The 141,308-nt window shown below is 46.6% G+C and overlaps 5 protein-coding genes, 2 long non-coding RNA genes and 1 other non-coding gene across 12 annotated transcripts; 3 read left to right on the top strand and 5 right to left on the bottom strand.

The window, feature by feature from the left end:
- The first annotated feature begins 38,657 nt into the window (after positions 1-38,657).
- On the top strand, positions 38,658-68,269 carry PAIP2B (poly(A) binding protein interacting protein 2B). 4 transcript variants are annotated; one of them, XM_037127252.2, is made up of 6 exons: positions 38,658-38,809; positions 39,458-39,514; positions 57,263-57,304; positions 59,108-59,256; positions 61,284-61,460; positions 62,631-68,269. In XM_037127252.2, exons 4-6 carry the CDS (start codon positions 59,119-59,121, stop codon positions 62,685-62,687), a joined length of 372 nt encoding a protein of 123 aa, XP_036983147.1. In that variant the 5' UTR covers positions 38,658-38,809; positions 39,458-39,514; positions 57,263-57,304; positions 59,108-59,118; the 3' UTR covers positions 62,688-68,269. The 4 variants fall into 4 exon arrangements, with proteins under 4 accessions (XP_036983147.1, XP_036983149.1, XP_036983146.1 ...); XM_037127254.2 differs by lacking the exon at positions 57,263-57,304 and adding an exon at positions 43,002-43,183; XM_037127251.2 differs by lacking the exon at positions 57,263-57,304.
- A 2,805-nt stretch (positions 68,270-71,074) lies between these two features.
- NAGK (N-acetylglucosamine kinase) lies at positions 71,075-79,935 on the bottom strand. Its single transcript, XM_037127250.2, has 10 exons — positions 79,829-79,935; positions 78,059-78,143; positions 77,807-77,905; positions 76,854-76,995; positions 75,956-76,066; positions 75,132-75,244; positions 73,669-73,756; positions 72,628-72,725; positions 72,037-72,115; positions 71,075-71,400 (listed from the first exon to the last, which is right to left on the bottom strand). The coding sequence occupies exons 1-10, from the start codon at positions 79,855-79,857 to the stop codon at positions 71,210-71,212; spliced, it is 1,035 nt and encodes a 344-aa protein (XP_036983145.1). The 5' UTR covers positions 79,858-79,935; the 3' UTR covers positions 71,075-71,209.
- Positions 79,936-79,996: 61 nt separating this feature from the next.
- Positions 79,997-81,057, top strand: LOC119035783 (uncharacterized). Its single transcript, XR_005079879.2, has 2 exons — positions 79,997-80,278; positions 80,738-81,057. It is a non-coding gene; the product is annotated as an uncharacterized LOC119035783 (long non-coding RNA).
- On the bottom strand, positions 80,832-87,095 carry LOC119035784 (uncharacterized). Its single transcript, XR_005079880.2, has 3 exons — positions 86,700-87,095; positions 84,853-84,877; positions 80,832-80,902 (listed from the first exon to the last, which is right to left on the bottom strand). It is a non-coding gene; the product is annotated as an uncharacterized LOC119035784 (long non-coding RNA).
- On the bottom strand, positions 84,987-85,093 carry LOC119035810 (U6 spliceosomal RNA). Its single transcript, XR_005079889.2, has one exon. It is a non-coding gene; the product is annotated as a U6 spliceosomal RNA (small nuclear RNA).
- Positions 87,096-99,890: 12,795 nt separating the features above from the next.
- Positions 99,891-108,635, top strand: TEX261 (testis expressed 261). 2 transcript variants are annotated; one of them, XM_037127235.2, is made up of 7 exons: positions 99,891-99,994; positions 100,138-100,247; positions 101,599-101,678; positions 102,838-102,991; positions 104,828-104,895; positions 105,595-105,697; positions 105,870-108,635. In XM_037127235.2, the coding sequence occupies exons 2-7, from the start codon at positions 100,184-100,186 to the stop codon at positions 105,983-105,985; spliced, it is 585 nt and encodes a 194-aa protein (XP_036983130.1). In that variant the 5' UTR covers positions 99,891-99,994; positions 100,138-100,183; the 3' UTR covers positions 105,986-108,635. The 2 variants fall into 2 exon arrangements, with proteins under 2 accessions (XP_036983130.1, XP_036983129.1); XM_037127234.2 differs by lacking the exons at positions 99,891-99,994; positions 100,138-100,247 and adding an exon at positions 100,478-100,671.
- On the bottom strand, positions 108,603-115,990 carry ANKRD53 (ankyrin repeat domain 53). Its single transcript, XM_037127236.2, has 6 exons — positions 114,939-115,990; positions 114,480-114,609; positions 113,960-114,159; positions 112,559-112,723; positions 112,024-112,144; positions 108,603-109,986 (listed from the first exon to the last, which is right to left on the bottom strand). The coding sequence occupies exons 1-6, from the start codon at positions 115,238-115,240 to the stop codon at positions 109,285-109,287; spliced, it is 1,620 nt and encodes a 539-aa protein (XP_036983131.2). The 5' UTR covers positions 115,241-115,990; the 3' UTR covers positions 108,603-109,284.
- A 1,413-nt stretch (positions 115,991-117,403) lies between these two features.
- ATP6V1B1 (ATPase H+ transporting V1 subunit B1) lies at positions 117,404-140,813 on the bottom strand. Its single transcript, XM_037127233.2, has 14 exons — positions 140,609-140,813; positions 133,370-133,425; positions 124,834-124,932; positions 124,539-124,632; positions 123,888-123,965; positions 122,884-123,023; positions 121,910-122,011; positions 121,193-121,290; positions 120,074-120,197; positions 119,765-119,915; positions 119,456-119,538; positions 118,592-118,696; positions 118,260-118,389; positions 117,404-118,179 (listed from the first exon to the last, which is right to left on the bottom strand). Exons 1-14 carry the CDS (start codon positions 140,724-140,726, stop codon positions 118,016-118,018), a joined length of 1,542 nt encoding a protein of 513 aa, XP_036983128.2. The 5' UTR covers positions 140,727-140,813; the 3' UTR covers positions 117,404-118,015.
- Between the last annotated feature and the right edge of the window lie 495 nt (positions 140,814-141,308).

Below are 141,308 nucleotides of genomic sequence, written 5' to 3'. Positions count from 1 at the left end.
AATACAAATATTTCTCTGTGGCTGATGAAAAAACAAGTAACTAGGGGAGCCCACATAAGGCACATTCCAATATCAAAAGTTCTACGTTCTTGCAACGGGGATGGACGGTTGGGGAGGCGGGGGTGGGGGGTGGGGGGGAGTAGATTTCAGCCAGGGGAGAACTAAAAGGCTTGTTACCCTGGAAATCTGGTTACCATGATTCACAGTAGAGAACAGTACAGACGTCATTTTATATATATATAAATGCTATTGCATTTGATCCAATGCAGTACTGATTATGCTATTGCAGTTGATCCAATTTTCTTCCCCCTTTGTCCCCCTCTGCCTAGTACCCCCATTCCCTCCAGCAATCCTCCCCCCCCTTATTTCATGTCCATGGGCCATGCATATAAGTTCTTTGGTTTCTCCATTTCCTATACTATTCTTAACATCCCCCTGTCTGTTTTGTACCTACCAATTATGCTTCTTAACCCCTGCACCTTTTCCTCCATTCTCCTCCTTCCCCCTCACAGCTGATAACCCTCCAAATAATCTCTATATCTACCATTCTGTTCCTGTTCTGCTTGTTTGCTTAGTTTTGGGTTTTTTAGATTCAATTTTTGATAGTTGTGAATTTGTTGCCATTTTATTGTTCCTAGTTTTGATCTTTTTTTAAAATAAGTAAGTCCCTTTAACATTTTATGTAATAATGGCTGGGTGATGATGAATTCCTTTAGCTTTATCTTGTCTGGGAAGTACTTTATCTGCCCTTTGATTCTAAATGATAGCTTTGCTGGATACAGTATGGCAATGTAGGTTGTGGGTCCTTGCTTTTCATCACTTTGAATACTTCTTGTCAATCTCTTCTTGCCTGCAAAGTTTCTTTTGAGAAATCAGCTGACAGTTTTATGGGGACTTTTTTACAGGTAACTCTGCTTTTCTCTTGTTGCTTTTATGATTCTCTCTATCTTTAACCTTTCACATTTTAATTATGATCTGTCTTGGTGTGGGCCTCTTTGCATCTATCTTGTTTGGGACTCTCTGTGCTTCTTGGACTTGTATGTTTCCTTCACCAAATTAGGGACATTTTCTTTCATTATATTTTCAAATAAGTTTTCAGTTTCTAGCTCTTCCTCTTCTCTTCTGGCAGCCCTGTGAATTGGAAGTCGGTGCATTTGGAGAGGTCCCAGAAGCACCTTATACTACCCTTGGGTTTTCTTTAATTATTTTTTCTTTTTGCTGTTCTGGTTGAATGCGTAGTTCTTCCTTATGTCCCAAATCATTCATTTGAATCCTGGCTTCATCCCCTCCACTATTGGTTCTCTGTAGATTTTTCTTTATTTCACTTAGTGTAACATTCATTTCTTCCTGGATCTTTTTTATGCAGTTGAGGTCCACACTAAGTTTTTTGAGCATCCTTATAACCCGTGTTTTAACTCTGCATCTGATAGATTGCTTATCTCCATTTCATTTAGCTCTTTTTCTGGAGTTTTGATCTGTTCTTTCATTTGGGCCCTGTTTCTCTGTCTCCTCGTTTTGACAGGCTCCCTGTGTTTGTTTCTGTGTATTAGGTAGAGCTGCTTTCACTCTGTGTCTAATGTAGTAGGTGTACTGCAGGGTCCAGTGGCACAACCTCCCTTATCACCCATGCTGGGTACCTGAGCTGTGCCCTTGGTGTGGTCTAAATACACAGAGGTTCTTGTATTTGAACCTTGATTGTTATTGTCAAGTCAGTGAGAAGGATTTACCTAGCACAGTGAGCTAAAAAAACTGGCTGTGACCATTGACCACCACCATCTGCCCTCCAGGTGGGTCAGCTGTGCAGGAGCAGGGTGGTGGTGCTCCCGTGTAGTCTGTAACTGTCCCCTGGGTATGGGTTTTCCTGGGTGGTTCAGGCCAAGCTCAGTCTCCACCTATGTTTTGCCAGTGGCCACCCTGCCTGAACTATAAAACCACCTTAGATGGCTGCTACTTGTGTTAGGCTTGGAAATCCCCAAGCGAAACCATGCCTTCAATCTAGGCCAGCTGCTGCTAGTGCCAGACCTGGGGCTCACTGAGGCTGTTGCTTCTCTGAGAGGATTAAGGAAGTTGTGAAGCATGAGCCAAGATCAGCCATTCATATGGAAAAATAGCTTTGGTGGGCCTGTATGTAATTTGGGTGGGGTAGAGTCTCTGGGGATCTCTGAGGCAGGTCAAATAATGTTAGCTGGGTTGATGGAGTCTCAAGAGATGGCACCAGCTTGCTGGCTCTGTGGGGGTAGAGTTTAGAAAAGGGGCTATGGCCTCTGCTTGCCTTGATGCCAGACATTTCAGTTCCTCCCTATGTACCACTGGTGTCTTTCAAGCTGCTACCCCAGTGCTGGAGTTCAGAAGGAATGAGTCTGAGTAGATGAGTCCATGTGTGTTCTTTAGGAGGAACTGCTTGGGGCTCTAGCAGTTTCTTCCACCAACTGAATATGAACTGGTTTTTGCAGCCAGAAGTTGTGGGGACTTATCTTCCTGGCACTGGAACCTTTGGCTGGGGGGCCTGGTATGAGACGGGGACTCCTTGGTCCTAAGATATCCCCCCTGAATTTTGATCCACCACATGTGGGTAAGAGACCAGCTGTTCTGATTTTGCACTCCTCTTACCAGTCTGAATGGATGTGGTTTCTTTGATTCCTTAGTTGTCAGACTTCCATTCAACTTGATTTCTGATGGTTCTGAGAGATTTTTTTCATGTTTTAGTTGTAATTTCGATATCATTGTGCAAAGAGGCAAGCCACATCTGCCTACACCACCATCGTGACCAGAAGTCTGGAGTCTCTTTTAAAGGGCACAAATCTCATTCATGAGGGCTCTGCCTTTATGATCTAATCACCTCCTAGAGGTCCCACCTCCAAATATAATCACATTTTGGATTAGGTCTCGACATATGAATTTTAGTCTGTAGCAGTCGGCAAGTGTTATGAACTGAATTGTGTCTCCCTGAATTCATGTATGGAAGCCCTACCCTCAATGTGACTGTATTTGGAGACAGGGCTTTTAGAGAAGTAATGAGGTGAAATGAGGTCATAAGGGTGGCACCCTAGTCTAACTGGTATCCTTATTAAAAAAGACACCATGAATATGCACACACATAGAAAAGGTTATGTAAGGGCACAGTGAGACTGTGACCATCTGCAAGCTAAGGAGAGTAACCTCAGAAGAAACCAAACCTGCTGACATATTGAGCTGGGACTTCCACCCTTTACAACTGTGAGGAAATAAACTTCTGTTGTTTAAACCGCCCTGTCTGTTTTGGCAGTCCTAGCAAACCAATGCAGCAAGAATATGGAGAAAACATCCTGGCTCCTGGCTGATGTGTCTCTGTAGTTGGAGCATTGTCCAGTAATGGAAAGGTCACTGGTTCAACTCCTAGTCAGAACACCTGCCCAGGTTGCAGGCTTGACCCCAGTAGGGGCTTGTGCTGAGGAGGCAGTCAGTCAATTGGTGTTTCTCTCTCTCTCTCTCTCTCTCTCTCTCTCTCATCAATGTCTGCTATCTTCTCTCTCTCTCTCTCTTTTCCCCTCTCTCCCTCAAATGAGAATGAAAGCCCTGGCTGGCATGGCTCAGTGGATTGAGCACTGGCTGGTGAACCAAAGGGTTGCTGGTTCAATTCCCAGTCAGGGCACATGCCTGGGTTGTGAGCCAGGTCAGGTCCCCAGTGGGGGGGGGGGGGGGGCATGAGAAGCAAAAGCAACCACACATTGATGTCTCTCTCCCTCTCTTTCTCCTTCCCTTCCCCTCTGTTTAAAATAAATAAATTCTTTTTTTAAATGAGAATGAAATAACCCTTTAAAAAAGAAGAAGAATATGGAGAATTTGAAACCCTCAGACACTGCTGATGAGAATGTATGGTGTGGCCACTTTAGAAAACAATCTGGTAGTCCCTCAATTAAACATAGAGTAACCCTATGATCTCAGCAATTCTACTCCTACATATATACCCCCCAAGCATATGTCCACAGGAAAACTTGTACATGCATTTTATAGCAATATTATTGATGATAGACAACAAATTGAAACAACCCACATGCCTATCAACTGATGGGTGGATAACAAAATGTGATGTATCCATATAATGGAAAATTATTTGGCAATAAAAAAAGTATGAAGGACTAACACATACTATACTGAATGGAAGATTAAAGGCATTATGCTAAGGAAAGAAACCAGTCACTAGGGACCACATTGTATGGTTCTATTTATATGAAATGTCCAAAATAGGCAAATCCATAGAAATGATAAAACAGTAGTGGTTGCCTAGGGGTGAGGGTGGGATGGAAGGATTGGGGGGATTAAAGGCTAGAGGTGCAGGGCTTCTTTTTAGGGTAACGAAATGTTCTTTTTTTTAATGTACTTAAGTGTATTATAATGATGGTTGCACAGCTCTGTGAATATACTAAAATTTATTGAATGGTACACTTTCAATAGATGCATTGTATAGTATGTGAATTATATCTCGGTAAAGGTGTCAAAAAAATTAATACCCAGACTTAACTGGACAAGAGGTCAAAGTATATGACCAAATATTTTACATGTGAAGAAATTCAGAAAAGTAAATCTTGGGGAAATGTTTAGACTTACTGCAAGGCTAAGTAAAAATTACAAAACAGAATATTGGCAGAGCTACGAAAAATGGCTAACTGCATAAGTTGATAAAATTATTTATTGGGATAACTGTTTTTTAAATATTAAGGCAAAATACAAGATCCATGAAATTGTTTGTATCTCTTCCATAATCTGTATTTGGGAATATATTCCCTCAAAATAATCCAACTACGAAAAATCAATTTTCATTAAATGTTTATAGCAGCACTATTCAGAATGCTAAACAAAACAAATCCAGAAATAACTCAAATACCTGACAATTTGGAGGGTGTTTGTTAAAGCAGCAAGCATGGACTAAGTACATACAAAATCATAAGAAAAGTAGAATTCAGATTAGTTTGTAAATCCCGATGGGCACACATCAATAAATGTACATTGTTGAGTATAGTGAAAAAAATTAGTATTAAATGGTACCAGGATTTGTCTTAGAGAAAAAAGAAAAAAGTGTCATTGTTTGGGAAAATACCGGGACAAGCTGTTTCAGGTATGGGGTGAGACTCTGAAAATGTGCATATAAGCAGAAGCTCTAGCAACACGAAAGCTGCTCTGCGTGAAAACGTGGGAGGAATTTCTGTCTGCCCCTGAGAGAGAGGTGAGAAGAGGTGGCCCGATAAAGGAACACGTGGGAGAGAGGACTCAAGAGGAGGAGTTGTCTAGAGCCAAGAGCTGGTGGGAAGTCTTGGGTGATAGATTAGGAAAATGGACTTTTTAAAGAACAGGAGTGTCTAATAGATAAGTTTTAAGGTTTTTTTCCTCAAATCTTAAAATATCACTAAAACTTTGTGTGAATGAGTTTTTGAAAAACTGAGAGGAGGCTGAATTTGAGGCCATTGGAACAGCAAAAAGACCACCCATGGATGCGGGGGCTCAGGGGCAGAGAGGACAAAAGAAAATGAGCCCCTTGAAATTACTGGTAATCTCGGGAAGGGCTCCAAACATCCAAATTGGGTGTGCAGGACAATCTTACCTAGATTATAAAGGCAAGACATTTGCTTTACATAAAGAAGATAATATGAAGTAAATGTAGGTGTTTTAAGTTTGTGAGAGGCTTAAATGTATGAACTTTTCAAAATTCTCATTTGTTCTAACAATATTGATTCCCCATCCACTGACTGAATGGATCCCAGCTAAGCCCCTGCCATGGCAAAATTCAATGGAAGCGGCGTTCAGATACTTACATCCTCAATAATGGCTGGGGGAAATGGGATTGAATATGTAAGATGAAAAAATTATATCCATTCTCTTGTAGCAGTAGGGCTGGAAGGAATATAGATAGGCTGTCCAAATAAGAAAAATTGTTCTAACCCTGGCTGGCTGCTTCAATTGACTGGAGCACTATTCTGTACAACAAAGGGTTGTAGGTTCGGGGGTTCGGTTCCTTGCCAGGGCAATACTGGTCAGGTAGTATATAGGAGGCAACCAATAGATGTCTCTCTCTCTCTCTCTCTCTCTCTCTCTCTCTCTCTCTCTCATCAATAAACATATCCTTGGGTGAGGGGAGAAAGAGTGGGAGGGAATGAGGGAGAGAGAACAAGAAAGAGAGAAAGAAAAAAAGAAAAAGAAGGGAGAGAGAGAAAGAAAGAGCAAGAGAAAGAAACAGAGAGAGAGATTGTTCTATGTTGAAGTGTTGTTAGAGCAAAAATATGAAATGAAATGTTCAAGAAAGCTGGTCTATGAGAAAAGCTCAAAAGAATCACTATGTAAATGATGCTCAGTGACCATTTCGAAGTTCTTATTTCCCCAGCTGCAGAATTCATGACTTCCACCGACTTAGCCAGAGGAAGGTCACTAACCAGCTCTACTTTACAGGTAGCAAGTCTGAGGCACAAGGTCTAGAAGTGATCTTCCCAAGGTTATGGAACAAGCCAGAGGGCAAGCTGAAAATAGAACTGTACCTCACACTCCCATGCAGGCCATATGATAACTTGTGTACGGTCAGCGAAGAGTTGAGGAATGAATGTCCCGGAGAGATTAGCATAGTTTTATGGCTAAAAGAGTCTTGCTCAACCATTGCTAAGGCTACTTGACAACAACAAATGACCTATCTAATCCTATAAACAGTAATATCCTGAGCACTTAAGCAAAAGTTTCAGAAAAAGATTCCTCTTTGACAATTGTCATGCAGCCACCATTTCTGAAATGCTTAAACCACAGAAATTGTCATCTTTGGCTCTCCATTCCAAAGACTATACTTCCAATATCAGTAAGTTTACAGGATCTTGCAGAAGTACCTAAACATTTCAAAAGTGTAGGATTTTCTGGAGACTTGGGCCCTCAGTGATAGATAACTCTCTAAGTTTCCTTACTGAATTAAAGAACTAGAAAATAGAATGGGACAGTCACATAGTTAGAGCTCCAGGGCTTAGCCACTAAATTTATATATGTCTCAAAGTGCCCAGGCCATGGGGGGATTGCTGAGCTAGCTGCTATGTTATATTTGAGCTGCTGTGTTCATATTTTTAGGGAAACAACAAGAGCTAGTACAACCATTAAGTGACCGTTCTCTAGGGTAGATTCTTATCTTGCACTGATCCAGTCACCAGAAAATTAAAAATTTATGTTTTCAGGGGTGTTGCTAATCCCATTCCCACTTTCGAGAAAGGGTTCTTTGTGACGATTGCTGTGTAACGTGGGCCAGCCTTCCTCCAGCCCTCACAGGGAACACCGCAAACAGCCACAGACTGTGGACTTCTTGGCTGCGGCATTCTTCCCCTTCATGAAAAAGGCTGCACAAGTACAGCTTCCGCTCACTCCTCAGACATGCCTTCTACAAGACTCTGACCAAAACAGTAAATTAAAATGTGCGAAAAGTGATAGATCCAGTAATTATTCTCACCTAACTGATAAGAGTGGTGGAAGCCAGACCCCTTTCATCATATAACACCATATCTAACAGTATCTTACAGGGGCCACGTAAAAAGCAGGAGCAAAGCTATTGCCTGGACAAAATGTACATCAAAAGTATCCACCAATGAAATCAGGGTTATTAGAAATATTACCTTTTACATGTAGTATTTTCTTTCTATATTAATACTCCAATTATTGTGAGGTGAAGAAATAACCCAAACATCCAAATTTGCATAAAATGTTTGCTCCTTGAGATTCTGTTAGCATATATATTTTGGCTGCTGCCACTTTTTCCCTTTAAGCAGCACAGTGATATAGATTAGACTTCCTAGGTTAAAGACACATAAATGTATAGGCTAAATACAGTGGGGGTGGGAAGTGGGTTTAGCTTTATTCAGAATGCTTTTTGAGTATTCTTGGCCTTTATGCTATCTAAATTCTGGCAATACACAGGTTTTGTTTCTGCTTACAAAACAGACTGGCTATGTTTCACACAGAGAGAAAAAGAAATTTGAAAAATTCCATAGGGTCCGCAGTGTATCTGGGTTGCCCCTTGGCTCACTTCCACCCTTTCTTCTCAGTTTGACTCATGCTCGGTTTTGTAGTTCTGCTTCATTTTGAACCTTGGCTTAGCAATTTCTGTATTCACAGTTCCCACATATGGACTATTTTCATTGATTCAGGTATTTGTCCATCCATCTACTCACCAACACTTTTGCCTTGATGAGGGGTGTCAGTACCCCCTACCCTTAATGAGGCTGCAGTAGAATAAAGGAGATAGTAACAGTGACAAATACAATGTAAGAATATATGAAATAAGTGCTAGAGGTAAGCTTTGTGGTCAGGAAGACTAGAGTTCAAATCCAACTCTGCCATTTCCTGAGTGACTTTGGTCAAATTATTGAACCCGACGGAGTTTCATTCTCACCATCTAGGAGAATGAGTGCTGCACTTATCTTTCAAGATGGCCCTCAAGGGTCCTATATTCGTGCCCTTGTATAATTCTCTTGCCTTAAATGTGGGCTAGACCTGGTGACTTGCTTTTAGCAAACAGAATATGCAAAAACTGATGGGATGTCACTTTCATGATTAGGATTCAAAAGGCTGACTTACTGGATTTTCTCTGTTGCCTTCTCAGTTTACAAGCTGTAATGACACCAGCTGCCATGTCAAGAAGCCCCACATGGCAGAGAACTGAAGGAGGCCTCCAGCCAGCAGCCAGTGAGGAACTGAATCCTGCCAGCACCATGTGAGTCAGCCTGGAAGCAGATCCCTTCCCGGGTGAGTTTGCAGTGACCATAGCCCCATCTGATATCTTGACTGCAGTCTGTGAAGCAGGGAACCCAGCTAGGCCAGCCCAGACTCCTGATCCACAGAAACTACGAGATAATAAATGTGGTTTAAAGTTTTGGGAAGAATTGATCACATAGCAACAGATAAATAATACAGTAGGATAACATGATAACACGTTCCTTGCAGAATTATTGTGAAGATGAGAAAACACATTATGCTAAGTGAAATAAGCCAGGCAGTGAAAGACAAATACCATATATGAGCTCATAAGTGGAACCTAATGAACCAATCAAACAAGCAAGCAAAACAGAACCAGAGACACTGAAATTAAGAACAAACTGACAGTAACCAGAGGGAAGGTGGGAGAGGAGAGGATAATTGGGGGGGGGGGGGGGGGGAGAAGGGTTTTCAGGTTCATGTACAAAGGACACATAGACAAAGCCAAAGAGGGATAGGATCAAGGGTGAGGAGTGGGAATGGCTGGGGTGCGGGGAACAAAGTGGGGGGGGGGGGGGGGAATGGAGACAACTATATTTGAACAAAAATAAAAAATAATTTAAAAAAGTAAAAATTTACGGGAATTAGAGTAATGATGATGAGAGGGGGAGGGTGACAACAGGGGATCCCAGCTAAGCTTAAATTAAGATTCAGAATCTGACAGAAATGCTACAATTGTGAAGAAGACATTTTTAGTGTTTGAGCCCCTGAGGGGTACAAGAGAGAGGAAGGTATGGAGAGCAGGGTGCTGCGTTTCTCATTCAGGCCCAGATTCTGTCTCCGATAAAAAGGGGTTTATGAACAAAACTGAAGTAGCAGGGTTGTGAGTCAGCGAAGGCAAATAATGTCTGGGGGCCTTGGTGATAAAGTTTAACAGAGAACTGGGAAGGGGATTGTTCTCCCACTTCTGCTCAAACTGGAGCATGGAGACAGCTATAAAATGAGAACTGGGGGAGGGGGGGACAGTGCAGTTGTTCACCTCAACGATTTCCCTCCTTGGGAATACAGAGAGCAACACCCTTCACAGAGAGGAAGGGTTCTCACAGATGACACTGGCTACAGTGTAGGTCCTGCGGCCTGCTGAGATGTGGCAGATTACCACAATGCCCTGATGCTTCTGCTGAGATTGGCACTACTTATTTCTGGGTTTGTGGTTGACGAATAATAAGGAAAGATTATGGGGAAGCTCCTGAGAAGGGTAACTGAGGACCTACCTTACCATCAGCCAATGACATTTTGCTTGTAGGTGTCATAAAGGATGTGCAGAGTTCTGACAGGCAAAGAAAGGCAAGTGGACATTCTAAACTGAGGAAACAGCACAAGCAAAGGTTGAGAGCTATGAACATAAAAGGGAAACTTTCAGAGAAAAGCAAGTAGTCTTGTGTGACTAGAGAAAGGAGTGCAAGCTGGGTAACATTTTTCAACTCTGATTCTGATTTAGTCCCTACAGCAGGGGTTCTCAGGCATCTTAGTGTCAGTTCCCCTTTACACTTTTTTTTAGTCTTTCTTTTCAAAGAAATCACTTTATTGTTCAATTATTCCCTTTACACTCTTAAAATTTTGGTGACTTCAAAGAGCTTTTGTGGATAATGTGTCTTGAATATTTGTACTATTAGAAATTAAAATGGATAAAATTTTAAAAAATGCTTAGCTTGAAATCATCCAAAATAATAAACATGTTAACACAAACAGCACATTTTTATGAAAATTATATTTTACAAAACAATAAAAAATAAGTAGCATTCTCTTACTTTTTTGAAAATCTTTTCTCTAACATCTGGCTTAATAGAAAACAGCAGGGTTTTACGTGTTTCTGCATCAGTTTGTTGCAGTACCATGCATCCTATCGCCTCTGAAAACTGCATTGCACGCTTGTGAGAGAATGAGGGTGCAAAAGGGAAACCATGTGTTCATGTTATGAAAATAGTTTTGATTCCAGATCCCCTGAGAGAGTTTCGGAGACCCACAGTGTTCCCTGAATCACACTTCAAAAATCTCTGCCCTGGTGCAAGGGCAGTAGATATCACCAAGAGAAAAAGCCAGAATTTACAAATGTAGTAATGATGATAATAGTAATAATAACTTTGATAGGTGACATATATTGCATGCTTATTATGTGCTATTCTAAGCACTCGTGAAAACCTAAGAATTATACTTTCCACTAAGGACAAAGAAGTCAAGTAATTTGCCCAAGTTTACATAGTAAGTGGTTGGGGAAGCTGGGCTACAACCTCAGGCAGCCTGGCTCCGGGAGCCTGTGCTGACCACGTACATCCTGCCTTTCTCAGGGACAAAGGCCTGCAGTATAAATGACAAAGGGTTGAGTCATCCCACTCACCCACACCCCTTCTGTCCTCTCCCTGCCATTTTAGATTTCAATGCTCTTTTCTCTTTCCCTGCCTGTTTAGAGAACTCATGTTTCTTTTCATTCCGCAGTAAGTCCTTGTCCATTACCCGTTGTTCATTATTCCTACCACTCCACAGAAATTGCTCTCTCCAAAGGCACCACTGACATAATTTTCAGATGTAGTGGCCATGTTTCAGCCCTCATCCTTCTTGCCCTTTGAGATATGGCAGATTATTGACTTTTTTTTAAAATTAAGATTCTTTCCTCTATTGATTATTCTGACACTGGACACTTACTTCTATTTCTTTTATCACTTACTCATTTCTTTTCAGAAAATCCTTTTTGAGGTCCTTGTCTTGGCCTGTCCCTTAAACATCTTCATTCATCAGTGTTCAGTCCTAGTCCTTCTTTCTTTTCATTCTGTAACTTCTCCAACTGCTACATCATTCACCTTCATAGCTTTAAATACTAACTATATACTCTTGACACCAAAGACATTATGTACAGCCCAGCCCCCTGTCATACCACCATCCCCCATAAGCCAGACACTGAGAAGTCATTCCAGACTGCCACCTCATTGTACGACTGGTGTCATGCTTCTGCTAGATCTACCTCTGAAACATTTCTGAAACGTTCCTGACCCTGGCTCAGACCCTGATCTTCTCCCACCTGGATTATTACGCTGGTCTCATTAGTAGTTTGCTTGCTTTCTTTCTGGCTGCTGAGAGTTCATCCACAGTAGCCAGAGCTACTACTGTGCACTTTGCCTAATTTTAGGTGCCATTATTACAATGCATCTTGTACAGGGTAGGGCAGTAGTAGGCTTATGAGTACACAAGACACAGAGTTTATTCTTGTATTATTATTTATTATATTATATTCCATACAATCAACTATAACCCCACTTTTGCCATACCCTATATTATCGGTGCCTCCTAGAGTTGTGCAGCACTGAGGCTTTGTGTTGTATACATTACTGTTGGAATATGCTTTTTAAGTCCCTGGTGGGACTAAGTTATTCCACAGCCTGAAATCACTGTGCCTATGGCCTTCAAGATAAAGCCCAAACCCAGACACAGTGTTCTAGATATTATGGCTGTGTCACAAACTACTATAAACTTAGCAAAACTGTTTTGTTACTATGGTAAAACAATAACCACTTTGGCCCTGGCTGGTGTAGCTCAGTGGATTGAGCGCGGGCCTGCGAACCAGACAATTGTGGTTCGATTCCCAGTCAGGGCACATGCCTGGGTTGCAGACCAGTTCCCTGCAGGCCAGTTCCCAGCAGGGGACGCATGAAAGGCAACCATACATTGATGTTTCTCTCCCTCTCTCCTTCCCTTCCCCTCTAAAGATAAATAAATAAAATATTAAAAAAAAATAACCACTTTGTTAGACTTATAGATTCTATGGGTCAAAGATTTGGAAAGGTCATGGGGGAACAGTTTGTCTCTGCTACAGGAGGTCTAGGGCTCTACCTGCAGGTGTCTCCATTGATGATGACTGGGATTGTCTAAGGCTCCTTCACTCGCATGTCTGGGACCTGGGCTGGGTGGAAATCAGGACTGCTGACTAGGGCACACATGTGTGTCCTCTCCTTGTGGCTTGATTTCCCCATAGCTTGGTGGCCTCAGGGTAGAAAGATTTTTCACATGGTATTTCAGAGTTGCAAGTGCTTCAGGTAAAAGCTACATATCCATTTGTGACAGCCTCTGAATTTACAGAGTCACTTCTACCACATTCATTGGTTACAAAAAATTTGTCCAGGTTCAAGGGTAAGAGACATAGATTTCACTTCTCAATTGAAAGCATATCAGGTCACATTTTAGATAAGCGACATAGGAGACATTATGGCCATTGATGGAAAATACAATCTGCCACACAAAGTATAGCAAGCCCTGCCTGTAAGCCCAGCCTCGCTCCCTGCCATCTCTCCTTGACCTGTGTGCACCAGTCAGACAAACGTCTGGCTGCTCCCTTCTGCACCTATCTCTTCCTCTACCTACACACTTTTACACTCTCTTTAACAGTAAGTTTCTAAGGAGGAAAAAATAAGTGGCTTTAAGGAGTTAAGACACACTTTAGAAATGGCAAAAGAACAGAGAGAAAGATCACTTAAACAGAATAGAACACAAAATTAGACACAAGAATATACTAGAATTTAATATTTGATATATAGTGGCTCTTCAAACAAAAGAGGGAAAGATATATGCCCCAACTCCCATCTATGAAGCAGCCTCATCTGGTAGATATTGGAAAAGTACAAGTTTTTTCAACTCCTTTTTATTTCCCCCCAAGTTACCTGCTCTGCATGTACTCCAACCTGTTCTGCCCTTGCCTGCTCCCTCCTTCTGTGCCTGGGGCTCCTGGACAAATCCCTCCCATAGATTCTACTCCTACAGTGTCTACACCATCACCATACAAGGCTGCCCAAGTGTGTACACTCTACTGAAGGCTGGGAAAATGAAAGAAGTTACAATGTAGGAAGGGAGAACTTAAGAACTGAATGCAAAATATGGTTTTTCCCATAAAACTCTATGATGTTTATTTAACATGTGAACAGTGTTCATTTAAAGTGTATTTATTGAATGTCCACTATGTATCAGGCCTAGTTCTAGGTGCTGAGGATAGAAGGATGTGGCAGATGGTGCTGTGGCTCCACCCTTATACTCTTGGGCCTTATAGCACATTCCATCCCACTTCTAATTAGCAGGATCTGCATCTGTTTGCCTGTTGACTCTCTTCAGCAGCCAGAATGTGGTACGGCTATGGGCAAGTGAGCTCATCAGGCCAGAAGTGCAAAAGAATTAATACACCCCAGAAACAGCCCTTATTTGGTGACAACTAGTATATTAATATCTCAGCAACCATACCCACCAGGGTATATTCTTTGAGACCCACAGTTCTCTTGCACAATTAAGCTCCAATTACCCATAGTCATAATTGGCTTGATAATGCATCCTTAATTGACTGGCTTCTCACATCTACCTCACTTCTCTACACTGCTACTGGTATTTCCAGAGATCATATATAAACAGTTGCACTCAAATTCTTGTCTCAGGTCAACTGGGGAAACCCAAACTAAGATAAATGGTTTTAAAAAGTAGATATAAAAATGCAGAATACCAACCTCATGAAGAAGATAAATAAGTAAACAATTATAGATTTTAGGAAATGAGAAATGCTACGCCAGAAAACGAAGCAGGTAAGAGATAGAGTGACTGGTGGGCATAAGGGGAAGGGATAGTATTTACATAGGGTGATCTAGGAAAGTACCTCTAAGGAAGTGATATTTGAGAGTCTTAAATGAAGTGAGGGAGGGAGCCTTGAAAGAACATTCTTGGCAAAGGGACTGAGGCAAGAATGAGCTCCAGCAAGAAGGCCATTTCCTCTTCTTCATCTATATTCACTCTTTGGTGGTATCATCCAGTTGCATGGGTTTAAATCCATCTATACACTTTCAACTCCAATAGTCATACTGCCAGCTGGACATTTTTCCTGGAATCCAGACTCACAAATCTAACTGTACCTATTTACACCTGTATGTTTAATAGACATCTCAAACTTACATCCAAAACAAAACCCTGATCTCCTCCCCAAACTTTTTCCTTCCACTGAGATGCCTTTTTCCCATCTCAGTAAGTGGGCAACTTCATCCTTCCAGTCTCCCAGGCCAAAATGATTCAAGGCATCTTTGAGCAAGCCTCTTGCTCCTCCTACAATTTGTTCCTGCCCAGTAACTGAAGAAATTGTTTCAAAATGGAGTCAAATTTTCTCACTGAGAGTAAAAATAAAAGTTCTTACAATGACCTACCAGATTCTACACTATCTATATGCCCACTTAACTGTTCTTACCTCATTGTTACCACTCTTCTTGCTTACTTCATGAAACTCATGTGAGCCTTCTTGCTTGAGTTTCCTCAACTATTCCAGGCAATTGGTGCCTATAGTCCAGCCTTAATACAGGATACACAGTAAGCACTCAATAAATATTTGTTGAATAAATGAACAAAACAATGTACTAAATCAGACATGTGTGACTCCTAATTCAATATAACAAATCCTTAAAGAGGAAAGGACATTTCTTAACTTCTTCATCTACAGCACCCTCACACTGGTGTCAAAGCCTTACATTATTCTGCAGAGCACTGTTAATTTCTTTCCTCTTCCTTGGGTTACAGTTTGTGCCCATCTGGCTTGCTGACAAAAAGAAGCCTGGTAGCCCCTTATGGTCCTTCCTCACAAGGAAGTTGCACAAGACTTGGCTACAGCTATAGCAGTAATGCTCCTAATGTCTACATTACATTCTTAGCTCAGAACAAATATCTTCCTTGTAGATACAAGGGGACAGGAAAAGGGGTCGTATTATCCTTACTAAGAAACAGACTATTCTAAATCATGCTATTGGTACAACTGGTTAGCCATCCGAGAAAAACAATTAGTTGGATTTCCTATCTCAATTCCTAAATAAAATAGATTAATTCAAGATAATTTTGTACTTAAATGTAAAAAATTGAAACTGATACTAAAAGAAAATACAGTGAATATATACATAAGAGAGATATTTCTAAGTATAAAACAAAAGTCATAAATCATAAAGAAGAGTAGATGAGTTTAACCTTCACAAAGATTTAAGGAGGGTCCAAGATGGCAGCAGAATAGGTAGAAGCTACACTCATCACTTCCTAGGACCAAACTGGAATTACAGCTAAAATATAGAGCAATCAGCCTGAATAACCAACTGAAGACTAGCTGAAGAGAAGTCATGTAACCAAGGGTTTACAGGAGAAGCCACATCAAGACTGGTAGGAAGTGTGGAGACATGAAAAGGGCTGGCCCCACTCTCACAGACCATGGTTGAGATCCAGGAGGAATATCTCAGCTGCAAAATTTCCCTGAGGAGAGTGCAGTTTTAACTCCACACCAGGCTCCCCACCCCAGAGCACTAGAGCCTTGAAGAGGCACCACATCTGGCTGTGAAAATCAGTGGGGATTCTGTCTGGCAAAGAGAGACAGGAGTCTGCTAGGCACAGGCATCCTTTAAGGGTCAACATACAAAGTCTTGTTCTCATTGACTCACCCTAGACTCCAGCAAAGGGAGGGCAGAGCTATCCAGGGTCTTGGGATGAAATACTGGGGTATAACTCTGGGGAGAGAGCTGAGGGGACAAATGCCAGAATCCCTGGTGCTGAGTCAGTCTACTACACTGCTGATGCCATCTATGTTGGGTGGATCTTGCCCCCTCCTTATAGCATTAGCCTGGGGAATGCGATAACCCCACTCTCAGAGCTCCCTGTTGCCTCACCCTGCAGAGCTCACACACTGCTAATCAATCAGCTGCCTGGACTGGGGTATAGAGGTCTGAGCAGACCCAGGGGGTGTCAGTGACTAAGTTGTGTGGCCTGGGGTTGGGGAACATTCCCTCCCCCACTACTTTCCCATGCACATGTCTGATGCCTCCCCATCACAAGAGATCTGCTAGCCCCACCCTCTGGGTTTCCACCAGCCACAACCTCTTGCCTCTTAGTGGCTCCTGCTGAGCTCTGAGCAGGACCTGGGACAGATTGAGTTGTGTGGCCCTGGAATGAGAGCCACATTTCCTACTTACCCCCAAGCCTGACAGGTATATCCCTCTTTCTGACTTCTAGTGGCCCCACTCTGCTAAGATCAGTCTCCTGGGAGACTTTGAGACAGACAGATTTGTTTGGCTCTAGGACAGAAGAAATCTTGCATCCCTCACATGCCCAACCAGTGCAGAGCCTTCCCTTCACATAGCTAAATCTTGGCCTGTTAGGGCCTGATAAACTCTTCTGACTTCACCATGATGACTCCCAGAGACCCTGTTATATACCTTTGTTGTCCCAGAGACAACAAAAGTATATAACCACCCAGCAGTTAGCAGCTAAACATGGTATGCCCTGGGACATTTGCTGAATGGTCTCAGACCTAGCACTGACACCAAGTTTGAACCTGTATCAGTCTGATGAACACCACTTGTCCCTACCTCGTGACTCACTGAGAACCTATCTTATACAACTGAAGTACCACCAGAGGCCCTTCAGTGACTGAGACTAACAGGCAACATGTCAGTGGAGTCAGGCAGAGACAGATCTTAGGATGCCTTAGGACTTTTGCTGACCTGGCTGGTGTTAGTAAAAAACTGGCCTTGGCCACTGTAATCGAAACAGCCTGATACTGGCATAAAAACGGACAGATAAACCAATGAAACAGAACAGAAAGCCCAGAAATAAACCCAAGTCTCTACAGTCAATTAATTTTTGACAAAGTGGGCAGCAGCATAAAATGGAGTAAAAATAGACTCTTTAACAAATGGTGTTGGGAGAGCTGGAAAGCCACATGCAAAAAAATGAAACTTGAGCACCAACTTACACCGTACACAAAAATAAATTCAAAGTGGGTAAAAGATTTAAATATAAGTTGTAACACCATTAAAGTCCTAGAAGATAATATAGGCAGGAAAATCTCAGATATTTCATGCAGCAATATTTTCACTGATCTGTCCCCTAGAGCAAGGGACATAAAGGTAATAATAAGCAAATGGGATCTCATCAAAATAAAAAGTTTCTGCATGGCTAAAGAAAACAGTATTAAAATGAAAAGAGAACCAATTGTATGGGAAAACAGATTTGCCAATAATACCTCAGACAAAGGTTTAACCTCCAAAATATATAAAGAACTCACACAACTCCACTCTAAGAAGACAACCAATATGATTAAAAAATAGGCAAATAACTTGAACAGACACTTCTCCAAGGAGGACATACAGAAGGTCCAGAGACACATGAAGAGATGTTCAATATTGCTAGCTATCAGTGAGCCAAATTAAAACCACAATGAGATACCACTTCACACCAGTCAGAATAGCCATAAACAAAGCAACAAACAAGTGTTGGAGAGGCTGTGGGGAAAGGGAGCCCTACTACACTGTTGGTGGGATTGCAGACTGGAGCAACCACTATGGAAAACAGTATGGATAATCCTCAAAAAACTAAAAGTGAAACTGCCTTTTGACCTGGCAATTCCACTGCTAGGTTTATATCCTAAGAACCCTGAAACACCAATCCAAAATAATTTATGCACCCCAGTGTTCATAGCAGCACAATTTACAATGGCCAAGTGCTGGAAGCAACCAAGGTGCCCATCAGTAAGTGAATGGATCAAAAAATTATGGTATATTTACACAATGGAATTCTATGCAGCAGAAAGGAAAAAGGAGTTCCTACCCTTCGTGACAGCATGGATGGAACTGGAAAGCATTATGCCAAGCAAAATAAGCCAGGTAGTGAAAGACAAATATCATATGATCTCACCTTTAACAGGAACCTAATCAACAAAACAAACAAGCAAGCAAAATATAACCAAAGACACTGACATTGAGAACAGGCTGACAGTGACCAGAGGGGAGGGGGGGAATTTCAGGGAAAAGAGGTGAAGAGTTTGCAGGAACAATTATAAAGGACACATGGACAATAACAAGGGGGGGTGGAAACAGGCAGAGCTGGGGAGGCATGGTCTGGGATGGGGGAAAGGCAGAAAACTGTACTTAAAAACAAAAACTAATTGGCCTTGGTGCACAGCTTGGTCTTTCCAGTGTGCACCTAAGCTCAGTAGAGGCAACCACAAACTGTGGATCACTTTGTAGCTCCACATAGGTTGCCCAGGGCCAGTCACAGGCAATATCTGACATTTGTTTACACCAAAGTTCCTCCTCAGGGGCCCCAGAACCAACACACTCAGTGGCCAGCTCCAGACAACCTCATAGCAAGATTCAGTTAGCTTCACAAGTGGCATATCCAAAGGGAGATCTTGGAAGGCACCAGACCCTGCTCTGTCTGGTCAGCACCTGCACAGCAGCTCACTGTGGCCGGGGTTGATTCTCACAGCCAGCCTGAGGACTGACATCATGCATAAATGGGCCAATAGCAACCAAGACTCAATTACAACAGGAGGGCACACACAACCCACATCAGGGTCATTCCTGGAATACCCAGCCAGCCCAGGTGGTCAAGGAGACTGCACCACCAGGTCCCACAAGACACCTACTACATATGGTTACCATGTTAAGACTGGGAGTCATAACACATCTACCTAATACATAGAAACAAACACAAAGAGGCAGTCAAAATGAGGAGACAAAGAAACATACCTCAAATGAAAGAACAGGATGAATCTCTAGAAAAAGAGCTAAACGAAATGGAGGCAAGCAATTGACCAGATATAGCATTCAAACTAATGGTTATAAGTATGTGCAAAGAACTTAGAACCACAAGGAACTTAGTAGGAAACAACAATATGAAAAAGAATATAGAAACCATAAAAAATAACCAATCAAAGATGAAGAATTTAATATCTGAAATGAAGAATACACTAGAAGGCATAAGCAATAGGTTGGATGAAGCAAAGGATCTAATCAGCAATTTGGAAAACAAGGTAGTAGAATACACCACATCACAGCAGGAAAAAGAAAAAAAGAATTTTTTAAATAATGAGGATAGGTTAAGGGTCCTTTGGGACAACATGAAACAAACCAACATCCACATTATAAAGGTACCAGAAGGAGAAAAGAGTGAGCAAGGGATCAAATGCCTCTTTGAAGAAATAATGATTGAAAACTTCCCCAATCTGGTAAAAGAAAACAACAAACAAATCCAGGAAGCTCAGAGAATCCCAAATAAGATAAACCCAAAGAGACCCACACCAAAGCACTCAATTAAAATGGCAAAGGGAAAACATATTTGCCAATGATACCTCAGACAAAGGTTTAATCTCCAAAATATACAAAGAACTTACACAACTCCACTCTAAAAAGGTTTAATCTCCAAAATATACAAATAACTTACACGACTCCACATCTAACCCAATTAAAAAATGGGCAAAGGACTTGAACAGACACTTCTCCAAGGAGGACATACAGAAGATCCAGAGACACATGAAGAGATGCTCAATATCATTAGCTATCAGAGAGATGCAAATTAAAACCACAATGAGATACCACTTTACACCAGTCAGGATGGCTATCATAAACAAAGCAACAAACAACAAATGTTGGAGAGGTTGTGGGGAAAAGGGGTCCTTAGTTCACTGTTGGTGGGATTGCAGACTGGTACAACCATTATGGAAAACAGTATGGAATTTTCTCAGAAAAATAAAAATCGACCTGCCTTTTGACCCAGCAATTCCACTGCTAGGATTATATCCCAAGAATCCTAAAACATCAATTTCAAAGAACCTATGCACCACAATGTTCATAGTAGTACAATTTACAATAGCCAAGAGTTGGAAGCAACCTAGGTGCCTATCAGTAAATGAATGGATCAAAAAATTGTGGTACATATACACAATGGAATTCTATGCTGCAGAGAGAAAGAAGGAGCTACTACCCTTTGCAACAACATGGATGGAATTGGAAAGCATTATGCTGAGTGAAATAGGCCAGGTGTTGAAAGACAAATACCATATGATCTCACCTTTAACAGGAAGCTAAACAACAAAACAAACAAGCAAAGCAGAATGAAAACAAAGACACTGAAATAGAGGACAAGGGGACAGTGACCAGAGGGAAGAGGGAAGGGAATTTAAGGGGGAAAAAAGGGGAGGGATTTGGAGGAACAAATATGAAGGACACAGGGACAAGAACTAAGGGGGGTGGAAATGGGAGGGAGGTGGGAGCACAGGGTGAGGGGAAAAAATAAATAAAATGGCAAAGGTTAAAGACAAAAAGAGAACCTTAAAAGCAGCAAGAGAAAGACAGTTATCTACAAGACAGCTCTCATAACACTATAAGCTGATTTTTCAACAGAAACATTTGAAGCCAGAAGGGATTGGTATGAAATATTCAAAGTTATGAAAAGCAAGAACCTAGGACCAAGACTACTTTACTGAGCAAGTCTATCATTTAAAATCAAAGGAAAAATAGTTTTCCAGACCAAAAAAGCTCAAGAAGTGTATTACCACCAAACCAGTTCTACAAGAAATGTTAAAGGGTCTGCTTTAAGAAGAAGAAAGAGGAAAAAAGAATTTGAGAAGCTTCTATGTTGGTATTTAGGAATACATACAGATAGGATAAATTATAAAGAAAAACAAGGGAATGATTAGCACATGATTAAATAGAATTAATCATTATATTTAATGGTTACCTTTGGGGAAAAAGTTACCCAGCAATTTTACTTCTATAAATTATCATATTGAATTAATAATACTAATTTCCAAAGATATATTTGCAAGAATGTTAATACCAGTATTTTTATAGTGCAAACAACACAAAAGTTTATTCGGAGGGAACTAGCTAAATGAACTATGACATACATGCAAACAATAGAATTTTTCTCATTATTAAAAATATTAATCTATATATACATGAAAAGATGCTCACAATATTTGTTCAAATAAAGTAGATTAGAGAACATCATGTGTACAGTGGTCCCTGTGTGTGTGTGTGTGTGTGTGTGTGTGTGTGTGTGTGTGTACGTGAGGTTAGACAAAAAAGAGGTATGTGGAGGGAACTATTAACAGGTTATCTCTGGATAATGGTACTGCTTTCCTTTTCATATTCTTCTGAGTCATACAATGTTTATTTATGCAACATATCTCTGTCAATAAAGTTGTTTTTAAAATCTTAAAATAATATTTTCGCTAACTCTACAGAGTAAATCTAAGATTAGAGCTGTTTGATAACATAGTTTCTGAATTTCTCCAGCAGTTTCTTAGGTCTCTCCTGATTTCAATAACCTAAATATTCATTTGCAGACTAATCTATTTTAAGAACATTGAAAGTAATGAGTTTTTTTCTTGAGTGCTTGTATCTGTTATGTGATCCTTATCATATTTCTTGTCTAACATTTTAAATGATGTCATTATGGCTGCTTGATTTATTTCACAGTAAAATTGTCACCTCTTAAAGGGTTGTGTTTTAGAGTTCTTGATTTCTCTGCCCCACATGCAGGTACCCAACAAATATTTATTTATGGATGAACCTCAAAGATTCATCCATAGATGTTTGTCAAGCCCATAAAATTTACCAACACTATCCAATTTATCTTTTGCAAATCATTATTTATATTATAGTAGCTCGCATTCTGAAAGCAAATCTCGTCTATGTTTCCAGTGATCAGAAGTGTTCCACTATAGTCTGACAACCAAAATTCCCAGGATGCCTTCAGGTTCCAAATTTATTCCTCCTGTAACGGAAAATCCAGTGCTGACCTCTCCTGCTGAGGTGGTAGCTTCTGATTGCACAATATTGTGTTCCTGTCCAAGGGCTGCAGGAGCCCAAATACTCTTTTGAGAACCTCTCCCCTCACTAGAAACACAGACTGTTCATTTAGCAATTAGAGCTGTCAGCACAGCAAGCTGGTAAGAAAGACAGCAGTTGCTGTCCCTGGGCAGGGAGCTCTTGGCAAAGATAAGACTTCAGGGACTAGGGAAATAGGTAGGGCAGTGATTCTTAATTTGTGACTTTCTGATCACTTACATATTTGCATCTCGTACCCTGGCAAATGACATATGTAATAATCATACCTGTATGGTAGAGAGGAAGGTTAGACTGGAAGTGTAAGAAGCAAATTAAGAACAGGAATGGACTGTGGGTCTCCAAGGGATCAAATCTAGGTGATGCTGTTTCATCCATTCAACACCAACCTACTGACCATCTATTCTCTACCAGTGGCTGATCTTGGTGCCACAGACTAACTAGTGAATGTGGAGTGGTTCTTGTCTCTGAGGGACAGATAGTGAGTGGAAAAGACCAAAATATAAATAAGAGCAACAACAGATTTTTAACTTTATGGGACAAAGAGAGGACGTTTGTATAGGGATGGAACAAATTGTGAGTCTCCACAGTTTCCACCTGCCCCTTTGTCCTGAGGAGCCAAATTTCCTAATCATGTCAGCATGCTTCCTCTGAGGTTTTCCATCATCTGACCAGGTTACCCTGAAATTCCTCAAATTTTTGTGGTACACACTATTCGTGCATTTTATTTTGGCCTGTAAATAGTGTTGGCCTATGATAGCTAATTATATAATAGCTACTTGCTATACATTTTGAATTGAATAATTACTGAATTAGAAGTCCCCTCATCTCTCTACTCCACATGAAAAAATGAAGAGAATTACCTTGCTCTCTATACCACTTCCTAGAATAGATGATCAAAGGCTCTGAGGAATGATATTTTTGTCTAGATGAAGGGGAATGATTAGTGTTCATCCCTTAACAGAATTCAAGATACAGACATCAGGAAAGGATCAACTGCAGTGCCTTTTGCTAGTCAAGACTCTTCAGATGCAACTGACAGAAACCTGACTCCAAATTGCCTTAAGCAAAGGGAATTTGTTGGTTCATTTTATTGCAAAGTCCTTATGTTAAAGACTTTTGGCCAAATGTTTCTGGTCAACTTTGATAATTGATAACATATTTTCACCCATGGAGTCTTGAATTCTTATTAGTATAATCATTGATTATACAGCTGTATTTTAGTTTATGATTGACCTACTTAGAAAAAGTAATGATTTAACATTCTTATTTTTAAGTTTTATTAAGAAAAAATTTTAAACAAATAGAAAAGTAAAAAGACTAGGACACTGAAATTATTACTTCAATACAAGCTAACATTTTGTTATATTGACTTTACGTGTGTATGTGTGTATTGCTAAACCATTTCAAAGTTAAGTTCAGTTATGTCAATCCATCCTTAAGTATTTCATCTTGTAGCTTTAAAAAATTAAGAATATTCACCCTATTAACCACAATGCAACTGTTACACCAGCAAAAGGAAAATAATTCTCTAATGCTTACTTACGTTTTCCCAACTATTCCAAATGTATTTTACAACTGTTTTGGCTTGTTATTTAAATGGTCATTGAAATCTCCATTACTATTAAATAACTACTGTTAATATCACTTACTTGCATAATCTTCCCTCCTATTCTGAGTTAGGTTGACACCTAACACAAAGGAACTTTGATTATATAAGCCCTCTTTACAAGTTCTGCTATACAATTTCCTATTCTTTGCCTTTGTTCCTCATCTTCCTCTCACCTGGCTCCCAGCTTTCTAGCTTTATCTGCTTTTTGTCACCATTCAGACCTAACATCATTGCTCTCTGCTGTCTTGACTTTGGCTTTTTCCTAGACAGTTTTTAGACCCTTCTGGATCTTCAGCTGTTCTACTTGACCAAACTGGTGCCAACATCAGCAAAACTGTGCCTCTGAGTTAGAATCCCATCTGGGGGAGATAGAAGATGTTTACAGTTAGCTCATGTGGGTACAGTGGATTTCAAGCACCAGGGAGGAGCTGACTACCATAGTTCAGCCATGCCAGTATTGCTGTGCTGAGCACTCTTCCATGGCCTCATTCCTGCTCCCGTCTCTTCATCTGGCATCTTTGGGCTGAGCTTCATTGAAATATATATATTTGGTGCTGTACTTCAGACCTCAACTACAACAAAGTTTTCCTGCATTCCAGTCGTGCTTGGGAATAGTCTTCCTTCTGAGGGTAGGTAGAAAAGGGCCAGATAAGAAGTCTGATCCTGGAGAAGCTAATGATTTTATGCCACACTAGATCAATGCTTAAAGAATGTTTGTTCCATGTTTCTTTAGAGGAAGGGTTGTGCACCATGTGGACAAATATGGAGAAAGACTATAGGTGGTCACATATCACTTGCATACTTGACTCAGCAAAGCAAAAGCAGGTCATTGGACTCATTCTTCTTTAAAAAAATAGTTGGGGAGAAGAGAAGAAGCAATATTGCTGAGGTTGAAATGGAGAGAGGGGCAGGGAGAGGTCAATAACCCTGAAGACCATTTCATTTCAGCTGTTCTCGAGGGCAACATGTCCTAAGCCAGCTGCTATTAGTCCCATTCAGCCCATACTGTTGGAGTTCCTTGGACTCTCCAGACTGAAGGCCAACAAGTAGAGCATCCCCTGAAAGATTCATGCCTGCCACCCACCAGCATTGCTTAGGCCCCTGGAGCCTCAGCTCCCCTGCCACCTCAATGTCAGAGATACCAGATGAACACTACCTACAGGGTGGTTGAGGAGCTGCCAGGTTATCACCCCCCTTCCTGGTACAAGTGTCCAGTTGAACATGTGCCAAGCCTGAGAGCTTACCAAGCAGCTGCATTCCTCTTCTAGTCTGAAGTGGAAGCTCTTCTCACAAACTGTAACACCAGTTCCTCAGCAAGAACCCAGCGACCTTTGTAAAGAACTCCTACCAGGACTACCAAGGCTTTAACATAGCTTATGACCATATCTGGCAGCACTGGAAATTACTAATGCTCGTTCACCCTTTTCCTACTCTGAAAGCACCACAAACGAGCAACCTGCTAGTTGCTCTATACTACAGAGGCTGCAGGCTTTGTAGCTGTCTGCCCTGACCTTATCTGAGCCAATCTGGCATTTTATAGTCTTCTAGACTTTTAGTTTATAATAAAGTAACTAAGAGTTACTTTTATGGGGGTAACTATCTCAGAGGGACAGCGAGTTTAGTAACCTCAACCCTGTACTCATTTCTCATGGTAGATGACCCCAACTGAGGTCAAGTATTATCCCAGGAAGTGGGGATTCCAGCCTAAAATCCTCTTTTAGTCACTGTTTCCTAAGGGCTCTGCATCTGTGGGTAGGGCACATATCTCATCACAGCCTGCAGCAGCTGCCACACGCAGGGAAGTTCTATTCACGTCGGGCAGGCTATCTCTAACTGTCTGAGTTTTCAATCTCATACACTCTAGACAGCCAAATGGCCAGGTGGACACTCTCTCTAAAGCTCAGGGAGCATGTGCTCAGGGTGACGCTCTGTCACATACTTCTTAAGTAGGCTCAACTAGCCCTAAATATGTTCTACAAAGTATAGAATCAAACACAACATCCTTCACATTACTGCTATGTGAGACTTCCACACTGATGTCAAAAAATATGTGGGAAGTCTGAGGATTTAATGTATCCTCTTCAACTCCCAGTGCTTCCTTTCATGTGTCTTATCCTGGACGTTTTTCCTAAGAAACCCTACATGCATCTCCACAGCCAATCTATTCATCAGTGAGGTTGTCTTCCCCCGCAGTCATTTAATTTCTGATGTAGCCTCTGGTGTGTCTTCCAGTTTAGAAGGGTACACCCTTTCACCTGAACACTGCCCAACATACAGTAATGACCAGACAGCACATCTCATCCAAAGACCCAAAGGAAACCTATGAACATCACTTGGCAGAGTGCCTCATCAGTGCAGGATTTGTGTTTAATAGTTTACCCCCTATCTAATCAGAGTGCCCCCCCAATGTGCCTACATCCCCCTGCACTACGAACCTGAAACTCCACAGGCTCCATAGCAATGATGCTTTAACCACCCTCATGTCCACTTGACCTTGCTTGAGTCTTTAAGCCTGCCAGACTGGCCTATGGATCCCTACTGAGAGAATAATAAAGACAAGCATTGCTCACCTTAAATCAGTTCCTTCCCTAGGAATTAACTAGCAACCTCTAAATTTTGCTTCCAATCTGTTCTTCTCAGCTCTTGACTCTTGACTTTGTGATCCTTTGAGGCTTTGTTCCTGTCCTTTCTTATTCACTGAATGAACTTTGTTTTCTGGGTTTGACCCATTGAGTTCTTAAAGATCCTCTTTTGTATTCATTGCTCTGATACATCAGTCATGATGGGTTAAGTCAGGCTCTGGTTGCAAACAACTCCAAGAGCTCAGAGCCTTTATATAATAAAATTTTGTTACTGATTCTGTATATCCAGTGTAAGTCAGCTGGAGGCTCTGCTCATTGTAGTTACTCAGAGACCCAAACTGATGGAGGCTCCATCTAAATACTTGCTGTATGTAGATGTAGAGATGTAGAATGGGCAGTCCCACACCCATGTGCAGTGGTTAAAAATAAGTAGGGATACTTTACCTTAGGGGCAAGGAATCCCAGCCACACACAAGACCACCCAGCCCAGGGTTCCAGTGCCAGGAAGAGGAGTCCCCATAACTTCTGGCTGTAAAAACTAGTTGGGGTTGGGGAAGTGGAATAAATTAAGGGATTCTCAGGAGTCTCCTCTTAAAGGGCTTGCAACAAATTTAGACTTACACAGACTCATTCCCTCTGGGCTTCAGCAGCAGGGCAGCAGCCGGAAGGGCGCCAGTGGCATATGGGGAGAAATCGAAGTATCTGGCATCAGAACAAGTTCCAAGAGACAGTTTCCTCCTGGACAAAATTCCAGAGGCCAGGCAGCAGCATTGTCCTCTTTCTGAGCCCTTTCCCACAGAGAGCCACAGAGCAGTGACACCATATCAGAGACTCCACCAACATGGTTCATATGGTTTGCCCTGTCCTGGTGATTACCTACAGCTCTACCCCGTCCAACTTGCAAGTGTGCTTTTCTACATTAAGTCACACTACTAAGACAGGGAGTCAAAGAGCTCTACCTAATACATAGAAACAAACACAGGGATGCTGCCAAAATGAGAAACAAAGAAACATGGCCCAAATGAAAGAACAGAACAAAATTCCAGGAAAAAAAAACTAAACAAAATGGATATAAGCAATCTATCAGATGCAGAGTTCAAAACGCTGGTTGTTAGGATGCTCAAGGAACTCATTGAGTACTTGGACAGCATAAAAAAGACCCAGTCAGAAATGAAGGTCACCCTAAGTGAAATAAAAAAACACAGGGAACCAACAGTGGAGTGGATGAAGCTGAGAATCAAATCAATGCTTTGGAACATAAGGAAGAAAAAAACACTCTATCAAAACAACAACAATAAAAAAGATTCTGAAAAACAAGGATAGGCTAAGGAGCCTCTAGAACAACTTCAGACATGCCAACATATAAATCATAGGGGTGCTGGAAGGGGAAGAGAAGGAGCAAGAAATTGAAAACTTATTTGAAAAAATAATGAAAGAAAACTTCCCTAATTTGGTGAAGGAAATAGACATACAAGTCCAGGGGACACAGACAGTCCCAAACAAGGTGGGCACACAGAGGACCACACCAAGACACATCATAGTTAAAATGCCAAAGGTTAAAGGTAAAAAAAGAAAAAGAATCTTAAAAGCAGCAAGAAACAAGCAGATAGTTACCTACAGGGAGTTCTCATAAGACTGTCAGGAGATTTCTCAAAAGAAACTTTGCAGGCTAGACGTGACTGGCAAGAAGTATTCAAAGTGATGAAAAGCAAGGACCTGCAACCTAGACTACTCTATCCAGCAAAGCTATCATTTAGAATTGAAGGGCAGATAAAGTGCTTCCCAGACAAGGTAAAGCTAAAAGAGTTCATCATTACCAAGCCATTATTAAACAAAATGTTAAAGGGACTTATTTAAGAAAGAGAAGTTTAAAACTATGAACACTAAAATGACAATAAATTTACAACTATCAACAATTGAATATAAAAAACAAGCTAAGAAAACAAGCAGAACTGGAACAGAATCATAGACATGGAGATCACATGGAGGGTTATCAGCTGTTAGGAGGAAGGGTAGAGAATGGGGGAAAAGGGCAAGCATTAGGAAGTGCAAAGCAGTAGATACAGAATAGACAGAGGGATGTTAAGAACAGTATAGGAAGTGAAGTAGTCAAAGAACTTGTGTGCATGACCCATGAACATAAACTTAGGGGTGGATTGCCAGAGGAAATGGAGCATGCCGAGTGGAGGGGGACAAAAGAGGAAAATCTGGGACAACTGTAATAGCATAGTCAATGAAATATATTTAAAAATAAATTAATAACTGAATACAATTTAAAAAATAAACAAACAGCTGCTACATTGTCACTGTGGTAGGAAGATGTGTCATCTAGTGTCTGGCTCTTAAAATACCTGTCTGGAAACAACACACATTGCTTCCATTCACATTTCATTAGCCAAAGCAAACCACATAAAGGGTGGTATACTATGATCCTAGAAAAAATAGCGGGATATTTGGTACTGATTCTAATGACAGGTGTCAGACCAGCTGGTTATGGCTCATTTGCTTGTCACCCCTAATACCCCAGTCCCTTCTGTCACTCCTTTTTCTTGGAAGAAACTTCCATTCCTCCACCGTACTCACTCATCCCCCATTGGCTCTACAACCTGACTCCTGCTCCCTGCATTGCCCCTAACTTGAATTCCCTCATGTGTGGTCTCTACTTTTGCCTCTGATTCTGGTCTCTGCCTTTTGGCTTTGGGCCCCATTAACATGGGAAAAGGTGCCCTGGCCACATACTATGCCTGGAAACCACCAAAACCAGATTAGTCCTTGTCTTCCCGGCTTCTGGCAGGGGAAGCTTAGACACTCAGAGTCCCAGACTCGCAACTGGAGGACAAATACCAAAGCTATGTCCAAGAAAGAGTGCCAGGGCTGAGAAACTCAGCCAAATCTAGTCATCATGAAAGGAGCCAGAGGCAAGTAACAAGATCCTGAGACAAGGTCAGTGAGCTGGGAAACATGAGAGTAAAGACCAGCAGGGAGGATGGTGCAAATAGAAACTCCATAAACATGGTCTCCTATTCACACCTTAGGGTTTTCTAATTAAATGTCTTGAATTAAAGTAATGCCCACACATGTTTCACAAAACCAGTTGGTTTACCAGGCTTTCCTCGTATATTAATAACTTGGTTATATATTTATTCTTTGATTTTTTAAGTTTTAGATTATTTATTTAGTCTATCGCCTTTCTGCTACGTAATACGGAGGATTAGCTCTCGTATGCTGCTCACTACAGACTTTCCTTCTCCTTCTCCTCCCAGTGTAGTTATATCCCAAATTTTGTTAAATCTACATTGAGTGTTAAAATGATTATGACTACATCAATATTTTCATAGGAGCAACAGAGCATAGTGAATAAGAGTAAGAATTCTGGAGATAGATTTGAATCCTGCCTCCACTCCTAGCTGTGTGTGATGGGCTAAATAATGTCTCCTCAAAGATGCCTATGTCCTAATCCCCAAATCCTATGGCTATGTTACTTTACTTGGTAAAAAGGGTTAAGGTAAGGATTTTGAGATGGAGAGAGTATCCTGTATTATCAGGTGGGCCCAATGAAATCACTAGAGTCCCATTAAGAGAAAGGCAGAAGAATCAGAATGAGAGACTGGAGACATAAGGCTGGAAGCAGAAGCCAGAGGGAGAGGAAATCCTAAGCTGCTGACATTGAAGATGGAGGCAAGAAATATAGGTGCCTCTAGAAAAGGCAAGGAAAGGGATTCTTTCCCAAAGCCTCCAGTTAGAATGCAGGCCTGCACTGAAAATTTTCTTGGACTTCTGCCCTCCAGAAGTATAAGATAATAAATTAGTGTTGTTTCAAGCAATTAAGTTTGTGGTAATTTGTTACAGCAGCAAGAGAACACTAATACACACTGTGACCTTCAACAAGTTATTTAACTTCTTTGACAAATATTTATTTATAAAATGAGTTACTGTGAGGATTAAAGGAGTTAATAAATATAAGACATTCATAACAGTGCCTAGCACATAGTAAGTGCTATGTGTGTTTTTGCTGTTATTGTTTGCAACTAAGCCACCAAGAGTAGTATGATTATGTGCCTTTTGTTTTTTCTTGGAACTTTTAATTTCCTCTTAGGCTTCTATGCATTTATTGCTAGTTCATCCCCAGCTAAATTGCCTGATTATAAAAATTGCCTGTCAATACGGCCATACATATAGGTAACACAGCCATTCCATTTTTTTCTGGGGGACACTCCTAAACCCTCACGTTCTCCTCACTCTATGAGTAGGTTGCCTGCCACAGAGCCGTTGGCCCTTTATTGTTATTCTGGGGATTCGCTTCATTCTATTCTATTAGGTCTGCTTTCCTTGATTCTGTTTTCTCTTCTTTTTCTTTTTCCCCCTCCATCATTATTAGCAAACAATTGTTTCTTCCTCTTTCTTGATTTACTTTCTAACTTCGATGGTACACATTCTGCAATAGCTTCTAATGAAGGGTACCTGAGAGGTAAATTTGCTGAGAACATGATTGTCTGAAAATATTTTTATTCTACCCTCACACTTAATTGATAGAATGGTTGGGTATAATTTCTAGTTCCATAGAATGAATGTTTGTGTCCTCCCAAAATTCATACATTGAATCTTAATGCCCAATGTGATGGTATTTGGAGGTGGAATTTCCTGCCCTGCGCGGGAGCCAGAGGTTTGGAAGACCTCCGTGTGAGCACAATAAATTTCTTCATGTCTTCTCGGTGTGTGTGTGGCATCTTCAGTACTGACGTTCATCATCTGCAGAATGACCACAACTCGGCTCCACCCCTTACTATCCGAATGATCTTGGGTAAATTACATACTCTTTTTCCACCTCAGTTTCCTGTTTGTAATATGAGGGTAATAACATCATTCATGTGGTTGTTTTAAAGATTAAATGGGTTAATACATGTTAGGTGCTTAAGGTGGTACTTGACACATAGCAAAAATTCAACAAGTGTTAGTTATTACTAGTGTAAATTGAACTTTTTAAATTCAAAGTTCTGGGTATCCGAGTTCTTTCAATTAAAGGACTCAGATTAATTAAATTATGAGATATATTTTGGTATTTAATTTATATCCTTGGCTCTATTCTCTACTTCTAGGACATTTCTCACACTTTGTTTCCTATTTTTCATCAAATTTTCTTTTTATTTTGCTTTATGGGACATATTCTCAACTTTGTTCCGGCTTTTCTGTGGTCTTTATATCCCTTGTCTTTTTATTTTTATTTTTATTTTTAAAGGTTTTGTTTTGTTTTCAAGATTTTATTTATTTATCTTTAGAGGGGAAGGGAAGGAGAGAGTGAGAGAAATATCAGTGTATGGTTGCCTCTCATGCGTCCCCCACTGGAAACTGGCCTGCAACCCAGGCATGTGCCCTGACTGGGAATCGAACTCCGATCCTTTAGTTCACAAGCCCGTGCTCGATTCACTGAGCTACATCAGCCAGGGTGTTTGTCTTTTTAATTAATAGTAGAATCCCTATTTTTAAAAGATTTTTATTTATTTATTTATTTATTTATTTATTTATTTATTTATTTATTTGTTTATTTATTTATAGGGGAAGGGAGGGAGAAAAAGAGAGAGAAAAACATTGAGTGTTTGCTTCTAACATGCACCCTGACCAGAAAACTGAACCTACAACCCAGGCATGTGCCCTGACTGGGAATCAAATTGGCAACCTGTTGCTTTGTGGGATGATGCCCAGTTAACTGAGCCAATTGGTCAGGGCAAATCTGTTTTTTTGGGGGGGGTAAGGAAAATAATGATTTCATGTTTCTTAATTATATTTTATTGATTATGCTATTACAGTTGTCCCAAATTTTCCCCCTTTGCCCTCCTCCACCCAGCACCCCTAACTCCCTCAGGCAATCCCCAAACTATTGTTCATGTCCATGGGTCATACATATGTTCTTCATCTACTCCATCTCCTATACTGTACTTTACATCCCCATGGCTATTCTGTAACTACTTATTTGTCCTTCTTAATGCCCTCTCATCTTCACCCATTTCCCCATACTGCCTTCCCATCTGGCAACCATCAAACACTCCCTGTATCTGTGATTCTCCCTCTGTTCTTCTTGTTTGCTTAGTTTGTTGTTTAATTCAGTTGTTGATGGGTATGTATTTATTGCCATTTTATTGCCCATAGTTTTGATCTTCTTACTCTTAAATAAGTCTCTTTAACATTTCATGCAATAATGGTTTGGTGATGATGAACTCCTTTATTTTTTTCTTGTCTGGGAAGCTCTTTATCTGCCCTTCAATTCTAAATAATAGCTTTGCTGAGTACAACAGTCTTGGCTGTAGTTCCCTGCTTTTCATGACTTTGAATATTTCTTGCCAATCCCTTCTAGCCTACAAAGTTTCTTTTGAGAAATCAGCTGACCGTTTTATGGGAACTTTTTTCCTCTTGCTGCTTTTAAGATTCTCTCTTTATCTTTAACCATTGGAATTTTAAATATGATGTGTCTTGGAGTGGGCTTTTGCATCCATCTTGTTTGAGACTCTCTGTTCTTCCTGGGTTTGCATGTCTATTTCCTTCACCAAATTAGGGAAGTTTTCTTTCAATATTCTTTCGAATAGATTTCCAATTTCTTGCTCTTTTTCTTCTTCTTCTGGCACCCCCATGATTTGAATGTTGGAATGTTTGAGGTTGTCCCAGAGGCTGCTTATACTATCCTCATTTAAAAATGTTTTTTTCTTCTTGTTCTGATCGGTTGTTTTTTGCTTTCTTATTTTTCAGATCATTGATTTTGTTTCTGGACCTAACCCACTCTACTCTTGTTTCCCTATCAGTTGTTCTTAATTTGAATTAATGTATCCTTTATTTTTGACTGCATCTTTTTTATGTAGTTGAGGTCCTCACTGAGTTCCTTGAGCATCCTTATAATCAGTGGTTTGAACTCTGCAGCTGATAGATTGCTTATCTCCATTTTGTTTAGGTTTATTTTTTCCCTGGAGTTTTTACCTGTTCTTTCTTTTGGGAAGAAAGAACATTCTTTGTGTCCTCATTTTGGCAGCCTCCCTGTGTTTGTTTCTATGTATTAGGTAGAGCTGCTATGACTCCCAGTCTTGGTAGTGTGGCCTTTTGTAGCAGGTGTCCTGTAGTATAGTTGCACAGCCTCCTCTATCACTTGAGCTGGGTACTAAAGGAGTGCCCCTCGTGTGGGCTGAGTACACCCTCCTCTTGTAGTTGAGCCTTGATTGATATTGGTGGGTCAATGTGAAGGACTTATCTGGGACAGTCAGCTGCAAGGACTGGATGTGAACACTGACCACCAACCTCTGCACTCCAAGGAAGATCAACTTTGCAGGGGCTGGGTGGTGATGCTCCACCATGGTCTGTAGCTGTCACCTGGTTGCATAGGCTCTGGAGTTTCCCAGGTGATGCAGGTCAAAGTCCTCTCTGACCTGTGTTTTGCTCAGGGCCACACTGCCTGAACTCGAAAGCAATCTGAGATGGCTGCCACTTGTGCTGGGCTTGGAGATTCCCAGGTGAAGCCAAGCTGTGAACCTATGCTGGTTGCTGCTAGTGCCAGGTCTGGGGCCCTTTAGCAAGACATATGGGGGTTGGGAGGTTACTGAGGCCAGCTGTTGCTTGTTTGAGAGAATTTAGTAAGTTGTGAAGCATGAGCCAAGACTAGCCATTCATATGGAAAAGTCACAGTTAACAGTGTATGGGCCCATAATTTGGGTAGGACTGTCTCAGGGGTTCCAGGGTGGGGCAAACACTTTTAGCTAGGTTGATGGAGTGTCAGATATAGCACCTGCCTGCTGGCTTTGTGGCTCTGTGTGGGAAAGGCTCAGCAAAGGGACTATGGCCTCTGTCTACCTTTCTGTCTGGGAGAAAGCTGTCCCCCAGCTCCCACCTTGATGCCAGACAGTTCACTTCCCCCTGTATGCTACTCTCAGCTACTACCCTGGTGCTAGAGGTCAGAGGTAGTGAGTCTAAGTAGGTCTATGTGTGGGTTCTTTAAAGGGAACTGTTTGGGACTCTAGAAGATTTTTCTACCGACTCAATCCCCACATGTTTTTGCTACTAGGAGTTAAGGGGACTTACCTTCCTGGCACTGGAACCCTGGGCTGGGGGGCCTGGTGTGGGGCTGGGACTACTCGCTCCCAAGATAACCCTCCCAAATTCTTACCCATCACACGTGAATGTGGGACCTACCCATTCTGTATCCCCGCCCCTCCTACCAGTCCAGGTAGATGTGGTTTCTTTAATTTCTTAGTTGTCAGACTTCCATTCAACTTGATTTCTGACTATTCTGACTGATGGTTGTTCTATATTTTAGTTGTAATTTTGATGTGGTTGTGCAAAGAGGCAAGCCATGTTTAACCTATCTGCCATAACGATCAGAAGCCTATAACTATCAATTTTAAAATCCCTGTTTTAATTAGGCATTTGGTCTTCCAGAACTAGTGCAATCAGAAATACTCTTTGAGTATCAAGAATGGATCAAATATTTGCAAATCATATATCTAACTAGGGTTTTTTTCTTATTCATTATGATTTATACCAGGGATGTCAAATTCATTTACACCAGGGGTCACATCAGCTTCATGGTTGCCTTCAAAGGGCGAAAATAATTTTAGGACTGTATAAATGTAACTATTCCTTAACTGTTAAGGAGTTGAAATTACACTCAGCCCTTTGAAGGCAACCTCAAGGCTGATGTGGCCCCCTGGTGAAAATGTGTTTGACACCCCTGAATATTCTCAAACATTCTTGGAAAATGTGAGCGAATCCAGGTACATGTCTTTACAATCTACGCAATGAAAGACTAAATATTGTAAGGAAAACAAGAAGTGACCAATTTTATATGTGGACCACATCTTTTTTTATCCATTCATCTACAGATGGGATATATAGTGTCTGCCCTGTCTTGGTTATAATGGACCAGCTGGGTACAGCATAGGTAATAAACATTCTAATAACTATATATGGTTCAGATGGATGTTAGTCTTATGGGGGAGAACCCTTTGTATTTTTTGTAAATTTCTAATCATTATGCTGTATACCTGAAACTAACATAATACACTATACCAATTGTAATTTAAAAAAAATTTTTAAAGTGGCAAATTTTATCTCTATCTATGTATCTATTCATCTATATATCTATCCACTGTTCCGAACTATTTTAATGTAAACTTCTTTCCTGTAGCTAAAGATATTACTCTAAAACCATGTTACCTTGTTCTGGATCACAAAAGTTGTTGACAGTTTGCCAATTTGTATTTCAAAAATAAAACTCTTACTCCTAACCTTACATAAATGTGTGATCTGTGTCATTTTTAAACTTATATTCTGAATCTAAAAAAAACATTCTGTCCTAAAGCCCACCTTTTCAAAATGCACAAACCCCACAAAGGTAAGCAAACAGGATATTGTGCGTACTAGGAAACTGCTTAGCAGGCCTTTCCAACCAAGAAGTGAAGACTCCATCTCGACGTCACTCAGGGTTGGGGTAGTGACTGGATGTGGCTGTGGGGCAACCACAGGCCCACGAAGGACATCCAAGCCCTTGGTTCAGCTTGGGGTCTGGCTTGACTCTCCCTCATCTTTCATATTGTTAATGAGTACAGAATTTTAATTTGGGATGATGAAAATGTTCTGGAGATGGGTAGTGGTGATGGTTGCAGAATAATGCGAATGTACCCATGTACTATGATGAACTGCATACTTAAAACTGGTAAAAATAGCCCTGGCTGGTGTAGTTTAGTGGATTGAGCATGGGCCTGCAAACTAAAGGATCACGGTTCAATTCCCAGTCAGGGCACATGGCTGGGATGCAGGCCAGTTCCCAGCAGGGGACATATGAGAGACAACCATACACTGATATTTCTCTTCCTTTCTCCTTCCCTTCCCTTCTAGAGATAAATAAATAAGATTAAAAAAATAACATAAAAAACTGGTAAAAATAGTAAAATATATGTTATGTGTATTTTCCCACAATAAAAATTAAAAATATACACTTCAAGGATGAAGATTTATCACTGTGACAGCAATGGGATGTGGGGAAAGGTTGGTGTACTCCTTTTCTCTCCCTTTCTCCAACAGACATCATCCCCTATCATTTCATGACTGGTTATTGTCTCCTATTTGTCCATTTGGACTCTTATTTACTCTGAATACCACTACCAAATATCCACATAGCTACTTCCCTCTTTGTCTTTTTTTTTCTTCCATAGTTTCTAAAAAGAAGTCTGCTGTATTTCTTATTTTTCCCCTCTGTAAGTAATGTACCTTTGTTCTCTGTCTGCTTTTAAGATATTTTCTCTTTATTATTGGTCATATCTAGTAATGAATTTATAAGAGACAGTGTCAGTGGTAGAGAGGAAAACAACAGGAGCCGACCAACATCTCACTGCTATCCTGGTAATAAATCTTCATTGTTGAAGAGCATTTCTGATTGTGCAAGGATACTATATGGACCAGAAGACCCTGTTTTTCAAAACTATGAGATAATGTAAACTTCTATCACACCATACACCTATGGACCACCTTAGGAAAAGAAGCAGTGAAGGGTATGGGGAAGTTATCTTGGAGACGGATTTTTCTTTTTCCTAAAACATGTGTTTCTTGTAGGACCCAGTTAAATTATTTAATCAGATAAGGCTTAAAACAACAATAGCAATTCTGAAAGGACCTATATCTAAAAACACAAGTTGGAAATATATGAAGCAATGTAACTAGTGCCCCTGGTGTTGTGCAATGCACTGGCCCTGCTTACCAACCTCCTTCTCTTTTCATTTCACATTATTCATGTCTCTGTTCAATGATCCTTCCTCGGAGAGCTTTTAAAGTAATCGTTTTACCCAAAACAGCCATTTCCTCAAACATTCCTAAACCTTGCTTTATTTTTCTTCATAGCATTTAATCACATGACATTTTAGTATTTATTGGTTACTTGTTAATTGTTAGTATCCTCTACTAGAGAATAAGCACCAAGGATACATTTTCATTGTCTTATTCATATCATATACCCAGGAAATAGATCAGAGCATATGCTCAATAATATTTGTTGAATGAATGAATTTATCTAACTATGTATTTACTTTATATTATTTACATCGAGTATATATTTGACATTTATTTCACTATTATGTTACTAAATCTGACATTAATTGTCATTTTCACTTGTATCATTTATCCACTCATTGTGCAGTCACTTACTAAGCCTCTACTTTGTGTTATGTATATAGTTAGCATGAGAGGTGTATAAAGAAAGATTTCCGTAAAGAAGTCCCCACTTCCTCACGAACAAATTTAAAGTCAACGTTTTTAGGAGGCAAAGATTGTACACCCTAAATCCAAGGGGAAAATTAATTTTTATGTTTTTAAGAACACTCGAGAAGTTAGGTTTGTTTCTGGAAATGTGTAAGAGTCATTCTGCTTCCTACCAGCCCATCCAAGGAGCCCAACTCATTTTGCCACCAGTGTCAAGTCAATTTTCCTAGCCAGCCTTGTTCTAAGATCCTCCCTTGGTAATTGATAGGTGGAGAAATCCCACTAAGCACCCCCCCCAACACACACACACACACACACACACACACACCCCACACACACACCCTCAAAATCCCACTAAGCACCACCCCCCACACACACACACACACACACACACACACACACACACACACACACACACACACACACCCTCCTTGTCATACCGTGTAGCGCGACCTGTGGGAGGGGCTGCTGAATCGACCAATGGAAGGAAGCCGGAGTTAGAGCCTTTGTAAACAAACGCAGAGGTGCTGTGCCTTGGGCTCCTCCCATCCAGACACCCAATGGGTCCCATTACCTATCTAGGACTAGCATAGCGTCCTTTCAGCCAATAAGAGCCGGAGTCTCCCGCAAGGAGGCGCCCCACTAGGAGGGAAAAAACGAAGGGAGCGAAGAGACAGATGTTAATACCAATCAAAAGCTGGGACTTGTGAGGGAGTGGGCAGTAACTACTTCACATGTAAGCCAATAAGCGCCACACGTGCCCCTCTAGGTGACTGAGCGGCATCCTCTTCAACCCAATAGACGAATAGGGCGGTGCCCAGCAACCAATGGCTTGGGTTCGGGGGCGGGGTGAGGAGTCAGTGAGCTGTAAGAGGCAACCTGGCGAGTGCTCATCCGTGCTGTGGCTCACGCTTTAGTAGTGGAGGCCGAGACTGTTCTGGCGACGACGACCTGTACGGCGACGGCTGAGGCTCGCAGAAGAGCGTCGGAATAGGGTCTGAAGGAGAGGCTTCAAGTCAGCCCAGGTGGGCTCAGGCGCCCGGGCTGCAGGGGAGGGGACCCGCGGGAAGCGCCGCTCTCCCGGTTTGGGGGTAGCCCCGCGCCTCTTTTTCCGCCACCTCCGGGGCTGTGAGGGGCGGCGCGTGCCCGCCCGAGCTCCAGTGGGGAGGGTAAGCCCGCAGGTCCCACGTCGCATCAGCTGCGGTGCCCCTTCGCCCTTGGAAGCACGGGGCTTCTTAGTCCTTTCCTTCCCTCAAAGGCGGGCTATTCATCTCCCACCTCCCAAGTTCTCTAGCTCCCCCCCTGAACCCCCAACCCCCTTCTAACACTTGGACTGAAATCTCTGGGATGCAAGTCCCTTTACTACCTCAGTGCAACACAGCCAGGCAAATTAACCATTGCCGCATCTCCCGGTCCTCCTTCCCGCGGTTGCGCATTTTTGCCCCTCCCCCATTCGCGGCGGCCCGTGAGTTTTTGCGTTTCTTCGATTCCTTCCTCCACTCCCTTTACTCCTGCCCACATTCTTGATACCTAATTTGAGTTAGGGACCGTGGCCACTTCTCTTCTGCTTTCCCTAACGCGAGTGAGTCCTTTACGCTCCTCCCCCTACCCCGCTCCCCACATTTCATGCTCATCTCTCACGGAAACTAACATTTTCCACTTGCCTCCTCCAGACAGCTGGAAGGTGAACACCGGAGAGGCAGACTGCACTGTACAAGGAGCTTTACAAGGTTGGAAACTTTAATCAGTTTGTAAATGGTAAACCATTCTTGTCTTCCTTAAAACAGCATTGGGTCATTGTATCCTCTCTAGAAACTTTGTCCCAGTAGAGTTGTTTTGGTGACAATTTCTGAAAATACAATTGAGAAGGATGTACTGGCAACGAGAAATTTAACATGTATTATTGTTTTTAAGTAGATAAAATTGGGTGACATTTTAAACAGCTTAATTGAAGTGTCAGGGAGTTTGCAGTGTGAGGGCTTGACCGCTCTAGTTTGTCATAAATTATAGACTATAAGTTAGCTGTCTAGCACAATGTAATTTGATCACACCCAGCCTATGGATAATATGGCCTTGACACTGCTTAAAAATGACACTCTCTATTCCCCTTTCACAGAGAATTTGTATTCGTCTTCATAGTATATCAGTTTGGGTTTCAATAGTGTTGATTCTAGCCATATGTTCTAGATAATACTGCAAACTACATTGTTCCTAAATAAAATTATGCCAAGAATTGCATGGGGAAAAATAATTTGCTGCACTTAGATGTGATTGAGACTTTAGAGAGTTTAAAAAATAACAACCTGGGTATTGGAGAGTTTGGTAACTAAGAGCTTTGTTTTGGGTAATGGGGGAAGTTGAAGTATTGAGACAAGCCTTGATGGGCCCATTCGGCTGTACATGTATGAGAGTGCATGTAGAAGAGAGAAAATACATATATAAGTGCTTAGTTTCATGATTTTACATGAGTTGGAATTGTTTTTCATAGTTCTCAGTGGTGAATTGTAAGCAGTGAATTTAATATCATGTCCATGCTATTTTGGCCAGAATTTTGCAAGGTTTTGTGAAAAATTGTCACCATTTTTCTTATTCTTTCTGTAACATATATCAGTATGCTTCCATGTATGGTTAGACTGTATGTTGTATATTGAGTAATAAGTCTAGTAGAATGAATTAAAAGGAATCTTTACTATGAGGAGACAGCTTTGTCTAGTGGACCATATGTTTGAGCCCTACTAACAAATCACACTAAAAAGAGGAAAATCTCTTAAAGCTGTTCCAATGAATTACAGGTGTTTAAAATAAGAACAATAAAAATAATTTATGACAGAATTACTGGCAGTCAAAAAGAAAAGTCCTGGACAAATAGCAAAACTATGAGTGGGTCACTATTGTGAGTTGGTATAAGCTGCAGTTGAAACCAAAGTTATTTTTGTACAGTCTTTTCGTGTGGATTTGTACTTATAATTACTCGTTTGCAAATTTAAAGGAATATAGTTAAGATGTCTTCCTACAGATCTTGCCTTTAAGGAGTTCCCAGTTTAATAGAGACCTGTAAACAAAGAATTAAATGTAGTAAAGGATGTGAACAGGACCCGAGTCAGAACCCTGTCACATCTCCAACTGCTCTAGACTTTCTGAAGCGTCATTTTCCTGAACCTGCCTGTTTATTTAGCACACCTTGGCGTCTCTCTGTAGGCACTGTTCTCTTCTACAGTGTAAGTGCCTAGTGAGGTGCTATTCAGAATCTTCGTGAAGCTTGCCTCTGGCCTCTGCTCTATCCAAACAATTGTTTTCTGTATCTTTTTGTTACTTTGTTATAAATAATTGCAGTTGATTCTCATTATTCACAGTAATTATGGTCTATAAAGTCACCTAGATTGACAAATTAGCAAATACGGAACCATTGCTCCCAGGGAAAATCTGTTCATACATACATACATGTGTCACATAGACTGTCAGATACTAAATACAACTCATCCTGGTAGATTCTGGTTTTTTATTTTTACAAAAGAGAAAATGAGGTTCAGAAGTGTTGAGTGACTTATCTGAGGCGGCTCTGAGAGTTAGGATTCAAACCCTTTCTTATCCGGCTCCAGTGGAAAAGCTTCTTGCACTGCACTGCACTGCCCCCTACTGTTTGTGTCCGTCAGTCACCTCTGTATGAGTGTTGAAAGAGAACACTGCCTGTGTTCTACTTTAGCTGGAAATGTGAGGGGCAACTCAGAGTTTTTGCCATTCTGTGCATGTCTGTGAATGACTGCACAGGCGCCATGAGTATTGATTTTAGGATTACAAATAAATTTTAACAAGCAGGTAAATTCTTTTTTTTTTCATTTTTTAAATTATTTTATTATTGTTCAATTACAACTGCCTACATTTTCCAACCCCACCACCCCAGCTAAAATCACCTCCCTCCCTTGCTTCCACACTCCCCCTTGTTTTTGTACTTGAGTCCTTTATAATAGTTCCTGAAAACCGTTTTCCCCATTGTCCCTTCCCCCTTCCCCTCTGGCTATTGTTAGATTGTTCTTTTTTTTTTTTAAATTTTATTTAGTTATTTTTCAAGTACAGTTTTTTCTCTATTTTTCCCATCCCAGCCTCCCCCGCCCCTTGCTCCCCACCTCCCTCCCATTTCCACCCCCCTTAGTTCTCGTCCCTGTGTCCTTCCTATTTGTTCCTCCAAATCCCTCCCCCTTTTTCCCCTTAACTTCCCTTCCTTCTCCCCTCAGCAGGTAAATTCTTGAACACAGGATCCATAAATAACGATGATCAAGTATACTTGTAAATGATCCCTGGAGTCTGTTTTCTGGTACATGCCCCCAATCCACTGTAGATTCGTTAGCTTCCTTGAGAATTCATTCACTTATTCATTGATTCAACAGTTTTTAACTAAGCACTTACTAAGTGAGGATCTGTTCCAGACTGTCGTGAACAAATTAAAGATTAAGCTCCTGTCCTTACAGATGTTATATTCAAGTAAGAAGGACAGACAACTAGCAGTCCAGAGCTCAGGGGAGAGGTCCAGTTTGGAAATTATAGCTTAATTTGACCAAGGTGAAACCTAGTGCGCCCCTCCCACTTCACATCCCCTACAATACTGACTTCCAGAACATTTCTGTTCTGCTCAGTACATAAACACTTCCTTTTGAGCCAAGCCATGCCCTTGATGATCTCCTTCAAGTTCAGCCTGTCCTTGGCTTGGGTTCTGAGTCATGGTCCACTCTTCAGTGGCTGAAGAGCTAGGATTGGGTTCATGCTTTATCTGTCCCACAGACTATAGTGTATACAAAAGGAACCCCGTGGAGGCAGTTTCTTCAGAAGACATTTGAGACTACTGCAATCCTTTTTTTTTTTTTAAGATTTTATTTATTTATCTTTAGAGGGGAAGGGAAGGAGAGAGGGAGAGAAACATCAATGTATGGTTGCCTTTTGTGCGTCCCCTGCTGGGAACTGGCCTGCAGGGAACCTGCCTGCAGCCCTGGCATGTGCCCTGACTGGGAATCGAACCGCGATTGTCTGGTTCGCAGGCCCGCGCTCAATCCACTGAGCTACACCAGCCAGGGTACTGCAATCCTTATAGTTTCCTGAATGTCTGCCCAATTCAAATACCTATCATGTGCTCGTAGATAATGTTCAGTAAATCTTCCTTTTGGTGCTGCATTTATTATTATTATTGTGTGGTTATTTTGTTCATATGGCTGTCTTCCTTCCTAGACTGAGCTCCATGAGGCAGGATCCACATCTTCATTCTTCTGTCCTTGGCACTCAGTACGCTGCCTGTTATATATTAATAGATGTACAAATGTATGACTTGAGGAATTCCTAACTCTTCCTGAAAGCATGGGAAAATATGAAGGCTTCCTAGAGAAGGTAGTGTGTAAGCTGGTTCCTAAAGGGTAAGTAGGAATGCCTTCCCAGTGAATAAAATCTTGAGACAGCATGCTAAGCAGGGACCAGCAGGTGCAAAGGCCAAGAGATATGGAAGGTTACTGAACACTCCTAGTAGATATTTTTAAAGCAAGCAAACAAAAAATATCTAAGGAAAAAACTATGAGTGGACTTGGCCAGAGAGCATGTCACAGCTGAGCAACTGGCTGACCATGACCACAGCTACTCATTAGGAATGTAAATTTTAGGGAGAAACATTCTTAACTTGTTGGCAGGGTATTAGTTATAGTTTAGAAAATCAAGTGTTGAACTCTGGGAATTGTTACACTAAAGTGAAATTACTTATTTTGTCATGAAGCTCATATGTGTCCCGCACCATTCAAAGTGTTCAAAATCTAATCAAAGAGCTCACAAGCTAGCAAAGAGACGGATGGACTGGCTGATTTATCATGTGATAAGTGAGGTAGTAAAATGCTGTAAGAAGAAAGGACTAGTTAGTAATATATGAAGCACTGGGCAGAAATTTTCTCAAATGAGGTGATAATTGAGCTAGAGTAAGGAATTCACTAAATTGAAACTAGGGATTGAAGAATTCATATTTTATAGTAGGAGAGATTAATAATTATCCATTTTTGCTCTATCTGTTGTGGGGTTCAGTTACTAGTTATATTTATTTAAACAGTTTTCTGAACACAATGGGAATAGTTATATCTTTTTTAAAAAGATTTTATTTATTTATTTTTAGAGAGAGGGGGAGGGAGGGAGAAAGAGAGAGAGAGAAACATCAGTGTGTGGTTGCCTCTCACATGCCCCCCCCCCCCCGGGGACCTGGCCTGCAATCCAGGCATGTGCCCTGACTGGGAATCAAACTGGTGACCCTTTGTTTCACAGCCCGCACTCAATCCACTGAGCTGCACTAGCCAAGATATGAATAGTTATATCATAGTAGAACTTTGTGTCAAAATAAACTGGTTTAACCAAAGGTTTCTGTAATGCTAGACTTCTCTAGAGCCTTTATTACATTATTGTCCATTGTGAACTGTGGATTTCCAAAAGGGGTACATTGCATTTAACCATGGTTTCTCCTCCTTCCCCCTCGTGCTCCCATCCCCACCTTCAGAGCGTATGTAAACATCTTTTGCAATACAATTATGTGAGACATAGTTTGAGGAGTGATGAATTACAATATATGTTTGTCAAACCGTGATTTATCAGTGCTCTCCATGTGCCTTGTAAAATAATCTGTAGAATCTTACAGGAAAGAAGGAGAGACATTTGGAAAGAAAGAATATATTCTAACCAAGTTATATCACCCTCCTCATTGAAAAGTATGGCTTATTCATATTTTGAAATTTCATTGGAGACACCCTGAGGCGTTACGAAACCTGAACAGAAGTCAGTGCTGGGGGCAAAGGCAAAACTGTCTTAAAAGTGAGAATCTTCCAACTTAAGAAGATACTGCTTTCTTTATGTGTTCATATTAAGCCATATCAGACATATATTTTGCCAGTCAGGTATTTCATTTAGGAACATTCTGAAAATCCATGCCCTCTTCTGACCCGGGAATTTGGGGGGTTGTATGCCAATGTTCTCCTTTCAATAAGATCTGATTATATAAGCATTAGGGACTGAGGCCTTATACTATGTGATTTTAATTCATCTGCCAATACTGACTGTGTGAGTAACTCCCGAGGAATTGTTAAAATCAAGGAAGCAGTGATCATGTTTTTGACAGCTCACTGAATTTGAAGTCAGAAGATGCTGGGTTGAAGTGTGTCTCTGCCAGCTTTCTATTTGAATGACCTTGGGCACAGCTACCTAATCATCTGTGGTCTCCCTTTCCTTTCTGATGAAATGAAGATACATAGGGTTAGTGTGAGGATGAAGGGGTGTGCATAAACATACTCCATAAACTCTGAAGCACTACAGAAACATAAGACAGACTAAAGGAATGTATCCAGCTTAATTTGAATTTGCATTTTAACTTTAGTTTTTGATTTTATATTACAAAATAGTATGTAAAATTCTAGAGCATTGGTAGACAAAATGGGGGGACTACAAAGCCCTCCAAAGATCTACCAGACTGAGACAGCGGTTAATACTTCGATGGATACATTTTATACTCTCTATGCATATTCTAATCTGTGCATTTATAGACATACACCATCAAAACTCGGTTCCAACAGTTTGGTTCTCAACCAAGTTGTTCATGAAAAAAAGTCTCAGTTGTCAAACAAAACTTTGATTCTCCACCCAACAACCCTTTCATGCTGACACCTGTATGATCAGTCATGCATCTCTTAGGTGACAGGCAAAGGAGATTCAGTTTTTGAAAAAGCTGCTTCTCAAACAGCCTTATGGAATGAATTAAGTTCAAGAACCATGGTTCCACTATATGCATTTTTTACATTAGAAATGGGTTCATCTTGGGTGTTTGTTTAGTCATTTTATTTTTATGACATAAATCCCCTAAAAGCAGAGGCCCCTAATCTTTTTGGCATCAGGGACCAATTTTTCCACAGACGAAGTGTGAGGGTGAGGTGGAACAGGAGGCTGAGCTCAGGAGGTGAAGTGAGTGAAGCTTCCCTGGCTCACCCACCACTTGCCTCCTGCTGTTCAGCTGGGTTCCTAACAGCTTGGGTCGGGGGCCTCTGCCTAAAAGTACAATTGCTTGGTTCAAGTAATTATCAAGTCTTTTGCTATACATTGATATATAGAGATACACACACACACACATATATATATAAAATGAGAACTAGAAAATGTGCTATCTTCTCAGCCTGCTGAAGTGTGACCTTGTGGTAATTTAATATTCTGAATCACTTCAGAAGCTTCATCAAAGGCACATTCAGAAATGAACTTGATGTATATATGCAGTTATGCTTGGCACTGTTTGTAATTGCATGATAGGAAAGACTAGTGTTTGTTAACAAGGAACTGGTTAAATAAACTTGGGTACATCCAAACCAGGGAATATTGTATAGTTGTACAAAAGAATGAGGAAGATCTGTATACTTATGTGAAACCGCTTTAAGATATGTTTTGATTTTTACAAAGGAATAAGTTATGGAACAATATGTTTAGTGTGCTTTTTGTGTTGAGAAAGAAAAAAAGGTAGAATAAAAATATGCAGTTATATTTGCTTATAATTGCAAAAAGAAATCCTGAAGTGTTATATAAGATGTGGAAGTGGGATTTTCTTTACATATATTTATATATGCATATGAGGTTTGTCCAGAAGGTATCTGGCCATGTAATGTGAAACATAGAGACATTTATTGAAGAAGATAAAGATAAAAGAAACATGTTACATAGGACAGTGATGCCTCAGTCCCCTTCAAAGTAGCACCTTGGAACCTTACACAGTTCTCCCAATTGCCATCAACTGCCCTGTCATATTTTCTTGAATCTTATGGATGGTCTGAAATCTCTTTCTTCTCAAAGGTGATTTTAGTTTTGGGAAAAGTCAGAAATTGCAAGGTGCCAAATCTGGGCTGGAGGGGGGCTAAGTCACCTGGGCGATTTGATGTTTTGCCAAAAACTCTGTAGGAGATGTGATACGTGAGTGGATTTGTGATGAAGCTGCCAATCACCAGTTGCCCATAGTTGTGGCCTTATCAATCATCCAGATAGTTTCTGTGGAAGAATGTTCAAGCTTAATGCAAAATATGATACAAATTTTTTGCTCTACTCAGTCATTTTGAATGCAACGGCCACACAGTACACATGCTCACTCAACTGTGTCTACCACCCCCCCTTAACTAGTACAGTGAAGTCATCATTGTTCACACATGCACATTCTAGTCCATCCTCCTTGGATGCCAGGTTACATTGATGTTACACAATCCATTCTCTTTATATTAATAGCAGCTGGACTTTTTCTGGACAGACCTCTTACATGTACATATATACATACATATGTATTTAATCCTCACCTGAGAATATGTTTGTTGATTTTAGAGAGAGAGGAAGGGCAAATGAGAAAGGGAGAGACATCGATGTGAGAGAGAAACATCAGTCAGTTGCATCCTATACCCATCCTGTTTGGGGATCAAACCCACAACTTAGGTTTGTGCCCTGACTAGCAATCAAACCCTCAACTTTTTGGTGCACTGTGGGTGCAACTTTGCCCGCAAGTCCCGCCCCCTCCACCACAGATGAAAATAAAACTACCAAGACATGATCTGCTTGGGGAGGAGAGGTGGCCAGTCTCTCACAGGAGAAGGACCAAGAACCCCTTCCTCAACGGCTTTTAATAAGTTCAGAGCACTCAGGAATACAGATAAAGTTGATCAGTCAATGTCAGGCAGCAAGGATCAAACAATAGATAACATTTCAAGGAGATTTGAGGGTTTCATCTCAGTCAGTGTGTGTCAGGTAAGGGGGCTGCAAAAACTTTGGGAGACATACTCATTTCCTGCTTGGACTCTTATCATAGGAATGAAAGCACTCGTAGCAAAGCAGACTTCACAGAACTTTAGGAACTCTTTCTTATGCCCGATCACCCTAGAACTCGCTCTAGCCAGAAGAGGACTGCACCACCCTCCCTGTCATAGGTTTTTATGCTTAAGTGGATTAGAGCCAGGAAGCGCTTCTCCAAGATGGAAATGGGGACTCAGACTGTGTCAGAATAGCCAGGGGGTGAGGGTCCATCACTCCCTCTTTGTTTCAGCCCCCCAAGTCCTTCCTTGAGGGCCTCCCAAGTGATTGTGTCTGGATTAGGTTGCCCCTCCTCTGAGGGGTCTTACCCGTCACTGACTAAGGGACCAAGCGCTGGGGGCAGAGATGGATGAAGCAGAAGCGGCGCTCCTGCCAGAAATAAGCTTTGTCTCCTTAGTGGCTCACAGTCCTAAGTGGCTCGCACTCAGCCTGATCCATGGGGGGAAGTTACAACTCCTGAAACCAGGCAGAGCGGTTCCCGACATTGCATAGTGCTGTTCCAACCAACCGAACCACCCAGCCAGGGCTATTTATATATTTTTAATTTTTTTTGAATTTTTTGAAGTGTTTATATTACCTTTTCATAAAATGAATGAATGAATGAATGAAGTTATAAGATAGAGAGAAGGTAAAAGGATCAGAGGGCTGCCCATCCTTTTGGTACTTGGTGAACACATAGAGACAGTAGCAAAAATTGGAAGACTGGCCTCAGAAAGGTTGGCAGCCTTTTTTCTTCTTTTTCTCAGTTTCGTATATTTTAAAAATAATTGAAGAACAATAAAACAATTTAAAATGTTCCCAGGTGGCAGTCCCCATTGCTTTAATAGCTACTTTCTTTTTCATATTCATTTGCAGTATTTTTATATGCATACATACAATTTTCTGTTGTAATCATACTTTTCATATTGTCAAGCTTAATATTTTTTTCACAGGATGACCTTTTTTTAAAAAATGAAGGTAGGGAAGCTTTGTCTAGCACACAGGCCAAAAGTGGGCTTATCTACCTCAAGAAGCAGGTATTCAAGCCCTCTAGTCTGCATAAGACACACATGAGAACAAAAGAAAGATTTAAATGAATATAAATGAAAGTAACATTTCTCCTGATTATAAAATAAACCATGTTCTTATTTTGTGATTACTCAGAAAAAAATACAGAGAAAAAGTGATCTTTAATTTTGTCACTGAAGATGTTGCCGTTCTTTTGCTTTTTAGACCATTTTTATGCATATAAACATTTAAAAAAGTAGAATCATAATATATAGTCTTTTCTTTAGTTACTGTAGTTTGGAACTATTTCCCTGGCAGCAAGTACATTCTGGCATCATTTTGAATAGCTGGGTATATATCATTAGCTAACTGTTGCCGCCCCTGTGGTGAAACACCTTATATGTGCATTTTAGCAGACTTGAGCAACTATCTTTGCACTGAATTCCTAGAAGTAGAATTTCTTGAGGAAAAAAGTACAAAACAGTTTTAATATAAATTTTCAACTTATCCTGTAGAAAAATTGCTTACATTTATATTCCCACACACAGTTGAGAAAACTCCAGTTTCCTTCCTACATTTGTTATCTTTGCTGCTCTTTAGGCAGAAAAAATCTCACTTTTAATTTACATTTCTTTGATTTCTAGTGACTTTGACTCTTTTTTATATTTATTGGCCACTTTTATTCTTATAAGAATTGCCTGTTTCTTCATTGCCTATTTTCTATTGAAGTAAACAAACAAGCAAACAGAATAAAAACAAAGACACTGAAATAGAGAACAAGTGGGCAGCGACCAGAGGGGAGAGGGAAAGGAACTTAAGGGGAAAAAGGGGGAGGGATTTTGAGGAACAAGTATGAAAGACACAGAGATGAGGACTGGGGGGGGGGGGATGGGAGGGAGGGGGGAGACCGGGCCGGGGGGGTGGGGTGGGATGGGAGAAATAGATATAAAAAAAAAAGTACTTGAAAAAAAAATGGCAAATTTTGATATATGAGTTTACATAATAAAAATGTAAAAATAATTTTAAAAAAAAGTAATTTTTTTAGATTTCCTTATAGGCTAAAGCTATAAACATTTTAGTTGTTGTTGAGATTGCAAATACTTTCCCCCAGAAAGTAATTTGCTACTTAACTTAATTTTTGTTATCTTCCTAAATAGAAGCATTGTTTTTTCCTGTATTGTACTCACATCTATTCATTTTTTTCTTTTTTTAAATATATTTTATTGATTATGCCATTACAGTTGTCCCATTCCCCCTCTTCAGTCCCCTCCACCCTGCACACCCCCTCCCCCACCATGCCCCCCTTTAGTTTATGTCTATATGCCACCAGTTCTTTAGATTCTATATTTCCCATACTATTCTTGCCCTCCCCCCTGTCTGTTTTCTACCTATTGTCTATGCTACTTATTCTCTGTACCTTCTCCCCCCTTCACCTCCTCCCACTCCCATTGCTAACCCTCCATGTGATCTTCATTTCTATGGTTCTGCTCCTGATCTAGCTGTCCTCTTAGTTTGCTTTTGTTTTAGGTGTGGTTCTTAATAACTGTGAGTTTGCTGTCCTTTCACTGTTCATCTTTTTTATCTTTTTCTTAGATAAGTTCCTTTAACATTTCATATAATAAGGGCTTGGGGATGATGAACTCCTTGAATTTGACCTTATCTGAGAAGCACTTTATCTGCCCTTCAATTCTAAATGAAAGCTTTGCTGGATAGAGCAATCTTGGATATAGGTCATCGGATTTCATAACTTGGAATACTTCTTTCCAGCCCCTTCTTGCCTGGAAGGTCTCTCTTGAGAAATCAGCTGACAGTCTGATGGGAACTCCTTTGTAGGTGACTGTCTCCTTATCTCTTGCTGCTTCTAGAATTCTCTCCTTCATCTTAATCTTGGCTAATATAATTATGATGTGCTTTGGTGTATTCCTCCTTGGGGCCACCTTCTTTGGGACTGACTCCCTGAGCTTCCTGGACTTCCTGGAAGTCTATTTCCTTTGCCAGATTGGGGAAGTTCTCTTTTATTATTTGTTCAAATAAGTTTTCCACTTGTTGCTGTTCTTCTTCCCCTTCTGGTACCCCTATAATTCGGATGTTGGAACGTTTAAAGATGTCCTGGAGATTCCTAACCCTGTCCTCATTTTTTTGAATTCTTGTTTCTTCATTCTTGTCTGTTTGGTCGCTTTTTTTGTTCCTTATGGCGACTAAAATCAACCAGTTCTGTGAGCATCCTGATCACCAGTGTTTTGAACTGTGCATCAGATAGATTGGCTATCTCTTGGTCACTTAGAACTATTGGCTCTGGGGCTTCGAGCTCTTCTTCATGAGCCATAATGTTTTGGTCTATTCGCGTCTGTTATGTATGAGGGGCGGAGCCTTAGGTGTTCACCAGGGCAGGGCAACCAATTGCTGGGATGTGATGCTGTATGTGGGGGCAGGGTCAGAGAGGGGCAATGGCCTCTCTCTGCTCTCTCTTTCAGATTTCAGTCCCCTCTGCTGCTTCCTGCAAGCGAATTGGGCCCTTCTGGTGCTGGTTCCCAAGTGTGTGGGCTTGTGCACCCTTCAGGACCCTGTGGGTCTCTCCAACAAACTCTCTGTGAGCCTGGGAAGCCTTTCCCGACACCTCAAACCCTGAAAGTTTTTCCAGTTGGTGCTTGTAGGCTTTAATTCCCGGTGCTGGGGCCCTGGTTTGCACAGTCTGTCTCACTGCTTGTTTTTTTGCCTGGTTTATCTGTGCATGAACGTGTGAGTGCAGTCAGCCAGCCTTCTTGCACCCTCACAGGGTCTGCCCATTGCCACCCAACGCCTGGGATCTGCCAACTGCCACCTGCGTGCCTGGGTCAGTCTGGCCACTTTTTCCTGCTTGACCCCACTCTGCCAGCCGCTGACTCTGCCCCTCTTACCAGTCTGGATGAATGGTTCGTTGTTGTTGGACTTCCGTACAGTTCAATTTTCTGTGTTTTGGTTGCTTTTTTGTTACTAAAACTTTGTTGTCTTTAAATTCGGTTGTGCGAGGAGGCACAGTGTTTCCACCTATGCCTCCATCTTGGCTGGAAGTCCCTTATGTGAATATATTGATTGCCTTAAATAAACTTGATTTTATTCCTTTTTAAAAATTGTATTCCTTTCTATAATGATTTTTTAGAAATTTTATTTATTTATTTTTAGAGAGGGGGAAGGGAGGAAGAGAGAAAGGGAAAGAAACACCAATGTAAAAAAGAAATATGGATTGATTGCCTCTTGCATGTGCCCCAACTAGGGACTGAAACCTCAACCCAGGCATGTACCCTGACTAGGACTCAAACCAGACTACCTTTTGCTTTGGGAAATGGTGCCCAACCAACTGAGCCACACTGGTCAGGGCTCTAAAATGATTTTTTTTTTAGATACAAACTTATTTTAAAAGATTTTATTTATTTATCTTTAGAGGGGAAGGGAAGGAGAGGGAGGGAAATATCAATGTATGGTTGCCTCTCGTGCATCCCCTGCTGGGAACTGGTCTGCAACCCAAGCATGTGCCCTGACTGGGAATTGAACCATGATCCTTTGGTTTGCAGGCCCGCTCTCAGTCCACTGAGCTACGCTAACCAGGGCTAAAATGATTTTTTTAATGTGTTTTTAAAATACATTTCTGGCAAATACTGAGATGCTTATGTAGTTTTCTTTTTCCTTTGCCTAATATGATAAAATACATTTTTGTATTTCTCAATTTTAGACCATCTTGCATTTCTGGGCTGAACCCTATTTGATCAAAGTGGTTTTGTTTTATATAAATTGTTTGATTTTATTTGCTCATGTTTTATTTGACTATATATATTTGTAACATGAACATAGGTCTGTAGTTTTCTTTTGTGCTAATTTTGTTCTTTTTAATGTGTTGGGTGTATCTGTATACTAACCATTAGAGGACTCTCTTCATTTCTTTGTGCTCTGGAACACTTGCACGGGAATTACCTGCTTTTTGAAAGTAGGTGCTGTTATGGACTATATAGACTGGTCTTGCCCAACATTAAAATGCTGTAATCTCAGTGATTTTAGGGTGCCTAGGAGCGGAACAGAATGTGATTATTTAGTGAGAGTTGACTTTAGTTTGATAGTGGTGTTCTTGGTGTCTTTTGATTACCAAAGCTGGCATTGCACTCATCCTCTGAGGGTTTGTAGGAGCTTCGTTCTGATATTGAACAAATACAACTGTTTAGTTCTGCAGTCTCGAAGATATCCAGTGCCCTTACCAGGGCTCTGCTTTGTTCTCACTGAAAACAAGAAGTTATACAGTAAAACTTTGCTGCGCTAGAAGCTTTTGAAGAATGGGGTATTCTGGTTTAATTTTATAAACTTGGAAATACCAAGGTGAAAAAATCCTAAACTTTAACTCTCTGTTGAATGCAGTTCTAAGATGGAGCAAATAATTCCACTTTACTTCTCTAATAAGTTTGATATCTTCTGATCTAGTTAATGTTTTATTATAGAAGTGCTAAAGTATCTGAGGATCACACTATAAAGATCCTTTTTTAAAACTTTAGATGTATGGAAAGGTATTGTGTGTATTCAGGCTGGATGGGTAATGATGTTTAAGCATACGTTGTAGATGAAATCTCTCATTGCAACTTGTTTTCTTATTTAACTCATAAAAATAAAACATATTTGATTGAGGGTGGGAGTTGTGAGGAAATTTTGTTTTTAAATTGGTTGTCTTTATTTCTTTTTTTAAAATATTTTATTTATTTTTCTTTTATTTTTAGAGAGAGGGGAAGGGAAGGAGAAAAAGAGGGAGAGAAACATCAATGTGTGGTTGCCTCTCACATGGCCCCCACTGGCGACCTGGCCTGCAACCCAGGCATATGACCTGACTGGGAATCGAACCATGACCCTTTGGTTCACAGCCCACGCTCGGTCCACTGAGCTACACCAACCAGGGGGGTTGTCTTTATTTCATACTAAGATAGGCTACTATGCAGTACCCTTGGCTTTAGACCTACAAAAAGAAACATTTTTCTACTTGCTGTATACAGTGGTTCTCAAATTTAGATTCCTTCAGAGTCACCTGGAGGGCTGATTGCTGGGCCCTACCTAGAATTGCTGATTCAACAGGTCTAGGGTGAGGCCTGAGAATTTGCATTTCATCTAAGGTGATACCAATGCTGCTGCTGTATACTAATTGTAAATACTAGAAATCTGGTTCTGAAAGAAAGCTAAATTCAGTCTGGGAGTATTGCATAGATTATGGAGCAAATCATGAAAGATTCAGCTGTCCACTGCCAGCATGACATTGTGTTCGGGTCATTCATTAGTAAGACACAGTGACATGGCAGTTCTTGTTTCATGATTTGGCTAAGCCCTGGCCAAATGCCAATTGAGAAATTTTCTCATTTGCGAGACTTGGAGACTTAGGGGACTCTGGGCAGATAGGATTTAGTGATTAATTCTATGGAAGTAGGGGTTATCTATATGCCCCTTTTACCATTTAGCCTTATGAGGGTCCAGTAAGTTTTTTAAATGTTGAATAACTTTGAGTGCTTATTAAGTGGAAAGTTTTGTGTGTTTTTTAAGATATTCTTGAGATTGTTTAATATAATAATTTTAAGAAAATAAGAAACTTTTTCTAAAAAAAAGGAATCACTGGAATCATTTCACCTTATTAGAATGTTGGAGAATATAGTCTGCTGCATAAAATATCAGAAGCGTTATGAATTTTTAATTCTTTTTTTTTTAAGATTTTAAAATTTATTTATCTTTAGAGGGGAAGGGAAGGAGAGAGGGAGAGAAACATCAATGTGTGGTTGCCTTTTGTGTGCCCCCTGCAGGGAAGTGGCCTGCAGGGAACCAGCCTGCAACCCAGGCATGTGCCCTGCCTGGGAATCGAACCTTGATTGTCTGGTTCTGAGACTGCACTCAATCCACTGAGCTACACCAGCCAGGGCTTTGAATTTTTAATTCTTCTAGTGAACTGTCATTGCATTGTTTGATGTAATACTAGTAATTCTCATAATCCCTCTGCAGATGAAAAAGGAAGGCCAAAATCATAGAGCTGGCAGAGAAACTAGACACAGGAGACAGCTATGAAGGAAAAGATATGTGTGTGTATATATACTTACACATATATACATACATAAGATATATGTATATACACACATTTCTTAAATTATTCTTTTCATATAGACAAAGATAACTGTTCTGAACTTAGGCATCATACAGAAACTTCAAGTTGAAGAGAAAGCAAACTCTGGAAGCCACACCTTCTTGCAGAGGAGATTTGCTTCAACAAGTTTTTCTTGCTTGTCTGCTACATAATTTCTGTTGTTCTACCGCTCACTGCCTCAGCTTTTCATGTCAATCCGCTGGTTCAGCATTGACTGTTGAAGGAGTATCTGGTACTGCAAGCAGTGGGTTGGGCAGACTCCCTATCTGGAAATACTCCTGTTTTGTTCCCTTCTTCCTTCAGAGAAGACTTTGAGTGAGAGAAAAAAGAGTAGAACTAGATTCTACAGACTAGACCAGTGCTTCTGAAGCTTGGCTGCGGCAAAAACAATTTCTGAGAGAGATTAGATCAGAGATAGTCAATGTTTAGGATTTCACAGGCTAGTAAATTTTCAAAAATATTTTTAGGACAACATACAATCACAATATTTTTATTTTTTAAAAGATTTTACTTATTTATTTTTAGAGAGAGGGAAAGGGAGGGAGAAAGAGAGGGAGAGAAACATGATTGTGTGGTTTCTGCTCACGTGGCCCCCACTGGGCACCTGGCCCACAACCCAGGCATGTGCCCCCCACATGGGAATCAAATTGGTGATCCTTTGGTTCACAGCCCGCGCTCAATCCACTGAGCCACACCAGCAGCCAGAGCTGATCACAATATTTTAAAAATAAGGATTGTAAAAACACCCTTATTAATATCATTTGATAAAAGGATATTTTAAAACCAAAAGACGTATGAAGGCCTTAATTCAATGCAAAAAAGCAATTATTTAAATTGAATAAATTTAACTTCATGAAAAACACTAATTTTTCTTATTCACCACAGGCTGGTGAATATTCACTTGGGACCAGCACCCGTTTGGTCATTCTTACTCTCAAGAAACTTCTGCTCTGACTGGTGTGGCTCAGTTGGTTGGGCATCATTCCACAAACTGAAAGGTTGCTGGTTTGATTCCCAGTCAGGGCACATGCCTGGGTTGTGAGTTCGATCAGTTGAGGTGCATGTGAGAGGCAACCAATGGATGTTTCTCTCTCACACTGATATTTCTCTCTCTCTCCTTCCTCTCCCTTCTCTTTAAAATTAACTAAGTAAAATCTTAAAAAAGAAACTTCTAGTCTGTTTCCAAAACAAATAATGTATATATGTATAATGCATGCACTTGAATACATATATAATCAAATGCGAAATGGGGGTGGAGGTAGGGGAGGCAGAGGTTGTATTCAGGCTTCTATAGTGCCATTTCTTATATTATGCATTAAAAATAACTTAAATTTCTATCAGATCAGTTGAAGACATTTGAGACCTTTGTTTTGTTATTGATACTGTTACTGAGAAAAATTACATGTATTTCATATGTAATAATTTGCCCACTGGAATGTTTTTGAGTAGTGTTATTGCTAAAGATTCCAGTTCTCTGTATTTCCCCTGTTAATAGCATGTATCTTTTTTGGAGCTGGATATGGAGGAGTCATGGTCTCTGTGATGTATGACCGCATTTGATGTTATCCTTGGAGGACAGCCCAGCCTTTACTTGCCAGTGTGGAACTTGAGGTCAGGGCTGGGTACGAAGAGCTTGCCACTGACTGTAGGCAAGTCCGTTGACCTTTAAATGCTTTATGGAGTGCGTTTTATGTCTGTTCTGTACATTTTCCGGTAGGACAACAGCAGTGTCACAGAACATCTTTGAGGCATCATGGTTTCTAAAAGTTGTGTATTGTTAGTAACTGTTAGATTAAAAAATGTAATAGATACTAAAGGCAATTAATTAGGGAACTTCATGATAGTTAAAGTTAAACAGAAGTTCTCAGAGCAATGAATTTACTGGTGCATGGATTTTTTTTTTCTTCTAACAAGCATAAGATTGGTGTTTTGTAGAACAACAATTAGGAAACTTTCAATAGGAATTAGAACAATTGAGAGTTGGACTGTTTCATGTAGTTTTCCACTGTACTGGAAAAATTGTCCTTGGTCTTTAGTCTTTCTATAATTAGAATCACCTATAGTAGTTGATAAGCAAAAATTCAAGTGTTGGGTCTTGTTTTGGGCCTAACAAGTCAGAATATCTGCAGGGTATGTTGCGGAGAGCTCCCAGGTGACTCCGATGTGCTCTAGAGACTGAGAACCACTGGATAGAAATAGGCCTTCTCAACACTTGATAAATGCAGTCTTAATCCTATTTGAGTATGCTTCTATTTTATATTCTTGGCTCTAGTCTAGGGACTAGACTATGTAGTAATTATGTTTGCTGTTGTTGTTCTTCCCAGAGTGTTTGTATCCAGATTTTCAGAGTCCCGTTTCATCAGTAGGGCAGTTTTATAGGTCAGTCCTATACAATCTGTATTGTGTCCTATTTATATTGTCTGACTTATTTGGAAGCCTTGAGTTTAAATTTTGTTTGTGATTTATGTTTGTTATTAATGTACTTTTCTATTAGGAAACCCAAATAATTTTCCTCTTGGCTTGTCAGGTAATAAGCTTTTGAGAGCTTCTTGTCAACTTCTAATTGCAGGTATGTTCAGTTTTCTGTGTGCTTAACAAGGGCATTGATATTCAATTAGCAAGCCTTTTTCTTGCATTGAGTAGAAGATAACTAATGGAGCATTGTGTGTTGAGGGCAATATAGGAAAGCTTGGCAGGGTTGCTACTCCCTTATTTTCATTAAAGTCCATGCAGCTTTTCTGAGAACAAATGAAGTAGAAATAGAGGAAACAAGATCATTGTAATGAGGATGGACCTGAAAATTTTTAAACTTTTATATACATACCCTACCTGTCCTCCCCACCCACCCTCCATAAAAGCTGAACTTATCCCGCGTCCTTTCCACCTTGATCTTCCACCAAATGGTGTAGAAAAGCTGATGGGTTTGTCTACTTTGTAAAACAGGAGTTCCTATAAGGCTGTCAGCTGATTTCTCAAAAGAAATCTTACAGGCAAGAAGGGGCTGGAAAGAAGTATTCCAAATCATGGAAGGCAAAGACCTACATCCAACATTACTCTATCCAGCAAAGCTTTCATTTAGAATGGAAGGGAAGATAAAGTGCTTCCCAGATAAGATCAAGTTAAAGGAGTTCATCATCGCCAAGCCCTTATTATATGAAATGTTAAAGGGACTTATTTAAGAAGTAGAAGACGATCAAAAACTATCAACAGTAAAATGGCAACAAACTCACAACTATCAATAACTGAACCTAAAAAAAAAAGAGATGAAAACAAAAACTAAGCAAACAGCTAGAACAGGAACAGAATTAGAGAAATGGAGATCACATGGAAGGTTTTCAGTGGGCAGGGAGAGGGGAAGAAGGGGGGGAAGGTATAGGGAATAATTATAACTGGTAGGCATAAAATAGATGGGGAGAGGTTGAGACCGATTTAGGAAACAGAAGTCAGAGAACTTATATGCACAGCCCATGGACATGAATTAAGTAGGGGGAATGGCTGGAGGGGTGGGGGGTGCAGGGTGGAATGGGGAAAAATTGGGAAAACTGTAATAGTATAATCAATAAAATACACTTAAAAAAGAATGTTTTTTTTTTTGTTTAGACATCAGGGAAGCTGTGTGATCTTGATTAGGTTCTAGAACCTACAGAATTTGCCTTGAAAAGATCCCCCCTCCCCACTTGCCTAGAAAGGCTAAGGCACCCTAGACATGTTATTGTTTTTCCCCTTCTTCGCTTCCTTTTTACAAGAGAACAAATCCATTTTATTTATTTACTTTTCAATAAATTTAAGTCCTTGAGGGGTACAGATTACATGGATTCTGTGTCCAATTGCCTGAGCAGGAAGGTTGCTTTGGAATTTACCACGAGCCACACCACTGTTTCCATGAGCACGAGTTACCTTTCCCCAGGTGACTCTGGTTTTATTCGATTTGCCACCAGGAAGTAACCATATCTCTTGCCTAGACAGAATTCAGTTTCATCTCGAGCATAAAAATGTATAATTTTGAGAAGAGCTGTGTGCTCCCTCTGGTTCCAGAGCCCCCTCTTACAGCCAGCAAAAACGGCCTTGGAACACAGCCATCCAGATGTATTTGTCATCACAGAAGTCCTTTTCACAGCAGGCCTTCACAAGCGCCACAGTGGCAGAAAGAGGCATTTATTTTCCTTTAAACTTTTAAAGAATTATACATCTGTAAGTTGATAACTACAGGACACGGTTAGTTTTTTAACAGGTACAGATTAGCAGTTTGTGTTCATCTGTAGTTAAGAACTTTGACTTAGAACTTCAGAAGCTTCTGGAAGAATCTGGATATTATAGGTTTTCATTTCCTTGATCCTTGTAGCATTTTATTCTTTCTTTTGCTTCTGTTTAGGATCTATCATAATGAATGGATCCAGTGTAGTAAACACATCACCCAGCATAAAATCCAAGGAGGATCAGGGGTTAAATGGGCACGATGAGAAGGAAAACCCATTTGCAGAGTACATGTGGATGGAGAATGAAGAGGATTTTAACAGACAGGTAAAGAAAGGAGTGGGAGGACAATGATGTATATAACTCAACAGTTATATTTTATTGTCAGTCTGTTATAAAAGAAATGGGCCATTGGCTTTAGAATAACTTAAAAATACATGGAGGCCAGCTCTCCAGGTCTGAGCTGACTAGGAAGCCCTTTCAACTGGTAAGAGACCATAGTACTTTGGAGGAAGATTGTGATATTTTTCTACCACATTGATTAAAAGAGGATCTAATGCCATGGTGATCTGATGTAGACTTCTGGGAAACAGCAGTTTTGTGAAGATAGGCCAACCTGGCATGCCCCAGATAGGAACTCAGGAGCTGGCAGAGTGTGAGCCTGAGTTAGCTGAGGGTGTAATAGAGTGGGGAAAGGCTAGGCTGCTTCAACAGATTCAGCAGTACTTTACCGTCTTCTTGTCTCTGTAATAATGGCTCAGCCCGAGGTAAGCCATTCCAGGTAGATAGGTGGACCACATAGTTCCCATGTTGTTGCTTTGCCACCCCTGGGGCACTTACAGGTGAGTAGCTGACGGATAACTGGAAGTCTAGCCACTAGGAGAGGAGGAGACCTAAAGGCCACGACAAGGGATCTCCTTTTAATCAAGCGATGCTTAGTTCTCACATCCCTTCTGGGGATATTACATGATAACTACATGTTAGTTATATGGCTCTATATGGCATGGGAGAAGGGAAATACAGTATTAACTAAACAGCTTAGTGCTGTGGGAAGTTGTACCTGTGGATAAGGATAGATTTATTTATTTTTTATTTTGGGGGAAGGGGAAAAAGCAAGGGAGAGAAGAGAAACATCAGTGGTTGCCTCTCACACACCCCCTACTGGGAACCTGGCCCACAACCCAGGCATGTGCCCTGACTGGGAATGGAACCAGTGACCCTTTGGTTCATAGGCTGGAACCCAATCCACTGAGCCACACCAGGCAGGGCAGGATAAGGATAGATTTAATATGGGGAACACACTGTTATGCTTTTGGAGAGAGGGCAGATCTTGAATAGTCACGTTAAATCCTATGGCTTGGAAATATTTTGTGGTTATTGTTATCTTAAGTACTTTATAATTTTCTAATTAACTTGAAATTTTTAAAAAAGTGTTGTTAATTATAATTGTTGAATACTACTTTTGAATCTTGCTACCAGTAACTCTTCCTCTGAATTCATGAGGTTAACTGTAATAGCTAATTTGGGTGATTGTTTTTGCTGGACCCCCTCTGGTTTTGGCATGAGTGAGCTGTGAATTTGTCAACAGGCTCACTGTGGGAACTGGGAGGGCCAAATGTAAAACAGGAGGCCTGTTAGAATCACACAATCTGTAGAATGAACTCTTTTTCATAAGACTTAACACTGATTGCAAATAGGTATGAAATATCCTAGATATATATTGCTTTAGTTTAGAGCCATCTTTAAGAAATTTAGAGTTGTTTAAATATTCATATTATTTCTTGCTTTGAAAGAATACTACATTGATGACATTTTCTATTGGTATGTCAAAAAGTATTCTAAGGTTCTGCAGTGTTTTTCTCCCTTGGGGGCCTCATTATCAGAAGAGTGGCCAGAGGCTGAGAGTTTGTTTTGATATAATGTCCACTATCCAGGTAGTAGTCTAGTTACAGAGTTCCTGTATTTATAGTTGTAAAATGGGAAATTTAGGAAGAGTTGCTTCTTAACAAAATTGAGAAAAGAATTTTAAGCTTTAAAAATGACTTTTGGTAAGTGCCATATAAATGGGAAATATCTGTGTCACATATTTAGAGACCTTAGAAGATCTGTGAAGAATTTTTGCTATTTTGAATAACTATTTTATTAGTCCTGTTATTGCTGGACTTTGGTTGAAAAACTTAAAAATTATATTTTCTCCAGCTAGTCATTGGAAGCATCTTAATTCTTAGTAAATGACATGCAAGATCATTCTTAATCTTGGAGTCATAAGCTCTGAAAGAAAGAGCTGGGGGAGAACTGGAAGGGAGGAGGGCCACTGGGACAGCGAGATTGAGCTCCTCACCTTTGCTTGCCAGGTGGAGGAAGAGCTGCAGGAGCAGGATTTTTTGGACCGGTGCTTCCAGGAGATGCTGGATGAAGAAGACCAAGACTGGTTTATTCCATCACGAGACCTGCCTCAGGTCATGGGACAGTTGCAACAACAGTTAAATGGACTGTCTCTCAGCGATGGTCATGATTCTGAAGACATTTTGGTAAGAGCCATAAGTACACATGGGACGCAGTGAAAGGAATGTGGGATCTGGAGTCACAGACTTTCTTTCGGGCCCTACAACCTTGAGCAAGTCTCTGGAGCCTCTGGGCCGCTATTTCTTAACTCACTATGTGAGCACTAATAAGAGTGTACGTTGGCCCTGACCAGTGTGGCTCAGTTGGTTGGGCATCATCTGGCAAAGCAAAAAGTCGCTGGTTCGATTCCCAGTCAGGGCACATGCCTAGATTGCGGGTTCGGTTCCTGTCAGGGCACATATGAGAGGCAACAGATGGATGTTTCTTACCCACACTTTCTCCCCCACCTTCCCATTTCTCTAAAACATAAGAATAATAAAATAAGTAAATAAATAAGATACATTGAAGATGCATTTCACCTGATAAAGCACTGTGAAAACATTACTGTTGTAGCATCACCAACTTTCATTTTCCCCAGTAGACCTTTCAAAGTAGAACTGGGATTAAGGATAAAGAATTGAAAGGAAAAGGTTTGGTTTAAAATTATCATTTGCTGCCATTCTTTTACTATTCCTCAAATCAGTATGTATATTTTTGAATGATGCTGTTGTACAAATTGTTCATTTTGGAAGGAACATACCCATAAGAGGCCATTTTCTACTTAACATTAGAAGACCAAATAAATGAGTCCTCTGCCTTCCTTGTATGAATTCTGAGTGGTTTAGTTCTCACACAGCCCATGTTCTGAATGATTGTACCCCGCAGTTTGCTGAGGTATTGGGTATTCACAAGAGCGTTAACAACCAAAGAAAGTACAGCAAGATAAAAAAAAAAAAGATATGTTTATAGGGATTGTGGTACCAAACTGGTTTGATGGAGTTCGCTGGTGTTTATCGAGTTAAGGTACTCAATGAATTGAGTAGTTTTGGAGTCAAACTTACAAGCCCCCGATGAAAGCAGCATAAAAGGAGCAGGAGTCTGAAGCAGGAAGGAGAAAATGAGGTTGGTCAGGGCTTAGTATGTCAAGAGCCATTGAGAGCAGCCCAGCAGTAGTAATAGCCTGAGTTGCAAGGAATTCTATTTTTTTTTCTCCTTGACGCTAAGAGGAAGGTACTGGTAATAATGGAAGCAGGGAGAAAGTAAGTTTTAAAGTACGGCTTGCTGTGGGATTTATTATCTCTTGGTTCTTATTTCAGAGCAAAAGTAACCTGAACCCAGATGCCAAGGAATTTATTCCAGGAGTGAAGTACTGAGCTGACAGAAAAGCTTTGAGGAGGACTTGTATGTCGCCACATCTGGGGACAGCGCTGCATACAAAGGCAGCGCTAAAGGGGGGGGGGGCTAGGGCTGCACAGCGGGGAAGGGGAATAGTGGTTTAATGACACTGTGACTGGAGTAGCTAATGTGCTCAGTCTTAATCTGCAAGCCTGAGTGTTTCTCTTTTGTTCTACTGACTTCCATTTTGAGCAGTTTCCTATTATTATTATTATTATTATTATTATTATTATGTTTTTGGCTTGAGTTAAGGAAATTGCAATATTCTTTTTTCTCACTTCATCAGGAATGTTCTGCTATGTGTATTTAAACAAAAATAAGCTGACCAAGAAAATCTGGGTGTTTACAAATGCCCTCTTACCCTGCTGTATGCTTACGAAGGCAGTACACACCTAGAAAACTACTATCAGTCCATTAAGCTGGATGAGAAGAAGGATGAACGGAAGAAGCAGGTGTTGTAAAAGAGTATGCAACTCAGCTCTCCCAACCTGAGGGCTTCCTGCAGTGAACTGGGATTACCCATGTCTTCCTGCTGAACCCATGTCTTCCTGCCTTGAACCCTGTTCAAGAAAACACAGACTTAAAGTACTGGTTTACAGTAACTCTTTTAATGATTGATTAAATTTGTGATCAGAAGGGGGAGTTGTGATGGGTATTGTCACTTGAATTTTACAGTTACTGTTGGCCTACTCCTAAGCCTCTGTTTACAGCTACCGTCAGACTCAGCATTTCAAGGTACAGGAGCACTAGGGTAGATTTGCCTCTTTGTGTCTCATGGTATCTCCTCCTCTATCCCTTTCCACCCCCACCTTTCTCTGATTTTAAGAAAAGATATTGTTACCAAAGGTGAGACAGAGGCATGCTATGCTGGACATAAGCTTCAGGCTGGAGAAGTCATCCTTGAATCCTGTTAGTTGTGTCTTAAGTTTATTTTGAGATTTTTTTTTCACCCCTATGAAGATTTGATCTTTTGGTGTCTTTCCTTAGAAAGGTTTATGCACTTTTACAAGTAACTTTATTTTTTGGAACACTAACAAGAAGCTCAGTTCATAGTTTCAATGCTTTTCCCACTTCATAGAATTATGCAAAAGAACTAAAAAAAAAAAAAAAAAAGCCCAATAGAGTGAATTCTACTTGACCTAAGTGACTGTGTGACCCACCAGGAGAGTTTCAGCGATTACCAAATCTTTCTGTTCCTATGTGCCCAGCTTTGCAAGTTTTCTCAATTGGGTTCTCTGGGTTCATTCCTTTTGTCTTTCCTGCCTGTAAGTCACAGGGGTTTTTTTTTTGTTGAAACTCATAAGGAACTAAACTGAGCACAGGTACTGCCTTTGTGTGATAGAGATGTGATGGGAGAGTCAGGTCTAAAGGAAAGTGTGTCAGGTCCTCACTGTCCTCCCAGGATGAGGACTTGCGGAGGCCTGAGCACAGTGGCTTCTGTGTGACCGCTGCTGTGGGTGTGAGAGGCACATCAGGAAGAGATCATGGAACTTGAAATAAAGTCTGTGTGAATTCAGTATGTGGAGGTGGGACTGAGATTGGAAGGAAAGGCCTAGCGTCTGGAAAGCTTAAGAATTTCTCTTTTTTTCTTATGAGTTCTTGGTTGACTTTTGGAACAGCCATAGCCTAAGGTCAAATTTAAAATATGAACCCACATCTTTTTCTCATCCAAGTCTATTGGATGGCATTATTTGAAAACTGGCCTTTCCTTGCTAGGTCACATGTCACAGGAGAGTAACTTAAGGAGCTTGTATTGCCAGATGTGCATGTTAATTCTCAAAGCCTCTACCTCCAGAAAACGGAACTCTAGCTTGTTTTCAGGGAGATCTATGAATAAAGAAATCTCTTTATCCCAGCTTCAGTTTTCAGCCGGGATTGTTGCCTGAAACAAGGACAGGGCCTTGGAAATACAGATATAGAAGTCTTTCTCTGTTCTGGGGCTTTCTTTCTGTAGTCTCCATTAGTTTGTCCAAGCTCAGAATTATAAAGACTGTTGGAAATATGCTGTGATTGCAGAAAGAGCCATTTTTTTAGACCCTGGAGATCTCCATCACAAAGAGTACAATGGATTCTTGTGTGGCTCCCATCTGGAAGGTGCTACTGGAATCCAGATCTAGTCATTTCTTCATCTGAAGAAGCCTTGCTCTTCTGACACCAGCACAGGCTAATGTGCTGGGTGCTATCCCTCTGGTATGGGGTTCCATTTTGGGAGTCAGTTTTCAGCATGGTTTCACAAGGCATAGTTTGTCAGGACTAAGAAATCTTCTAGCCCAGTGAGCAGTGAACCTGGGGGCTGGACTTTCCAGGCCTGTTCAGACACATAGTATGCTAAGTCCAGGATCAGAAAGCAGCTAGCAATGTGACCCCTTTTTAATGTTTCAGCTGATGCTTCCAGTGGTTCCTCTTAATAGCCCAGCTCTTTTCTCCATCTCTTTGGTTGTGAGGTGGGAGCATAGCTTTCGTCCAGACCACAGGCTCAGCTAACATTAAAGTTTGCCAGCTCCTTAAGCAGAAAATACATTTGGGTCTCATTGTACCTTGACTGGGAAAGGCTAGGAGCCTCTGGCTATCTCAGATTTTTCATCACAGGAGAGGGTCTGGGTGCAAGCCAGGCTGGCACCTTTACCCTTTAAAGGTGAGGCTGGTATTTATGTAATCACTCTGAAGTTGAATTTAAGTCTTTATTCTGTTGAAACTTTTCTATTGGCAACAGGGAGTTTAAGAATTTGTGTAAAAACTTGTATTTTTAACAGTTGTCAATTCTGGCTCTTCCCAGTGTTAGTTTATTAGTGGTTGATTTGTGGTTTTTGTGATTATTGAATTCTAAAACTCCAAGATGAAAATCATTTTATCTCTTGCTCTTTAAGGAGAAAATCATGAAAATAAAGGAAGTATCTTTTCAGTTTCTTCAGGCCTTAGAACTATAGCAGAAAATTTGACAGATGCAGCCTAGGCCTGAGCACCTACAACTTCAGATCTTTGGGCCAGTTTCTGAATGTAGCAGTTGACTTTTGGGATCATATAAGGTCAAGCCAAAAAAAGATCATAAATAAAAGGCTGGACCTCTGTAGCACCTCAATTTCCAAAGTCAAAATACCTGGGGATATTTTAAGGTCCTACTGCTAACTATAGCTTAAAAATGTTTTTAGTGAAATACTAAACATTTTTCAAATTGTATATTACTACAATGTCAAAGTTTTGTCTTAATTTTGGAGAGCCTGGGCAGTAAGGTCATTTGGATACTCTGGAAATTACATGTCAGAGTTGTTCGAAGTAGCCGAAGGGAACAGCCTGACTGACTCTTTGATTAGTGCTGCTGCAAACACCATGCAGAAACAGTAGGAGCCCAGGAATATACCTGCTGTGGTTGGGAGGGGCAGATGTTCATGGACAAGGGTCCCAGCAACACAGGTTAATAATGTGTCTTGGTTCAGGTGGTGTTGAGGAATGGGGACAGGCAGAAGAGACCTGACATTTGACTAAGATTTGGAGATAACCATCTTTTGGGAAAGACTCTATATGCCCCAGCACCTTCCTTGGGGATTATGCAAACCTCATCAGTTTGGGAGGTGAGTCAAGAGAACAGGGGGTTGACCCAGATCTTGTATGCATCTGGAACCTTCATCTCCTACCTCTGCTCATGATTCCCAAGTGAATCGTTGCTCCCACATTGCTCATCAGGATCCTTAGTTGCTCTGGTCCCCCTGCCCTGTGTAGCGCACAGAGCGCTTTCTGCAGCCACTGCTCTGCTGCTATGCGAAGTTCATCCACAGGCTTGGTCAGTCGCAACTTTGAAAGGTATTTTTTCCCTTTGTTTTTAATCTTCTGTCTTTATTTGTCCCATCTGGCAGCTGTAATTGGTGACAAGGGACAGGGCAGTAGGAGGCTGACCAAAGGCAACACTTTTTTGCTTGCTACATGACCTTCTGCTCACCCCGCTACTGCTGTCCCCAGTCTAGGTTTTTATAGGAGTCACATGAATAGGACAGCTGAGTACACTGATCTCCACTGGATGTCAGCAAAGACTCTCCCCCTGGGTAGAAGAGAAATCTGCAAAGGGGCAGGTGCACCACCTTTATTCCAAAAGAAAAAGCCCCTTTAGATTCTGATGTTGCTAGGAGTCTCCTTTTTGAGACTACCTTCTGACTGGTTACCTTTTTAAAATGAAGAAACATTCTAGGCAGTTACTATAAAATAGTACGTTTTCACTCCATAACTCAACAATACTAGGTGATAACCCTGACCTGTTGATTGTGAACCTCAGGAATGTTTAGTGCTTGATGGATGGTTTGGGTGTCCGGGATTTATTTTTTTTAAACTTTGAGACATATTTTACATATCAAATTCACCCATTTCAAGTGTTAAATTCAGTGATTTTAGTAACTTTCCTGAGTGGTGCAGCTATAACTGTAACTCAGTTTTAGAACATTTTCATCCCCTGCAATAAGGTCCTTCATTTATTACACGATCATTCCTGCTCCCAGCTCTAAGTGACACCAGTCTTTGTCTCTATAATTTGTCTTTTCTGGACATGAGATGAATGGAATCATACAAAACAGGGTCCCTTGCCTCTGACTCTTTTCATTTAGCATATTTTGTGGTTCATCCATGATTAACTTGTTGGTAGTTTGTTCCTTTTTGTTGCTGCATAGTATTCCAAAGAAATACACCACATTTTGTCAGCAAGGAGTCTCTCAAACTTGGATTTCAACGTCTCGTGGTCTGAACTCTCAGAACATAGGACTGCAGGGGAAGCTGCTGTGCACGTCAGAGGAGCTGCTCATCAGAACCGGCCTTGTCATCAGAAGTTCCACAGTAGGAGCCTGAACTGCTGCAGAAATTTTTATAATTTTGCAACTTCTTTTTTATAAGGAACTTTTTTGCTGTCTACATGTCAGGACTTTTGAAGCATCTGGTAATTAATTTATTCTAAAGTATGAGCATGTGTTTGGACAAGAAATTGAACCATCGATAATACTGTATTGGAGATTTTTTCCTCCCCAACTGGGGAGTCTCCTAACTTTCTAAATACAGTATCGTCTCCATCACAAAGCGGAACCTCTATTACAGAATATGCTGCTTTTGTTGGACACATTTGGGGGGAAGGAGGACCGTGGGAGAGGAGGTGTGGAGCAGAAATGCAGTGCAGCTTGTGAAACGAGAAGCCCCCAGAGGGTCCATGCACAGCCCACCTTCTGTTGGTGCCGATGCCAGCAGGCCTGGGTCTTGACTTTGGACCTTTATCCCTGCTTCACAAGTGTTTTAAAGCTCTTTTTGCTCCCCTCCCCCCTGAATAAACATTACATGGTAGTTATTAATACTTCTTTGGAAGGGGTAGGACTTTAAAATTGAAAAAATAATTTTCATAAAAATATAAAAAATGGAAAAAAATTACTTTAAAAAATTGCTATACAAACGAAATGGCAGCTGTTGAAAATCTCAATAAAAATGAGAATAAAATGTACTCACTGGCAGTGGGGCCCTTGTTCCTCTGGGTCACTATGTCTTATACAGGTAGTCTACGTGTGGTATGTGTTCATGAGAAAATTTTCTGACTCAATATTGATCACAGTTTCAGTTGCATAATTTTCCATTCTAAATAGTGTTACAAGGAAGCACTGGGCATTGGCCTGGATGTTACAGAACGGAGTGAATTCCACCTCCTCCACTTTCTATGTGATTTCAGTCTGAACCTCAGTTTATTTGTAAAGCTGCACACCTCTTTTCTGGGGCTAATGTGACACGTGTACTGAATTTCAAAATACTGCCTGGCACATAATAGGCACTTAATACGTGTTGGCAATAATGTGTATGTACAGCTTTGAACAAAGGCATGGTAACAGAAAATCCTCAGGCTTACAGGGAAATTGGCTAGTTCCTGTTTTTCCTGTTTCTGGGCAAAACACTTTTCTAGAATACAAGGGCTCTGTATCTGCCTTTCAACTACTGAACGAGTTTGAGAGGCTGCTAGGTCCCAAGCACTGTCCCAGGTACCAGTGCCAATCAGTGCCAAGATGCCCCTGCTATTGTGGAGATTACTCAGTTTACCTGTAGCCTGAACCTCCCAGTCATTCTCTGAGGGGCTGTATTGTGTGGTACAGAGATCATGGGACCAGACCACAGCCCGTGGGGTCTACTCTGAGTGCTGTCATTTCTTCTTCTCCTTCCTAAAACCAGGAGAAAAAGAAATCTGAGCTGGCTTGACGATTTATAACTTTTTGAAATGCTGTAGTTATGTATATATAGGGACTGAACTATTCACATCTTTGAAGATGTGAATGGTATATATGTTCATTTTTAAAATTTCATTAAGCCTATGTATGTTACAGAAAAGCACAGACATTGTAAACATGCAGTTCCATAAATTTTCACCGGCCTCCAGTTGGCATAAGGTGTAAGGATGTTCTTTTTTAGTCCTTTAGAGCACCCACAGAATACTACCCATCACTGAAGACATTTGATAAATGTCTGCTCAATGAATGGAACAGATGAGGCTGGGCTGCCCACAAGATCACACAGGTGGACTAAGGCCGTGCTGTCCTCATGGGACTTCAGGTCTTGTTCTAAGCTCTCTTGCCTTGTCACAGGCCTAACAGGCTCAGATAAGGTGGATCTTCTCTCCACTGTTATGGCAGAACCGAATCCTACTAATTACTCCTGATATTTGATTAGGGAAGGGTACAAGTTTAAAATTGAGGGGGAAAAATTCACCAAAAATCACTTCTTTCTGCACTACCTCTGTGTGATAAGAGCTTTACAAATGGAGAGTAAGCTACCTCATCACAACCCCTTTGGCCAAAGAAAGTGGGGGCACATCCGAACTTGTGTACTCGAATAACTAACATTTCTTCAGCTTTTGCTCCGGCATTAAAAAAACAAGCATGATGTGCTCCTTGCACTGTCCAGTTGGAGTAGCTGAGCCTGGATAATAGTAAGGAAGATAGGCTTCTATTTTAAAGTCTTAGCCAATACAGTTTTATTTAGATTCTAAATCCAAAATACTGCTTGATCCTGATGCTGACATCATGTAAAAAATCTTCTCCAAAGCTCACTGCTCATTAACAGGGTTATTGGAACGGAGATCTAGCAAAGGCACCTCACTGTGCTCTTTGCCTGCCTTTTGCCAGATAATGTACTGGGGACTTGCTGAGAGCTGGACCCCGTTGGTTCAGACCACAGCTACATGGGAAGATGCCTGGCTGTCCCTTCAGAAGGACCTTGGCTTGAGTTCCTATTGCTCAAAGCTTCTCTATGTTGGGCTAGAGCTGATGGAATGAGAGCTGCTGCCACTATGCTGTGATGTATAACCAGGCTTGGGAGACAAATATCCAAGACCCCTTCAAGGACCTCATCCAAACTCAAGAACTGCAGGGTAGAGCTCCCTCAAGTGCAGATCCTGGACCTCTGCAGCAGAAATTACATAGGGTTTTTAGAAGTGAAAATTCCCCATCTCATCCTTGACCTACTGAATCAAGGCATCTTATAGAGGGGAAAGAAAAACAAATCTGAGTCTAAAACAAGGTCTAGAATAATTTATACATGTAAGTTTGAGAACTGATGTCCAGAAAATAACCCATGCCTTCTAACAGCTTATACTCTAACCTCCTAGAGAGGCACCCACTATTAATCAAGACTCTGGTTTCCATCTTCTCTAAGCAGCATGGGCAGCAGAACAGGAAGCTTGGGACTTGTCTTAACCAATCAAACTACAGTATCCAGAGGACAGGAATCGTGTCTGCTCTTCACTGATGTTCATCATTCCTGGTGCCACATAATAAATGCAGTGTCACACTGTAACCAGAGTCAGGCTAGCAGTCCCAGAATAGGTAGTTAACCTAGGTAAGTTGTATCTAGTTGGCCTTGGATCTCAACCATCTTCATAAACCTCAAACAACTCATTCATGCAGAAAAACTGCAAAATGTACTGCTCACCCATAACTACCAAATTCAGTAAGGTAAAAAAATCTCTCAGACAATATTTGCTCCTGTCCCCTAAAACCTACTTGGGACTAATGGGAGAAGGTGTGGTATGCCTAAGGTTACTCTTGGTGATGTTCAGCATGGAGAACATTTAGTTCCACTGAAAATGCTCTGGCAGGGATCATTACCCACTTTGACAGAAAGTCGAGGTCACAGGTTAACTGCAGCAACAGCATAAGTATGCTAACACAGCGGGGGCGGGGGGGGTGGCACACACATAAATTATACGTCCAACTGCAGGGCAAGCAGACTACTATCCACAGGCTGAGCACCAGGCGAGGGGCTTTAAACTCTGGGCTAAAATCACTCCTGAACCCTCTGGGATACGTGCAGGCAGGTACACTGAGGATGTACACAGCAAGTGTACCTCACAACACAATCCAAATGGGGAGTGGGTAAAGTGCATTTATTTTCTTCTATAAGTGTTTGTCTTTAAAAAACAAAAACAGAAAAAAGGCCCCCTCTGTTCCAGCACCCAATGTCCACTGGGCATGGAGGGGGTGGAGCCAGGGCCAGCCCCCTAGGAGAAGGTATGAGAGTAGAAGGCAACGGCATTGGCACTATAGTCCATGGGGAGGAGGTGCCCGATGTGCCTGGCCCCTAGGCTGGCCCCGCCCAGGGCGGAGGAGTGCCTCAGCTTCATCAGGGTGAAGCTGGAGAAGCAGTTCTGAGCCTGGATCTCTCTGCCCTGGGTCAGCGCCAAAAGGAACCCTGGAGGGAAAGAACGCAGAGGACACTGATGAGATAGACACTGTGATAGAGGCCGTGGCGGGGACAAAGAGCGGGGAAAGATAAGGCCTGGGCCCTGAGGTTATTCCTGTAGGGGGCCTACAGTGGCCCACATGCCAAATCCCCAACAGGCAGTGTACCAGGGTGGTGAGGCCAGTGCTGAAACCAGCTGCCACACCCACACCCACTCACCCACCCACCCACGCCTGATGCTGGGAACTCCAAGGTAGCAACAGGCAACGTCTAATGGGAACCACAGTTGCCCAAAGCAAGGCAGCAAGGACAAAGGCGGCACATTTCTTCTGACCAGGACTGTGTTGCCTAGGGATGTCACCACATGCTGCTCAGAAGCTCTGATTTTAAGTTAGATTTGTCTTTAATTCTTAAAAAGTGGTGCTTGCTTAATCTTTTGGAAAAGAACATCTTTGTAAGAGCTCAAAGGAGCTGGATGGGACCTTGTAAAGGGCTCCCTGGCAGACTGAAGGTTGCAGATCTTAAGCTGAGCCATCGGTGAGCCGTCCAGGCCTCAGGTCCCACATCCTCCCTGGAGCAGGCAGCTCTCCTGAGCCACCTCTTTTCCAGCACCATCCCTCACCCTTGCCCCCAGCCCATACTTACCTTCCTTCAGCAGCTCCCAGCTCTTCCACACAGACCCCACACACAGGATGGGGAGGCCAATCTCCCCTTTGAATAAGACCTGGGCAGACAGCAGAAATGGATAGTGGGGGTGACCATGTCTCTCCAATGCTGAAGGGGGTACTTTCTTAAGACCAGTGCTCCCTGTCCCACTTACACTCCCTCTAGTTGAGAACCAGAAGGTGAACTTGAGAGAAGGAAAAAAGGAGGGAAACTAGGGAGATTCATAAAGACAAGGGACAGAGAAGACAGAGGTTGTTCAGAAGGCACTGAAGAACCACAGAGGAAGGAGCAAGGAGAGAGGAAAACAGGCACCAACATGACTGAAAGGGGGAGCACGGGCACCGCAGCCAACCAGGGTGCAGCACAAAGGCTACAGACTAGCCACAGAGGCGAAGCGCCGGACCAGAAACTTTGCTGTGTTCTAGATATTCTAAAAGGTATTTCTCCAACCTGAGTTTTCACTTAAAATCATGTCCAGTTTACAGAGTTTGACGGGCAGTGTCGCCCCTCACAGGAAAGGGCCGAACCCAGCCCAGCAGCTCCCAGCCTTCATTTCCCACCTCAACTCACCGGATCAATCTCAGGCAACACGGCCACAACGTGCCTGCCCAGCATCTCCCCAGCCTTCCTGAAGATGTAACGGGAAAGGGGATCTCCCTGCTGAGCACCTGGGGGAGGGAGGAGGAAAGGGAGTGGTGAGTACTCAGGGAGCCACCAGTGCTCAGCTGTCCTCACTCTCTGGGGCAGGGCAGCAACAGCTAGGTCTCAATCAGGAACAGACGCCCACCTCACAGCATGTGGTTAAAAGTAAGCTTCCAAAGCTGCCACTCTACCCTTACCTCCCACCCCCACCAGGCACTAAGACCCTTGGAGGTGGCTCATTCCATGCACTTGAGAAGGGAAGCGCAGAGCAGCACACTGGCACCTGGTTCACACTCCAGCTCACACAGTTACCGAGTTCTCTCCCTGAGCGCCTCTCAGCTGAGGACCCAGTACCCTATTGAGCAGCTGGCTGGTGTTCCTGTCGGGAACCCCCATCCACCTCCAGCGATCTGCTTGCTGTTGGTCAGCCCCTTCTCAGCTCTGCTCTGAAGAGGCCTCAGTCCAGGAGGGCCTAAGAGGACTTCCCTATGCCCTGAGTCTGCAGGAATCCAGATTAAGGGAGTATGGACCACATGGTAGAGAAAGAGTAAGGTGCAGATAAGCAAGCCCAATGATTCAGCTTTTCCTGACACTCGACCAAATATGCCTAACCTCTCTAGGATCCCCTAGTTCTTTGGGTATCAGTAGTTTATTTAAAAAAGTTATAGTTTGCTCAAAGGACAACTGCTTCATGAGTTTCTCAGACACAGACACACAGCCCGCATGAGCCACAACAGCTGTCAAGAGAAACAGTATAGACAACCGTCAATACATCCATGTATCCTTATGTCTCCACCTCAAGGCCCACCAGTACCAAGGCCCACGGGGGCAGAGAACGAGGTCACTGGTCAAAGGGAGACTGAACTGGCTTCAAGGTGCCATCTGAACTACTCCACTATGCCACCCCCTTCCCACCTGGGAGGTCTTTGGGGAAGAGAGCCAGATAAAACCCTGCCCCACCTCTAGTACCTTCTGCAATTTTCCGGCAAAACCCAGCAAACCTGCATTTATCAAAGTCCCTATACAGGTGTACGAGGATTCCCAGCCGATCTGGCACCTGAGAGGTGAAGAAAGGGCACAAGACAGTCACCAGAAGCAAAGGAAAATTCCCAATCGGCCCACCTAAGTTGGCCTTCCTGATGTCTCTTCTGTTTGAAAGCCGGAATAATGTTTTGTTTTTAAGCACGGATTTGCGATTTCTCATTTGAGAAAAGTTCATTTCCCCCAACATAAACTCCACTGCTCCCTACAGATTCGTCTGCACAGAGCACCGATCTCGGCTCACCGAGGTTCCTTGAGGTGCTCTTGAAAAGCTTTCTGTGATCACTGCACGTTCCAACTCTCCTTAGAGATTCACAATGCACACTGGCAAGCTAACGCCTGAGAAGTCCTCAACCAAGAAATCTACGTATTTGTATCCCCTAAATTTACCGGACCATGGAAAGTCCTTCTTCTACTTCAACAAATGAACCCACTAGTAACACCTCTAAAGGCCCTGAGGAACCAGTGATTCATTCCCAGGTATGTTACTAAGATGGAGGAAGGGGGGCGGGTGGTAAAATCTGGGCACCGACAGCAATGTAGTTAGTAATAAGCATGTTATACAGACTGTCTCATTACTCTTTGTAATGACCTTATAAGAATGACCAAAGGATAAGAGAGGGAATGGCAGACATGGCACTGGGGTTTAGAGCCCATCTGCTGTGTCAGAATATAGGAGGTGATTTCTCTCCTCAGCCTGGCCCAGGCCAGTTTCACTACAATCATCAACCCCTGAGCCTTGAGAATACAGGTTCTATTTCCCAGCATTTCTAATCTCCTTCCCTGGCCCCAGCTCCAGCTCACCTAAGTGGCCTTCATCCAGAGAGACATTTGTCGCATAAACACTGTCTTCCTTCTCCTCTTCCCACCCTCCCAAACCCACTACAGATAAGCATGGCTCAGAGCAGGAGGGTCAATCCCTGATAGCCTGGGCAGGAGGCTGCACCTCCTAAGAACTCTCCCTGCCCACCCCCTAGCGGCTCTCCTCCCTCACCCACGCAGGCCACAAGCAGCTCCCCGCCTGCCGCATCTGTTCAGACTTTAGCTGCTGTCTCTGTGTCTGTGAGCATTGTTTCCTGATCTCACCCTGACCTCTCATTCCAGCTTAGAATGTCATCTGCCTTCACCTGTCCACAGGGTCTAGCTGCCCAACAATGAAATCTGGCTAACCACTCGTGTCCAGCCTACCACTCCCTCACCTGTGACACCCTCCTTGCATGCACCACCCATATCATTCTGAATCCTGTCCTCACCTACGATTTCTCCATCCTCCAGCTCTGACCCATGACTCAGCCCAACTTTCCTTTGACTCCCTCAGCCTCTCCCCTGCTGCTCAGCCTCCCACTGCCCTAGCCCAGGTGTGTATGTTTACTGGGGGTGGGGGAGAGTACCTGGAAATAGTTGAACATGGCCTGTTTGACGAAGCCAATGTCATGAGGAGCTGCCTCCAGGTTGTCAATGGAATCAAACACTATTTTCACTGCTTGGTGTGCAATCCAGTAGGCTGTGGAGAACAGAGAAAGCTAGGAGATGGGGCAATCTCCCTGAGCTCATGAGGAAGAAAACCCAGACCCAAACAGGGTTAGTGATCAGCTTGTATATTACAGCAAATTAGGTGTCCCATTCCCAGCCTGAGGGCCTCCAATTAAACTGTATCTGACTGATCCACATAAGGGAAAACTGGAGGGGGAGACAGAACAGGTTGACACTGAGTCACACCTGCTGCTACCCAAAACTAAAGACAAGTTCAGTCAATTGTCACACAAATCACTGGATCACTGGTGGACTGGACCCCATGGACTTCTATGAAAATGCACATGTGCTGCCTATAAAGAGGTGACAGAGGGAGAAGCTTCTATACCCCTTTCCCATCAGCAGACTAGTACATCTCCTGGCCTCTACTGCCTTAACCTTCATAGTGTCGATTCCTCCCCAGAGCTCCAAAAGTCAACACAGGTAGTCAACAACTATTATGCCACGGCATGAACCTGAATCCTGGGTGCAAATCACTGCTGAAGAGCAAGGCCAGCCACTTGTCCAGCATTTGCATCTCTATGCTGTCTCAGTCATTATTTTGTACTCAGGACCATCAGATTCAGGAACTGTCCCCAGAAAGTCCCAGGGGTCAGCAGGCTGAGGGTGAGGGAGAAAAGGTGGAGAGCTGCACAAAGGGAAGGATCCAGGACCCTGAGCTGGGCCATCAGCATGAGCTCACCTGAGCCCTCGTCCCCCATCATGTGGCCCCAGCCACCACAGCCACTCTCGGAGCCATCAGGGTTGATGAGCCTGCAGTTGGAGCCTGTCCCAGAGATGAGCACGATCCCACCTAGGGAAAGGGCACAGGAGGCTCAGTGTGCTCTGCACAGAGTGAGCGCACAGCTTCCGACTGAGGGAGGACAGGACAGAAACCAACCCCAGCCAAGGAGTCACCACCCAGCCTTGCAGAAGAAATTGAGCCAGCTAGTTTACTGCTAAAGGTGGGGGGCCTGGCTCTCAGAGAAACTGATCATATACAGCCCTCCTCTGGGGGAAAGAGATGAATATGAGCCTGTGTCTCCTTTCCCAGCCAACCTGCAAGTGACTACATGCTTTACCTGCAAGTGAGTACCTACTATGTGCCAGGGATGGTGCTAGGCCCTATTCAGTGATACTCAATACCCTAAATCACCTTATCAATACAATTACCCCCACTTAATAGATGAGGAAATTGAAACTCTGAGAGTTCTGTAACTTATCCAAGGTGGTGCAGCTGGGAAAACAGGAACTGATTTTTAAATACCAATCTTGTGGCACCAATGCTTTTTACACTCCTATCAGCATTCCCTCACACTTACTTCTCAGCACTTACTGCCTTCCTCAGCCAGCCCCAGGACCTCTTTCCTTTAGGATGAAGCCTTAAGTCTGACTCCACTTCTTGCTTCTCATCAAGATACCCTCTTGCCCTCCCTCCTATCCACTCCTTACTCTGGCAGGGACTTAAGCTAATTAAAAGGGGGTGGGGAATGATAGAGGCTGACTTCCAGATATTTGCAAGACAAGTTCTGCCAGCTACATCTTAGGAGCTTTCCCAAGAAAAACGGTTCTCAACCTCACCCCTCCCTCCACCTCCTCACCATCTGGGGTAGCTGTGGCGATGGAGCCAGCGGCGTCGGTGGTAATTAAGTAGCTTTCACTCAGGTAGGGAAATTGGTCCCTCAGCTCCTCCATCAGGATCCTCACCGCGTCCTCCTGCTCCCCACCGCTCAGGGATAGGCCCTAGGCCAGCGGGGAGGTGAGCAAGCGAGCAGGGCCCCAGACCCAGCTCCTTTCTCCACCCCCACCCCTCCTGCTATCTGTCCCCTGCTCTCTATCTGGGCCCTGTTTATCCAGCCTCAGTCCTCCTTTCACCCCACGTGATGACCCCTCGGAAGGTTGTGGCTGTAAGAAGAACCTGGGCTGGAAATAGACAGAGAGGAGTTTCAACAATGCCAAGTTTGGAGCTTAGGACAACATTAGTGTCATTAACAGAAAAATCAGGCAGAGGAGCAAGTTGAGGAGAGAGAAGATTGGCCTGGAATACGTGGAGTTTGTCTGTGCCTGCAGAACATCTCACTGAGGACATGTCCAGGAAGTAGCCAAAGCTACAGCAACTTGGAAGAAAGGCCTGCGGTGGAAATAACTGTGGATATTTAATGCGTGCTTATGGGTCAGGGTCTCTGCCAGCCACTTCGGGAGGTGTCATGACATTTTACTTTCCCAACAACTCTGAGGTAGCTACTACTGTCTGCACTTTCCAAATGAGGAAACTGAGGTTGAGAGAAGGTAAGTAACCTGCTTAGGGTCATCCAGATGTTGAATGACAAATCAAGATCTCAGTGACTCTCCAAAGCCCTGTGCTGTTCCAATTGCTGTGACTTCTAGATGACAACTGAAGCCACAAGAACAAATGGATCATGTGAGTTTCTAGACCACAGCCCAAGCCCCCAAGGTCTTTCCCTCTGCAGTGGAGGTCATCAGACTCATTTAGTTCAAACTTGCTTTCTCAGTGTTGCTGTAATTTAATTCCCAGTCTCTACCCCAGACTCACCAAGCTTCGCAGAGGTACCAGAGGATCAACCCCAGCTTTCCGTTTGGCCCTGTTCACCATCTCGTTGATCCTCTCCACACACTTGTCTGTCCCGATCAGCTAGCCCCAATCAAGGGAAGGAGGAGTTACAAAGGCCTGCACAAACTCTGCTGCCCCTATAGGCTGCTATGGGTCCCCAGCCACCACCTCCACAGGAATTACAAGGCATAAAACCACAACCCAGCCCACTGGTCCCTTCATTGTGGCTTTTACCCAATGGTTTGTACTGAGTCCATCCGCTTCTGCCAGGATCTGCCCATCCTCTGAGAGTAAAAGGACCTTGGACCGTGTTCCTCCCCTACAGAACACAAGGGGGCACTCAGTCTTGCTCAGAAAAACCTGAAGGGAGAGCTAAGCTTGTGCAATCCCTGTCACAGAGCCCAGTATGACAGAGACTGTGTCAGCAAACCCAGTCACCATTCCCAAATGCACCTCTGTGGTTAGGTGTTTGCTGTGCTGCTGGACAGCCTCCCTTGGGGATGTCCTACTTATCCTGCAAGGCCCCACTTACACATCAGCTAATCCTTGGAGCCTCTCATGTGTGGCCCAACCACATAGCAGCACTACCCCCATAACTGTTAAGGATTCCTCTGTATTAACAGTGTATCCAGTTGTTTTCCTTTCTGCAAGCTCCACATCATCCATACATCTCATGCCTAGCACAGACTCCTCTCAGTAAATGTGATTAAAAACAATGGCGTCTCTCTGTGCTTCTCACAAAAGCTAAAGGCTGCCTTTTAAGATCCAGCTCCAGCTGCCAAGGTCTCCAAGACACTCTTGTGAAACACTGACCAGATGGCAGGGAAAGTTTATATCCACTTAAGCAACTAATGGTCAAGTGCTTATTACTGGGGAAAACAATAGTTTGGAGGGAGGTCTGTGGTGGTGTGACGTATGTGTCTTTACTGATCAGTACTTTCAGTAATAATCAGAAAAGGACACTGAAGACCTGACGATCAAACTGAAAAAATGACAAGTTTCAAGAGGTAGTTAATGCATGAGATTCAACACCAAAAAGTACCTCTTACACATATAACAGGAATGAATGCAAACTCCTGTACTTATTTTTTTCCCTAGGGCAGTAAAAAAAAAAAAAAAGATAGGGGAGATCAACCTTAACAATGCATGTGAAAAAAGACGTTGGGGTCCGTGAGTCAGCAGTGAGATGTGGCTGCCATAGAAGTAATCCAATCTCAGACTCAAAAGTGCCCTGGCTGAGATAGCAGCAACTTCTAATATGCCCTGATTTGGCACACCCATATTCACAGAATGTTGTCACTGGCAGGGGACTTGGCGATCATCTCCGTCATCTTTCCTCTCACTCTATACACATGTGGTAACTGAAGGCTATGCTGAGCAAAAGTCCTATATTCATACCGAGGGGAAGCTATTACAAAAAGTCCAGTAGACAAGCTCTGAGCAGGAAAAACGCAAGAATTCCTTGGGTTCTGTCTAGGGTGAGAAGCCTGGAGTGCTGAGAAGAGTGTTTCAGGGATCAGAAAAGGCTCTAAGCTGCTCCAGCTCCCAGACACCCTCCCGCAAAGGTCTTAGTCCTGGCTTCCACCACACTCCCTTTCCCTTCCCTCCAGTCCAGCAACTTCACACCTGACACCTGTTCTGTAAAATTCTCTGGGGTCGGGAATGGGGGGGGGGAGCATCTCCAGCGGGGGACAGAGGAGTGGGTCGTTCTAGGGGAAAAGGGGCGTGGCTCCGCCGTGAAACACAAAGGACCCCCCTGGGGTGTAGCCGTGGCACTAGCAGAGCCCCTGAAAGGCATACAACCGCGCGCGCAGAAGCACCGTGCGCGTGCACAGAACCCTGCTCCGCAAGGCCCCGCGCCCCAAAAGCCCAAAGTGGCCGGACTCAGAGACGGGAGGCCACCAGCCTGCCTACGGCCTTCTTTCCTCCCGCCCTCGGAGGGGGTTAAGCCCAAGCCACTTCCAGGACGCCCTTCCCGGACTCCCTCCGCCGGGCCGCACTCACCCCTCTACACCCCCGTAGAGCGCGGCCATTCTGATGCTACCGCTGCTGCAGATACCGCCGTAAACTCCCCTCCCGCTGGCCTTTACCTCCCTCCCGCCCTACCACTCGGCACCGCCCCACATCACGTGAACGCTGGGGAGGGCCGCTGACTCCCAGTGCGCGCGCGCTAAGGGCGTGGCCCAGGGAGCTGCCGAGTGCCTCAGTTAACACTGCTAGGGTGGGTCTCTCGGGGCGGGCCACGGCACCCATCAGCTGCTCCTCTGAACCCCACCACCTGTTCCTAGAGACGGACACCAGAGCCCACGCGGATGTGCCAGAAACTGGTGTCTGGGATGGACTCGCCGGACGCACCACTGTTCTGCCCGCCCCTTAGCACCCGGAAGTTTCTAGCAGCTTGACCTCGCGCATGCGCACTGCTTTTGAGCCGCGTGGAACGTTGGTGACACGCAGGTACCCCTCTACCTTATGTGCGTACCTAAGCCAGGGGCGTCGCAGGGCCTCAAAAAAAGTATAATCTTCAAAAATACCCGTCTGGCGGTGGCAAAAGTTACACATGCACACAGACTTTACGCTGCACTTGCAGCTTGACCAGGAGTATGTAGAAGTGGGCTGGAGAAAGAGAAAAGCCCTGGAGACTGCCCTGTCCTTGGCCCAGACAAGTGGGATTTAGCTTTTACTACCCGCCGGGTTTAGTTCCTTGGTTGGAGGGGCAGGGAGGGGAGAAAGTGAGGAAAAGAGTGAAAATAGGGGATATATAAAATAGAGTCATTTTAATCAAGCTGCTAAAATTAATATTACGAAGGTTGAGGTATAAGAAAAGAGTTCGTCCTAATTCTAACTCCCTTGGGAACTTAGTTTTTCAATGTTGCAGTCCTGCCTCAATGCCTGATTATATATCTGGACTTCCAGGTAGCCCTCTAATTACCTCGTGAAGGACTCGCATATATATCCACCGGACATCTGTTATCCAGACCGCTGGGCGTGACCAGACCTCCTGACATTCATCTTCTGGACCACCTGGCATCTGTCAGTCTGTTTGCGTGACATCTGCCTGATAACTGTCCTGGACCAATCCTAGGGGGAAGAATGCAGGACTGATAATTCTCAAGAATATATTTTTTTACTATTAGAACTTTTGACTTTTCTTCTTTGAAACGCTTCTGGGATTTTGCCTAGCTGTGTTCCTGGTTTGCAAACTCCAAGACCTTTGAATAAATCTGTATAATTTATTTCTAGCAAATCCGCCAGGCTTTTTTTGAGTTGGTTTGACAAGGTATTTGTGGAAATTAGCAAATACAGCTTTACAAGCCTTTTGCCCTCCAGCCACCACTTGGCCAAGGGGGAAAAAACTAGCCAGGTCTGAAAGTCAAGTTAGGGCTTCTGCTCCTAGTTCTGGGCTGGTAAGAGGCAGCTTCACCGGTCAGGAAGGTGGTCCGCTGCCCTTGACATCCCTTTGGAAACATTGGCCTTTGCAGGGCAGTTCTCAAGCTGGCCTGTCCCCCACTCTGTCCCCATACCCCTGTGTGCCTGCTGTCTTCTTATGGAGAGACCCTGCGCTAGCAATCCCTTTTCCTGATAGCCATCTGGGTCTAGTTATGCTTTGGTGTAAACATTTGTCGTGTATATGCTTTTTAACTAGAATGGAGGAGTCTTTGCTTCACTTCTCACTTATTTGGAATGCTGAAACACTACAGTGTCACCCCCAAGAGTAATTAAAAAGTTAAGTCACTATATTATAGAGAATATCAGAGAGAGGAGTAGGATTTTTTTGTGCCCAATTACATCATTTACATCCATTGCACATCAGAGCTGAAGGTGCTTGATCCAGCATACACATATTTTTAGAATAATGTTGCTAACAGATTATGGTGGCATTAAACTGGGCATGATTTTTTAAGGAAGGGGATTGTAGGTGGGTTTTGAAAGAACTGTGCCTTTTCAGACACTAGTGCAATGAGTCTTGAGACATGGATGTATGGTAACATTCAAGTTTCCCTTTGTGTTGCTTGTTTAGAAAAGGAAGCCAAGGAGAAAGTGTCAAGTATGAAGACAAGGATTGAGTTTGCCATCTACTAACTGATTACCTTGGGTGCCTTGCACATTATTACTGCTGCATCTGCTCATCTACCAAGTGGAGATGATAAACATCTGCCTACTCAGGCCAAGGTGGGATTTAAATATCAAAAGTTTTGGAAACTCCAAAGATCTTAAGTACTCCAAAGATCTTACATTTTTATATATATATTATTAATTAGTGTATGCTGTCCAACACGGCAGCCACGTGTGACTACCAAGCACCTGAAATGTGGCTAGCCCGAATGAGACATACTGTGTATGTAAAATACACACAGGATTTCAAAGATGTAGCACAAAACAATATAAAAATCGTACCAATTATTTTATGTGAATTACATATTGAAATTATAATATTCTGGAGATAGTGGGTTAAATTATATGTTATTAAAATTAATTTTTCCAGGCTGTTTTTATTTAAGTATGGGTATAGAGAATTTTAGATTATACATGTGATGCCAATTTGTGGCTCACGTGTGTCTGTTGTACAGTAGTGGTCTATGCCTTGTCTCCTGTCCATCCAGACCAGAATATTTTACAGTCCCCAAGTGCCTGCTGATATGAAATTAGTAATGGCATACAACTGCTTTAAAGAAGAGATGAAACTGGGTAAAAGATGAATAATAATACAATGTTATACATTATACTTTTATGTACTTACATCTCATTTGATCATTCTAACAACACTATGAGAATGACAGAGATTTCTAACTACATATTACAAGTGAGGAAACTAAAGCTCTGAAATCAAAGTAATTAGCCAAGGATCACACAGAGAGTAGTTGTCACTGATTATGGGTATGAGTAGCACTGTAATGGGAAGGAAATAAAGATACTGTCACGCAGACTAGTGCTAACCTCTATACAACTTTGTAAGTGTTTAATGCGCTCTTTGTGCTGGGCTTGCAACATCCCAGCAGCTGCTCCCGTGATGCTCACAAGATTAGTAAAGCCCCCGAAGAATCTGAAAGTGAAAGTCTTGTTCTCTGTCTTCTCTGCTTTGTCCCCATGACTCCAGGGAGGCCATCTTTCCATGGGAGTAGGGGAGTGGGTAAGAGGGACAATGGAAAAACCCTTTCCTTCCAAATCCACTTGTGTTTTTGGAGTACAGGACTTCAACGGGTTATGTAGACTTGGTTCATAAAAGCACGACCACATCTGTTTTTACTCACTGCTTGTATTTCCAGGGCTAACCTTGGTACGGGGCACATGATAGGAGGTCCACAAATAATTTTGAGAGTGCTCATAAACTATAAAGCACTGTACCACAACTCTAAGAGGTAGTAAATGCCCCACTGTGAACTAAAGAAGACAGCTAGCAGACTCTATAGCAGAGATGATTTGCAGACCAGACTGGGGAGAAAAAGATGTTTGAAGAAAAGAGAATTGAAAATTAAACTGGGGAAGCAGGAATTGGACAAGTAGCCAGGGAACCTCAAACTGATCCAGCCCTACTTTGTCCCGCATGGGGAAGTTGCCAGTACATGTATGACCTCAGTGCCGTGCTTTAGGATAATTAATCTGGCACGTTTATTATAGCAAGACAAATGGGAGGGAAGTGCCTGGAACAGGGAGACATTTAGAAGGCTGGGGCAATGGTCCAGGAAAGAAAGAAATAAGGAAGTAATAAGGGACAGGGAAGAGCAGAAGTCACGGGGAGGGAGCCAACTGGCAGGTCACATTGACCTCTCGCTCTGTCGATCAGAGATGAGGGCAGAGAGAGGCAGTAGTTGGCTTTCCCACAGTGAAAGAGAGGAGTGAGGGGCTGCCTTACTGAGAAGGGTGGAGTGGGTTTCTGGGGCTGGTAGTTGCAAGGGAAGGGACAGGCTCTCCCAGACCTGCAGGACTGCCAGGAGTAACAGAGAAAGGCCACAGGGACCCCGGAGTCTAGAAGCAGATAGAGATCACTGACTGTCAACAGTCTGCCCCTCAAGTCTCCCGTGCCTTGAGCCAAAGTGGCTCTGAAAGGTGTGCAGCCTTAGGCCAGCAAACCCAGAAAATCAGGTTGGTTTATTTCCTCTTCCTGAGTGTGTGTCTATGTGTGCACTTATTGATAGATGTGTGTTTTGGCTTGTGTCAACTTACATATAGATGTACGTGTAAGTAACTAAGTGTGTGCACAGGTGTATGTATATGAAATTATATCTTTGTGCATTTTTCTGTACTTGTGTATGTACAGAATTAGAGTTAGAATTTCAATTCTGGGCACGTTTGAGCAGATGCACAGATGTATAAATGTCACTGTGCAGCACTGTGCCAGAGCTGGCTGGCATTAGCTCCCATTTGTCCACATCCTTTTAACTTCTGTTTGGTGATACCATGTTGGTAGCTGGAAACTGCCATGGTTGGGAGTATTTCCAACACAGAGATTATCAGCTGCTACAAAATCAGCTTGCTAACTGTTTTTGCAGAAAGCTGCCTGGTAAACACACACCAGCACACACTGGATAGATGTTGTGCGGATTCTAGAAGGTCCAAGGTCGGTGTCTGTCCATGTGAAGTACAGTATGGAAGCGGGTACCATGTAGTAAGTCCAGTTTTTACAGACTACAAGCTCAGGCTGCAAAAATGCAATGATTTTCTTACAACTAAACTGAATTTCTGTCTCAATCCCCCACTCCTGATCTAACCACTTATAGGTGAACTCAGTCTTTTCAGGGTTCCACTTCAATTGAACACATCCTTCTCTTGGCCTCCAGGTTTGCGTCTGAGGGCTGGGGTTAAGCAGTGCTGCAGCAGTGGGGAGGCACAGCTTCGGGCAATTGCTGTTTTCCCTTCAGGGCCTTGGCTTGTCTGCTTCCAGTCTCCTGACATCTGTTGAGAGACCCTAGGCCCTATAAAACCTCCAGTGGCTCAGTCCACACTGCTGTTGGGGGAGCCTGTACCCTTGTCAAGTATCAGGGGTGGGAGAGTTACAGTTATATTTCCTTCCTTGCAGTTCCTGGACTTACCTTCTAGGCTGTCGTCTCCGGGAATCTGAAAAAAAGGAAGAGCGTCATGTCAACTAACTATGTAACACCCTATAAGATAAACTCTATGCCAATTTTATTTATTTTTTTTCATCAACTATCAAAAGCTACATTTTAAAAATGTGGAACGCTTCACAAATTTGCATGTCATCCTTGGGCAGGGGCCATGCTAATCTTCTCTGTATTGTTCCAATTTTAGTATATGTGCTGCCGAAGTGAGCACCTACGCCAATTCTATAAAGGCCAAACTCCCAGGGGTCAGGGGCCTCAGAGAGGGCCATGCTGGGGTTTGAACCCAGTTCTCTTTGACTAAAGCCTTTTTACTCTTCCAGAACACCTCAAGTCTCTGGGGATTATGGGCACTTGGCACATGCTTTTGGTCATGTTGGGCTAGGCTACTGGTGCTCAAATAATCTTAGAATTCCCAATTCTACCACCTGTCATCTCTTCCAACACTGTGGTATGGCAGGAGACTCAGATCCTGTGTGTGTGGAGGGAGGGCGGTGAGGCCGAGCCTCCCCTGAGAAGTCCGTGGCATCGAAGCCAGCAGGCTGCATGTCACAGACTTCTGCTGCCAGGCACGTCCCATCCTATATCACAGTTGTTCTCTGCAGCCTAGCCAGAGCCCCAGACGGACAACTTCCCGAGCGGCCAATATTCTACGTCTCAGGAGAGAGAGGCAAAGGACTCGGGGTAGGGTGGGTCATGCAGACGAGACCGGAGGTCAGCTGCTTCCAGAACAGGCCTCCACTGGAAGTGGTCCTGAGAAGTCCCCCGTGGGTGGGGTTGGGGTGGGAGTCGGGGTGGAGGTGGGGTGGAGGTGAGGCGACAGAGGTGTGGAGGGGGAGCCTCATCTCGCTCAGACTCCTGTCTTGCCCATTAGCAAATGTGGGAAACCCAGAGCCCCCCTTATATAAAATTCTATTCCTTTTCTAAAAACAAATTGTAGTTTTTATTGAGACAACCGTAGATTCACATGCAGTTGTAAGAAGTGCTGCAGAAAAATCCCATTTCCCCCAATATCATAACTCGGATATCGACCCAGACACAGTCCGTCAGTCTTGCCAGTTTCCCCCCATTTCACCCGTTCCTGTTTTCACGTGTGTGTGTGTGTGTCTGTGTGCGCACTCGTGCGAGTTTGGTCCGGTCCAGGTTGATCGTATGTGCAGGTTTGGCATCCACCGCCTCAGTCATGACACACAGCATCCCTACCCACACAGACGCTCAGCCGCCCTGGCTTCCCCACACTCCCTCCCCCGCCCCACCCCACCTGACCCCTGGCAACCGCTAAGTTGTTCTCCATTCACAATATTTTGTCAGTTCAAGAGTGTGATATGAATGGAAACATATAGCATGCATCCTTTTTTTCAGCAGCATAATTCCCTGGAGTATCATCAAAATTGTGGCATGTCTCAACAGTCTCTTTTCATTGCTGAGTAGTATTCCATGGTGTGACTATAGTGTATTCTTTCTAGTAAAATATTTCACACTACAAAAATCTATGTCATGTACATAAAGGTTATGATATTGTGGCTCCTTCTTTCCCAGTCCTGGAGACTCACAGGAAAAACTGAGAAGTAAGAAGAAACTCGGGCCCTGGCTAGGTTGCTGAGTTGGTTGGAGAGTCCCCCCCGTGCACCCAAAGGTTTTGGGTTCGATCCCTGGGTGGAGCATGTATGGGAGACAACTGATAGATGTTTCTCTCTCTCACTCTCTGTCTCTCTCTATCTCTCTGTCTCCCTTCTCCCCACTTCCTCTTTCTTCAAAATCAATACCCATATCCTTGGATGAGGATTTAAAAAAAAAAAAAGAAACTCCGTGGCACCTACCTTTGAGTCCTTGCAGATCAGTATCCTTTCACAGGCCTGGAGGGACTGTCTGCTTGGAAAGGGGCTGATGAGAATCCAGCCTCCTGGCCCTGGGGAGTGAGAACCTTAGGAAGGCGAGAGGAGGTAATTGTGTCCTCTAGCAGACAAGTGCCTGCCTAGACCGGGGCTTCTCTTTATGCTCAGACCTCTGGTGGGAGAGATTGGAGCAGATGGCTGCTACCAGGGCCTGGGCAGAGACCCCTCTCAGAGCAAGTCACCACCTATTCCAGCACCAGCTGCAACCCAGGGAAGGGACAAGTACAAGGGCAGTTCCAGAATCACACTGATCTCTGCCAGGAGGGCTCCTGAACATGGTGGGGTTTCAGGACAGACACCTCTGGGGCTTTCTCTGTTGGAGCTGAGCCTGCCTAAGACTAAGTGTCTGCCTTTAGGCATATGGTAAGCAGCCTAAGCATTGCACTGGGTCAGGGCCTCTGGGGGGAGGTCATGCTGAAAGAAGGGACAGTTCCTGGAGCCTGGGGAAGGGAGGGAAGTAAGAAAAGCAGAAGCTGGAAAATTTGCTCCCGAGCAGGCAGCTGTTCCCACTGGCTCCGCCACTTTCTACCAAGTACCAAAAAGACTCCCCAACCTCCTGAGCTCCCTGCTCCCAGAATCCTGAGGGTTTGCAGCACAACTTACCCATTCTAGCAGCCCCTCACCTCCTTTCCTAGAGCATTCTAGCAGCCTCTCTCTGTGTGAGAGAGAGCACCTGCTCCCACTGAACCTGACCCTCTCAGGACCCCCCCAGAGGATGGGCCCCTCATCTGAAACCCGGGAGTGGGGAGGTGGGAGAGAGGGGCTGGGAGCAGCACCCAGTGCACCAGCTTCTGAGCATCTCCATGTGCCCAGCCCGGGGTTCGGCCAGGCTGGGGGTGGGCGCACATGGGTCTCACTGACTGGCTGGCTGGGTGGCAAGCTGCTAACTCCTGAAGAGTTCAGTAAGAAGCCCAGGAGTCATGAGGAGGCAGTAAATGAGCACAATGAGGACAGGACTCTGGGTGCAAATGGGAAATCAGAGAAGACAAGGGTTACAATGGGCTGGAGCACTCAGGTAGGCTTCCTGGAGGAGAGATGCTGAGTGGGTCTTGAAAGACTGGTGGGAACTGGATGGGCAGAGAGAGAAGAGGCAGAAAGAGCCCTGTGAGTGAGGCCAGGGTTAGGGGAGGAGGGTGTGTGCAGGGCAGGGGCCAGATGAACAGGGTTCTTTAGGGTTCTGGAGCCACGACTCAGAGTGTCTCGTGTGGAGGAGGGGGGTTGAGCCAGGCAGCTTTCCTTTTATTCTCTACCTGCTCAGAAGACCTGGCCAGTGTGACCTGCAGGGCAGGAGATGGGGCAGCAGGGCTGGCCGGGAGCTTAATCAGTTAAAGCAGCCCCCGTGTAGGGTGCCCCATAGGTCTAAGGCCTCCTCAGCACCCGTCCCTGCTGCTTCAGTCCCTGCTAGGAAGTAACAAGACCCGTGATGGGGTTCACTCTGACTGAAGGAGATCCTGGGATGTAGGCACTTCAGTTGTAAAAAACGGGATGAGCTGGTCACCATATGGAAGAGTCACTTCTGGCGAAGGGCCCTGGCGCACGTACGAGGGAGTCACCGAAATGATCTGTGACAAATTATACGACACGGTGTTTTCAGGAGAAGAGATGGTCAGTTTCAGTTCCATAACATTGTCTTCCGATAATTCAGGAGAGCAGGATTTACAGTGATGGCAATGACCAAACAAAGCACTGCCTACAGGTCGATGCAGCAGTTTTCCACAGGGCGTTCCCCCAGAAGACTTTAATTGGCACTTCAGAACAAAGGGATCTTTGGGGACACTGAGTCAGTCCTCCACAGTCCACGCTGTCCCGCCCTCATCTGGGAAGTCCCGCTGCCCATCCTCACAAAAGCCCCACAGGAGAGCAGCCTGTCTCCTCCAGTGGGCTGGCACAGTGAGCAAGGCTGTTTGCACAGAGAGAGTCTGTCTCTCAAGAGATACTCAGTCCCCAGCAGACCTCCCCACCAACTGGCTCCCCTCCCCCTGCCCAGCACACAGAGTGCAAATTCTCTCTGAAATCCCATTTAGAAAACTTTGGAAGAGAATGTAGATCTACAGGATCACCCACCCTATTATCCCGAATACCCGGTACTAACTCAATGATCCCCTGGGCAGATTTAAGGATAACCCCGCTGGAAGTGCAACTTCTATTTTTGTTCAATTTCTCTCTTTTCTTTCTTTCTTTTTTCAATAATCCACTGGCTTTTAAGTGCTGGACTTCCCAACTTTCCAAGATACCTCACTCTAAGGCCTCAGGCCTGAAGGCTTTGTTCCCCTCTGGGCTGGAACCACCAGCAGCCAGGGACCTTTTTGTGGACCGAGGTCATCTCAGCTGGAGGCCCTCCCACTGGGGACGGTGGCGCTGGCACTCCCTGCTCCCTCCTACCTCCTTTCCTAGAGCAGCCAGAACCCTCCCCCAGATTCTGAGTCACCAAGACCTTGGCCTGCTCAGCCTTTTCTGGCCTTGAAGAAGAAAGAACAAGGTAGCTTTCAGCTCTCCAGACCCACAGCGGGTGCCAGACCAGGCCTGGGGATGTGGCCCAGAGCATCCTGCCTCTCTCTGAATGGTGGAATATATCAAAGGAGGCCGCTGGAGTGGTTGAGCAGATGGATTTTTTTGTAGTTACGAACCCCTCAGCTGGGCCATTCGGGAAGAAAGGCAGGAGAGGCATTCTGCGCCTAAAGCCACCCTGACCTCCGCAGTACCCAGAATGGGGAGGCTGGGACAGGAATGTAGCCACAGGCTGCAAGTCCAAGCCAGAGTGGCAGTGGGGGAGCTTCCTGGAGGAGGCGGGATTTGAGGATGCCTTGGAGAGAGGGAAATATGCTAGGCCCAAACTGGGAAGAGGCTCGGGCCCTGGCGGGGCTGTGAAGGGGTGCGTTAGGCCCAGGAGGCAGGAAAAGGGAGAGCAAGGGAAGATGCCTAGTCTGGGAAGCCAGGTCTCGCGGTTTCCTCTGCTTCAGGCACTCCCCCACTCTCTACTCTCAAGCCTCACGGGGGAAAAAAAGTCAGATAAACCAGCACCCACTGAGGATCCCACTTGGCTGAGGAAGAGCCGCCTGTTCCCCAGAACCCCAGTGTCTCGGATATGAGCGTGTGATGGCAATCAGCTGGGTCAGCCACCTCTACTGAGAACAGTCCACTGAAAATGTCCGGAAGTGGGGTGTCGAGGGCATGACAGGATTCAGCGTAAGCCCTGGCAGACAGTGTAAGCGAGGATCTATCCTAACGTTCCAGTTACGGGTGCTTCCTCTTCCCACCATTCGGGACCACCTTGCCCCCGAACTGGGGGACCTGCACCCTAGGAGAACCCCGGAAGGAGAGCCAGGGTTGACCTAGAGGACTTTCCTTCTCCTGGTGGCATTTTAGGCACTGTAACAGGTACCTTTGGACGAGGGGCCTTCCTCGTACCCTTGTTATCACACCACAGCTCTTGGGTAAGTGCCCAGCCAAGGCCAGTCCTGTTTGCTGAGCTATCTCTGCTCTCCTGAGAGGGAGCGGGGCGGGGACCACCATCAGAGGGGCTCACTGGTGCGGTCTGTCCCGTGTGGCCAGGCATGTGCGGTTCAGTGGCCAGCTGAGGCCTAAGCAGAGGGGACAGCAGAGCCTTTCCTAAGACAAGTGGGAAGAAGGTATCAGCCATGGCTGACCGAGCGGTGACCCGCAGCCCAACACAGAGCCAATGAGCAGCCACCACAGTGGTGGTAGGCTTGCTGCAGCTTCCACAGGAAGCCCCACGTGCAACCAGCGTGTCAGGCCGAGTTAGCACCAGGAGGGCTGAGTGGAGTCCAGCCGAAGGCTTCCTGGGTGGGGGAACGTGGGTGATAATGTTTCCCCTTGGGCTCTGGGCCAAGTGAGACACGTGAGCATGCATGCCTTTGCTCACAAGCTGGTGTGAGTGTGTATGTGTGGGGAGGCATGTGTTCATGCACACAATCATTGTTTAGGACTCATGTGTCATATGCATGTGCATGCCTGCTCATGTTCATTCAGCATGTTTAGTGCATACTTTGTATCTACTTCATGCCTACTCTCTGTGTGCTAGGGATTCTGGGACCAAACAGACCAAGAGTCCCTCGTGGGGCTTACATTCTAGTGGGAGAGAGAAAAAAGAAACAAATAAACACATAGAGGACACATAGTGGAAAGTGCTATGAGGAAAGGTAAAACAGGAAATGGGATGGGGTTGCTATTTCAGAATATGATCAGGGAGCGCCCCTCTGAGGAGGTGACCTTGACCTAAACAACGAGAAGGCAGCCTGTTGAACATCAGGAGCAGGAGGGCTATAGACTGAGGGTAAGGAGTGGAGCCAGAGGGAGAGAAGCTGGAATTCTACCATGCTGCTCATGTGTGGGGGGTGGTAGAAAGGAGGAAAAGGGAGGGACAGAGCTGGGGGGACGTTGATGATATGGACAGCAGGACAGCCCTCAGTAAGAACCCACGAGCCCAGCTCAGCTCTGAGGGACAGTGCTGACCCCTCCCCAGATCCAACCCCACAGTGCAGCACACGGAGGCCTCCCCTGCTAGTGCAGGGCCTAGGGCCATCCCCAGGTGGGCACCCTCAGGACCAGCTGTGTCCACATGGCAGCCAGCAACAAGAGAGGCCACTGGGAGAGAGAACGGAACTCTGGCAGTCACGCTTGACCACGGACACAGTGTCTGAAACTGGCCCTGATGCCGTGTGCTAGTGGCCAGGGGCAAGGCTGCCTCTGGATGCCCTGACGTGTGTGACCTGCTGGCAGATGCTGCGATGGGACTGCTGAGGGGCCAGCAGGGCCACTGGAGACCCAGGACTAGACTCCCTCTGGAATTTCCTTTGGGAGGCCTGGTGTGATGCAGCGGCCAGGGCAGGGCCTTGGGACAGCTGGGGCCCTCGACTGCTCTCACTGCGCTGCTCATCTTGTCTCAGCTGAAGGGGCAGGCTGCAGAACCCAGTGAAAGTGCTTAAAGCCAGCTTCAGACTTGGCCTTCCACCTCCCAGACCACACAGACCTGGGACAGAGAGCCTTGCAGGCTCAGGAGGGGAAGCTGAGCTGAGGGGCCTTAGAAGGCCTCCAGGAGAAACTGGGTGGATGAGAGGAATGAGTGGAAAAAACTATTGTCACAGGTCAAACCACTGGAGGCTTCCTTCGAGTAGGGAAAGTTGATTTGGGTGTTTTGAGGTGATGTCAGGTGTGACGCCTGTGTCTGTGTGTCAGGGAACCTGCGTCTGTGGGTCTGCCTGCGCATGCGTACATTTGGCGCTTGGTCAGTCGGGTAGCTCTCCACTGTTCACGCGCCCCTGGGTGAGCCGTATGCCTCTGCGCCTGCGTCTGTCCACCTGCGGGTCCCTCTGTGGCCCTGCACCTGCGGGCTGTGTGGGGCCTCTCTGTGTAAGTGCCTTTCTGTGTGTAAGTGCGCGGAGAGCCTGAGGTTGGCTGCCAGTCAGCCTCTGAAGCCTGTAACACCCTGTTCCAGAGCCTGACCCTGGGGCTCTCAGGGGAAAAGCTGCCTGTTCCACTCTCATCAAAGCTGCAGATGGAATGGAATTGGTAGGGAGATAGCATTGCTCTCGATTTGCACTTAGCTTTGCTTTCTCCTCACTAGCCACCCACGCCCCCACCCCTGCCCCCGTGACTGCACATGAGCCAGACTGGCCAGGAACCAGTCCCATGCTGTGTCTGGCCTCTTATTGACCTCTGGGTGTGGCTTCAGAGCCTCATCGCGGCCGCTGCCCACCCTGAAGGGGCACAGAAGGTGGTGGTGAAGAAAGGCACAGAGGTTGGCTGGGGCAGGCAGTGTGAGGGGGGCAGGCAGCTCATCTGGTGTGTTGGGCTTAGAGGCTTCAGCTAAAGGAGGAAATTAGGAAATAATCTAGTCCCCTTCCCCAATTTATCCACTCCAGAGGCCATAGCTGCAACTCTGTGTGTGTGAGACAGAGTGCCTGCTCCACCTAACCTGACTCTCTCAGGACCCCCCCAGAGGATGGGCCCCTCATCTGAAACCCGGGAGTGGGGAGGTGGGAGAGAGGGGCTGGGAGCAGCACCCAGTGCACCAGCTTCTGAGCATCTCCATGTGCCCAGCCCAGGGTTCGGCCAGGCTGGGGGTGGGCGCACATGGGTCTCACTGGCTGGCTGGCTGGGTGGCAAGCTGCTAACTCCTGAAGAGTTCAGTAAGAAGCCCAGAAGTCATGAGGAGGCAGTAAATGAGCACAATGAGGACAGGACTCTGGGTGCAAATGGGAAATCAGAGAAGACAAGGGTTACAATGGGCTGGAGCACTCAGGTAGGCTTCCTGGAGGAGAGATGCTGAGTGGGTCTTGAAAGACTGGTGGGAACTGGATGGGCAGAGAGAAGAGGCAGAAAGAGCCCTGTGAGTGAGGCCAGGGTTAGGGGAGGAGGGTGTGTGCAGGGCAGGGGCCAGATGAACAGGGTTCTTTAGGGTTCTGGAGCCACAACTCAAGAGTGTCTTGTATGAGGGTAGAGCCGTGAAAGCTCCAGGGAGTTGCCCTTGGCTGGATAGGGGCTAGAACGGAGGGGAGAAAGGGCAGGCTGGGCAGGGCTGACCACACATGCAGGCCCCTCTGTGCCAAGGTCTCTGCAGCTCTAGCTGATGGGGGGAAGTAGGGGTGGATACTCAGGGCCCTGTTGACTCCACGCTCTCCTGTGGTCTTCTTTCCCGTAACGACAGTGGTCCCGCCCTGGCTGCCCTGTGGAAACCGTGTGCAAATAGGAGCCTGTCCTGTGCAAACCGGGTGCTTGAAACACTGTTGCTGTCTCAGCCCCAGCCCAGAGAGTCTAATTCCATTAGTCTGAGGTCACTACAATGTGCAGCCAGGGTTGGACAACGAGTGGGGAGTCCATGCTGTCACCGGCAGTGGGACAGGTGGGGCTCACACTTTAGGTCTGCATCTGTTGGGCCCTGGGGACCTTCCCCAGGGTAGTTGGACTCCTGAGTTGCAAGAGACACAAACTAATGGTGCCTCGTAGAAAGCAAGGCTGGGGTAGGAAGGGCCTGAACTGGGATGTGAATGGCCTCAGCCACACCCCACTCACACATCCCCAGCCTCACACCCTCTCCTCACCGCTACATCCCTGTCCCCCAGCGTGGTCCTCCCAGGCCTAGCAGCTTAGCTGGAGACAAAGCTGAGGCAATTAATAGAGCCCCTGGAGGCCTGGTCACTAGACAGCTCTGTAACTCAGCCACCTGAGCTGGGGCCCCAGGCATGTGAACCCTACTTACAGCTCAGCCCAGGGCCCCTGCTGTCATTCATATGTTGGGCTCACAAGTTGACATCTTTATGACTAAGTGCCACATACACACACTTTGTACAAGCTTGTCCATCTTTCCCTGGCTCTCTTTCCAGTTCTGAGAAAGAGAATCAATTTGACCAGTTGGGGTCAAGGACCCAGCCCCTGAAGGGATGGAGGGTGATCTGGCAGAAATATGGCTGCAGGGGTCAGTCTTGTAGACGAGATGGTTCTCCCACGCCAGGCCCTATGCTGGGCACTGGGGGCATGGAAGTGAGCGAACTTCCACGGCCTCGAGGAGCGAGCAGGACTTTGCTGGGTGGAACAGTGGGGCAGGGGGCAGTGGGCGAGGCTGTGGAGTCTGAGTCTGTGGCAAGAACACCACAAAAGTGGAAGGAACTGGCCAAGGCTCTGTCTCAGTGTCAGCAGAGGGGAGATGCCAAGGCCAGAGGGAACCCAACGGGGCTAAGGGCTAGCGTGTTTTTCTGCATTTGATATTTATCATACTTCTTCCTCCTACTGCCACACACACACCTCTCCGATGACTGGGCTCAGGCTGACGACAGAGAGTCAGCCTCTTTATTTTGTTTTGGAAAAGCAGGGCCCATTGCCGCTCTCAATAAGCACAGGTTCTGTTAGGAAAAAAAAGAGAGAGAGAAGAGTCGGCAGCAGCCCCTCAGCCTGCACGTAATAATTCCCCTTTATTGTAAGCATCGGACTCGACACTGCGGACACACCAGGGAGCAGGCGGAGGCAACAGGCAGAGGGACTGAGTGTTCCATGTGAGGAATGGCTGCGAGGAGAGGACTTTCCAGGGGGAGGAAGGGGAGAGGGAGAGAGAGAGAGAGAGCAGTGCAAGGGCTTCATGTGATGTGTGCAAAGCCCCGCCCGGCTGCCCTTCCCCCACCTTGTTCTTTCCTGCCATTCCCCAGCCTCTCACCCTCTCCTCACCCCACTGCCCGCCCCCACCCCCGTGGTCCTCTCAGGCCTAGCAGCTTAGCTGAAGACAATGCTGAGGCAATTAATAGAGCCCTTTGAGGACTTGTCACTAGAAAGCTCTTTAACTCAGCCACCTGAGTTGGAGCCCCAGGCATGTGACAGGGGTGGGGGAGGGGAGCCAGGAACACCAGGGCAGCTGCTTGGGTGAGCAGCAGGGCATAGCAGAGAACCAGGGTCAGGGACCTAGGTTGCCAGGACGAATAGATTATGTGGACCTATCAGTGGTCATTGTTTTCATTATGGTTTGTCTCTTACTAGAACTTCACTGTAGCTGATTTTCTGCAGAACTGAGACCCGAGAGGTAGCATACCAAACAGTAAACCTACTGACTACATGGACCATCACAGGAAAACTACCCCCTAGGATGTGGGCACATTAGAGAGGGGGCCCCATGCAGCATCACTGTCTGTGTTAGGGGTGGAGTGGGGCGGGAGGTAAGGTGTCCTTCAATCTCCCTATCCCAACACTTGCTTCTTTGGGGGCTGTGGAGCTGGCAGGGAAAGAGCTACACAGGGGAGGAGGGGTTGAAGAGACAAGAGGGCCCTGGGTCTCCGGGTCTGTCCCTGACTGTCTCTGGCTTCATTGTGTCTCACACAACAGCCGCTGGTTGCAGCCAGGCCAGGCAGGGCAGCAGAGGCCCGGATGCTGATTTGGCCCTGTCTCCAGCTGTGTGTAATGTGTGTTTGTGTGCCCTTGGGGCCTGCCCTTCTGGCCCTCACTCTAAGTCTGGCAGTGGGGTCCCCAGTTATCTCTAGAAATTCCTGCAGGCTCTGAACCCACCCAGGCTTACATTCTCTCCAGCTCCTCTGGTCACCACTAGAGGGGCGCAGCCAACACAGCCTGGCCCAGAGACCTCAGCCATCCTCTCCTGCGCTCTCCAGCCTTTTCATCCATACATCTCTGATCTTCCCAGCCCTGTGGGCCACTGGGCCCACAGAACCCACTAAACATCTGTCCCTGGACTTGGGCACAGTGAAGGTATAAGTTTGTGATCACAGGGTGTGAGAAAGTGACCAGAAGTGGCCAAAGCCAGATGCTGAGGTATACTCATTAGCTCCTGTAAGGATAAAGGTAGAGGGAGATGAGGAAGAACCAGGAACCAAGCAGTCTACAGGGAGATAAAGCAGCGCTGGTCAAATGGCAGGCAGAATCTCCCTGTCAGCAAAGACGGGTGGATTGAAGAGACCAGAGGAAACCCTGTGGCTCTGGACTACACTTCCTAGATTCAAATCCTGGCTCCTCCAAGTACTAGTTGTGTGACCTCAGGCAAGCCTGGGTTGTGGGTTCGATTTCCGATTGGGGGGCGGGTATGAGAGGCAATCGATCGATGTTTCACACATGGCTGTTTCCCCCCCCTCTCCCTTCCTTTCCCTCTCTCTAAATAAGTTAATTAATTAAACAAAATAAAGAAAAAAGTTGAAAAAAAGAAATAAATTTACGTAGTTACTAAAGTCCGTCAACACGCAAATCAACAAAACTTTGGAGCCCTGGCTGGTGTAGCTCAGTGGATTGAGCACGGGCCTGCGAACCAGACAATCGCGGTTCGATTCCCAGTCAGGGCACATGCCAGGGTTGCAGGCAGGTTCCCTGCAGGCCAGTTCCCAGCAGGGGACGCACGAAAGGCAACCATACATTGATGTTTCTCTCCCTCTCTCCTTCCCTTCCCCCTCTAAAGATAAATAAATAAAATCTTTAAAAAAAAAAAAAAAAAAAAAAAACCCCAAAACTTTGACTCTATAAACCCTTTTAACATTGGGATCCTTGAATTGAGCTTGGGAGGCCTCCTGTTCCCTCAAAGCTCTTCTTCAAGGGGGGCAAGGTTTGCCCCCCCTTTTGGCCTCCTGCCTAAGCGTAGGTCCCAAAAAGCCTCCCAGACCCTGCCTTCCCTGTTGGGTGCATGGGGCAGATAAAAGCCAGGGCTCCTGAGCTGCCTCTCAGTAAGTCATGGCATCTCCCCTCCTGCACTGGGAGGAAGTGGGAGTCCTCAGCCCTGGTTCCCCAGGCCAGCTTTGGCTCTAAGACCACGGAGAAGTGAAAGTGCCCGGCCCCGGAACAACAATCCTGGCTCAGTCATGGATGAATGCACTTAACTTTTGGGGGTCTCAAGTCTCCTTTATCTATAATTCCAGGGAAGAGTGAGGAAATTCTTTCTATTTTCCTCCTTCTCTGGGAGGATAATGTTTAGGAAAAAATGAGGTCAACTACAGTATTACTGTCCCTCCATTTACTGATGCTTTTGTTTCTCAAATACAAATTGCCCAGCAGAAAAGACCAGAGCATGAAGACTGAGCCTATTGGGCTAAACAGCAGATTACACAGGTCACGTGATCCAAGGCTAGGCAACTTGTCCGTGAAGCACCACACAGCGGCTTCTCTCCAGAAAGGACTAAGTACCGGCAGAAAATCTGAGGCATCCTGGCTGGTCCAGCACACTACAAACCTTTTCATTTCAAACTTAATTTATAAACTGGTCATACATTCACATATACTCACATAGTTTAATGTTTTATGGATGTAAAACAAAATACAGTGGAAATGTTCTCCCTCACTCTTGGATGCCACCCCTTTTCTTCCTAGGAAGCAAGCAAAATGACCACTTTCTGGTGGATCCTTCCAGAAATACTCTCTATAAAGAAACACTTATGCAGCTTCTTTCTTCCCATGCTTCTGCTTTTCTCGAAAGGAGAGCCTCCCATACGGGTATATAAAGAACACCCTCAACTGGTTTTATGGCTCTGCTTTATAATATACCAACACGTACTTATGCAGTTTCCCACTGATGGACATTTAGATTGTTTTCAGTTTGTCCCAGTGCTATAAGGAAGATTCTGTAAATCAGCACACAATCATTTAAGGTGCCACTGCTCTTACCCAAAGCCTTGGGGCCCCTTAGAAATCAGAAGTTATAGAATTCAGAGAGACAAACTCAAGGACCCTGGAAAGCTGGGAAGGGAAAATCTTTCATGTTTATTTGCACTAACGTCTAAGTGAAATCCAACATTTCCTTCCATTATGCTCGCAGGCAATCATTTCACAGGAGTTAGCAGTATGTGAGCTACTCATCTTATATAATTGAAGGTATTTAGAATATTTACATTCATCCCTACTTTGTCATTGTGGTAGTAAAGGAAACCCATTTCTTTACTCACATTTCTGACACCAAATGTGTGCATCCCCCCATTCCCGCCACAACACACACACACACCACCATGTCAACCAATTTTCCAAATCCCTGGACACGAACTGGGAGTCCTATAACTGTATTCAATTCTGACAATTATTACCTGGAGGTAGCATCAGATTTCACAAGTTTTAAGGGCTCAGTTCCACAAGACTGCCGTCACTCTACATGCCAGTCACAGTCCTGGGGCCCCAAGGTACCCACGTTTCTGTCTGACTTGGCTACAAATTGGAGGCTCCCACACACCCCTTCAGGTTCAATAATTTGCTGGAAGGGCTCACAACACTCAGAAACACTCACTCACATTTACCAGTTTATTAAAGGAGTTGATAAAGGATGAAGTTGAACAGCCAGGTGGAGAGATACACAAGGTGAGGTAAGGGAGGGTCCTGAGCATGGGAGCTTCTGTCCCTGTGGAGATTTATCTGGAGGCTACGTCATACAGGCATGATTCATTACTAACGCAGTCTCCAGCCCCTTGCCCTTCCCTGGAGGATGGGAAATAGGATAGAAAGTTCCAAGCTTCTAATCATGGCTTGGTCATTCTGGTGACCAGATGCCTTCTGGAAGGTGTCCAGGAGCCCACTAAGATCACTTCATTCAAACAAAAGATGCTCCTGTCATCCAGGAAATTCCAAGGGTTTTAGGAGTGTTGCATACGACACCCCTATCTCACTTTCCTCACTGAGGAAATTACAAGGGTTTCAGAAGCAGTGTCAGGAACTAGGGTAGTTCCATAGTTCTTATTTCTGACACAGGTAGATAATTATTAATTTTCCATTAGATCTGGTTTATGTTATGCATTAATAAAGAAGCACATACATTATTACTACATTACACAGTTTTCTAAAAAATATTTTGACATTTGTATTTCAATATAATTTCTTTGCTTTGTCTTATATATTTAATACATAAAATTGTCATTTTAACATCCCAAGTGTACAGGTTAGTGGCACTAAGTACATTCACACTGTTGTGCAATCATCACTGCCATCTGCCTACAGAACCCTTCACCTTCCCAAGCTGAAACTCTGGACCCATTAGACACTGACTTCCCACAGCTCTCCCACAACACCAACCACCATATTACTTCCTGTCTCTGGATACCTCTCTGGAGGTTTGATGGCTCTGGGTACCTCAGATGAGTGGAATCATACAGTACGATTGTGCCTGGCTTATTTCACTTAGCATAAGGTCTTCAAGGTTCATCCATGTTGCAACAGGTGTCAGAATTTCATGTCTCTTTGAGGATGAAGAATATCTCACTGTATTTACTCACCACATTTTGCTTATCTCTTTGTTAATGGACATTTGAGTTGTTTCCACCCTTTGACTACTGTGAATAACGCTATTACGAACATTGGTGTGCAAGGATCTCTTTGAGTCCCTGCTTACAGTACTCGTTGGTATATACCCAGGAGGTGAATTGCTGGATCATATAGTAATTATATGTTTAATTTTTTGAGGAATATGTATTTACTGTTATGCATGAAATGTATTCTGAGATGAGAAGCACAGTAGACTCCCATTATACGTACTGTATTTTTGCATGCTTGTTTCGGCCACCAGATGGGGGACTTCTTGACGAGGGGTTCTGGGCTCCTAGTTCCCCTTCGGAAATTCTCCCAGAGATGTAGTAAATGCATTCGGTGCCTAGTGGGCGCCCTGCACTGGGCGAGTTGCAGCCGATACGGAGGTGCAGATTGTACCTCAAAGAAACTCAGCCAGAGGGACAGTTAGGCTTGAGAATGGCTGATCAAAGGTGCCGCAACTCCTGCCTGTGCCGCTTCCCAGATGTATAATCTGAGCTATGGTAATCTTTCCTGGCTCCAGCTTCCCCATCCATGAAATGATCTACATCATCGAATCAATATCCATCAAGAACATACCGCCTAATCTTTAGCTCTGTGCCTGGTACATGTTAGGCACTGAACATTCTGTCCCTGTTATCTGCAGGGAAAAAGAAGCCCTGTAGAAAACCTGCCTGGAGGCTTCTGGCCGGATGTTGCTTGGAGAGAGGTCCGGAGGCCCTCCTCTACCCTGCACACCTCTCCAGGTTGACGCAGGTATGCACAGGGAGGGGGGCCCCTGTACTGGCGCCGCATCTTCGCCGCTCTGGACCGCCCTGCCTCCCCTGGGATGCACCGATCGCTGACCGTTCTCTCCCCGCAGCCCGGGAAGCCTGAAGATCCGCGAGCGCGCGCCTCACGGGGCGGCTGCGGTTGGCCCTCCCAGCCGGCAGGCAGCGCCAGTCTACACCCGACTGGGGCAGCGCTCGGGCCGGCTCCTCTCGGCGGCGCACGGCAGTCCGGCCGTCGGTGGGGCGGGGACGCGGCAGCGGTGGCGGCCGCTCCGTGTCACCGGAGCCCAAGCGCGCAGGCCCGTCCCGGCGGTCGGCTGCCGGGCGGGGCTAGGGCGCCATGTGGTTCATGTACCTGCTGAGCTGGCTGTCGCTCTTCATCCAGGTGTCCTTCATCACGCTGGCCGTCGGTGAGAGTGCGCGACCCCGGCCCGCGCGGGCTTCCACCTCCGCATCTTTGCTCACTGGGGTCGCACCTCGCGGGCGCCAGAGCGACCTGTCCGGTGCTCCAGGCCTTTGCATCCCCCCCTCTGTCCCGCTTGGTCTTGCCCCTCCTGCTGACCCCAGGAGCCCAGCCTGACCGTGGGTCCTTCCAGGTGTCGCAAAGCCCCTCCCAGCAGTGCAGGGGAGTGGCTCTCAAGTTCCCCGCGCCGACGCGCCGCCTACCGCTGCCGCGCCCACCCTCCGGGGCCTGCAGCGCTCAACTTTTACCCGATTACTACCGCCGCCCTTTGGTCTGCGGCCCTGCCTGTCCAACTTCTTACTCTGACTTTGACACGCTTCCCCCTTCCGGCTAGTTCCTACTGTGGATCTCAGCTAAGATCTCACCTCCTCCGGGAAGCCATCCATGTGGGGTTTGACAGTCCAGCCGTGCTCCTACTTTCTCTAAAATAGCACTTGTCAGCACTAGAATTGTCTGATTCCCCTTCCGCTTCTCCCCCTTACCTCACCGCCTCCACCCCCACCTGGGTCAGAGAAGAGACATTGGCTGTTTTTACTGTATTCTCAGCATTTCACCCAGCATCTGGCCCATTTTAAGTGCCCAACAGATATTTATTCAGTGACTGAATGAAATTTCCATTTACGGGGTCAGAGATTAGCAGAGTGCTGAGGAGCCACATGCAGGTTTCCACGTTTATGAAATCCCTGCTTACTGACCTGATGAAGTTTTACTTTCCGACTTTGGAGGGCAACACATGGGTTGTTTGGTTTGTTCCTTGCCTTCTGGAGTCCATGAGGGGTGATGGAGAGCCAGCTGCAGAGAAAGGGATGACCATGAATATGGAAGTGACCAAGGCTAATGTTCACTCTGCTTGCTCCTCTTATTGTGCCCCCAGCGGCGGGACTCTATTACCTGGCAGAACTGATAGAAGAATACACAGTGGCCACCAGCAGGATCATAAAATACATGATCTGGGTAAGTGGTCGCTTCCCCAAGGGTTTACCCTCTTTTGCCCCACCTCAAAAGAAAGAATTGGGGAGAGTGTGGCATGGATGATGAAACCTGTCCCTGCTGTTTCCTGAAGGATCACCCCTACCTCCCTGCCCTGTACCTTGTTCTCTGGGCCTGCTCTCCTGGGTCCTGTTCTTTTTTCCCTCATTCTCCAAGTGGCATTGCTTCACTGCAGACTCCATTCTTAGTTCCTTAAGGTGACAGCCGAGGGTACATTTTCTGTTGACAGAACCATGGCTTGCCTTTGCTTGGCTGTCTTTCAGTGTCTCTAGTCCCTTGCTCTGCTTGCAGCATTTAGGAGTGAGAGGAACCTTAAGGACAGTTCTGATTCATTACCCTCTTTCGCATTGGATCAAATGACTTGTCCTAAGAGGGAGACACCTTCCCTGGCCCAGGCTCTGCCCTCCCCAGGTCTCATGGAAGGCTTCTCTTTCTGAAGACACCATCCTTGCTATTTATGTCAAAGCCACAGGGGTGACTGCTGGTGGATGGATTTCTGCCAGCTGCAGGAAAGGCTGGGGGCAGGGTGGGAGCAAACTTGGACAGGAGCCCAGTGCCTGTCAGGTCACTGGGTGTCAGCAGCCACTTCCACTCCGGGCTTGGCCTGAGGTTGGGAGTTAGTGGCAGAGACACGTGGCGGCTCTCAGCTCTGGGTTCAGAGGTTCAGCTCGTGGGTATTGGTACAGGAATTTGACCTTCATTTAAACAATCGTCATTGGTTGAGCATTGACAACTGTAAGTCTTTCAGAACAGCACTTTCAAACTGCAGGTATGATTTGCCACTGGGTTGTGTTACCAGTTCATTAGATCATGATCAGCATAAAAAATGGAATAGAAAAGACTAGAATTGAAATTTGAACTAGATCATATATATGTATTTGGGTGTGGGCGTCATGGTGTCAACTTTTTCTTACTGTGGGTTGCTGTCAAATATTTTGAGAGTGGCAGTTAAGGATGCTACCCTTTGGGAGCTGAGAGACTAGTTGGGGAGATCAGACCTGTGACTGCAATGAGTGAGACTGAAGCATGAACCTAGTGTTGCCCCAAGTGGGCTGGGGGTTAATGAGTCCAGGAAGACTGCTTGGAAGAGGTTCCCTGCACTGTGTGCCTCTGGTTGTTTCAGTTCTCCACAGCTGTGCTGATTGGCCTCTACGTTTTTGAGCGCTTCCCTACCTGCATGATTGGCGTGGGCCTCTTCACCAACCTCGTCTACTTTGGCCTCCTCCAGACCTTCCCCTTCATCATGCTGACCTCGCCTAACTTCATCCTGTCATGCGGTGAGAGGGGGTGGAGTTGAGGAGGCAGCTGAAGCAGTTGGCTATGCCCAGCTCAGTCCATGGCATTGAAGGGTTATAGAGAAAAGTGGCAAACACTGAGGTCCTCCAGGAGGCCAGGCTGATGGGGAAGATGGGGTTCTCACATGTGAGGAGACTACAGCCCACCCTGGGTCAAGTGACTAGAATTTGGTGGGAGTGGGCAACGGGGTTGGGATACTCAGACAGGGAGGGCTTTCACAGAGAGGTAGGTATGAAGGTTTGGGGAGAGCAGAGGTGGGCTGGCTAGGTAGTCAGAGCCAACAATAAACCACTTGTCCAGAAAAAGTCAAAGCCCTTCACCAGCAGGCAGGCAGCTCCCCATCCAGTCCTCCAGCCCAGCATTGTGATTAACACCAGGGGCCTGTGGAACTGTGGGTCCCTGTAGACAGCTGCCTTGGGGATTACGAATGTGTTTGGAGGACCCTGGCCTTCCTGCCTTTGCCCTGCCACTGTTTTCTGACCCTGGGACATCATTGCCCCTCCCTGGGTCTTAGCCTGTCCATCTGTACCAATACGTTTAGGACACTCAGTTGGCACATAGTATATACTTAGAGATACTTACAGATATTTGCAGAAAAGTATGGAAAGTATTTGGTTACCGGACTTCTTTTCTTCCATTAATCATTACTGGTCTTCCCAGCCTTTGGTCAAGATATCAGGTGGGATTGGGGTTTTACAGAGCTACTTTCCTATTCCCATGGGAGAACCTAGGAAGGCTGTTATCCATAAGGAGGATGCAGTGTTAAAGCTGGACCTGGTCCTTCTCTGCATGCCTTAGTATGAGTTTGCAAAGGACTTGTTCACCCACGTTTGCTGTGGGGAGCCCTTCCCTGGAGACCAGGTCCCTTATGCCTCTTTTTAGGGAAGAGGCCACTGCACCCCAGTCCCCCCCAGCAGCAGGCTTCCCTCGCCTGCCCTTTTGATGCCTGAGAGGGCTTTTCTGAAAGATTGGCTGGCATAAAGCACCACTCTGTCTTCCAGAACCTGCTAGGGCCAGAGTGTGTGGGCACGGTAGGACTGTGGTCTCAAGAGATGTGGCAGGCGACTGACTGTGAGGTGTATGCGATGGGCGTTCAGTGTCAGGGTGCTTTGTTCTGGGGCCTGCCCGTCACCTCCCCATGGGATCAGGTGGGGTGCCTGCCTTTGAGCAGCCTGTCCCTAGGATCTGCTCACTTGTTCGCTCCCATAAATTCAACTGCACACTAAGGAGATGCAGGGTCCAAAACATACCAGTTCAGACCAGTGGGTCTTACCCTGGGGCAGAATAAGACCCCCCCCCAGAATTTTTTAGGAACCCTAAGACTACACCCCCCCCCAGTGTCTAACGAACTGTGCCTTCTTCTTCTTGAGGACTGCCTTTTACTGGAGTCCTTCTCCGTGCTGCCCAGTTTGGAGGGGAGCCTCTTGGGAGCACGTGCCCTGCACACGCATGACTTCCTCCACCCACTTCCCACGGGAGAACTCTCTTGAGGGCTCACTTCTGCTAAAAACCCAGTTGCTTCGGGGGATGTAATACCAAAGTCTCTTTTTTACAACATTCTAAGGGCTTTCTGACCTGCTTCTAACTTCACTCATAAATGCCCTCTGCAGTGGGCAGGTGGGGGCTAACTCTCCCATTTTAACACGGGGAAACTGAGTCCTGGAGAGTGGTATACTTGGCCCAAAGCCATGCTCCGAGTCGGGTGTAAAGTTAGGGCTGGAACTCGGGGCCCCCAACCCCCAGGAGGCTCTTGAAGGTTAAAAGTCCGGCTTCACGTTATTCCCCCTAAACTAACGGACTCTTCATTCCCTCAACAGGGCTAGTGGTGGTGAATCATTACCTAGCATTTCAGTTTTTTGCAGAGGAATATTATCCCTTCTCAGAGGTAAGAAGTGTTTAGTACATCAAACTATTAACAGGGACAGAAGGAACAAAGGGGACTTGCATGATTTGCTTTGTAAACCCAGCTATGATTTGAAACTGAGTCCATATAGGGATGACACATTTTTTTAAAACTCAGTATACATAATTTCAGAAAGCAGTGTGGCTAAGGAGCAGGAGTCCCTCGGGCTGAAATGGGGAGGACGCTGTTCTCCCCAGTGCGTCCTTTGGGCCTCCTGGGACACGGCCTGAGATCAGGAGGGGCTGTGGAGTGGCCTTGTCTGACACAGACTTTGCAGGGCTGGGTGGGCTGCAGCCCTGAGCCCCAGCATCCGGCTGAGGCCTTCTCCTCGTAGGATCTGTCCACACCCTGTCACTCCAGTCCGCACCCCGGTGGAAGAGCACGGTCACTTCTTTGGGGTGCGTGGGTCAGGCATGGTTTGGCTTTCCACTGTCTCCTTCTGTTCAGAGGAGTTTTTTGTCCTAGCAACCAAGCACAGTCATCTTCAGCCTCCACCTTTCCCCACTGTACTGTCTCCGTGCCTGAGGATGTCCTGTCTCTGCTTGCCAGGCCCCGGCCCCCTTCAGAGATGTGGGGTCTGCGGTGTACTCTTCACCACTTCTCTAACACACCAGGTGACCACACCCGGCCCGCTGTCGGCACCTCCAGGGGCACCCTCTTCTCAGTCTCTCTTGTTGCCAGGTCCTGGCCTATTTCACTTTCTGTCTGTGGATCATCCCGTTTGCATTCTTTGTGTCACTGTCGGCGGGGGAGAACGTCCTGCCTTCCACCATGCAGCCGGGAGGTGAGAAAGGGCTTGGCGAGGGGTTGTGGCGGGAGGACACCAGGAAGGCCTGAGTCGCTGGGGGACCGGTGCCCAGCCCGGTGATGAAGGAAGGCCCTTGGGCTTCAGGTGGGAAGAGCTATGCTCACTTTCAGATACACACACACTCATCTCCCTACCTGTGTCTCTACAGATGATGTGGTCTCCAATTACTTCACCAAAGGCAAGCGGGGCAAACGCTTAGGGATCCTGGTTGTCTTCTCCTTCATCAAAGAGGCCATTCTACCCAGTCGTCAGAAGATATACTGACCCCTTTGGGGAGGGGATGTGGGGGCAAGATGAGGAGAGTCAGGCCCCTGGGCCTCTGTACTAGGTGGGGGCTGTGAGCCTGGAAGGTACCTTCCCCCAGCCGCAGCCTGACTTCCTTCAGCTCTCCCTGAAGGCCCCGCCCCAACCTTCCTTGGGATGCTCAGCTTGGCTCAGATCTGACACTGCTAGAGGCTGCAACTTCCGAGGGTACCAGGGAGGGTGGCAGAGCCTACTTGGCCAGAGGCTGCAATCCACCTGGGCGTGTAGAAGCTGAGCTCCCTGCGGCCTTCCCCACCCCCTCCCTCCCGGGCTGGGTCAGGAGGTTCTGGCTCGGTTGGGGCAGGCAAAGCAGGGGCCATGACACCGGGGAGCAAACAGCGATAAGTTCTTGAGGCAGATGGCCACAGGGCGGGGCCGTGGCAGGCACCTTCCAAGAGAAACAGTTTTTGTTGTTGAACTGTGATTTCTGTCCAAGTCTGATTCTTATTTGAATAAAGATTCTAGGTGGCACTGTTGCCTTAATACCCTGAAAATTCATCTTCCTTTCTTCCTGCCGCCCTGCCGCCCTGAACTGGACAGGCTCTTCTGCTCCGGGGGCTCCTTTTCTGGGGTTGGTCTTGCCTCCCTGAAGGGCCTGTTCCCAAGGCCCTCATGGGCAGGGGGGCAGAGGCGAGGGGCCGAACCCGGGCAGGGGGTGGCAGGTATAGGCAACCTTTCTTATGCCCCCCCCCTTTTTTTTTTTATCTCTTCTTTCCCCAAGGCTCCATGACTGTCAAGTTAGGGACAGAGAGGGGGCAGTTTGGGACTGGGTTAGATTTTCAGAGCAACATCTGCAGTACCTTATTTATAAGTCTTCTTCTGGAGAAAAGGTGGTTTCTGACAATTCTTTGTCAAGATCAAAGAGATAACAAAGTAAAACTTGGCTTCTGGGCAACTTGGGCTACAGCCTATTTTTAAGAAATGGCACTGGTAGGAGGATCCATTTGTCACTCTGAGGGCACACAGGGCTGGCCTTTTCTCTGTGCCCAGCTCCTGGGGAGGTGGCCCGAGGCTTCTAAGAAGGCCGGGTCCAGGCACAGACCAGCATTTGTCAACCTTGCACTCCAACTACAGTGCCTTGCAAACACTCAGCAGTACCCCATGAGAGCCGTTACTGGTCATATCTTATGCCTCAAGGCGAGGGTGGCAGGTGCGGAGGTGGACTGCACACCTGTAGTACCTTTAAGCCCCTGGGAAGACCCCTGTGCTTGAAAATCCTCCCTCCACATCCTGCCTCAAGTCCCACCATAGCCCTGCATTTCCTTGGCTTTAGCATTCCCTGTTACAAATACCAACCCTCCCCTTTTCATGGGAGGAGCAGCACTTTGTGGTCTTCTCTCAGTGGGAATGAGATTGCCTGGCCCTTTTATCCTATGCAGACAAGGGGGGACAAAGTAGCGGGCACTGGGGGCCAACATCATCCTCATTTTTGGACTAGCAGCTGCCTTGCTGTTGCTGTCCATGTCTTTGTCCGTCATCCGATGATGTGGCTTTGCCCCCTGCATTCCCTCCACGGCCCGTGCTCTCCCGGAAGTGCCAGTGGCCTTTTTGTGCTAAATACACTGAGCCCTTTTCATATATTACTGGGTCTCCACAGCATCCAATAGGGCTGGTTACCCCCAGCTTCTTGAATCGCACTTCTGCGGCTCATTCTCTTCCTACCTCTGTGGCTTCTCCTGGTGTCTTATGCAGGCTTTTCCACTTGCCCCATGCACAGTGGGGTTTCTCAGGGTCCTGTTGTGGGCTCCCAAGAGCCCATCCACGCTGATGGCTTTGACTCTTTGCCAAGGAAATGAGTGTTGACCTCTAGCCCCAACATCCCTCCTGGGCTTCTGAACCATGGTTTGCTGCCTTTGGCTGCACAGACAGCTCGCGTGGCCCAGACGACTTGTTGCTGTCCTTTGCTAACCTGTGTTTTTTGGGTACCTGCTGTGGCCCCAAGACCACTCAGGAGCCAGACCAGAAATATGCTATTCCTGCTTTCTCCTTTTGCCACCCCTCCCCCATCCAACGTCTAGGAATTGTCAGGTTTGCCTTCTTAACATCTGGATTAGAGTAGGGCCACTACCACTGCCATCAGTTGTCACCTGGGTTATTGTGACAGCCTCCTCCTGCTTCTCTGTTCCACAGCCAGAGTTGTGTTTCTAGAATGCATAGTTGATCAAGTCACTTCCTGGCCCACAACCTTCCATGGCTCCCTACTACCTTCAGGACAAAATCCAAACCCCTTAGCATGGTTTTGAATCTTGTGGTATCCTGCTTCCTCTTCCTGCTTTCCTCTCTGGCCTCATCACTTGCCACCTTGCACTCTGGGTCCCAACCTGTATTCAGAGATGCCACTCTGATTCCTCTTTCTTTTCTTCACCTGGGCATCTTCTGCATTACTTGTTAAGATTTCACTTTGTCCAAGGAGCTCTGAATGTTCCCTCCCTGTCCCCACTCCAGCCTACCACACAGATCACTCTGGGCATGCTTGCCTGTGCACTGGTCTGTCTCCTCACTAGACTGTAAGCTCCTTGAGGGCAGGGACTGTCCCTCAATTTTTGTACCAACAGTGCCTGGCTTGGTGCCTGGCACACAGAAAGCGTTTAATAAAGGTTTGTTTAATGAACAGTGTGTAGTCATTTGTACAGCAGATAGCAGGGGATGCGGGCTAGCTTCCTGGGGGAAGTCCGCGTGGTGATGTAGTCTCCAGTTGAAGCCATAGGTCCTCCCTGACTACCCCCAGCTGTGCCACCTGTGCCTCCCTGACCTGCAGAAAGCCCGGCAGCATCCCCGAGTCAGGGAAGCCTATGGCAGGGTGGTGCATTAGTTGCCTCCACCCCATTCTGGATCTGGAGATGAAGCATGAGGCTTAGGGCCTGCAGTAGGGCTTAATCTGAATAAGAGGCAGGATTTCCCAGTGGTTCCCCATCCTGAAAGGCTGTCTTTGGTGGGCCATTTGGGGGAATGGGGGGAGCAAAGGGGACACCAAGTGTTACTTTCATAATGCTAGGGCCTGGGATAGAGACTGACCCCCCACTCTGAGCTTTGGGCTCCCATCCTAATTTGAACCTTTTGGCAGGTGTCCCAGAGATTTCTTTGTGGAGAGAAGGGAAACCTGGGATCTGGGCTTTTGTTGGGGGGCAGGGGCTCTGGTTTTTGAATTTGGGAATGAGAAGCTTATGGGTGCTCCTCCCCTTGCTCCCTGTCCACAACATGAATGGCCACGCCTCAGCCTTCACTGGCCTGCCTCAGGTCAGGAGGCTACCAATGTAAGTTTATGAGAAGGGCTCTGGGGAGGGCATAGTGGGGAGCCCTTGATGAGCTTGCACTGCTGCCAGGAAGGCTTCATCAAATGTCTCACGCAGGGTCATGGCCAGTGTGTCAGTCCAGAAGGTGTTGTCGCCCAAGTATCGCTTCCTGGCCACATCCTTCATGCTGACAGGGTGGAAGCCCTGGGGCACCTTCATCCTGCATGGCCGCACTTGAGGGTACAGCTCTCGGAATATCACCTCCAAAGGGAGCTGAGGCACAGGTGCCACCTGCTTGCCAGCCACTGTGCGCAACTGTGCACCTCCGTGCCCATCAGACCTGACCTCAAGGAACCCGTGGAAGTCGTGCTCCAGGTTGGGGTCTGGGTGCACACCCAGGCGGATGCCCTGCGGGTAGCCAATCTGGGTTGTAGGGGATGTGACAGGGTTGTTGCTAATATCCCACAACTTGGGCCGCCTGACTATGGGCTTGTAGATGGGTTTGGGCGTCACCGAAGGCTGCGGCTTGAGCTGTGGCATCTGTTGCAGGCGCATCTCCACAGAGGGGTGGAAGCTCTTGGGGGGTTTTGGGGTCTTGGAGAGGGGGATGGTCCAGGGTGGGGCTTGGGGTTCTTTCTCAGCATTGTGGATCAGAGATTGGCCTCCAGGCAGTAGCTTGTGGCGGAGCCACTTCTTGAAATCAGCTTCTCTCAGAATTTGTTGTTCTTTCTGCAACATCAGAGGGCACAACACAGGCAAGCAGGGCTTGCACAGGCTTGCACTTCCACGCAAGGAGACCCTTTGGCTGTAGCCCTTGTACATCTCAGATGTGACTGATCAGGTACCGTCCCACCCCAGGGAGCCTGAATCTGATGGGAGAATCTGTTGCCCTGTGACAGCCCTTGTCCAGTGGGGAGACAACTGTTACCCAAGGGGAGCCCGTGGGCTGATGGCGCAGACAGAGCCTCTCCCATAGGGGACCTCCAATTTTATGGATACCCAGCCTCCACTCTGGGGGAAGTCTTCAACTTGAGGAGAGAGACACAGTCCTTGCCCTACACAGAAACTTGAGTCTTAAGGGGGGAACCCATTTTGATAGCGGAGACATGTCCTGCCCCAAGAGAGTCTCTGGTTTGATGGGAAGGAGAGGCAAACCAGAAGTGCAAGCGGCATCTGTGACCCTGGAAGGAGACTCAGAAAGGTTTGGGAGGCCTAGAGCTGGGTGGAGCTAATCTGGGCAGGCTCCTGGGGAGGGGTTGGCCTGGAGCAGTCCTGTAGGGAGAGACAGTGGGCTAGCTCTCCAGGCTGAGTGCTGATAACTTGGTCTAGCCATCTGTTCTTGCCTCTACTATAGTTGGACCTTCAACATGTGACAAACTGTCCCCTCCTCGCCCCCATCTCAGTGTCTCACCTCCCGGGCTGTTGCTAAACCATCAGGTGGTTTGGAGATTGACCCAGCTCTGGTGGTAGGCTCTGATTAGGCTAAGCCTCTCATAATAATCCCATCAGCCTTGCCCCAGACCTAGGTCAATCAGCAGGCGGCTTTCCTTTAGCTCTAGGTATTGGAACAAGAGTGGACTTATGACCTGAGGCCAATAAGAGATGGTAGATCTGCAAGGGGCTTCTGGGAAAGTTTAAAGCTACAGGGACAGATGGGCTTTGCCTCCTCTGGACAAATACAGGGTGGGGCAAAAGTAGGCTTACAGTTATACACATGCAAAACAGATTATTCTTGTAGTATTATTTAATTGTATTATTTCTCACTGGGACAACCATAAGCCTACTCATGGCCCGCCCAGTATGTAACTGGGGGCTGGGTGGTACTGACAAATGACACGCGCAGGGCAGAGGAAACTGGGGAGAGGCACAGCTGGGATGGAGTTGGAGCCGTAGATCTGCCGGCCCCAGAGCCTTCCCCGCTCCCTGCTGGACTCCATAGGGTTCCCAGCACCTTCTTTCTGGGCTTTCCGGTTCTCGCATCCTATGTAATTATACCTGCTTAACATCCTTCAGTGACTCCCTTCTTCCCCAGACAAGGTCTGTCATTGACCTGGGCCCCTGCCAAATCTCTTATCTTAGCTTGTCAAACTCCAGCTCACATTGGACCCCCTGGCTGTACTGAGTTGGTCCTTCTCGGCCTGCACCACACTTCCACGTTCCCCTGTGCCTCAGCACGGGGCTGTCTGTTCATTCGGGCTGGTCAGCCCTCCCCTACTTTTTCATATAGCCAACTGCTGCCTGTCTTTAAAGACTCCTCTTCAGCATTATCCCTCTGTCACCCTCTGGACCCCCTTCTCTCTGGGGGCCCAGGGGGTGACAGAGGGATATAACCTACCTCCCCTGCTAAACTCTAAGCTCCTCGAGTGAGAGGACCACCTCTCATTGGTCTTGGGAGCTTCAGGGTCTAGCAGGTGTTTGGCAGAGAGTGTGTGATCATCATCTGCTGGCAGGACGGGTCTTTCTAACCTGTGTGCTTCCCAATAAAGCAGGACCTGGGGCTCAGTGGAGATGCTCTTCCTCACCAGAAGGAGGCACTGCACTAGGAGGGGCTTCAGAAATATTTGCTAATTTAAGCTACGCTTGCTTTCTAACACAAGACTTTTGACTTCAAGGAGTGGCTTCTAAGGTTAGACTGTTAGAGGAGGGGAAGAGGGAGGCTCTTTTCTGGATGGGACCACTTCTAGCCACTCTCTGACACACGTGTCAGTCCACTCGTGTGCCTAGATAAGCCGCCGACGCCCGCGCCCCAGCAGCCCTGCCCCTTACTTGATGCTCGGTCAGGTAGTCCTGTTCCATGAGGGCCAGCTGGACTTTAAGCTTCTTCAGTTTTCCCATTTCACAGGCAAAGTCCTTCTTGTCCCGTTTCCACATGGCATCCTTCAAGAACCTGGTGCCAAGGTGAGGGTGTGTCATCCCCCAGGGCCTGGGCTTCCACCTGGAAGACTGGCTGCTGCTGAGGGGCTGCCAGAGATGCGATGAGCAAGGTGGCCTGCCCCCAGCTTCCCAAGGCCCCTCTGGCTAACTACTCCCAGTGAGGTGAGGGAGAAGAGTGTCTAGTAGTCTGGTCACTGCCCTCCTGATGAAGAGCCAGGGGCAGGAGGGCAGTGCTAAACCCAGAGGTGTGAGACCTGTGGAAAGCCCCCAGGAATAGTATTCTGGGAGAAGCCAATTCTGTAGACTTAGCAGCTAGGCAGTGGCTTCCCAGACCCTCCTCTGAAGGGCTCCGCTTTGGGAGAGGGCCCTAGGGGCAGGGCTGGGAGAAGGAAGGGGTGGCAGGCTGGAGGTGGTTCCCAGCCCTCACCGAGCGCAGACACGGTGGTTCCGTATTTTGCAGTAGTCGATGGGTTTGCAGCCCATGGCATCTTGGGCATGGACATTGGCGCCGTTCGTCACCAGGACCTTCACACAGCTCAGCAGGCCCTCGCGGGCCGCCAGGTGCAGGGGTGTGGAGCCGTTGCATGTCTGACTGCGGAGGTCCCCCGGGGGAAGAGGCGGTAAGGAAGGATGAAGGGCATTTACTTATCAGATAGGTGGGTACCAGCTTCCTGGACTGCTCTGCCACCAGCCCACAGGGTGACCCCAGCATATCCCTTCTCTGTCCCTCCGTTTTCTCAACTGGAGAAGGGAGGTAAGGACTAAAGGAGCAGTCCACGTTGCGTGATGGGGTGTGAGACAGTGAAGCGCTGCTGGAAGGAGAGCTGGTTGGCTGGAGCTCAGAGACCACTAACCTCATCCTCTTCAAACAGCCAGCCCTCCTGCCCCTTCCTGGTCAGGGCCCACAAGCCTGTGTGCCTGGATTCCTGCCTCATTCTCCACCTCATCCTCTGACCTCACCCCGCTCTTTCCCAACACCATGTTTCCTTTGCACACAATTCCCTCTGCCTGGGACACTTTCTTCCCGTCTTTGCATGGCGGGCTAACCATCTTCAAGTTGTATCTTACATGTCACCACCTGAGAGGCGACTGCCCCCTCCAAAATAGGTCCTTTCCATACCCCACCCCACCCCCCTGTTTATTCCCTTTGTAACTTTTGCCACACTCTGTCATTGTGTTCATGTCCTGTGCTAATTTACCATCTAGTCCTGATCTCGGGTGTCAGCTTCATGTGCAGGGACTATTTCTGTGTGTTCACTGCTGTATTTCTCACCTCGGGCCTCGTGCCTAGCACAGGGTACATGCTGGATAAACACGGAGTGAACACACAGCCCCTGCGTGCCACCCACGCCTCCCCGTGCATTTTCTGTCGTCACAGCAGTCCATGTGATGGGCACTGTCATCTTCCCACACTTCAGCTGAAAACACTGAAGCAGTTAAGTGGTTCCCAAACTTTGCTGCAAAGCAGGAACATGTGTGGACTTTTTAAGACTTCCAAAGCCCAGGCCACACCCCAGACTAAATGACAACCTCTGCATCAGGCTTTTTGAAGCTCCCCAAGTGATTCAAAACTTACTGAAGAGCTGGAGGCTTCTGATTGAGTGACTTGCCTGAGGTCACGATGTGTGCTAGCGGATGGTAAAGCTGGGACATAAACTAGGTCTGTCCTCTCCCAGGGCCCAATTTATTAACTAGTACACCATGTGGGCTCTCCGACTGTTTCATGTGGGACCCACTTCTGGTCACCCACAGTCCCTCAGCTGGCTCTGGAAGTGGGATCCTATCTACCCAGCCTCCAAGCCCCTCTCCTGGGGCGGGCAGGACTCACGTGTCGAGGGCCGCCCCGTGACAAAGCAGGTAGTGGATGCAGGGGAGGACCATGGTCTTGTTTTCCTTGCGGATGACAAGGTGCAGTGGTGTCTGGCCATTGTTGGTGGGCAGGTTCACAGGAAACTTGTACTCCTCTACCAAGACCTGCAGGCATTCAAGCCTGCCGCTTTGGGCTGCAAAGTGGATGGCAGTGAACCCCTGTGGGGGCCAGAGGAGGGCAGGAGGCTGCTGAGCAGGATCCAGGCCCCAGGTCCAAAACCTGACCTAGGTAGCAGTTCCTGTGGGTCCATCTTCCCTTAGATCCCCCCCAGGAGTCACTCACACCCCTTTCCCACTCCTGTATGTGCTCACTCTTCCTTGATACCCCCAAATGGACCTCCCACGGAGCGGAGGTGAATTAGGATGATCTACTCAGAAAGGGGCACCTCTGGAGGCTCTTTGCCAGGCGAGTACTATGTGAGGAGCTCTTGGTGGGAGGGGAGGCCCTCGGGCCTTGGCGCTCCACTCCAAGGCCTTACCTTGTTATCTGTGGGGATTTGCCCACGGTCCGGATTCAGGCAGAACCGCAACCATTCCAGGTTGCCTAAGGCAGCTGCGAACAACTCGGAATAGCTCCCCACATTCCCCTGGTCCCACTCACTGACCAGGCTGGCGGCCAGCGCAGGGGTGGGGGAAGAAAGGAGGAGTGATTGGAGGAAGCAATGGCAGCTCCTGGGCCTGCGTGGGCAAGGCCGTCACTTAAGCAGGAGGCGTTTACCCAGGCTGGGCCGGCGCTGACCCGTGGTGGGGCAAGGAGAAAGTGGCCGTCCTGGAGCATCCCCAAGGGCCCCAAGCCCTTTTCGGGAGGTCAGCAGGGGCCCCGACCCAGCTCTCCTAGTTCCTCGACAGCCCTCACCCGCCCCTCCAGGCCCTGCTCTTCCAGGGAGGCTCTGGGCAGGTTCCCACGCTGCAGCCGGGCCACCTATTTCCGGGCTCACCTGGGGTGTTTGGACTGAGAGTTTCTCCAGGTGAGTTGTCGGGAGACTTTCTGAGTCGGCTTCCTAGAGGTACGCCGTGGTGTTGGCGGAGGCTTGCGCCCACTGAGAGGCATCGCTGTGCCCCCAGGGTCTGGGCCGCCGGCAAGGACTCGCGCTGGGGGCGGGGTGAGGGCGAGGCTAGCGCCTCCCGGGCCGCCCAGAGCGAGTCCGGGAACCACGCCCGGGACGCCTGTGAGGGACTTGGCTTCTGCCAACCCTGCCGTCCCAATTTCCCTGGGCCCAGTCTCCTGCAAACTCAGCATCAAACGCACACAGCAGACTGAAAGCCCTTAGCTTTCGTTTCTGATTATAAAATTAGTAAGTTCTGATTGTAAAGACCAGAAAAGGATGAGGAAAGCAAAAACCATAATCCCACCAGCCAAGAAATCACAGTCTATACGTTGCATATCGTATAGACAGCTTGTACCTCTTTTCACTTTGTGTTACGAGCTAACTCCCATGGACAGTCCGCATCACAAAGGCACACTGTGACCTGACCCCAGCCCAGCAGCAGAACAGGTGTGCTGTCCTTTCACACGTGCTGCAGAAAGCAGCATGGCACCTCTGTAATTGTTTCCTTAGCACGGGTTCTCGAAAGCAGAATTACTGAGTGAAGGGGAATGAACATTTTTTATATGTTTTCCCAACTGCCCTCCAACACGGTTGCGTATTCACTTACACACCCACTTGCAGTGAACAGCACTGCACCTCCACAGTACGGCAAGTTACTGTGGGCACGTTAGTGACTTCCGAGGCTCAGTTTCTGCATCAGCGGAATGGGGATAATTGTACCTACCTCACAAGGAGGGAAGGACGTGAGCAGTTAGCAGAGGCCAGCTGACTCATTTGCTGTTCTTAGAAGGAACTATTCCAACCATCACTAGTACTGGATGCTATGATTTTAGGTAAGTGTTTGCTAGTTCGGGAGTGGCAGTGGTGTTCTAATTTGGCTCTTTGCTTATCAGCAAGGCTTACATATTTGGTTATCAGTGTTTTTCTCTTCTGGGAATTATTTGTTTATTCACATGGTTATTTGAGGGTCTGAATATGTCTCTTATTGATTCGTAAAGCTTATTAACATAGTAATCATTTGTATATTTTTGTGGTCAGTATTTCCTTGGTTTACCCTTTAGCTTTTGATAATATACAGTAGTCAAACAATCAGTGTTGCTTGAATCAGTGTTGTTGCCATAGAGTTTCTATTCTCACCCCTTCTCAATTAAAAATAGACAAAGAACCTGACTAGACCTTTCTCCAAAGATGTACAAATGGCCAATAAGCACATGACAAGAAGCTCAACATTAACCATAAGGGAAGTTAATCAAAATCACAGTGAGATATTATTTTACACTTCCTAGGATGGTCCTAATAAAAGCACAGAGAGTAAGCGATGCCAAGGATGTGGAAAAATTGGAACCTCCGTACACTACTGGTGAGAACTCAAAGTGGTGCGGCCACTCGGGAAGCGTCTTTGCAGCCTGGCAGTCAGCGTTACACGTGAAGTCACCATCTGACACCTGCTCCTTCCACTACTAGGTATTTACCGGAGAACGTCCACCCAGAAACATGTGCTTGAGTGTTCATAACAGCATTATTTATGATAGCCAAAGGTGGAAAGAACCACATGTCTGTCTGTAAAGGGGTAAACAAAATGTGGTGCACCCATGCTGTGGAATATTATTTGGCAATAAAAAGGGATGAAGTACTGATACATGCTACAACATGGATGAGCCTTGAAAACACTACGGTAAATGAAAGGAGCCAGTCACGAAAGACTACCTGCTATATGACCCCACGTATAGAAAATGTTCAAGAGAGGCAAAGCCTAGGGCTGGGGCGGGGGCAGAAGAGGAACGTCAGGGGCGATGGCTAGCAATGCAGGGTTTCTTTCCCAGGCAGTGGAAGTTTTCTAAAGTTGATCGTGGCGATGGCGGCACAGCTCTGAATATGTTGTACAAAAAGCTGTTGAGTGGTACAATTATAAACAGGTAAATCATGGGGTATGTAGATTATATCTCAATACATCTGTTCTGAAATAAAAACAACCCTATGACATGTGGACACCCACAATGTCAAGGTTTCCCCAAATGGCTGTGAATTGTCACAGGGATGGGACTTTAATTCTCAGGAGCTTCTTTGGTGTCAGTTCTTGATCCAAGAATTTTGGCTGGTTCCATATCACACTGACCCAGAAATGGAACTCAGCCCTTTGCCGAAGTTCCATCCTTCAACTTGGCCTGCCTCTTAGGAAGCATTCATGACCTCATCATAGGTGGGGCAGAGTAGAGAGGAGGGATGATATCACAGAAGACCCGACAGCTTTCAAAGCAACATCCGGCATCCTGGGTTTGCTTTAGGATGCTCTTCACCCATTTTTATTTGGGGCTTCTCCTCAGCCTTTCACCCCACCCCATGTCCCTCAGGCTCTATCTCTCCAGCAACGCCCTCCCTTCCCAGATGGAACACACCAAATCCCTCTCCAGCATCTCTCTGACAGAGCTGGTCAGAGTCAGACTGTTTCTGTGGCCTGGATTGTCCTTTACATGGCCCCTGAGCTCATCATCCACCCAAGAAATGTACCAAGGTATTTCTTAATATTGATAAATATCTCCTAAAGGGAAATTCTGTTGTCAGCTGTTACGACACTACTGTGGCTGGGGTTTTTTTAAAGTGGAGAGAATAGTTTAACTAACCCTGTTAAACCATCATCCCCCAGCTTTAACAATGACCAGTCTTTTGCCAGATAAACTCTTCATTTCAATTACTTCTTACCCTGCGTGGGGGGAGGGGGCTTTTAATATAAAAATGCAAATGCTCCTATCAGAACAAGATATAGAATACAGGTTTGAAAATCTGTTCTTTCCCTGTGCCGGAAAGCCAGGGAGAGGGATGGAGCATGCATGCGGCCCCCATAGCTGTGGGTACTGAGGGTGGACACAGGCGCGGTTGGCAGGTGAATGGAAGCATGGAGGATGGGGAGGGGTGAGAGGACACCCAGGGGTCCCAGAAGCACACTCTGGATCCAGTTGCCGACGGGTCTAAAATGCAGTTTCAGCCGCGGGGTTCTGGGGCGCCCCCTCGCGGGAGTAGAACTCATCGATCACACTCTGCGGGATGCGCTTCAGCATCTCCTTGGGGAAGGTGCGCAACAGCTTCCAGCCCAGGTCCAGCGACTCAAACACCGAGCGGTTCTCATATGGGCCTGGGGACAGGGCGCGAGTGTTAGGTTTGTGTGTGTGTAGGTCAGAGGGTTACTGACTGACCACCCCCTACGTGCCTCACCCTGGTTGATGAAATTCTTCTCGAACTTCTGCAGGAATTCCAGGTAGAGCAGGTCCTCCGAAGTGAGCGCCTCTTCCCCCACCACTGCTTTCATGGCCTGCACATCTTTCCCGATGGCATAGCAGGCATACTGGGGGAAGGGACAGAGTAGATAAGCGGTCACCTCGGGCTTATCACCTGCACTCCAGAGCTCCCAATATGGCTGTGATGGAAGGGGGGGGCACTTTTGGGGGAGGGGTTACCAGAAGAAAAACTCATGGTCTAGATAGGTTTCAGACCTTCGGCACCTGAAACCAGCAACCTCACTAGCCCCGGGCTCCACTCCTTCTTACCAGCTGGTTAGAGACATCTCCATGGTCCTTTCTTGTCATGCCCTCACCAATGGCAGACTTCATCAATCGAGATAGGGAAGGGAGCACGTTGATGGGGGGGTAGATCTGGGGGGGGGGCAGAAGGTGTGGCAGAAGGCATGGTCCAAACTTTCCTTCCCACCCTGCTTGTCTTCCCTGCCCGCCCCGGGGTGCCAGGGGCTAGTCCTCATTCATCCTGTGGAGCAGTGGTTCACTACCGCCCTCTTTTATCGCTCAAACATTCTAGGGCTTCGATGTGTAGGTGTCTACGTGTGTGGGGGAAGATGACATGGCATCAGTCAATGAAAGGCTCACTATTTCAAAACTTTTGATTGTTTGGACAAAACCAGGTTGAAGCTCAAGTTAATAGCTACAAAGAAGAACTTGCCAAGCAAAGAGGAAAAGGTCATAGGGGTTGCCTTTAACCTCAGACGGGACAGACACCTTTTCCAACCCACTGGTACACCTTTCACCGTCTACTTGTGTCAGTTACCCATTGTTTTCAGTTCACCAGGGCAAGTTACTGGAAAGGGAAGAGAGTAGATACGAAAAAGTATTTCTTTAGTATCTACTATCTTCTAGGTGTTTTCTGTATGCCAACTTATTTTATCCTCCAAAATGCAATTGAGTGATAAAGTACTATTATTCCCATTTTAGAAAAGAGAAAAGTTCCCATAGCCAGGTAGGCTGGATTCCACTCAGACCTGTCTTCTGTCTGTGACCAAACAGTCTCCCTGGGGCATTGTCTCCTGTTTGGGGTGAGCCTTGCCTGGCCATTCTTGATTCATGGGGAGGTGAAGTACAGGAGTGGTGGAGAGAGCAGAAAATGGGTGGGAGGGGAAGTACCTGTCTGTTATGAAGCTGTCTGTCCACATAGATCTGTCCTTCTGTGATGAAGCCCGTCAGGTCTGGGATCGGGTGAGTGATATCTACAAGGAGATTCGCTGGCCTCAGTGCAGATGGGGCCCAGGTTTCCACCCACTCAGGGCCGTCTGGGTTCTTTTGCCATCATGGGAGTGATAGGGGTGGATGGGGGCAAGAAAAGGACAGTGTCTGCCCTGATGGGGGAACAGCTACTGCACATCTATACACAGTGTGCAGGTGGGAAGGGCGGGCAGGGGGTGTCAGAGAGCAGCGGGCACGGAGGAGGCTCACCATCATTGGGCATGGTGAGGATGGGGATCTGAGTAATGGATCCTCCGCGGCCCATCACACGGCCCGCCCGCTCGTAGATGGTGGCCAGGTCAGTGTACATGTATCCAGGGAAGCCTCGGCGCCCAGGCACCTCCTCTCTGGCAGCTGAGACCTGCAACATCCATGGGTATTGGGAGTGGGGGTGAGAGGCTGAGACGAGGAACGGAGGGCTCAGTGACTATGAGAAATAGAGTGGGGGCAGGCCTGGGTGGGTGAGCTCTGGGGTGCAGGGGCTGGGATGAACCCGACACCCCTCAGCAGCCACCTCACCTCCCGCAAGGCCTCTGCGTAGGAACTCATGTCGGTCAGTATGACCAGCACATGCTTCTCACACTGGTAGGCCAGGAACTCAGCAGTGGTCAGCGCCAGGCGAGGGGTGATGATCCTCTCGATCCTGGAGACGGGGTCAAGGGTTAGAGAGCCTGTGCCCTGTTGGCTCCAGTACTGAGTGGAAAGTGACCTGGGAAGTTGGGGCTGCCCAGGGCAGCAGGGGAGTGGACACGATGAGCCCCTAGCTCAGGGCCATGGTTCCTGGGAATGGGTCACTCAACCAGCCCCACACTCTCGTCCTGAGAGTCAAGGGAAGAAAAGAACAGAGACTGGGGCAGGGTGAGGAGTTGTGTGAGAGGGGGACAGGCAGGACTAGGAGTGTCCGATGAGGGTGATGGTGCCCTTTTTCTGTGGCCTGAAGGTGAGGGACGCTGGCATATCAGAGGGAGGTGGGTCAGGGCTTCTGCTTTAGTTCCCTCTTCCCCTGGGCATCCGCCCGGGCCAGCTGGAGAGTCTCGCTGACTCAGGGTCGTCCTCAGGACTCCTTCCTCCCTGGTCCTCTCACTGTTCCCACAAAACTTAGTGTGCACTGTTCTGTCCCGGCCGCCCCCTTCCACTCTGAGCGTTCCTGAATCTCCCGGCTCTGTGCTCCTGGGTCTCTCCTTTGGTGATGTCATCACAGCCTCCAGAGTTGTTAGTTTTCGGAGTACTCGCAATACCCAGGATAGTTTATTAAAATTGTTTTTCCTAACCACTGAACCCCCAGACTTAAGTTCACATTTTCTAAACTTTTAAAGTAGTCGTTTTTCTAAACATATGGTTTCGAGAAATATCTGTTTTGTGGTGACTTTGTGGAAGTGACTCAGGAGGAGGAGCCCTGACTCGGGACAGTGGTTAGACGCAGGTTGTAGGAAGAGCAGAGTGACTGCAGGCCCCAGGCCGGCTGGCGCTCCAGCTCCGTCCGTCTCTTTGTGGGGTGTTCCTACCCCTTACCGGCCTCAGATTCCCCAGCCCTGGCCCGTGGCTACAGCTCTGGAAAATCTCTGGAAAGCACTCTGGGTCTGGGAAGGGCACGGACCTGCTGCCTGAGGGCAGTGTGGGCACTGGGAGAGGACTCACGTGGGGTCGTTGGCCAAGTTCAGGAAGAGGCAGACGTTCCCCATGGTACCATTCTGCTCAAAGTCAGACTTGAAGAACCTGGCTGTCTCCATGTTCACCTGGACACACAACAGGGAGGGCGGGAGGTGGGGCCTCGGGCCTGAGGGCAGGGGTCCGGGCCCTTCCCGTCTCTTCTCAGCAAAGTCTGTAGACTGACTGTCTAACCATCACTGGGGATGAAGGTGCCACAGTCACTGGGGTGACCCTGGGCCATGAGAGGGCAGGGCAGTTGGTTGCCCAGTCCCGGGCAGGGTCTCATCAGACCCTCAGAGAGAGATTCAGGCTCCTCCAGGCTGAGCTCTGGTCAGTGCCCTCCTGTGCCCTGGCCAGCTACTTCCCATGTGCCTCTGCCCCATCCTTGGGCCTTTGTATTTGCCTCCCAAAGCTGTCTTGTCTCCTCAGGTCCCTAGTTCCCCACCTTCAGGCCACCCTGGGCTCGTCTTGTAGCTGCCACGGACTTTGGGGAGCCTCGAGGGACACGCCGCCCTGGTCACTGGGCCCACCGCACCCCTTCAGTCATGTTCTCCCCTCTCCTGCCAGTCAGGCCGGGACTCTGACAGCTTCTCAAGGGGGAGGATTGTGCCTCTCCCATCAGAGGAGGCCGTGCCAGGGGCCAGGGGAGACCAGGCCGCCCACCCACAGTGTCCAGAATTTGCCAACCTGGCCAGCCCCTCTTACCCCCATGGCTGCAAAGACGATGGCAAAGTTGTCGTCGTGATAATCCAGCACGGCCTTGGACTTTTTCACCAGCCCAGCCTGGCGGCAGATCTGAGCAGCAATCTGGGGTGGACAGGGTCAGGAGGATGTCAGCGCCTTCCACACAGAGTGCCGTTGAGGAGGGTGGGCGGGGCCATCTGCAGTCAGTCCTCCTGCTGGGGCCTTCAGTGGGAGGGACTCCCAAAGGTGAAAGGGCGACCCCAGGTCCTACAGCTCTTCTCCTGGGAGAGGCTGCCCTGATCTGCGGCTACGCAAAGGCTGAGGGTGCCGGTCAAAGGGAGTAGGTGGAATGACAGTTCCAAAGAGCAAGAGCCTCCGCAGCACAGGTTTGGGGCCACATGGCCTTCAGAAGCTGTGCCTCCGCCCTGGCCTGCTGGGTCTCTCTGGGTGCAGCCGGCAGCAGCGTGGGTCAGGATGTGTGTGTGTGTAGGGTGGGGGACAGGCCGCTTCTGCCCTCGGATCACTGAGACCACTTTGAGGCTGAGCTGGGGCACATGTGGGAGTGGCTGGGAAATGATCATCTAGAAACCCCGTCCCCTGTGCAGCTCTGAGAGTAACAGGGCTCTGTGCACTTGGTGGCAGGGATGGGGAGGCCTCAAATGGCCATGGGGCCGGCATGAGAGGGTGCACGCGGTGCAGGGAGAAAAGCCAAGCAGGACCGTCAACACCGTGGTTACCCACGGGCTCTCATGAGTCGGCGAGTGCCCCACTTGCTTGGGCAGAGGCTTGAGGACCTGCCTGGGGACAATGAGGAGGTCCCGTGCAGCCCTGTGTCCCTGAGTTGCCACAGTACAACTGCCGGTCTTGATGCCGATGACCCCAGCTCAGCCGACCCCTGCCTACTCCGCATAGGAAGCCCTCCTCGGTCACCTGCCAGCCCCAGCCTCGGCTCTGTCCCTTGCCCTTGGTTGTGCCTGCAGGTTCCCAGGCCTCACCTCATTGTGGGGGAGCCCAGCCGCTGAGAAGATGGGAATCTTCTGCCCTCGGGCAATGCTGTTCATGACATCGATGGGGGAGATGCCGGTCTGGATCATCTCCTCAGGGTAGATGCGGTCAAAGGGGTTGATGGGCTGGCCTGAAGACAGAAATCATAAACCTATACTCAAGGGTTCAAGTCCCTCCCTGCCCCCCGCCCCCACCTCGGACTCCAGGGCAGCGCAGGTAACAGAAGTCTCTGCCCCGACGGAAGTGGGCTCCACGTGCAGGCAGCCCCCGCCGCATGCACATGAAACATGGTTTTGAAACGACATTTTATTTCATTTGAATGCATTTGTATCTGAGTAGCCACACGTCCAGTGCCCCCTTGGATAGTGCTACCTTGGCGTGCTGGAAGGTGGGTAGGAGCCCAGGCTGAGGCCCCTGTAATCAGAGCCCGGGACCCCTTCAGATGTACAGGTGCTGTGCAGGGTTAGGACGACCTGAGGGTGGCCCCGAGACCTCCTATGTGAGTGGCATGTGTCTGTGCTCTGCCTCCTCCTTGCTGTGTGGCTTCGAGCCCACCAAGGACCTCTGTGGGCCTGCACTGCTCCTCAGTAAACTGACGTGATAGGGGTGGGGCACTCTGGACAGCTTCCCTCAGGGTGTGCGGGAGCCTGGGGCGGCTGTGTCTGCCCGTGCAAGCCACCGGCGCCAGCTCTCAGGGGCAGGGACGAGGACCTGGGAGGCAGGACAGTGATGGTCTTGGGGCACGTGCAGACCCCTGCACAGTGGGCATGGGGTGCTGATGGCGGTACTTTGGGCTCTGCGGCTCTCTGGGGACAGAGGGGCCTTTGCTGCTCTCACGTCCCATGTGGTTGGCTGCCAGTCTGGTCAGCCCTGGCGGGGAGCCCTGGCCTACTGCCGGGACCCATGTTGTGTTGGTGGCAGAGGGGATGCCTGGGGTGGGGAAGGTGGTTGAGGGCTGGATCCCAGGAGCCAACCAGGGCCTCTGGCCACTCACCATTGATATCCAGGAAGTCCTCTGCCATGACCTTTGGTCCTTTGTCAATAGGTTTTCCAGAACCATTGAAAACCCGACCTGAGGGTGGGCAGGGGGTGTGGGAGAAAGCTCAGGGCCAGCCCTGGGTCCCTCACTGCTGCTAACCCCCCACATCAGCACCAGTCTGCCCTGCCCACTGGATCCCAAAGGCTCTATGTCCCCTTCCCCCTCAACCCTCAGTTACCCCCAGAGAGCTGGGGGTTACGACAGTGACTGTCTCCTTGGGAGTCTTCCTTTCTTTCCTGGAAACTTATATAGGCAGGGCCATAACCCAGAGCAACTGCGCTAATGGGGGATCTGGGGCCGGGAAGTGGAGAGGGCCAGGAGAGCAGACTTTGGGGGAAAATCAGGGCACGTGCTCCTCACTCAGGCTGACCCCAGAGAGGCCGCTACCTGCCGTGCCCCTGGTTTCCTGAAGCTGCCTCCTCAGTTCTGGAGCGCCTGCCACGTGTCAGGCCCTGAGCGGGAGGTGAGGGTCAAAGATACATGACCCCTGACCTCAGAGAGTTCACAGGTGAAGCAGATGTGTAAACAGGCGGTGACAATGCAGTGCGCCAAATGCTTGGCAGGACAGAGGGGCCCATCCTCTCGTGTCCCACCCCCACCCCTCACCTAGCATGTCCTCTGACACGGGAGACCGAAGGATGTCCCCTGTGAATTCGCAGGTGGTCTTCCGAGCGTCAATCCCCGAGGTCCCTTCAAACACCTATGGGGCAAGAGGTTAGTAACTCCAACAAGGGGCTTGCTGGAGAGAATGGGGCCTCCATTCTCCTGTCATGCCCTGCTCTGGGCAAGGTGCCCTCAGGAAAAAAGGACATTTCTGTCTCGGGAGGTTATACAATAATGTGGGAGCTTGGTGAGTTTATTCATCTATTCGACCAGCCAGTATCTCACTGATGCCACTTACCTGAACAATTGCCTTGGTCCCAGACACCTCAAGTACTTGCCCGCTCCTCTGAGTCCCATCCGAGAGGGTAAAGTTGACGATCTCAGCATACTGCGCAAACTGGTGGTGGGAGAGCAGCCCAGAGCAACACTGAGGTCAGTGGTGAAGTTAACGTGCCCGCCCCACCCATCCTTGATTCAGGCCCAAGCTTCTGTCTCCCCTCTTCTGCTCAGACCCTCTCGGAAACAAGTTCAAGGGGCCAGGAAGGGGCACGTTTGAATTCTTCTTGGGAGGCAGTATCCTGAATGGATAGGAGCACCAACCTTAGAGTTGGAAGACCAAAGTTGGAATTGGAATCTGAGGCTTAGAAGCTGTGTGACCCTTGGAAGTTATATAATGTCTCTGAGCCTTCATTTTCTCATCTTTAAAATGGAGGTAATAATCATATTATAATACTTACTTTATAGGGCTGCTTTGGGGAGAAAAAGAGGTAATATATGTGATGTTAATAACTGGTGCCCATCACCTTGCAACAGCTCGATAACATTCAGTAGCTATTATGGCCATTTAGGTCTCTTGGACGGCACTGTGGTCCCTGCCCTGGGGACTCGTGGTGAACACACTGGGCACTGTCCAGGAACCAGGTTCCCAATCTTTACCCATGTGCGGAGGAGGCTACAAGCTGGGCCAGGAGAGCAGGCCCTGCGCACTGATGTCCGTCCTCAGCTCTCGTCAGCACCAAGGGAGCTGAGCCCTGTACCTGCACTTCCTTCCCAAGGGAAACACGGGCAAGAATGCAGAGCATCGCCGGCCCCCTCGCCTTGCTGCCCAGACTGCTGGTCCACTTCAGGGAGTAAGTCACAGTCTTAGTCCAGTAAAACTAAATGGTAATAAAGACAACACCCCTCTCCACAAAGTTTCTAATATTCTGGAAAATCAAAGGACTCTTCTAAATACTCCTTGGACATTAGACAAATGGACAATCAAAACTGAAATGACAGATGAAGCAGAAAAGACTAAAAACACATCTTAACCCATAGAACACATCAAGCTGCACCAGGTTTTCTGATCACAGTAAAAGTAAGACAGAAATCAATAATGAAAAGACAGAAAACCTTCCTACATTTGAAAATGTAAAAGCATACTAAATATAGAAGAACTTACCATCAGAGTTAGAAAACATTCCGTACTACACAATAATGAAAAACTGCATATTGACATACATGTGAGGCATGTAGAGCTCTGTGCTTATATTAAAAAAGAAAAAAGTTGAAATGTAAAAGGGAAAAACAGCATTAGAACTCCAAGACAGTAAGAGAAATAATAAAAGGGCAGAAAACCATCATGTAACAGGTAAGACTGACAAAGCCAATTAGTTTTTGAAAAGCTTTATGACATAGATCTCTAGCAACACTGATTTTTTAAAAAAGAAAAAAAGGCATGAATAAATAATTGTTAGAATAAAAAGTCAAAAGTAGCTCTACTGATAATATTGAAAAGATAAAAGGAATTATGAACTATTTCATGCAATATATTTCAGAACTTGGATGAAATGAATCAAGTGCTAGCAAAATTCTCCTCAAACCCAAACCATTTAAAAACAAAATGGAAAGTCAGAATATTCCTATAGCCCTTAAGATATTAAATAAATATTTTAAAATATTTTCATGAGGAAAATACTAGCCCTGGGTCATGTTGCCAGTGAGTTCTAACAATCAGGAGCAAATAGTTTGAGGCTTATTCAAGCTTTTTAAAAGACTGGAACAAAGCCACGGTCTTTAATTCACTGTATGAGGCATGCATGACATTAATGCTGAAATAAGAATTGTGAGAAAGTTATAGGTAATCTCACTCATGAATATAGATACAAAAATCCTAAATGAAATTTAGCAAACCAAATTCAGCAGGTTACAGACAGACCAAATAATAAAAGGAAAAAAGTTTAAAACACCAAAAATGAAGATAAACACACACAATTAAAAATAATAGAAACCAAGCTGGGATTATTCCAGAAATTCAAGGTTAGTCTAATACTAGAAAGTCTATTCAGGCAATGTTCTTATTTGATAAAAGGGTTTTAAAAAACCTGTGGTCATCTAAAACAGTTTTAGGAAAAGTTTTAAAAAAACTATCCAAGATTGAAAACAAGACAAGAACAGGGGTTGGGGGAGCTGAAGAGGGTAAAGGGGCCAAATGCACGCGACAGGAGGGAAATAGGCTTGGGTGGTGAGCACTCGTCGTGATGCGCTGATGAGGCTTTAAAGAATTGTACACTTGAAATGTATATAATATCATTAAAATGTCACCCCAATAAATTTAAAATTTTTAAAAGACAAAAACAAAACTATCATAGCAGAGAATAAAAGGGGAATTCTTTACCCCCCCCCCCACAAAGTATCCCAAAAGCCCACTGGAAATACTATACTGAATGGTATAATGTATAAAACATTCCCTTTAAAATTAGGGGCAAGACAACAACGCCTGCTTTCATCATGCTGTTCAGCATGCACTGGAGGAACTAGAAAAATAATAAGTTAAACAGAAAATAAAGATTAGAAACAAAACTACAAAGTGAAAAACTCCCCAAATCCTAAACCGATAATGAGCATAGCATAGCTCACCAAAAAACTAGAGTCCCATTTCTTATATAGATGCAGAAATGATAAATTGTTACTCAGTAAATCAATCAGTGTATTAAATAAATAAGTATGACCACGTAGGGTTTATTCCAAGAATGCAAGCCTAGGTCAATCAACATTTGGGAATTTGTCAACAATGGACAACATACTTCATAATAACAGGGAGTTTGTCAACATAAATGAAAAGGAAAACTCCACAGGACTATGTAAATAAACTTGAAAGTCAGTTGATAAAGGTCGGGAGCTGTTTCTAATACAATTTTATGTAAAACAGGAGTGAAAGGCAAGTCCTCAAACACCAGACTGTTCTCTAAAACCAACATCAACATCCTGGTAAATGGTGGAATTCTAACCCCATTTCCACTTTCAATAACATCAGTAACACAGAGATGCCTGTATTGCCATTGTTACTTAATTTTGTTTTGGAAATTTTAGTTTATACAGTAAGACAAAAAGAAAAAGAGGAAGAAAACAGTATACCAAAGACATAAATGGAGAATGTTTTATATATTTTTTTAAACTGGTGAGGAGAGGAGACTGTATTCTTCAAAAATGTCAAAAAAAAAGTCTCTTTGGAAATGTTCCAGATTGTAGGAGGATGAACAGACATAATGACTAAATGCAATACCGATAGAAAAAGACATAATTCCCTTTACTGTCACATGATCTACAGCTAGAAAAACCCAAGAGGATTCAGTTAAAACAAAAACAACAAACTCCAGGATTAATAAGAGAATTTAGCTATATATGAAATAAATTTATCTTTTTCTTACTATTCTAGCTATAAACAGAAAAGGAAATAAAGAAAAGCATTTCATCCACAAAACCCATAAAATATTGAAGTAAATCTAACAAGAAAAATAATAAAATCTTGTAGAAGGACATAAAACAAACCTTGAACAAATGGAGAGCGACACTGTTTTTCAAGATAGAATTACTATTATAAAAATATAAATCCCTTCAAGAGTATATACATTAAACGCATTCACAATGGATTGCTGTTTCTCCTGGAACTTAAAATGATCTTAACATTTGCATAAATGTCTGAGAATATAAAAAAAAAAAGGTACTGAAAAGATCAGGAATGCAGGACTTGCCTGGTCAGATACTCAAACGCTCTGAGCCACTGCAGCCAAGTGGTGAGGGTTCATTGCCGGGCAGACGGTGGGCGAGTGGCGCGGGCAGACAGCCCGGAGCCGGGAGGGAGCCGGGTTTGGGGGACTGTCACAGTGCGAGCGGGCACCTCAGTTCCCAGGGGAAAGAGACGACTGAACAAATGGTGCTGACGTAACTGGGCATCTGCTTACAAGATGCCCACGTCAGAAACACAAATAGGTTCCAGGCATTTAAAAGATTTAAATATAAAGCTGAAACAAACAAAAACCCTGGAGAAGGAACTTTTCTTCCTCATTTTCTTTCTAAGTAATTCAGTTAAAAGCAGGATAAGAGAGAAGTCTTAGACAAGAAATCCAGAAGGTATAAATGAAAAACTAGAAATATTTGATTTGATAAGCATTTAAAATTTCTGTCTGGTACAGACACCACACACAGTAAACAAAGAGCTGCAACAACTCAAGCCGTGCCCCTCACAGAGGAGGGAGTGGAATCTGAGCAGGTGAGAGGGTCAGCTCCCCTGGTCATCAGGGAAGAGCGAGAGCACTAATGTTCACCTACCTGACAGACGAAATTAAAGCAGAAAACATATTCAGGGCTGGCAAGGGTGTTGAGAAGTGAGTCCTCTCTTACAGGTTTGGTAGGAATGTGTGAGTTGGCCCACCCTCGCTGGGAGGAGCCCCAAACTGCCCGTGTCTATTTAAAAATAAACATACACTGGGAACCAGTGGTTTATGCCAGGGCATCTATCCTACAGCAATAAAGGCATCCAAATGAAAGGGATATATATATATATTTGTACTATTTGTAGCAGCAAAACCGGGAAACATGCTGACTGTCTATTAGTAATGAGACTATTATTCCATGACACAGGACATCCATACTATTTGCCTACAATGGTGCTATAGAAGAAAATGAATAAAAATGTACATCCATCCGACATGTTTTAAGAGACTAACACCAATGTAAACCTCTGATATGCCTATTCTTGCCCATATATAGCAGGATCTTCACATTAGTTATTTCAATAGGTTAGAGGCATATAGCTAACTTTATGCGTCTTTCTCTGTTTCACTAGTTCAAAGGAGCATTCTTAAAATGTTAAAAGGTAATGAAAATTTGGAACACGTGCACGTGGTTACCATCATTACCATTGGTAACTGGTAACTTACGGTGGAGGAAGGAGGAGCAAATGGCACAATTTCCCAACTGAGTATGATCAGCGTGAGGTACCCCCCTCCCGCCCCCAGGGCACCCCTGCTGGGGTCGAACCTAATACAGGAGGATTTGCATCTCTGATCGTTACTGTAGGAAGCTCTGGCTTGGGTCCCTCCTGGTCCTGTAAGGAGGATAGCTAGAAGAGGATGATTCTCCTGCAAGCCACCCCTCCGACCCTTTAGAGTGGGAGTCCTCGGTGAGGGGCTCCGTCCAAGGGGAAGGCTCGGAGGTAGGCAGAGCTGCTTAGCACCCAGACGTGTTCGGCTTTTGAACCACAAGAGGGAGCCCGAGAGCAAGAACAGCGTGGCCTGGGAAAGTTCAGTTAAGAGCCCACAGCTCTATTCCCTCTGCCGCTCTGCCTGGGCCTCCCCTTTCCTGAACCCGCCACTGACCTCGTTGTTTGCAGAACTGATGGTGGGCTGCCAATCTCAGGAGGAAAGGTGTTGCACAGGGCACAGGCCAAAGTGGGCCCAAAAGAGATCAGCCAGTGGGTCCAGTAGGTGAAAATCAGGTAGCAGGATGATAGACAGACATCCTTTTAATGTGGGTTTATGTGGGTAAGGGAGGTTGAGAGGAAAGGAGTGGACAGGAAGTGGCACACTGTGTGCCCCTGAAAAGTGAAATCAGAGAAAATGAACTTTATATATCAGAGAGTACGGTCAGGCAGTAGGAAGTACTGTCAACCTCAGACACAGAAGGCATAGTCTGGAATCCTTTAGGAAGAGACAGCCAGACCTCTTGTGTTTCTGTGTTGGAAATTTGTTCATAGAAAGGGGTGGTAATAGCCACTTAGAGCAGTCAGTTTGGGTGAGAATTCCAGTGTGCAACAGTGAGCTTTTACCCAAGGAGGCCTCTTTCCCAGCCCATACCGAGCAAGCCTGATTCTCTCCACCCTCACTGTTGGTTACTAAGAGTATTGCAGGAGTGGGGTGGTACAGTGCAACCCATATCTTCTGCTAGAGACTCAACTGAGTTTCCAACCAGCCCTTAATGAAGCACAGGGGAGCTGCTGAACACATTTGGAGGACTTGGAAGTTCTTAGGAAGACTGGCAGAAACTTGCACCTTGGAAAATCAGATGAAACTGTGAAAACTACCCCCAGAAAAATGCACAGGTGCATGCATGCATACCTCCAAATGTTTGCATGCAATTTCAAGGCCCTTATTCTCTGGGCTAAGAACCTGTGATCTACACAAAATTCTTCCCCCAATATTTTTCCGTTTGAGGATGGAAGCAAGTTAATTGCCTGTGTGATTCAATGTGGACAGAAGGTGGCGCTGCAGAAGAGGAATTGTGGCATTTTGCCCAAACAACCACAGGACAGGGGAAAAAAAAGGGTATGAGCCGGTGGAGGGGGAGCACAAAAGGTGCCTTCTGAACTTATGAGGCTAAAATTACCAATTCCTTCCTGTCCCCTTGCAGGCCCAGGGTTCTCTGGGTGTCTCCATCTCCCAGTTATCCTGTTCTGCAAGAGTACCAGACGCATGCCATCATGATAGAACCATAGGTCTGGGGATCTATTTTCAGTTTCCTAGTCCAGCCCCATTTTACAGTTGAGAGAATGGGCGTCTGCGTGGGTACTGCCTCTCCATATGGCACTGTGGCCTGCAGACTGACGGGCACAGTAGGGAGTGTGATGGAGGTGGGCGAGGAGATGGCACCTACGGTTTAATCAAGGGTCTTAGCACTTCTGCATTCCAGGCAGCGCTCTTGCTAGCCCTGGAGAAATAATAATTATACATTTATCTGATTTGACCCTTACAACAGCGCTGTGATCATTTGAGACATGAGGAAATGGGGATTTTTCCATCCTAGACAGATGGCTCTCACACTTCAGGGAGCATCAGATCACCTGGAGGGCTTTTAAAAAGACTTTTGGGCCTCACACCCAGAGTTCCTGATTCTGTCAGTCTGGGATGGAGCCCAAGAATCTGTATTTCTAACAAGTTCCCAGATGGTGCTGATGCCGCCAATCCAGACCTGACAGGTTCTAGCAGGAAGGGTGAGATGGAGCTGGGGTCAAAAGTCAAGAAGCCTGAGTCAGACGGTCTGACCCCAGTGCACACACACGACTACCCCGCCACCCCTCCTCCCAGGGCGTCCCCAACCTTAGTGGGTGGAACAGTAATGTCCGTTGAATGTGGAATCTGTTTTCCAGAAATGAGTGGGTCTGATTTCTTTGATGTAGTTGGCTCGGGGTTTGACAGGTCCACATTTAGTCACACCAACACTTACTTACTCATCCATCTCCTTCACTTACTCTTCCTTTGAACAAACCGAGCACCTGCCATGGGCTGGGTGTTCGGTGAAAGTGTGGTGTGGGGTTCTAGGAGCTTGGGGTTGGTACCACGCCACCTATGTCCAATAGGAGGGCACAGTGCAGGGGAGGGGCAGGAAGGACACATGTGGCCAGGTGGTGACCAGATGCCTAGATAGATGGGATGCTGACCACAAGGCAGCACACAAAGCTGAGAGGGGGGACAGGCTCACTGCCAAGGGGGCTGGGAGAGGCTCCCAGGAGGAGGTCAGCTGTCAGCTGGCTCTGGGGGTGAGTCAAATGGAAAGGTATGTGCAAAGGCCCTGAGACACCACAAGGCAGCTACAGAGACAGTGTGGGTTTCTAAGTGGAGGAGGGAGAGTGAGGAGATGTGAGAGTGGAAAGGCACACAGGAAGAGGGCACCAGGGAGCCCTGAGTGAGTCTGAAGCAGAAGTGGAGGGGTCAGGGCTGCATGGCTGCAGGGTGGGGGAGGGGAGGGTGCCAGGCTGGGGTCCCAGAAGCCCTGGCCACGATAAGGTATTGCAGGGGGCAGGGAGAGTGCTGACAGAACAGGTGCCCTGGCAGAGTGTGGAGGGAGGAGTCAAGGGTGGCACTCAGATCTCCAGTTTGCCCACCTGGGAGGTGGGGTAGGAGGCGGGTGGGGAGGAGGGGGTGGGGGTGGTGGGGTGCAACTGCTAGGTACAGCGCCCATACCATTGCAGGGCTCCTTATGCCTCAAGAATCCCCCACCACAGGACTCAAAATACTGCCAGTGTCTGTCAGGGTCCTGCAGTTCCCTGGGAGACACAAAGTAGCCCATTTCCATTTCCTTGTGCCAGGCCCACTTCACTTCCTACCCCAGCTGCTGGTTCTCAGGCCAAGATATTCCAAAGGCCTTTGAAAGCCTCCGCCTCTTCAGAAAAGTTAGCTGGCAGAGATCTGCCGCTGCCTCCCCTTCACTTTAGAAGAAGGGCTATGAGTGGCAGGTGGGAGGGTCCAGCCTCCTGAGGAAGTTAGACACGCTGTTCTGCTGATGCAGAAAGAGGCGCAATAGCCCGGGTCCCCCAGCTCATGGGTTATAGCGATTCCTGAAGGCCCAGAGTGGGGTCCCACTGAAAAAGCAAGGGAGAACCTCTAGTGGCTGGGAGACAGCTGCAGAGGATAATGTGGGGGCAGGTGGCAGGGGATCAGAAAGAACAGGACAGGACAGGCCCTTGGGGGCCATCTAGGGACAGGGCAGTTTAGAAGAAATCCTGCAAATCCTGCACCTACCGGGCTAGGGAGTCCTGGGATTTGGCCTTGGAGCCTGGGGAGAGGTGGGAGTCTTACCTTGACATGGTCCAGCACCACCAGGGGCCCATTGACGCTGCACACAGTCCTGTAGGCTGGGGGAGGGGTGGGAGGGGGAGGGTTTTACACCTAGACACACACACACACACACACACACACAGGCAGCAGCATCCTCCCTGGCCCTCCCTCCCCCTCCTCTAACACCAGCCCCATCCCCTCCCCAGCCTGGGCCATCAGAGTCATTAGCTGTGACAGAGCCAGCCACCATTGCTGTAAGGGTCGTGCCCCTGCCTGCAGGGCCCCCTCAGCCTTGGACACCTGCAGGAGGCTGGGGGAGGGCCAGGTCGAGGGCAAGGCCCCTCAGAGTCTCCCCTCCTCGGCCCCGCAGTGGCCTTTCTCATCCCCGAGGCTGCTTCCCCGCTGGCCTCAGCCCCCTCACCCACTCCCTCCTCTCTGACCCACAGTGTTTTCCAAAAGCTTCTGGCCCCCGCTGCGGCAGAGAACTGCCCTCCCCTGACCCTCACCAGGACCGCACTTCTCTTCATCACCCCACACTGATTGAACGCCGTGTGTGTAGTGGTGCAGGCGTCAGTGAGGATAGCCAGCCAGCGCCCCTGCTGTGCCACCAGGCCCTGCCAGGGAAGCTCCCTGGCACCCCAGGCTCACTGGATGCCCGTGGGGGAGGAGAGAAAGGGACAAAGAAGGGGGATCTGCAGAAGGTCTCAGTCCTAGTGGCTGCAGAGATACGCAAATGGGGCCATGAGCTCTGCTTCCCAGGAGCGATTGGGTTACACTCCAGGAAATGCTTCTGGACTCGTGTTGCTCCCCCCACCCGTGGGAGAAGCCGTGCACTGGCAGGCAGGAGCCCTGTTTTGGTTCCTCTAGGGGCTGGCTGAGGGGCCCTGGATCCTCCCCGCCCACACCCCTGGGATACTATAGCCCTTCGCTGGGGTCCTTGTAAAGCGCCAGTGAGACAACTGAGGGACGGAAGTAGGCAGGACAGGGTGGGCAGGGTGTCTGTGAAGTCACCGAGTCACCCACAGGCTGGGAGGGCGTCCCAGGGGAAAGTGGGCCAAGCATCCCTTTCACAGGCACAAAACAGAGGGCCCAGGGTCACACAGATGCTGTGGCAGGGGAGAGGCTGGGGCCCTCCCTTCGTCTCTCTCATCAGACCACACTGGCTCTCAGCCATTTGCCCTCTGCTGGTAGGCCAGATGGTGCCCAGCCACACCAGGCCGAAGGGAACGGCATCCCCACTCACGCTCTCCCCAGTGGTCAGACTCCTTATTTTCGTCAGATATAAGTTCCTTTGATTGGGCCTTGGGCTAGGAAGACACACTGGGAAGGGTATTTTTGCACAGATAATTGCAGGGCTTTTCTGAGCTTAAAATTTTAAGAATAGGAAGAGAACACCGAGGACTCCCTCACCCTCCTGCCCTCAAACTAGCAGTCCACTGAGCCACTCTATCCTCTTTCCCCAGCCAGGAGATGTCCCAACTTCCACCCAAGGTCAGACGCTAGAGGTGACTGCTCTTTGGAATGAAGGGCCAGCACCTCCCACTCTTTCTGATCTCTCCATCCAGTCGGTTCTGGCATCTCCCATCTTGAAACCACCCCCTCAGCCCCAGTCCCTCTCCAGCTGCTGCCTTCACAGCCCAGCTTCTCACAGGCAGACACCAGGCTCTCTTCCTTTCCACCTTCCACCCAACCCTCGCCCTCTCCAATCTGCCTGCTCTCTAGACCCCATGTGGCTTGTGAATTGCTAAACCCAAAGGGCCCAGATCCTGGAGGCCCTGCCCCTCCACGCCCCTCACCCCACCTCTCTGGCTGCTCCTCAGCATATTTGGAGGACCTTTGGATGTTGGCCTGGAGGCGGGGACCTGGCTCTGGACTTCTCACTCTCCTTCTCCTGGAAGATCTGCATTTCCTTCCCTCTTCCCTTCCTTTCTTCAAACATGTCTATCAGATGTTCTGTGGGTGCTAGACTAGGCAAATACAGGTGGCAAATAAAACGGGGAACCTACAGTTAAAAAGAAGGGGTAAAGATAAAACAATTCAATTACAAACCGCAGTAGGTGCTGTGAAGGGAGGGACCAGGGTGGGTGGGAGCGGGCGGGAAGCCTGAGCAGTCGAGAGGAAGCGAGCCCTTTTCAGGAAGGGCATTTGGCCTGAGGCTTCTAGGTCAGGGGGACTCATCAGCAGCCCCCCACCCCCTGGGCAAAGGGCTCATCTGGCAGAGGTGAGGAAGCCCAATGACGAGAAAGAACTTGGTGCCTTTGGGGAACAGAGAAGGGCAGCGTGGCTGGCTTGCACGGGCTCGCTTCTGGGGTTCAGGAGGACAAAGCCTCATGAGACATGAGAGCAGAGCTGTCTGCAGGGGTCACTGCTGAGACGCCACCTCTAAGAAAAGTGTGGGCATGTGGTAGACAGTAAGTATTCATGGGGTGAATTATGGCAGGTGTTACCTGGACCCACCAGCTTGGCCCTGTATTTCCTACATCAAAACCCACGTGTGCCCCCTGCCAGTGCTTCCCCAGCCCCACACCAGACGAGGGTCCTGTCACACAGCCGAAGGGCTTGCTCCCCTGGCCCCTGCCACTCCTGTGAAGACAGAGGGTAGAGGGGACGAGAGAGCTGAGGGGTGGCATAGGAAGACCCCGATGAGGGGGAAGGCAGAGGCTGCGGCACCACCATCCCCACACGGTGGGAAGGAAATGTGCCCCTCTGGCTCACCTGGCATTTTGATAAAATTCTCTGGATTGCCAGAGCCATGGGAAGCAGAGTGGAGCAGGTGAGCCCCTCAGAGGAAGGATGGAGAAGCAGGGAGGAGGAAAGGAATTGTGGGAACGCCAGGAAAAGCACAAGGGTGGGGAGAGTGTCACATTTCAAAATGCCCCGGAAGAGCTGGTGTCTTGCTGGCTGGCCCTGCAGAGAAAATATCAGACCACCGAAAAGGACTGAGATGGCAGAAGGAAGACCCAGGGTGGGTGGGCCTTATAAGGAGGTGGGCTGAGAGAGGGGGACAGGCCTGAGGTCCGGAAAGCCCCAGAGAACCATTTCCAGTTCTGTGAGAGGGACGAGCCTTTCAGCCTCCTTCTCGCGTTCACAGCCGGCTCCCCTCACTTCCTAGCTTCTGTCACGTGAAATCCTCATTAACCCTGACGACATCCAACAACCCTACCTTGGGAGTGGAGCGTCCAAGGAAGGACACGTGGTGATGGTAATGGGCACAAAGAGGGGGTTGGATCTGCCACCCCACCCCCAGCCCCCAAGGAGTAGGGGCTGGTTTGGGGGGAGTCTAGGGGCTGGGGCAAGTGACTGCCTGCAGCAGAGCCAGGCCCTGGGGCTGCCAGCTTCTCAGTTCTGTGCCTCCCCCCGCCTGGGCCGCAGGGCCGACCAGCATGCATTCTCTAAGACCCTCATCTATTCACTGCAACAGCCTGGTCTGTAAGCTGCCTTCCCAGGCTTCCAGCAGGCGCGGGGCCTGACTTCTGGTGGGCCTTATAAATAGTTGCTGGATGAATACATGGCTCTGTAGCCTGGCACGTCACTGCAGATAATCGGTCATGTGGCTGTTTCTGTTCATCATCAGGCTATTCACATCTTTTAAAGCTTTGCCTTGGACTGCAGCCAACTGGGTCCTCTTGCCTTTGAAGTTCCCCAGTGCTCCGGGCTGCACCCTAGGGGGTTTCCTGTTCTCCAGCTTGTCTATTCCTTGAGAAGACAGTCTCTCCCCTCAGACTAGGGTGTCCCGCCGTCAGACTAGTTAGTCCACGTCTCAGAGGCTGTCTGATTTGGATGCAGGCAGGGTGGTGACTGAGCAACGATGTTGTCCTTGACTGGAAGCCAGGCCTTTGGTTGGTGCCCACCCCAGACTGTGCCCATTGTGTCCACAGCATGGAGCGGCAAACTGAGGCCCAGAAAGTCAGCTGATTTCCCCTGGGGCACACCACCAATCAGGACAGTACCCTGTGGCACCCACTGAAAAGGCCACTGCCCCCCACCCCACCCTGGACACGCCCTCCGGCCCGGTGAGGTGAAGGTGGGGGGGGAGGGCCCGCACTCCGGCAGAGTACTGAACCAGAAGGCCTTGGGGGGCACTGCCTCAATAGGCCTTCCCGAGACTTTGCAGACTCTCCCTGCAGCTGCCCTGCCCACCCACCCCCTCTCCATTGTCCTAGCTGACACTTTGGGTTGCACTTTGGGCTCCAGGCTGGTCCAGCCCCTTCCTGACCCTGTCTCCCTGCTGCCTTCTCTGTCAAAGGCTCGGCAGGGGGCTCCGGCAGCCCACTAATTAGGATGGCCCAGCCACACACCTGCAGCGTCCTGGGAGAGGGCTGAGGCAGGCGCCCATGCGTGAGGCCAGGGTGGGGGCAAGCCCAGGGCAGCAGGTCCCTCACCTCCTCCCTGATCCCCCTGGAGGAATTAGGGAAGGGGGGCCATGGGCTGGAATCTGATGGTTCTTAGAATCAGCCCGAGACCCTTGTGGGGTGGTATCTCTCAGTGTAACCTCCCTGGATTTTCAGTTGAGGAAACTGAGGCAGCCAGTGCTGTGGCGCTCCAGCCCTGGGCAATCTGACCTGGCTCCATCCCTCCAGCCGGGCTGCCAGCCCGTCCATCATCACTTTTGCTCACACTGTGCCCCTCACCCTGCCAGCCTGGCAACTTCTGCCCCGTAAGACCAGATAAAGCCATACCATGTCCTTTCCTTGGGGAAGGACTCTAGTCTGAGGTGGCAAAGGGGTCCCTATTTCCAGGAGTGGATATTGCTGGAGTTCACTCTCCATTCAGATTCCACTCTGCCCCCTCCTTTCTGGCCCACTCCCTCCCCAGCCATGGCCTCCAAGAAGCCTCCTGGACTCACCCCAGTGGCCCAGGGATCCCTGGGGCTGCGAGCCAGCTGCCCTCTTCCTAGTCTCCTTCCTTCTCTACACAAGAAGTTCTCCCGTCTGCCCTGGCCAGGTGGCTCCGTGGGTTGGAGCACCATCCCACACACCAGAAGGTTTCCGGTTCTATCCCTGGTTTAGGAGTTTATGGGAGACAACCAGCAACGGAAGGATGTTTCTCTCTCTCCCTTCTTTTCTCTTTAAAATCAGCAAATATATCCTCGGTGAGAATTAATTTTTTTAAAAAGTTCTCCTGCCTGGAAGTGATTAGAGGCCCCCGGCAGAAGGCCAGACCACTGCGGAGAGCAGAGAGGAGAGCAGAGAGGGACGCTGGAGTCCTGCCTCCAGCCTGGGGGGGGGGGGGGCGGGGGGAGCAGCTCTGGGCTCTTCACCTTGGGCTCCAGAAGAGGAAAGGAGGGGAACCGGTGAGAGCTGCAGGCGCCCCACCTGCCCTGGGCGTGGGTGGTTGTCAAAGCTGTTTCCTGGGTGTATCCTGTGAGGACACTGGTGCGTAGCAAAAGCGGAGGTGGTGACCTCTGTCACTGCAATAACATCTTTAACACAGCCGTGGAGACCAAAGGGGCTTCCCCCGCACTAACCTTGCCCCTGGGTCAGCTGTTGCGCGTGAACACATTTGTCTGGGTGGGGGCCACATGGAGCAATGAACTTGTAAACCTGATGGGGGGAGGTTTGCTGCCACCCCTGGGACCAGAGTCTTGTTGACTATAAATAAGGAACTGACTGGGGAAGGGGTTTGTAACCTGCAGGTTCCTGGGTGGCACATTCCGGGGAGAAGGAAGCAAAGTGCGCAGGTCCAGACTCCAGACCCCACACCCCACTCAGGATTCTGGCAGCTCTCCTGTCCCACAGGGAGGAGGGGGGATGGGGAGGGACGGCAGGGGTGGGCCATCACTCAGGCCTGGACCAGAGTCAGCCAGCTCCTCTCAGGTCTCCAGGCCTGGGCTCTGGACCCAAGAAGGGGGCCAGTCACTACCTATTTCTGGGCCCTGGAGACCCCCTCTTTGCCCCAGGGGACAATCTGGGCCTCCGTCCTCTCTGCACCTCCACAGGGGAGGGCTGGCAGGGCCGCTCCTCTCGGTTCCTCCATAGCCGGAATATACTCCACCCCTCAGGGCCAGCTTGGGCCTAAGGAGGTCTCACACCCTCTCGGGCTCCTCTTGGGGCTCCACCCCCAAGTGCAGACTAAGCTCTCAGGTCCTCCCTCCCACCCCCACCCCTGGACTGTAAGTGGAGAGGGAGGGAGGGAGGGGCAGCTGTGCTGGGCCAGCTTCTCCCTGTACACACCCTGTTAACAGCCTCTGGCTCACCTCAGCCAGTGCTGCACAGGCCGGTTTCCTCCAGTGAGCTGGGCTGTCTGAGAATTCTAGAATTCGTCAGGCCAGGGAGAATGACCTTGGACCAGGAGAGATGGCAAGGGCAGAGGGCTCCCTTTGGCCCTGGAGGCCTTCCCAGGTTCTCTGTCCCAGACTTTTGGACTTGGCCCACCCCTGCAGGACAGGCACTCAGGCCACTCCAGGGACACCCGCTCTGAAGCCTGCACGGGCACACTCCAGTACATACGCCAGTACATACGCCAGTACCCCGGATGCCAGGCGCTCCCTCCCCCCAGATACACACATACAGACCTGTGCCATCACCTGACCATACACTCAAGTGTTCTCCCTGTAAGCACCCATGCTGAATACACTTGCACACACATACCCCTATCGTGGGTGTGCGAGCGTGCACGCAGGTTCCTTTTAACCTGCTTTGTCCAAAGTAACACATATACTCACATTTCCTTACTCAAGCTGTCACACACACCACACAAATCTTCACCCAAGTGAAAATGGGAACACACACACCCAGGTACATGCTTCGCCTGGTTACTTATACACACAGACATCCTCCCCCTGAGTGCACAGATGGTGTGCACACATTGATGTGAACACGCAGTGCCAGCTATTTCCCCATCCCGGAAATGCACACAACCTGCATTGCTACACAGGCCCCAAGAATACTCGATCACACGTACCTGCTGAGCGTTCCAGTGTACACACGCACATACCCTCCCACACCCCCCACATACACACACACACTCTCGGGCAGAGAGTTGGGAACTGTCTCTGGACTTGGGGTCTCCACGCAGGAGCAGAGCGATGACAAGGAAGTTCCTGCAGTTACTCGCCTGTCCTCTCCTCTGGGGTAGCTGGGCTGGGGGCCCCCAAATCTCCACCAGCAGAGGTGGCCCCTGCTCAGGCAGCCAATGGCATCATTCTCCTGGACCAAAAGTTCTCCCCCATTGTCTGGTTCTCCTCTTTCCCTGAGGCTAAAAAGTAGAGCCTGTGGACCCAGCAGCCTCCTAACCTCATCCACTGGGGGTCATACTCACTGACACGGGGGTGGGTGATGTAGTTTCGGGTGACCGCCTGCATGTGCTCACGAGCTGCGCCCAGGTTGCAATCACTGCTGGGGAGCCCCCCAGGCCTGCTCTCTACCTTCATGGCCATGGTGAGCTCGGGGCAGAGTGCCTGAGCCTGCTGAGGCCCAGCTGGAACTGGAGAGAGCTGACCAGCCTGCCCCTGCAGTCACCCTCCCCTCTTCCCTTCTCTCCACCCCCTAGTCGTCTGTTAAACAGGGAAACTTGGTTTCCTGGAGCAATTCCAGATATGGGAGGTGCCTTAGGCCACCTGAAGCAGGAAGATGGGGGAGGGGCGGGGTGGGGCAGTGGGGTCTGGCTGGCTTCTCTTGCCTCTGTCCTTGGCTAAAGCTCCACCTCCAAACGTGAACTCATTTCCTCCCCTGGAACAGGTGCTCTCACGGGCCCAGGCCCCTCCCCACACCTCCTCCTGGTCTCCCCACTCTGACCTTTGCACACGCAACATGCCCTCACCCTTTGCCCTTGGCCCTGACCACACAGGGTCCTTCTCCCCACACAATTCCATTATCATCCTCTTCTGAACACCTATGGAGGATCATTCTTGGGTCAGCTTCAGTGCCGTCTCCTACAGGAAGCCTTCCCTGATCCTCCAGCTCCCTGGACTCGCCACACACCTGGTCTCTTTCTTCTGTCATGCCCTCGAAGGGGACCA

This window comes from Artibeus jamaicensis, unplaced genomic scaffold, assembly GCF_021234435.1.
Source record: "Artibeus jamaicensis isolate MK-2021 breed Jamaican fruit bat unplaced genomic scaffold, CSHL_Jam_final contig_3174, whole genome shotgun sequence".
Lineage (NCBI taxonomy): Eukaryota > Metazoa > Chordata > Mammalia > Chiroptera > Phyllostomidae > Artibeus > Artibeus jamaicensis.
Note: the sequence above shows the minus strand (reverse complement) of the source record. Positions and strands in the feature narration are given on the sequence as shown.

Coding starts and splice junctions, on each gene's coding strand:
- ATP6V1B1 (XM_037127233.2), bottom strand. CDS start 140,726: ATGGCCATGAAGGTAGAGAGCAGGCCTGGGGGGCTCCCCAGCAGTGAT. Junction 124,633..124,833: donor GGACCAAGGCAATTGTTCAG/GTAAGTGGCATC, acceptor CTTGCCCCATAG/GTGTTTGAAGGGACCTCGGG. Junction 118,697..119,455: donor GACAGCTTCATAACAGACAG/GTACTTCCCCTC, acceptor CCCCCCCCCCAG/ATCTACCCCCCCATCAACGT.
- PAIP2B (XM_037127251.2), top strand. CDS start 59,119: ATGAATGGATCCAGTGTAGTAAACACATCACCCAGCATAAAATCCAAG. Junction 59,257..61,283: donor AAGAGGATTTTAACAGACAG/GTAAAGAAAGGA, acceptor TTTGCTTGCCAG/GTGGAGGAAGAGCTGCAGGA. Junction 61,461..62,630: donor ATGATTCTGAAGACATTTTG/GTAAGAGCCATA, acceptor TTCTTATTTCAG/AGCAAAAGTAACCTGAACCC.
- TEX261 (XM_037127234.2), top strand. CDS start 100,602: ATGTGGTTCATGTACCTGCTGAGCTGGCTGTCGCTCTTCATCCAGGTG. Junction 104,896..105,594: donor AATATTATCCCTTCTCAGAG/GTAAGAAGTGTT, acceptor TCTTGTTGCCAG/GTCCTGGCCTATTTCACTTT. Junction 105,698..105,869: donor TTCCACCATGCAGCCGGGAG/GTGAGAAAGGGC, acceptor GTGTCTCTACAG/ATGATGTGGTCTCCAATTAC.
- ANKRD53 (XM_037127236.2), bottom strand. CDS start 115,240: ATGCTGAGTTTGCAGGAGACTGGGCCCAGGGAAATTGGGACGGCAGGG. Junction 112,724..113,959: donor CACGGGGCGGCCCTCGACAC/GTGAGTCCTGCC, acceptor GGACCTCCGCAG/TCAGACATGCAACGGCTCCA. Junction 109,987..112,023: donor ACTACCTGACCGAGCATCAA/GTAAGGGGCAGG, acceptor CTGATGTTGCAG/AAAGAACAACAAATTCTGAG.
- NAGK (XM_037127250.2), bottom strand. CDS start 79,857: ATGGCCGCGCTCTACGGGGGTGTAGAGGG. Junction 77,906..78,058: donor GACTCAGTACAAACCATTGG/GTAAAAGCCACA, acceptor GATTGGGGCTAG/CTGATCGGGACAGACAAGTG. Junction 71,401..72,036: donor CTGGGAGCTGCTGAAGGAAG/GTAAGTATGGGC, acceptor CTTTCCCTCCAG/GGTTCCTTTTGGCGCTGACC.